The following is a 144179-nucleotide window of genomic DNA, read 5'->3' as shown; positions in this document are numbered from 1 at the left end:
CTCACCGCAGATCGGGCCTGCAAAGCCCGTTTCAAGACACCCTACGTGGTTCGGCGCCGGCGCTGGGAACGCCGACGGGCCGAAGCCGAAAAAAGTCAAGAACGCAGTGGTCCTACAGGGCGACCCCAACGCAGCAACAGCCCTCGCTGCCGATCGGCAACACCGGCCCGCAATGGGGGCCACCAGAGCCGACGACGCTCCACGTCCCGTGGACCAAGGGGCACGGGCCGGACTCCATCGGGCGGCCCCTCGGGTCGCCGCCGTGCACCAACGTCGGGCGGTGCCAAGGGTGGCCGGAGCAGCAGCCGCAGACGCGGGTCCCGTTCGAGATCGAGGTCCAAGTCCCGGGCCGGGTCCCTTCGACGGAGGAACGCCGAAAAACAGGTGGGCTGGACCGACAGGTCTTCCGTCGCTCTCGCATGTGAGAACGAGTTCCCTCCTCTCAGTCCCCCTTCCTCCCCTCCTCCTCCCTCTAACCAAAGCGTTCCAACCGCTGAATGTAGCGAATGCGCGGATCTGAAAAAGCTAATCGAAAAGCAGAACGCTCAAATCCACCAACAGCACCTGCAGATCAGGGCGTTAATGGAGAAAATGGATGCGCTAGCTAGCGGAAGGCTCGCTGGGGCCTTCAAACGAAGCGTCCGGGGACGCCAACACGAAACGCAAGGTGCCACGGCGGGACCCCGCACCTTTACCCGATCGGGAGGCGGAACCGTCAACGTCGTTGTCGCCCCGTCACGAGAAAATGGACGCCGAGACCTCGAAGCCGGAGGGGCCGTCGCTAGAGCCAAGTCAGATGCAACAGCTACAGGATGGCCTGGCGGCGGTCCTCGCGGCCGTTAACCAACTAACCCAACAGCAGAACGACATGCAAACGCAGCTGGAGCTCCTAGGGTCCAAAGTGGGAAGCCTGAAGCATGAAATGGTCGAGATTGAGAGCAGGATGGAGGACTTATCCACCAAGCTGGACCAACAAGCCGCCAAGACCTCGTCCTTGGAAGCAAAAATGCGGTACACGGACCTCTCTGGGAAGAGAAGGGAGCGCGCGAGTACCAGTAAAATCAAGGGGGCGGTCGCAAGTAGGCGCGACCAGGTGACCTCGGACGACGATGAAGAGGAACAACAATAGACGCAACCGTGGGGGGGAGACCACGATCTTTTACCAATGGAACTGCAGGGGAATCAAGAACAAATCGGCAGAACTTCAATTACACATCGAGAGCCTCGACCAGAAGCCGGACGTGATCGCGCTCCAGGAGACCCGCGGCAGACCCAGAATTCCGGGATACGTGACTTACACGGACCCGTCGGAAGAAGGGACGGCGGTCCTGGTACGCAGCAACGTGGCGGCCACCCAGCACCTCACGGCCCAGAAGGGCTGCGAACACACCCTGGTCGAGATACACACGAGAACCATAGGTAGCGGAGGGAACCTGTTCGTGATGAGCGCCTACTGCAGGCCGTCACGCAGGGACCTCGATTTCGACGAGACGGTCGGGCAGGCGAAGCAGCTGGCGGGGAACAGGCCGTTCCTGGTCCTCGGAGACTTCAACGCCCCGCACACCACATGGGGTTACAAGTTTCAATCCAAGCGGGGCAAGACCCTCGCGAAGACGATGGAAGACCTGGAACTGGCGCTCCTCAACGAGCCTGGGGTAGCGACCCGAAGGGGAACCGGCACAAACCGGGACACCGTCCCGGACCTCTCGTGGCTCGCGGGGACTCTCGACGCGACCTGGCGCAACGAGGACGTCAGCCTGGGATCCGACCACGACATCCTGAGCGTGACGATCAGAGGACCCAAGTTCAGAGCGGAAATCGGCACGGCGAGGATCACCGACTGGGACCGCATGCGCAAGTGCGGGGCAGAAGCGGCCGAATCTTCCGCCGAAGCCGAGGAGAGTAGTGGAAGACCGTACGCGGAGTGGGCAAGAGAACAGAAGGCCGCGCTCGATAAGTTCACGGAGACCGTCGCCACGACAGCAAAGACACCGTTCGTCGACGCCAAGCTCGCGCACATGTGGGCGGCTCGACACTCGCTGACTCGGAGGTGGAAACGGCAGAGAAGGAACACAAAGCTGCCCAAGCGCATAGCCTCGCTGAACAAGCAAATCTCCGAGTACGCTGCCAAGCTCTGCCGGGAGAACTGGATGAGCACGTGCGACGGCCTGCAGGGCATGCTGTCCGCGCGCAAGACCTGGTGCCTCCTGCGTCACTTGGTCGACCCGCTAAATGGCAGGGCGGCCACGAACCGAAACCTCACCAAGGTACTCAACGCCCACGGCGGGGACGGCAAGAGGCTCATCGAAGACCTGAAGGCGAAGTATCTTAAGACGGAGCGCGGGCAGTTCCCGCTGCCGGAGGAATACGGGGGACCCGAAAATCCGGAGCTGGACGAGCCCTTTACCACCACAGAACTACTGACGGCCATCGACGAGAGTAACAAAAAGAGCGCGCCCGGCACGGGCGCCATTACCTACCGACTCCTGAACAACATGAGCGACGCGGCGACGGCCGAGCTCCTGGACCACATCAACCTGGCCTGGGAACGCTCGGAACTACCCGCGGAATGGAAGGAAGCAGAAGTGAGATTTATTCCCAAGCCGGGCAAACCGCTGACAATCGAGAACATGCGCCCGATCTCGCTCACGTCTTGCGTGGGCAAGGTCGTGGAGCGCATGGTTCTCCGAAGACTCCAAGGGTTCCTGGACGAGACGAACCAGATGCCGGCTACTATGTACGGGTTCCGCCAGCACCTGTGCACCCAAGACGTCCTCCTCCAGCTAAACGAACTGGTGTTCAAGAAGGCCACAAGACACTCGCCCCGCGGGATACTTGCGTTGGACCTCAAGGGGGCCTTCGACAACGTGTCCCACGGAAGCGTGCTCGAGAACCTCCGCAAGACGGGCTGCGGCCGCAGGACGTACGGCTACGTCCAGAACTTTCTGACCAAGCGTACGGCGACCATAAGGATAGGAGAGGAACGGTCCGACCCGATCGAGCTCGGAGACAGGGGCACTCCGCAAGGGTCGGTATTGTCTCCGCTGCTCTTCAACCTGGCCCTCCTGCCCCTGCCTAGGTTACTCCAAGAGATCGAAGGCGTGGACCACGCATTCTACGCCGACGACATTACGGTGTGGACGTCCCGAGCGGGTTCCGAAGCCTGGGTGGAAGAAACCCTGCAGAGGGCGGCGACCACCGTCCATGAGTACGCCACGACCTGCGGGCTGAGCTGTGCCCCGCAGAAGTCGGAGCTGTTGATGGTGCAGCCAGGTAGGCCCAAGAAGGAACCGCCACCGAACGTAATCGTCACGATTGACGGCACGAAGATCGAGCCCACACAGCAGGTCCGCATCCTGGGCATGTTGCTGCGCGACGACGGCAAGGCCACCGCGGCCACACACAAGATCAAGACCGTCTCCGAGCAGATCTCGAGCATGATCAGAAGAGTCACCAACAGGAACCGAGGAGTCAAGGAAGACGACGCCCTGAAATTGGTGCAGGCGTTCATCGTGTCCCGCATCACTTACTCTGCCCCGTACCTCCAGCTGACGAGGGCGGACCGTGAGGCCCTGGACACGGTGGTCAGAAAGGCGACCAAACTCGCCCTGGGAGTGCCCGTGCATTCGTCCACGCAGAAACTTCTGGGCATGGGTAGGCACAACACGGTAGACGAAATGGTGGAGGCCCACCTCTCTAACCAAAGGATCCGACTAAGTCAGACCGAACACGGACGGGCCGTCTTGCGCAAGGTGGGATGGAGCATCGAACCACAACCAGACACCGAGACATTACCTACCGAGTGGAGGGACGTCGTAAAGACCAAGCCCCTTCCCAGGAACATGCAGCCCGGGAAAAACGAAGGGAGGCGATCCGCAAGGGCCAGGGCGCTGTCCCGCCAGCTCGAAGAGGACCCCGACGTCTTCTACGCGGACGCGGTGCTTCCCAAGTACGGAACCAAGGCTACGGCGGCGGTCACCACCATAGACACCCTGGTGACCTGCGCATCGGTCCGCACGACCCAATCGATCGAAGCAGAGGAGGTTGCCGTGGCCCTCGCGCTAACACATCCGAGGGCCGGCACTATAGTAACGGACTCTAAGAAGGCGTACGCCAGCTTCCGAAAAGGGAGGGTGTCCCCCGCGGCACATGCGATATTGTCCAAGCGAAGGCCCCCGAGGCGAGCCTTAGAGCTCGTGTGGGTGCCGGCTCACTCGAAGGTGGAAGGAAACGAACTGGCCGACCACCACGCCCGAGAGTTATCCGTCCGGGCCGAGGACGAGCCGGCGCAGCTGCGCCCCGTCACGAGCTATAGAGAAATAACTGAAATGTACAGAGAGCGTAGGTGCAGATTTCCCAGGCCTCACCCACAATTGAGCCGAAAACAGCAGACCGTAATCCGAAGAATACAGGCGGGGTCGCTAGCGCATCCCACACTTCTAAACAAGATGTACCCTGTCAGGTACGAGAGTACTTGCCCGTTCTGCAAGGAGAGACAAGGCACTCTGGCACACGTCCTAGCCGAGTGCGAGTCTCTTAAGATCCGCCCGCCCCCCACCCCTATTCCCACACCCGACCCCCGAGAGCGATGGGAGACCTTGTTGTCTAGCCCCGACCTGACGATCCAGCTCGCGCTGGCAGCCAGGGGCCAGGAGCTGCTAGACGCATATGGGACCCGAGAAGAGGGTTCCACCCCATCCGGTGCCTGCGTGCACTAGCCAATACCTCATTGGGCTCAATAAAGGTTGATTCTCTCTCTCTATCCGGCGCCAGGTTTCGATCCCTCGACCCTGCGGGCGGAACGCAGTGTACAAGGTACTCTAACCACTGCGCCACAAAGCCGGCACAGAATGCGAGGCTATGAACGCGCCTTATATCGTTGACTCATTCAAATTACTGCTGACGAGCGCTCTCTCGTCAGCAGTTGCCACAAGTGCAACATGAACTTATGTTTGAACAACATGAACGCACAACATGAACAACATGAACAACATGAACAACATGAACGCAACGCAAACTACTTAACGTCGTGCGCCCCCGGAAATGCTCTGCATTTGATCGTGCCCCTCGCGAGGGGGATGTTTCAATGCGTCTTCCTACTGGCCAGTACACTCGTCGCCATCTGTCGGATGTTGTGCGAACCCTTTGCGGCTGATGGCGCGCGATTTGAAACGACATTTGCATATGATCAAACTGAAAGGCTCTCCAAGAAAAACAAATACCAGGGCCAGAGTTTCTGTAGTGGATGTTTTTTTTTTCACTACGCTTCCAATGAGCTTTCTTGTCTTTTTGCACACCTGCACAAGCAACATCCTATCTGGCACAGCCCTACACAACAATCTAGGGAAGCTTTTCCTTTGTTTTCGTTTCTGGTGGCCAAGCATGCAAGACCGAATAGCTGTGAACACCAAAACAAACTGTGATTCACGTGCGAAGTATGTTTTGACTACTTTGAGAAACATGAAGACGGAATTTGTACAATTTCGTTTTTTTTTTACGAGAGATGGTGCATGCAATAATTTGAGAAACATGAAGACAGACTTTGTACAATTGCGTTTTTTTTACGAGATGGTGCGTGCAAAAGTGAAGTTCTAGATTCTGCGGCCACTGCATGTAGCTTCGTAAGAACTCCATGCACCATTGCAACCTATTCAAATCCAGGATAACACGCCAACATTCAAGGGTCTAAGGGGACAAGGTAACAGGCATCCTGCAAGAGACACTTGAGGGAGCAGTAACAATTGCAGCCATTTCCAATGGCCACGTTTTCCTGGGTCACAACATGGACGAAGAATCACGTCACACCTGCTGCCACTCTTTTCACCTGTGCGCATCGTACACATGCAAAACTCTCCCACGAGGAGTTCATGACCTAGTACGGGATGTGTGCAACTACTTTCTGTTGCTAAAACAGACATCTAGCTACAAGGAATTTAAAGTGCTAGCAGATGTGAAACGCACCTTGCTTCACCGAAGCAAAACACAGTGGCTATTACTCAGAATGTTGTAACACGCCTTCGCGAGCATATGGCAGTGCTGATTTTGTTTCTCAAAAAAGCAGCTACCAAGGACTGCCTGCTTTCAGCCGAGACAACTGGACAAACTTGACGGACTATTCAACGAACTTATACGTGGAGTTTTCGGAGTACATGCTTTCCCTCTTTATAGACCTGAACAAAGAAACGCAGTGATAAGAGACAAGGATTCATTGCTGCACGAAAAGGTGTCCGGTGTGCCAAGATGTATTCTAGAGTTTTACATCGAGCACGACGTTGCTGGCTGACATACAATTTAGGAACCCCACGAAGTTTGTCCCATTAGAACAAGCTTACATCTGTGTGAAACCTACAGCTGTCCTATCAAGTTCCATGCATGGCCTCTACAGAGGTGGTCTACTAAGGTGGTCGTCAACGAGTGCGTTCCGTCCATTGCTCCACTTGCTTCGCCCTTTCAACTGCTGGTTCTCGAAACTGCAGTGAGCTATTTGGACAGGGAATAAAGACTGTTCCAAAGCCTGGACATGAGCCAGCATGCTGATATGAGTGCAAGCTAAGTCTGTAACAGGCGACTGGATAGAATTCCCAGCCACTGCAGCAGCTTTTGATGGAGGCGAAAGCAAAAACGCCCATGTGTTAAAAACGTTTCTTCCCAATGCCTGATGTGTTCTCTTGGAGGTTGTGTGTTTGTTTAGTCCTTTTGGGAACAGAAGGGCATGTATGGCTCATGTGTTGGCCATGAGACTAACCAGCATTTGAAGGTTCATGGGGCAGGTACAACTTGTACAGCTGGTGAGCGAACGGATATATAACTATTACATTTTCGATTTTCTTGCAATATGTCACTAGCATACAACAATTAGGATTTACAATTTAGCTGCAGTTCTTTTTACGACAGTACCTCTATTGTGCCAATTATAAAATGAATAATTATTCAAGAACAGTTATGCAATGTCAAAGATGTTTCATTTAAATGTTGCTAGTGTTAAGACCCAAAAGATAAGTGTGTAGCATAGTGTTCTGAAGCAGCACGATGAATATGAGGCATGCCATGGTGGAGGGCAATGAATAAACTTATACCACCTGGAAGTATTCAATCAACACCAAGATCACTTACTCATGGAAAGCTGTGTTTTCCGCCTCCTTCACAAAAACTGGTATGCCCAGGGAACCTGCTGCCCCGTGTTCAGTAGTGCACCACCTCAGCCCATGGGCTGCTACGTTGGATTGGTGCTTGTGTTGACATTAAATACATTTAGTGCTCTTCAATTCCGCATAAGTTTTTACGAGTGCCCTTCCATGTGCATGGATTGACTGGTTAGGTCTAGCTTGGCCAGGCTGGACACGAGCTCCTTATTTTTGCAGCTCAGCACCTTTCTCAAATATTTATTGAGGTAATTTCCTTTTAAAAAATAAGGAACCGACCAGTTCATTTACCCCCCCCCCCCAAGCTAAGTTTTAAGAACAGTATGTCTTATATTCTTATAAATGAGCTGCCTACTAAATATTCCTTCCTTTATGTCTGTTCGAAGAATATTGCGCATGATTCAGTAAGAGCTGTGGAGGTAGCAGCCCAAGAGATCAGTCCATGCAGACCCTAGTAACTTTCGTACACAGTGCCATGCATGAACAGGAAATTGTGTATTAATAAATCTAAACAAGTGCACATTTCCTGGGTAGCCAGACTCTAAGTAATTCTTAAAAGCCTAATTTTGTCCCAACATGTTGACTGTAATCCTACAAAGCAAGGGTTGGAATGATATTCCTAGCTCCTTATAATTGTTGTGCTCTGTAAACATACATGTTTACAAAGCACAACAATTCTTTGCTAATTCACAGGGTTGAAGCTGTAGAAGATCTATTCATTTTTTCACCCTTTGCAACTGCGCTAATGAAACACGCTGGCTAGCTCTCGTCAAAACACAACCAAAGCTTATTGAATTCTGTGTTTTCTGTTTTTTTCTTTTCTTAAAGCCGGCCTACTTCATATCATCCTAGCACAAATATCTACCCAACATGTGTCTTGCAAGACATTCACATGTCAATACCTTTCTGGAAACCTACAGGGATTTAAGCAACAAGAATTTCTAGTTACCCGTTCTACAAGCTCCGACCATGGATCACTTTAGAAAGGCAAGCTTTGCGATTGTCTTTGGGATTGCCAAGGTACGTCCCCATTCGGGTATTGTACTGGGAGGCTCGTATCCTTCCTCTGATTTCTCGCTTCAAGGTATTGACAGTAGAAGCATACCTTCGTGCGATGGAATTGCCTATATCACGATCACAAATGGTTTTAAGTGCGAATGCACTTCTTAAGCGAGCCTGAAGCGTCCGCCGCAGTCCGCATTCCGCCGCCGTCCGCATAGCAACAGCAGCGGGTGCGCGCGCTCCTCGTCTTCCTTGGCAACGGGGGGCGATGGGCGCGCGCTGCCTGGCCGCTGACATGGCACATACCCACGTGGGGGATTGGCCAGGAATCTCCTCGTCTTCCTTGGCAACGGGGGGAGATGGGCGCGCGCTGCCTGGCCGCTGACATGGCACATACCCACGTGGGGGATTGGCCAGGAATCGGGCGTGAGAAGGGCTAATGCACCCGCTTAAAGGGGCCATGAAGACAAAATACAAGTTTGGTTCATTAGAAAGACTGCTCTTTCGTGATAACAATGATACCGATTTCATCGCAAACTTCGGAAAAATAACGGAGATATTTAAGAAAACGTGTGGAGGAGTGGCGACTCACTAGCCAGTTTCCGGCAACATTTCTATGACGTCACAGAATCTTGTTTGGGCGATTGACGGCGGCCGAACTGATCAATCGCCAGGACACATGACTGGACGATTTTAGTGGGCTACTAGTTCCGTTTGATCGAATCACTTGAATGCTAACCTGCAGTTAAGATACTGAAAATTATGTTTTTAGTGATGGCCCATATGACGTAACTCGTGCCGATAACACGTCACTGTGGCGCGAAGTTTGAAAGTTCTTAAGTATTTCTTCCGTTTTTATCGGTTAAAAAACGTTTTTCGTTGCCGGAATGGAGCTGCGTGAGGTACTGAAGCCTAACTCTTTCAAGTTAACTAAAGTTGTATTTTGTCTTCATGGACCCTTTAAAGGAGTACTGACACGAAATTTCAAAGCTGAGATCCGCTCTAGCAATCAAGTACAACGACAACACAAATAGGTGTCTGTGCATGGCACATACCCACGTGGGGGATTGGCCAGGAATCGGGCGTGAGAAGGGCTATGCACCCGCTTAAAGGAGTACTGACACGAAATTTCAAAGCTGAGATCCGCTCTAGCAATCAAGTACAACGACAACACAAATAGGTGTCTGTGAATAAATGCATCTTTCTTTCTTTATAGTTGTGTGTGTGTGTGTGTGATCTCTCTTTCGCGAACATTACCGAACCGCGCAAATTCAACTCCTGCATTCGCACTTTCACATTCTTCCCCTCGGGGAAATGCGGGGAATTTTTTTTGTACACTCCCCAGCGTCCTTTTTTGCCCAGTCATGGTCCATGTACACGCGTCCACAGGTGGTGTTCGTCCAGACCTTGCTCGCCCCTTTAAATGTCAACATATTATCTGTACCTACGTTTCACCATTGCACTGCGATGGTGGACATTTATTTCGTCAACATTTTCCCCTCCAATGCCAAATGCTTGCCGGAGAGAACGATATCTGGCCTTTTAGCAAACTACCTAGAAGAGTTCCCGACACATGTGGTTATAGCCACAGATGCTTCTCTTCGAGACAAAAAAGCTGGTGTAGGTATCTTTTCACCTGCGCTTGACTGGGCATTTCCTCTCCGTCTTCCAAATTTCACGTCAATATATTTGGCAGAATTTTTGGGAATCGCACTCGCTCTTCGAAAGCTCAGCGAAGAGCATTCCCAGGTGATCATTGTGACGGATTCTTTTTCGGTCTGCTCTGCTTTATCTTCACCAACCACTTCGTCGATCGCTGTCGATGCTTATACCGGCACATGTCAGGGAAATTCGTCTGGTCTGGGTCCCAGGGCACAGAGGTGTTGAACTTAACGAAACCGTTGATTACCTGGCAGGAGTAGCACTGAATGGTCCTCTGGTTCATACTGTGTCCCCGATAGCCTATGTTGTTGCAACTAGGTTTCGAAGGTACAGTTCGTTTGACAGCTTACCACCAGACAGCATCGCTGGCTGCCCTGACATTGAGCATCTCCGGTACTCTTGGAAGTGTGACTTTGCGCAGTCTCGACTTTGCGAGGTCACACTGACTTGCTTTCGATGCCGAACACCTAATTTGAATTTTTATCTACACCGCGCACGCATACCGCCATCGGCCATCTGCGGCTTCTGTCAAGAGGAGGAAACACTTGACCACTTCCTGTTGTCTTGCCGGCGGTTCTCCTCCCTCCGAAATCGTCACCTGGAGGTTTCCCTCCGGTGCTTGGGTCCCGCCTTGTCGGTGCCTAATTTATTGTCATTTGGGGCAGTCGGGCTTGGTTGGTGCAACAGGGATGTTTGTCACGCTCTTCACTCATTTATTGCCGAAACAGGTCGCTTGCCTAGTTAATCAATCGCATCAACCAATTTTTAATCGTTTATTGAAACACGTGTTTGTGCAGTAGTATTGAATTTTTTTGTTCTAAAATTGTTAGCATCACTGTACCCTACTTTCCCTTCGTTTGAAACTAACTCATAAACTTCTTAAACAGTGAAACCACAATAAGACTTGTCCAATCCCCCAGAGTGGGTAAGCGCCATTCTTGTTCCGTATCCAACCAACCAATTTAAAGGTGCGACTGGAGGGTGGGAGAGGCGTAGGCGCTAATTGCAGCAACATGGAGGAGGCGGCAGCAGCCGAGGCGCAGGAGAGTGTGGCGTCGGGGTTTGATGCTGCCGTATAGCCGCTAAATGGTGTAGAGGGCGTGGCGCAGGAGCTGCGGAAATGCGGGGGAGAAGGGCGTCGAACGCGACACAGCCAGCTGCTCCCGCTGCCAAACACGTGGACAGCGTCGGCCAACAAGGCGCAGCAGTTTCGTGCACTTCTTTGGACCAAGCCCGAGTCAATGATGATAGCTTTATTTTGCCCAAAACTAGGATATCCCGAGTCAATCGTGTTTTTTTTTTCATAAATGTGCGCAGTCCAATGAAATCAAAATAGCTTCGCTGGCCAATCCGCCGCCGTACGAACACTTCGGACAACCTTTTAACAGCAGAGCTATCGTTGCTGGCCGTAATGTGTGCGACAGCATCAGAAAACATCACGTCATAGTTACTCCCGCCGTTTACCGCGCACGCGTTTTGCGATGAGCGTCCGGCATCGTCCTGGCTTGCGCGTGGCGCTCGCAAAAATACCAAGGAAACAGTCACGTGCGTCCGCGGCACAAGGAAGAGCACAAGACAGTTCGCAGACGCCCAGCTCGCGAAGCCGGTTCTAGCGCGTGCCGACGCGTTCCACTCTTGGAGGAATGGGAAAGCCTGCGGACAAAACGATCCGGGTCAGCCAGTCATGCATGTGGAAAATAGATGGATATGACGATGAGTACTATGAGAAGCGACGACGGAACACGTAAATAAATTTCGCAATACGTGGTGGTGTGTCATCCAGTGCTTACATAAAAAGAAATCCTCCAGCTTCGCCTTGTGTCACTAGTGCAAGTTTCACCAATTTTAAAGACGAAGGTGTAACATCAAACGCGAAAAGTCACCGTATATATACGTGGCCGTCGGCGGGGCCACCGCTCTATGGAATGGTGTACGACTTGAACTCATTTCGCCAGAGCAGCAGCCAAATCCTCTCACCACGGCGCTAAACCGGCACCTTGGCAGAATGGAACCTTGCTGCCACGTGGTGCCAGGTGCACGTGGCAGCACGTATATATACGCGTAAACGGATGCGCTCACATAGCTCTTACTGCGGGGGAACTTCAGCGTGATGAGCATCCAGTCTGCTTGTCAGAAAACGAAGGCCTGAGTGCTTCTTTTTTTTCGGACAACAAACGTCACATGGTTGGCCGGTTCTTCAGCACTTGCAGTGGTAGGCTGTTGGAGGAGGAGGAGGAGGAAAAACTTTATTGTGAGCCTGGTGATGTGGGAGTGGCTCCTCAGTCCAGGAGACCATGGGACGACCTTGCTGTCGTCTCAGCCCTGGACACCAGGAGTTGCTGTGCATCCAAGCCTGCGCTGGTCGTCAGGTAGGCTGTTGGACAGCTGTTGCTATGAGCAGAAGCAACACTACTTACATGACGTTTATATACGTAATTATGTACAACAACGTTGTTATCAATTTGGTGTTTACAGGAGCTGTGGGCGCAGTTTATGTGAAAGACCATTGTTGGCGCTACATTTGCTGCCCTTACCAGTGTGTGGTACAGAGCTGTGCTCTCGCTGTTTATTGATTACCAGCACAATTTTTACAACGATGCGTGAAGTTCGTGAAATAAAGTACAGTGTATCTCCTGGATTGCGCGGTGCTTCCTGCTTCGGCGTGCTTCTTCCCACGCCATCACTAACAAGGGTGGCAACGGGAAGCCAAAAGCCAAATTTTTTGACACTAGTACTTGTAGCACTGCAGTATCCCTTGCAACTTTGGAAGCTCGGAAAAGTTGGTACAACATGACCAAATACACAGAGTTGTAGGCACAACGAAAAGAGGCATTAACACAGTGTTTACTCGAAACACCTTTTTGTCACATCCAATAAACTTTAATTCAGGCCTCTTTTGTACCAGCTGTGCTGATTTCACCCCCCAAAATAAGGCACCTGCTGGTCTTTCTATGCACAGAAAGTATGGTGAGGTTGCAAAACATTTCAAGCTGCTGCGCCAAAACTATACGGACAAAAACGCTGGTGTTCAGCGGCGCGTACTAGATTGCACAAGAGCCACTAAATAAGCTTATTTAGTGGAAGATCAAGTGCACTGGGCACCAGTAATCTAGACCCAAGAGAACTCTTGTCAAATGAGGGCCTTTAAAGGTATTCCTTCCGCCTATTATTCTCCCCACAAAAGCCACAGATTTTATGATCTAAATATGGGAGCGCAAGCAGCCTTCGTGCAACACTATTTAGACCTTTGCCGGCCGCCTCTTCAGCCAGTGCCCACGTTTGAGGACACAGACCCATTCTTCCCTATTGAGCCACAGCAGATCAAACCTAATGGCGTGAAATGGCGCGCGCACACACCTTCCAAAATAAAAAGAAAGAAGTGCGGTTACAAAAGCCGGCCTCCAAATCCTCCACTCGGAGTGGTTTTGCCTTGCCCGCAGGTGCGCCGTAGATAACACAACACTGAACGACAGCCGATGTATTAAGTAGGAGAGTTATCAGCCTGCGCTTCCGGCGCGTAAACAGAAAAGCACAGCCGACCTAAACATGAATGCCGGCACGGCCACTTTGCACGGCCGGCATGGTATTCGGTACTAGTTTCGGAGATCAACAAGAACGACCAAATCCAAGAAATAATAACAAAAAACAGGTGACGTCACTTCCATGGGGCGCTCCAGCCGTTAGCGATCGGGCGAGGCTGGAGCACCCCCGGGGAAAGGACCCCCGGGGTGCAGCAGCCTTTGCCAGAGCTAGTGCGTCGCATGGCCATTCCCCTTTTCCCTAATTATATAGCTTATTTGAGCGAAGTGTGCGTTAAAAGTGGTGTCAGTATGATTGTAATGAGGCAACCTTTCAAATGAACCAAACTGGTGTTTTGTTTTTATGACTCCTTTAATGCATAAGCGGCTTCTGTGTATTTGTTCTTTGTTTTTATTGTTGTGTGGCGTCACCAGATGTTTTTTCCATGCTCAGTTGATGGGCGGAACTGCAAGGCCCGTGACGTCGAAAACAAAAAAACAACAAAAAGAAAATCTCTCCGGGCTGTTTTCTGCCCTTCGTTGCATCTGTGAGCGCAATCGGGATTGCTTCGGCGTGAACATATCAAAACAAAAACGCATGGCGCTTTGGTTCAACGCTTTGCCACGTAAAACACATGCTGCAGCCTAAATTTTCTTGGAATATACAGGGTGTTGCGACGATAATTGGAACACTTTAAAAAATTTTCTTGAGCGAACCACCGCTCTGTTTGCGCTCAAATCTGCCACGAAGGTCGCATTTTGTGGTCTATTTTGTTTGATACCAGGAACAACGATGGTACTTACCTGTGCATTCTGAAAATAAATAAAAGCGATTTTCCCCTATGGGAAAATGGCGGCCGATTTGGACGTGCGAGCCAGCGCAAGTTGATGTTGGAGCGATGGAACGACCTGCAGAGTGAAACGCACGTTTGGTATTCACGTACGGAGCCAAATGGTGCAGCAGACGATTAGAAAATGCACCTAGAAATGAGCTAGCAGACGATCAGAAAACCCGGTTTTCGGGCTCGCACGTCCAAATCAGCCGCCATTTCCCATAGGCGAAAATCGTTTTTATTTACTTTCAGGACAAACAGGTAAGTACCGTCGTTGTTCCCGGCGTCAAACAAAATAGACCACAAAATGCGACCTTCGTGTGAAGTTTGAGCGCGAACAGAGCGGCGGTTCGCCCAGGAAAAATTTTTAGTGCACCCTCCTCCACGCCATTCATCCCACCTCCTACTCCGCCACCTGCAAGTACTGTCCCCAACCCTGCACACTCTACCATATGATTTGGGCGTGCTCCCACACACTATCCCTCCCCCAACCATGAGCAGTTAAGGCATGCTAGCCAGCCCGGACCCCGGCGATAAGCTTCGGCTGGTTGAAAGGGCCCGCCTGGCAGCGACCGCCCAGGGACTTCTGGTCTGAGAAGACCCCCCATTGCCACTACTACCAAAACTAATACTGAAATAAAGTTTATTCCTCCTCCTTCCAATTACCGTCGCAACACACTGTAAGTACATTAACAAACAGCGTGGACTCCCGGGCTTGACTGCTTTACAGGAAAAGGCGCGGCTCACGCCGCTGCCTGCGGCATCATCAGGGTGCCCGGCGAATGTGGACTCGGTCACATTCGCCAAACCCATTCCCTCTTGCTGGACATTCGCAGCCGCCTCCACTTCTTCAAACGGAGCAGGGAAGAGAGAGACAGAGAGAGAAGTGATTTGCTAGAAGAGGGGAAAGGAAGGTGCACTTGGGTATTGAGCACAGGGGGGAGCTCACTTGCAGACAACCAACGCACCTAGGGAGGGCCTTAGTGGCGTTGATAGAACCAGGGTCCTTCAATGCCTTCAATGCTTTGAAGGACTCTGATAGAACCGAGTGCAGGGGGGGGGGAGAGGAAAGCGGGGATAAAAGACCAGGGAGGAGATGAGGAGTGGAATGGAAAAGATATCGCTGCGCCGCTAGGAGCGCCGTCAGAAACCGGGACGCCCAATCCGGCATACATCAACAAAGGGAAGGATGTCACAGCTAAAAGTCACGTGACAATTAATGCTCTTCTCATCACTTCCTTTATAGTTGTCATAGGTCGTGAGGCTTTTTTTTGTTCTTACTTTTCTGACGAAGGCAGCACGCACAACTTCAGGAGGCTTTGCACTGTGGGAGGGTCCTTTTTACTATTATTGCGCAAGTACACCCTTCAGCTGCGGTAGGGTCGCTTTGAAGATTGTTTGATTCCCGAGTTTCCGTAAACGTAGCCGCTACCTGCGCGATACGTTGTCGTGGCAACTGTGGCGTCGAGCGGTTGTATTAAGGGTTGGATGATGAACACGCGTGGCTTTGCTCTCAGCGCGTTGCTCATATGGCCTCTTCAACCGTCACTGACTCCGCTGTAGTACGGATGACTAGTGCCCCACTGCACAAAAAAAAGATTAGTGCCGCGGCAGAGGGGTTTCTTTCTCATTGATTTTTTTCTCTCCAAATCTTAGCTCCCTAAATCGGGCACAGTAGCCCCAATAAAGCTCCCAATCCTGGCCAATCCCCCAAGTGAGTATGAAACCAGTCGAGCATTCGTGTGTGGTGTTTCATCAAGCTTGCAGTGGGTGCAGCCTCTGCTGATGCTTGCTTGCAACTGCATGCATTAATTTTTATTGGGTTAAATGAACAGGCACAGTGCCAAAGCGAGCCAATCTTTGCTTTCCACAACCCGAAGTAATAGCTAGACAAGGTGCAGTAATGCATGCCATTATTTTGTCATTGTGTGCTTTGCTGTCTTCTTTTCATCTTTAATTTTTTTTAGTTTTCGAGTGAAGCACTACTACATGAACACATAGCCACGTCAAGCCCTCACTGCCCAAGTTTTCACAGCGAAACTGTATATTGCTACCTCCCCTCCCAGTTTTCATGTCGGTGGAGCCACGTAAATCAACATCCCTCCTCCCTTCTCCCAATGTAGCGCCTCCTTGCCACCGCCGGTCTCTGTTTCTCAAGTTTGACACACCTCGCACCGCCAATGCTTCTTTTGCAAGTTGCATGATCGGCTGAAAATGGCATGATAACGGTGCTAACACCTCTATCAGCAGTTTCACTTTTAACTTGCTATGGGAAGGATGCGAACGTTGGTCTACCGGCATAGCAGACATCGAAGGAGCGTCGGCAAGGCCCGGAACGTGAATGAGCGCGGAAACAACGAAAAGCCATTGCCTTGGAACATGCAGTCACGACCGTTGCCACCTCAAGTTTAAGCTTGTCGAGTAGCTGCGAATTCCTGCAGGATCAAGAGCAACTTGCATGCTCGGAACTCCGATGTGACCCAATATTTGTAGTTCACCTTGAAGGGCTTTCGAAGCCATATTCTCGGCGCTCTTTCACGTCTAAACATGCGCACATCACCGGTTTCAGTTTTTGCATACACGGTTAAGTAAAAAGGCAGCGCATGTGCACACACTACTAGGTTACCAAATTTAGGTTACCATGTTTGTACCTAGGTTACCAAGTTCAATGTAACAAAAAAGAAACAAGACCACTTGAAATAAATGGGTCGAAGACGAATGCCGCAGAATTGAATTTGCCCATGCTCCACTATGCCACCTTAATGAAAGTGCTTCTTCGGCATTTGGGTTTGCTTCATTATTCCGGAGCTTAAATTCACTCCCATAAAAGCTTATTTCTACATGGACATTGGTTCATTTTTTACTGTGTGAAAATATCATCCACGGATATGACTTTTTCAGCACAGCTGTGTATCTTATCTGCACATTTGGCTGATGTGAGAGGGAGAGATTTTGGGCAGTGGAGTGGCGGGGCCAACAGCCTGGCGGTTCCACCCATCTTGAAAATGCGTTGCTCGTTCTATGGTGGGTTGGCCGATCTTGACATTGCTGGATAGAGTGTTACCAAATGCCGCTTTCAGAGGGGGAACGACTGTGGCGCTGGAAGTATGCAGTTGCGGACAGTGCTTGTGACCCCTGCGACCAGCTACAATAGAGGCGACGTCTACCAGAGCAGAACTGTTAGAATGACTATATTTGCAAAGCTCGGGTCTGTGTAGACGTGGCTGGCAGATCACCAGAAGCTGTTCTAACAGCGGTGTGGCAGCAGTGAGGGCTCAATTAGCAGAGGGGCCAGTGAGGTCCTAGGAAGTGTCGTGGCACCTTCAGTAGAGGATATCAGTACGAGAGCAAGGCTGAGTTGCATTTAGGGTCGACAGGTAAACAGCGCGCGCTGCTGAGGGGTGGACGGTGCAGGGGAGACAGCTCCGACACCCATGCGAAGACAGATACCGTAAAAATTGCCTTTGCAGCAGTGAGGGCTAGACAACCGGAACAGTGCAGGAGATGACCTTGCCACGCAAAAAGAGTAATGACATCTTTGTGCCGTCCATCATGCAGACATTGACATATTGAAGCCAGGAGATTTCAACTTATCTACACGGTCTCAGGAAAGTGTGCCCAGCATGATCGCTGACAATGGCTTTAGCAGAAGTCTGGCAGAAAATTGTGCCAACTTGTAAACAGTGCCTATAATCATTATTGATCTGACTGGTGAGGCCTTGAATTATCTGTGCAGATGAAATACGTGAAGTACGGGTGAGGGCCCTTTCGAGGGGCACCTAAATTTGGCCTCCTTTTCGTCAATATTTTGGTCGCTTAAGGTGGCAGCAGCTTGAGAGGCTGACACGAAGTGCACTACCTTGATAGTGCTCAGTTATCCCTTCTTAGTGCACAGGATAAGCTTGCTGCCACTGGGTGACTTGGGTTGCTGGCATAAACAAGATGCAATCTGTGCTGTTGCCAGAATTGACTGGAGCAGAGATGGGAAAAGACCTCCGTGCCTGTGACAGAAGTCATAAGGCCCGCCTAACCAGCCTTACCGACCATTCGCAATGTATTCAGGGCTATTTGCTGGGAAGTGCATTTGGCCACCAGAGCCTGCCAACCACTGAGCGTTATTGCTTGCTAATGAGGTTTCACCAGGGCTCGCTGCAGAGGCATAGCCAACAGCCCTTGTCACTAGCAAGGTCATGAAATTAACTCAACTTCGTGCCCAGCTGCACGACCAAGCAGACCTATCCATCCTTCCTGCCTCAAACTCTCGACTGTAGGCTTTATATTGCTGGCTTCAAATCATAGCATCGAAACACCCTCAAACGGGGTAATTCCCGTATACCTTAACAATGTCAATGAAAAAGACCAAAATTAGATCTGCATTTGTGTAATGGTAGAGTTACCGTCAAGAGTTACAACCATTTCGTCCTTACCTGCACAGGTCAAGAAAGGGTAGTCGATATATTTTCTCGATAGGAAAAATAGGAAATAAGAAAAGATAGGAAATGTGCATTTCCCTGCTGAGTTGGTGATATATGCCACAAATACAGTCACAAGCTTCAACTACAGTCGAACCCAACTATATCAAACCTGTTTACATTGAATTATCCTTTATATCGAACTATTTCTGGACACTGTACATTTACAATGCGAATATATAGCAAAAACAACGCTTATATAAAAAAAATACCAGTGACAACCTATATATCAAACGCGAAATGCCGCAAAAATTCCCCCCCCCCCCAGGATGGCTTTCCCACGAGGTGGTGGAGGAATTCCGCAGGCACACCCCTCAATGTGTATTCGCCCAGCCCTAGCATCAAAGCCCGGACCCTCATGGGCAGCCCTTTCTCCTCCCTCAACCCATTCTCCCTATTGTGACTGTGCCGTGTAGGGTGAGCTGTCTGCACCCCTCGTTGAAAAAAAAATGATCCTGGCCCGCCCGCCATGCTTTTGTTTGTTCGTTGTCTGGTTCGTTCACGCTGTGTGGGCTTTTTCAGGAATGTAGCTGTAGTGCGTAGCGCTAGTCTGGCTCTAGCTAGCGTGAAGCGACCAAATTTACCTTTTACCATGAAGGTGGCAATCGTAAATCGAGTTGGAATTGGTAAGGAGGCAGACGTCCCCGACAGGCACGAGGTTCCTCAGAACACCTTGTCGATGTGGTTCTGGGCAGATGTTACTCAAGAAACCGCCCGATATTGCTTTAAATCTGCTGGCTTGTGCAGATTGAAAATCCTGAGGAGTACACTCAAACCTTGTAACAAAGTTTGAAGGGGAGCCGCTATTGCTTCGTTACATCCATTATTTCGTTTTATCAATTGCAAACATTTACAGGAATGTATGATCAGTTGGGTGAACAACTGTAAGCATGCAAAGAAAACCGCCTCACGGCCCACTGTACAAATACGAGACTGTATGCAATGAAAAATGAACACAAATATTTTGCTTGCTCAACGTGCACACTGCCTTTGTATTGTCCGCTAGACACAGATGGGAAAACGTCCGTCATGCTCCTTTCTTTCGGATATCACAAGCCAAAGACGTCCTTTTCAGTGGTGGCCACCACGTTGATGCCGTTTCCACCGTCGCCGTGGGTGCCGAAGAAACGACGTATAACGTCAATTGCATCAAGTTCCTGGGATGACGTTTGCATGTTGAATGTATGTGCACGAAAGACCATGGCATCTTCGTCGTTGCTTAAGGTGGTTTGTCCAATCACATCTGATACAATAGCATCGCCGGTCGGTTCCTCCATCGTTTACCCCGTCGGCACAAGCGTTGACGGAAACCACTTTGCACCGCTTCTCACTGCGTCATGTGGCCCGCACACCCGCTCGCTCCACCCCGCTGGTAGACCAAGTAAGGAGACTCGCTTGGCCGCGCATGGCAAGGCTGTTTATGGCCGTGAGAACGACATGAGAATATTGAAGCAGCTGCAACAAACGACCGTTGAACTCCATAGAATGCTTCATGCACCCTAGTCAGGTTTTTAGGGGGGGAGGCTAATACAGTTGTTTATATCCATTAACAGGTCAATATTCGTTAGGAGGTTTCACAAGGATTGTTCTCTATGGGGATTTCAAAGGGAATTTTATTTACTTCGTTATATCGATTATTTAGTTTTATCCCGTTACGTTACAACGAGGCTGAAGTGTACAACCAAGACACCACCGGTGTTTCCGAATTGTGGAACCACCTGTAAGAATTTCTGGATGCCGTTGCCAGATTAATGGTCGGTGAGTGTGTGAGTGTGGATGATGGCGTCACAACCATTGGAGAGTTTGGAACACTACATTGCCGACATCGTACGAGCACAACTGAAAGCGCGAGCAATGAGCAATGCAACGACGATCCTCTGCCCACAACCTCCAAAATGACTGGTGCACTCGCATTAGTCTGGCGCTCCTTTGCACATAAAAGGTTGCGAATTCAGCTGCTCCGACCGTTTGACAATGCGGGGAAGTTTTCATGCACTCAGGCACCAAGGTTGTCCAATCAGAAGATAAACGACTATTTCTTTGGAAAGTAGGGCAGTTTCATCAATAGTGTTTTTATACGTGCTATGTGCTTTATGACCTCCAATTCCTAGCTTGCTTATATCAAATTATCCCGTACATCAAACTGATAGGTTTTTTTGCGAGTTTGACATAACCGGGTTTGACTGCATACCGTACAACAATTCACAATGGCTGCAGTCATGACACGATGACATTCCAAGCAACGTTCCTGATCAAAAATAATACGGCGCTCCAGATAACTCAGGAGATGGAACAGGAATGGCTACAGCAGCTACAGTGAATTTGGGGTGACTGCCTTCAGCAAACACCTGAAAACCGCTTCCTACAACAATGCACTGCATCACAAGTTCTGCATATTTGCAACTCTGGTTGCCACTGCATACATGGATTCTATGGTTGAACACGAAGCCTTTATTGTACATTTGGATTAAAAAGCCCCAAAGTTTCCTTGAACTGAAAAAAAGGTATAATTTGCAAGTAGATTTTATACTCGTTTTTTTGCGTAACTTTTGAAATATTATGACCCAAATAGTACTTTTTGTTCACACCTGGCATCAGAAGGCTGATAGTATTTATAGATTTCAAATCTTTGGGAAGTGTAGATTCTTATGTGGCTCAGCAGTTATAATAGGAGTGTGGGAATATTCATTTTTCACATAAACAATAGAATATTACTTTACTGTTTATTCACGTAGAAGGTTGAGGCATTGAAAAATGTTCCAGTATTACCAATGGTGAGGTTAGGCTGCTTTTTGCTCCGAAAATGATATTTTACGATTATTTTTGTTGCTACGTACTTTGCCCTCAACAGTGCTTCGATGCAATCGACCGCCATACAAAATCACTTAGGTAACCAATAAGAATTGAGAGGCTCTACCTTATTTTTCCCAACTGTACCCTGACTGTGCTATTAACACACCCTTGCAGTTCAAACGTCGGGGTCGGGTCCCCTGTGCCAAACTGAAGAACATTGAGTGTGGTGACAGGTGCAGAATGTTGCATATGGTATCTGGAGGCAATCTGCATGACATGGATACAATAAAATGCTTATTTGAGGTGCATCTTTCTTGTTTAAAATGTGATGTCTTTATTGCACACGAATGACAAAAACAATGTTTGACAATCAGTATAAGGCGTCCATTTATTATGCGCACATATTTGAGCACACTTACACGTGAGCAAATACTGTAGAAGGCAACACTGAGGTTTGTAACCTAGACTAAGAAAGCATGGCATACAAGACACAAATATAGAGTGAATGGGCAGGAGCTCACAGACCAAAACATATGGAATACCTTATTTCTACAGGTCCAGGAGCAATTTCGTGTAACAGCCACTGTATTTGCCTATGATAAAAGATGCGTACAGTTTCTCGGCAAAGTTCTTCGAGATGTACCGTACCCATAGTGCCCCGAGTTTTCCTTGGTTGATGAAGAGCCAAGGTATGATATTAAGTAACCTTGTGCCATGTACGTAAAACACTGACTTTATTCCAGTGTTTATATTGTAAGAATGCAATGCATGTGATAGTGTGCAGTCTGTCTGCAATCTTTTCATATGTGTGCAATTATCCATCGTCAGATGCTGAAGTTGCTTTCAAGGCAATGTTTTTCTGACACACTCTGAACACGACAGTTTGCCACCATGTGATCTTGTTGAGTAATGACCGCTTCTGTGTGAAGCTTCTTTGACAATGGAAGCAAACGGCCTTCCATCACTGTGCACCCTTCTATTTAACAAACATCCTGTAAAACAATGATTTTTTCACAAATGTTTTATACAAAATTTTTTATGTATGCAACATCTCATTCATATATACCTGCACTTAACAAGAACATATTTTCAGTATAGGCCAGAAATATCAATTTTTGTTGCGTAAAAATGCAATAAAAACACGTATTGTTTTACAACAAAGTTTCAGACATAAATTCTCGAAACAGTTTTTTAACCCAAAAAAATGTTTCATGACAATCACCTGGCTTTTTTTAGCAAAGCACATCTGACCTGCAACCCACTAGGGCTCCTTGCTAGAGTGCTATCTTTCATGATTAACCAGGTATCGCTTTTAAGTAAAGCTCTTCTGACAGATGGCACACGAGAATGGCCTCTCGCCAGAATGTGATCTTTCATAACAAGGTGGGGTTTTTGAGTGAACCATTGCTGACAGATGCTACACACATAGGGCCTCTGGCCAGAATGCAATCTTTCATGAATGACCAGGTAACTCTTTCCACTAAAACTTCTGACAAATCGTACACACATAGGGCTTCTCGCCAGAGTGCAATCTTTCATAAGTAACCAGGTTCTCTCTATCACTAAAGCTCTTTCGAGATTCTGCACGCATACAGCCTCTCCCCAGAGTGCCGTGATTCGTGCCTAACCAGGTTTATTTTATTACTGAAGCTCTGCTGACAGATGCTACGCACATACGGCCTCTCACCAGAGTGCACTCTTGCGTGGCTAACCAGGTGTTCTTTGCGAGTAATGTGCTGGTGACAAATGCTACACACAAAGTGCTTCTCACTAGAGTGCAATCTTTTAAGAACAGTAAGGCTGTCATTAGTTGTAAAGCTCTTCTGACAGATGCTACACAGCTAGGGCCTCTCACCAAAGGGCAGCCTTTTATGAGAAACCAAGTTCCTTTTATCAGTATAGCTTTTTTGAGAGATGCTGCACACATACGGCCTCTCACCAGAGTGCGATCGTTGGTGCCTATTCAAGCTGCCCTTTTCAGTAAAGCTCTTCTGACAGATGCTGCACAGATAGGGCCTCTCACCAGAGTGCAATCTTGCATGTTTTACCAAGTTGCCTTTATGAGTAAAGCTCTTTTGACAGGTAGAGCACACATAAGGCCTCTCACCAGTGCCCTCGTTCGTGCCTAACCAGGTTTATTTTACGTTTGAAGCTCTGCTGACAGATCCTACACACATACGGCTTTTCACCAGAGTGCACTTTTGCGTGGCTAACCAGGTCACCTTTACGAGTAAAGCGCTGGTGACAAATGCTACACACAAAGGGCTTCTCACCAGAGTGCAATTTTTTATGAACAGTAAGGGTGCCATTAGTTGTAAAGCTCTTCTGACAGATGCTACACAGGTAGGGCCTCTCACCAGAGTGCACTCTTTTATGATAAACCAGGCCACTTCTATCAGCATAGCTTTTTTGACAGATGCTGCACACATACGGCCTCTCACCAGAGTGCGATCGTTCGTGCCTAACCAAGTTTTTTTTTTCAGTAAAGCTCTTCTGACAGATGCTGCACAGATAGGGCCTCTCACCAGAGTGCAATCTTTCATGAGCAACCAAAATGCCTTTTCGAGTGAACCTCTTTTGACAGGTAGTGCACAAATAAGGCCTGTCACCAGAGTGTATCCTTTCATGAGCAACCAGGTTGCTTTTGTCAGTGAAGCTCTTTTGACAGGTAGTACACACATAACGCCTCTCACCAGAGCAGATCCTTTCATGAGCAACGAGGCTGTCTCTTTTAGTGAAGCTCTTCTGACAGATGCTGCAAGTGTAGGGACTCTCGCCAGTCTGCACTCCGATATCATTATCCTGGCATTGTTTACCACAAACGGATTTCTTGTAAACAGTGCAAACGCCATGCATTTTACTGGAGCACACCTCCATGTATGTGCTCTGGTGGTTGCTTTCTTGATAGAACAGGCACGAAGATGGCGTCTCTTCAAACTTGATTGCCAGACTGTCATCAGAAAATCACAAGTGGGCAAAATTACACACAAGCTTAACCAGAATTGCAATATTTAGCTGCTGGGCCTAACAAAGCAGTTGATCTGTACAAAAATGCACGGTGTTAGTGCAAACATACTAACAGTAAACAAAAGAGAAGGTCATAACTTTAGTAAACAGCTTGCAAGCTGCGAGTAGGCTGTTGGGTCTGTAACTCTTAAGGTCCTTGGTATCTCCCTTTTTTTGAATTAGAATAACGTTGGCGTTTTGCCGGCTATTGGCACTTTTTGTGTGTTTAAGAAGCATTCAAAAATGGTGCAGCAGGCTGTTCCAATACTATATCTCCTCCTTCCTTTGAAAGATCTACAGGTTATGCTGTCGTCACCTCCATCTTTCGCTCTTCTCATGTCCTTGAGAGCTTTTCCTACTTCCTATTTAGTAACGAGAGAGACATTGCAAATTAAGCTTGTACTCTCAGTGGTTTCCCCAGATCTAACGTTGCTGGCATACAGTCTGGTGTAGAATCGTTCTGCTGCCTTTATTGTTACCCAGCTGTAATGTTATTCAGCTCTCCTCTGAGTGGGTACATTCTGTCTATGTCGATGTGAAGGTTCCTCTTAGTTGGTTTCCTACTTCATCCTATTTGCAGCATCTCCTCTATCACTGCCATGTTATATGCTTGAATGTCATGTTTTACTTCTGTTAAAAGGACAGACAACCGATTTTCGTCGCGTATATGTTTTCTAGCTCATATGAAAGCTAGCATTTTATATAGCCCGGTAACCACAAGCAATTTCTAAACAAATTCACAGAAATAATTTTAATTTGGCAGCAAATTTCCTGAAATCGGAAGGGTGGCGGTTCGTAGTTTCGAAACTTGACACTACAATATGTGTCCCTGTCATGTGACCTGCAAACCTAGCAGCTACTGTAACTGCTGAAACGTTTATTTACGTATTGAAAACCTTTTAACATAAGTATTTGTACAAGGTTAAATTGTATATGTATTTCTAAACATTATTTTGAAAATTTTAAAAACACGCCGCCCGCCGTCGCTGGGTTGCTCGCAGTGTGGCTAAGTGAGTCTCCATGGCCAGAATCAACAGCAGCGTTCAGTAGACAGACCCAGACAAGGAGCTTTGACGATTCTGCCTGAGTCAGAGGCATTTGTTCTGCCAAAACACTTGATTTCTGTTTCCAAATATGCCAACAGCAGCTTAAAAAAAAAAAAAAACGCGCCCGGGAAAAATGGAACTTCCCTCCTCCACAACATGAAGCCAGATTCTACCTATTGTCTATCCCAACAGATGCAAAATTCGTGCAAAATAGACCGTTGCATTAAAAAACACACAAAGATTAGGAAAACCTGCGATTCAAACTTTTTTTGCTGGGGACAAGTTTTAAAATATCGTTTTTCATTTCACATACAGACAAAAGTATGTTGCCTAGCTACTCTATGGTAATTGTTGCCAGCATAATTTTTGAGAGGGACACATACGGCTCATAGACCTAAAAATTTCGATTTGAAAAGTTCTAGGGCGTTATCAGCAAAACCGTTACTCATCAAGGTGCTTTAAGTGATGCCCTTTCATTTGTGATAGAGAATATATACTCGACAAAAATCGGTTGCCTGTCCCTTTAGTCTACAGTCTACTTTCGTTACAGCGGATCCGGCAACAACGAACTTTCGGTTACAACAGACCATTTCTGTTGGTTTGTCTGGTCCCCATGCATTTTAAATGGAGTCCACTCCGCTCACAACGGACCCGGCTAGAGCAGACTATCGGCTACAACAGACTAAATTTTGGGCGAAAATTGTTTCGACTGAATGTTTATAGCGGACTTCTGCGAGGCCGGCATCCGATGTGCTTATTCTTCGTTTATTTTGGGAAGAAAACCATTATGTCTGGCAACATTGCTGGCAGCCGGGTCGTTGGCGCAGCCAAGCCAAGCCAGTGCTAGTGGCTTTTTTTTGTGTGTGTGTGACCAGCGGCATGAGCGGCAGGGTAGCTGATTTCACTGTCCGATAAATTAAGCGTAATTAACGCTGTCGAACATGGGGAAAAACAGGCCGACATCGCCAAAAGTACAGGCCTGTCTAAGCAGACGGTCCACTCTACCGTCAAGAACAAGGCCGGTGCCGATAAATGTGACTCCGGTGAGATGAAAAAAGTGGTGCACACGGAGGCGAGTCTGCCCTCGTCAGTTTTTTTATGTAATAAAAAACTCAGGTTAAGTGAAGTTCGGCTTTTATTATTCCCACGCATGCATCGTTCCCGTTCCGTTCGGTGAAAAAGGTAAGAAATGCCTCAAGTAGGGGGGTTGTTCCCCATCCATTGTGTGCAATCTGCCGGTAACCGTGCGCAGTCCAGCTGGTCTAACTTTCGATTTTACAGCTGTCTGTCATCAAATTATTTCATCACAGCTGTTTCAATGACCAGACTAAAATCGCTAAAAATCTGGAAGCTGCCTTGAGGGAATGTCAGGCAACGGACTAAAATCGCTAAAAATATGGAAGCTGCTTGAGGGAATGTCAGGCAGCGATCCGATTTGTTTGACGAATGGTTTCGGGAAAACCTGCCTCGTCGTGAGGGGATTTAAAAGAGCCTAGCTAATGCTGAAGGCTGCGACTGATGTTTTTTTCATACGTCCTTACACGCTTGACCGCAATGGCTAGGCCTTTTCCGAGTGCCGGTTCTAAGCTTTGGAAACGGTGTTTACGCGATTCTTTGCCCTTGCGCGAACACTGCAGAGGTGCTGCAGGCATCTACAAAAACAAAGTTGTACTATGCATATGCAATATCGTTCGAAGTACCTACTTTAGGACTCATACCCCCCCCCCCCTCCCCCCCCGTCGGATACTGCATACTTCGGCAACAGCGGACATTTTTTCATGGATGCAGAGGGTCCGTTGTAACGGGCGTAGACTGTATTTATACTGCTCTGCTAACTCAATTTGGTCAACTGCACTTTACATGTTCATGTTCTAAGGTTCTGCAATTAGCTCCTTCATTATCTTAGTCAGTTTCCCCCCTTTCTTTCCTACATGCTGCTTCTCCCATAGCTGCTGCTGATTCTGTGGGTGCCGTTGTTAGGTTGTTGTTTAGCCGGTCTGCACTATTTTCGTTCTCATTTAGAAGCTAAAATATGTTTTAGAGTTATTTAAACTCCTCCGTTATGGCTCTCACTGACTGCATGTTCGGATGGTTAGCTTCCCCGAGTTTCTTTTTTTCTCTCGAGATTCAGGGTTACCTTGCACCTAACCATCCCATGATCACTGCTTGATCAATACCTTGACTGTCACTTAAGATGAAGTCAATAAAATGATAAGCCAGGCTCAGCACTGTGTACATGTACAAGCAACAGCATTACAAGGATTGCGCCTATACCTACCCTGTGCTGCTGGGATGTGGGCAACAGGAGCAGTCGTCAAGGCTAGCTTTTCCCACAGTGTCTGCACTGGCTTGTGAAACACAGTCTTTGTTAGGTACTAAGGCATAAGCATTGCTCCCCTCTGGCACTGAAAAAATCAAGTGACAGCATCCAAGGAAACCGGTGTTATGCCAATCTTTAGTGTACACATGAATACACCATGCAAGTTTGCCACATCCAAGTAAAACTTGCTGATGCCTGGCGCATCTTGTGAGCCCTCAGGTAAGCTTCCATGGTACAGCATTAGGTCCCGGACACTATTACACATACGAAGGCATAAACGCTACCCATAAGTGCCTGAATGGTCTAGAAAAAGTTAGCAGGCTTGTGCAAGTTGGGGAACTCAATAAATATGATACATGACACGACATCTCATGCTACCTTTGAAATTGGTGAATTACGCTAAAGGAAACATGCTTGTTTCTATTAGGTGTGCGTTTGACCTACCCAGCCCCTTTTAACCTTTACTAGAAACAAATACTTCGTAATAGGCCTTTGTGCAAGAACTATGGTGGCATTTACACTGTGCTCATGGCTTTACAGGTCACATTTTCATGTTTGTTGTGACTAGAACTTGAGGTTTTGCAAACTTCATTTGTACTACTAGTACCATATAGGACCACTGCTGTAAATATTTTAATGCCATAAGTATTCACAACCAGTTTGTGATCATTGTTAACTGGTGTTTTGCAATAGGTTTGCATAAATGTCTGCTAGAAACTACATAAATGTCTTGTAGCACTGCTGGTATCTGGTGCTTTGCAGGGCAAGCGACAGCTTTCAATATTGCTGGATAGATGCCAGACACAACATATGGCCACCATTAGATCAGCATGCAGATGAGGTGTAGCGATGTATAAGGTAAACACTATTTGCAAATACAGCGGCATCTTGTTGATACGATTCTAAGTGATTCGAATTTCGGGATGATATGAATTGCTGAGAAGCCCTGGCAAAACTGTATTGTTTGCAATGGACAAAATTTCAGCTCTTACGGACAGACCTGCGCAGCCGTGCGGATGATAGGAACGAGCCTGCGAGGCACCCGCCTGCCTAGCTAGTGTGCGACGGCAACGTACAGGCTCTCCCTCCCTTCTCGGTTACTCTTTCTCTGGGAACAGACGGGCTGTTGTGTGAGCACTTGAGGCGTGGCGAGTCTACTGCGGTCGTGCTGCCAGGGGAGAACGCCTTAATGGCCTTGGGTAGGCACTAACGTAGCTCAGTTGCTGGCATCTCATTGGTCCTTGGTGGGGGACTGCCCCTTCAGAACGCGCTGCTCCTTGCTGTTGCTGCAAGATTTTTACGGTGAATGGGCTTCTCTTAACCAAATCAGCCAAGATGCTGTCTGCTATGTCGCACCAGAGAAAAGCCCTTTCTTCCGAGGAGGAGCTGGAGATTCTGAATAAAGCCGACAGCGAATCGTAAAGGAAGTGCAGCAGCTTGGCAAAAAAGCTTTCCCTTTCGCTGTCAACGTTGTGCACCATTGTTGCAAAACGTGCAGCGCTTCAGCGTGAATGTCAAGCAGGCCAAAACAGCACAGCATGTCAAGTTTGAAGATGTCCTCCTTTCATGGTTCAAGGAAGTAATTGCGACTGGAGTGAACATTGACGCAAAAGTGCTCGGGAAGAAAGCGAATGACGTTGCCTTTTCGCTTAGAATTGAGAGCTTGCAGATCTTCGGTGGGCGGGCTCACCAAGTTAAGCAGTGGCATGGTCCTGTATGCAAAACCATGTGCGGCGAAAAAAAGAAGGTGGACGACTGCCGGCGCATCTATCGGAGTACGAAGCACGGGACATACCGTATTGACACAATTGTAGGTCGACCCTTTTTTCCAAATTTGACCATCCAATGTTGGGGGGTCGACTTAGAATCGAAGTCGAACCATCTATTGCTAGTAACGGCAAGAAAAACGAGAAATCGGGGGTGCTACGAGGTGGGGACAGCTTTGCACCCTCGTTCCCGTGGTTATAACCGCATGGGGCGTCTTCTGCTCGCGAAAATGCGCCGCGCTGCCGCTGCCGCGAATACCACACGCATGCTGCGTGCTACACGATCGGCGGCGGCAACATGGCGGCGTCACCAGCCGCGAAAAGGTGCGTGTAGCTCCAGCGGCCGCTTTAAACCGCTCTTTAAAATGTCACTGAAGGCACAAACGAAGACGTTTGTGGAGAAAAGGCGCTGATAATGTGGTCGAAAACGACACTATGAAGCATTATCCGCACCGCTAGGAAAAGCGCCAATCAAATATCCGCCACCGTGGTAAGCCTAAGCATTTCCGACGACGCCAGCCGGCTAGTCCCGGGCGCTATCAAACTAACTGATCAAAGAGCGCGCCTCCCCATTGCCGCGCTTGTCGCACGTCATACGGAGGTAGAACGGTAGAACTGGTTTAACTTAGAATCAGTAGAAGCTGCCGCGCGCGCGGAATCGTCGACGCGGGCGTGAAAAAGTCGCCCGCGCAACACCAACGCGCACGAATCGCATGCAAAAACGCGTCAAGAAGCTTTTTATTCGTCTCTAATAAATAAAATGAGTATTAGCGAATCCTTTGATTCAATGCGCGGCGCTAACGTAGCACAGATCGTATCACATTGTGCAGTACACTTCCGAACGCGATGGTGGGAGGTTAGTCGCTCAAAAGTAAATTGCACGCGGCCGCTTCCGTCAGCCGCCATTTTGTTTGTTTTGGCATCGCGCGCCAGTGGCTGCTGCCGGTTGCTTTGATGGTTGTCATCATGCAGCGAATGTTTTCTTCCCGCTCAACCCACAGCGCATGGTTATTCCATGTGCTTATATAAAAGCTTTTAATTTTTAACATCTACCGCGCACACCGCGAGCGCATGGCTCTTGTGGGAGCATCGATCATTGATGGTAGAGCCGCCGTGTGGGTTGACGGAAGAGCTTCTCTTTGTGATACGATTTTATAGGCGGCGCTCTCATTTTTCTTTTTTTGAGAGATGCAATTTGTGGGGGTCAACCTACATTCGAGTCGACTTACAATCGTGTAAATACGATATGTAACTCGAACAAGGTGGGAAGTGAAACCGTGCATGCCCTTGACTTTGTGGTGTGCAGTGAGCTTGGGCACCTTGAGTGAGGAGACGAGGGCGAAGTTTTACACATTCCTGCAAAGCTGCTTGGCAACATGGAAGTTAAAAAAGCAGAAAAACACCACGAATTACTTTCCAAGAAAGAAAGAAGAGACATAAACAAAAACTTTTTTTAGTGCTCAATTTTTGGTCTGTGTTGGAATTTCAGATGATACCAATAATTTTCACGGTCTTGCGAGATTCGTATTGAGGGTCCACTGTAACAGTTAAAGGAACCGTGCAGAACTCACCACCGACTATTTAGAATGGATTTTTAGAATTTCCTCCAAAAAGAATTATAAAAATCTCTTCAGTGTCACCGTAGCTACATGAGATGAAAATCCATGCATAATTGTTCCGTCTCCACACGATTGCAGACAATGCGGCAAATGCAGCGCGCTCTCTTCCCAGGGGGTGGGCGGGCGGCCCATGATGATTTCAATATGGCCATCGATTTTGGCAGCCATCGACGGTCACATGGCGGGCAGTTTTTTTTTCTCCGCAACATGTATTAGTCAATTTCTTGTGTGTTGCGAAAATAAGCAGGCACTAGTGCTTGATTACTAGCATGCAGACATGCTAGTAGGGCGTTTTTGAAGGAATAAATTTTTCTTGGCAAATGGTCTCATTGAAAGTGAATTATTAAGTTTGTCGCTCCAACTCTGAGCGCACTTGAACAAAAGTGTACATACATATGTACACTTTTGTTCCCTCCAACTCTGCACGCACTCGAACAAAAGTGTACATACATATGTACACTTTTGTTCGTTCCAACTTTGCACGCACTTGAACAAAAGTGTATATACAAAAGTGTACAGTGTACATGCACCTTGGGCATAGAAGAGGTCAGTGCACACCACTGACGGAGAGGAATTGCCACTAGAAACACGAGAAATAAGCCGTGACGCTGATCACCGAGACCCAAAAGGAGAGCTGCTGCTGTAATTATGTAATTAAAACAGTGCATAATGAGGGAAATGGTGAAACACAAGTTGGTGTTTCGGCATCTTTTATAGAGATTTGTGAGCACACTGTTCACATGCATATGTATTATTTGGCTCAGGAATTCCTGACAGTTTATTTTAAACTTTGTGCGGGTTTATTGTCACTGCTCAAGCATGCTGCATGGTCCCTTTAAAATGTCCCACATTGCCAAGACAACATCGAACACCTGTATGCACACCAAAACCTTGAGTTGATTTTCCATCCCAAATTGGAAAAGCGGAATCTCATTATGTTGGCAGATGCCGCAGATGAAAAGCCGGACATATTACTTTAGTTGAAAGGCATACACCAAAAAAAATACTGAATACCCGAAGTTCATTACTTCTACCCTTTCTCAACACCGGATCACGGAGTCAGATCTATACTCAAGTCCAAGTGGCTCAACCTTACTGTCTTTCTAAAAAAATATTTTTAAATATTCGCTTTCCACCCAGCGGACACCCATAATGTTTTGCGAAGTTCTTAATGTCGGCCTATCTGAACCCAAAGTATGTTTTTTCTACAAACGAAACAAATTATTGATAGGTCATGGTGTTGTGTGGGAAAAGGCAGCATCTGAAGAGTTTTAGAGATTCAACAAGCTATCCTGGTATGGAATTAGCCACACAAGTGTCTAAATGATGCGAATACTGTGCAAAATGTAACCTGTAAACCGACCTTTGAGTGGAAATTATAAAAGCATTTGCAGACATGAGATGACAATACAGCTGCTTGGGAGGTAGAAAAAAAAGCAAAAGGGCGCGGGTTCGATTCTCGGACACGCGGCCGCTTTTCTGATGGAGGTGACAGGAAAAACGCCTGTGTACGACATTTCGGCGCATCTTATAGATCCCCAGGTGGTCAAAATTAATCCGGAGGCCTCCACTATGGCACGCCTCATCGCCTGCTTTGAGTCGGCACGTTAGGCCCTACAATCAATCAAATGAATAAAAAAAAAGCAAAAAGTGGATATGATAGCTGCTTTTGTTGCACACACATATACCTGTTTTTGCCTTAGTTTTTAGGTCTTTCTTTCAAGAGTAAAATGAGTCACTGACCAAGTCAGAAATAAGAATTGACATTTGATAACCCATACATGTTCCTTGTTTACACTGGTATTTGGGAACTCGTGAACAAGACCACTGTGTACAAGAGCCCTGTTAGGGTTATCAGAGTCACAAAGGTTATTTTTGTAATTGGTCAGCAACTGTGATTTTGCACTTCAAATTAAAAAAACATTCTCTAGTCCTTTGTCTGATCAGAACTGTTTATGTGATAACTGAGAGGACGGGATGGAACAATGGGATGCAAATAACCAAGTACAGTTAAACCTCGATGTAACGAACCACGGAATTTTTCGTAACTTCAAGTGTATGCACACCGTGTGTTTTCAACCTCTGTGTAACGAAGACCCGTTTGCCGGAATTTCAATGCAACGAAGTTTCATGGAGAACTAGGCACGAAATTTAAGTTTTAGAAGTATATTTTGGGAGACGCAAGCGCCGAAATGGGGTCTCAATAAAACACGAACCGCAACACGGGCCACCCAATAACGCAGATGCAGTGAGCCACGGGTCTGTGAGCGAGCTCCTTGCCTGCAAACTGCGTGGCGTGCATGCACGGCTGGTGCACCGTTTCTGTTTCTGTTGAAGCTTAATCATCTATGCGGGCATCAGCGTGAACCTTATGGAGCGTTTTCTCCCCGCAAAAACTCAAAACGCGCCCCGCAAGCCACAGGCGCGCTGACGCAGCCGCGGAGACCACCCGCACTATGTGGGTAGCTCCGCGACCGCTTCCAACCACTCGCTGAAAGGCAACTCAGGGGGCAAATGAGAGGGGCACGCGAGAAAAAAAAAGGCGGATAACGTGGGCAAAAGTTTCTCAGTGAAATGTCATGCGCGCCGCTTATGAAAGCGCCCATCAAACATCCTCCGAGGTGGTAAGCCTAATTGCCTGTTGCGGGGCCGCCGCCGCATGCCCTTCGTTTGCCCATGCTTGTTGGGTTTCATCGTTCCAGCAAGCATTTGTGAATCTTTATGAGCCTTGTGCGCGTGTTTTTTTCACACGCTTCTGTGCCAGGAAGTGACTCGCACTGCACGCGGCAGTGGGAGGAGCCTGACCAGTTTCGCCAATGGGGAGGCGCACCCTATGGCGGGAGCTTCGAAGCGCTCGGGCATGCCGAGGATATTTGATGGGTGCTTTCGTAAGCGGCGCGTATGATGCTTTATAGTGAAAATTTCGCTCACGTTATCCGCTTTTTTTCTCGCATGCCCCTCTCGTTTGCCCCGCGAGTGGCGTTTCAGTGAGCGGAAGCGGTCGCTGGAGCTACTCACATCGCGCGGGTTGTCTCCGCGGCTACGCTCTATGCAGTTCTCCATGCGGTTCACTCTGATGCCCGCGTAGATGATTAAGCTCTGATGAAACAGAAAGAGTGCGCCAGCCGTGTATGCGCGCCACGTTTTCTTTTGCAGGGAATGCTTCACGGGATGAACACATCATTAAAACCGTGAATTTCAATGTAGCGAAATTTCAATGTAACGAAGTAAATTACGAATTTTACCGACTTCGTTACATCGAGGTTTCACTGTATAGTGCAAGTTATTCATTCAAGGCACTTCCCTACAATCTTTTTCAAGCTGTTACTGCTTGCAGAAATTTCTGAGGGCCACAGAGAATTTGGAGAAAAAGGTGAGAGTTAAACTGCAGCTGAAATATTTCATTCATGATTAACCAGTGCAAAGTAAACGGGACGAGAGAGGAGTACACAACACGAGCGCTACTAACAACTGAAGTTTTATTGAAAAGAAGGAAAACATATAAAGAGTTGACCCTGCACACTAACCACAACCGTGACGTAGACCACGCGGGATACACTCTCTCCACAGCACAGATAGCTGAAGCTCAAGTACTGTTGAGATACGCAACTTCACTATCCAGCAGTGACACCGAGGGTGAGCTATTGCACGTGTCAGAATTCTTTTTTATCAAGAAGGCCTCCCAAATTTCTCTCGTGCGAGTGTCATTGTGTGCAAACAGAAAACTTGTATGGTTAAACTTGGGGTAACAACCATGCTTAGAGCAATGCGACGACAGGTGGGACGTGGGTGTGCCCTTTAGCGTATTGCGATGTTCCCGCAAGCGCTCATTAATGCACCGCCCCGTCTGTCCAATACGTTATCACACGACAAGGGGATGCAGTACACAACTTTGGTTTTGCATTCAACGAACTGTGACTGGTGTTTTACACCACAGCCCTTTTTGTGCGAAGACCCTCTTTTCTTGCTGTTTAACTTCCTGTCGATCGCGGGACAAAGCTTTTCTAACTTTTTTGCTGAAAAAACCACGTCCACGTTGAACCTGCCAGCCAACTTTTTCACCCTATGCGAAATTGCGTGCATATACGGGATAACAGCAAAACGCTGTGTTTATCTTCCGGAATTTTTCAATTTTGAGAAAACTTTGTTAGCCGCAGAAACAAGCACACGTTCCGGGAAACCTGCCTGTTCCGGGAAACCTGCCAAGTTACCAGACTAAAAAGGCAGGTTTCCTGGAACGGGTGTTTGTTTCTGCGGCTAACAAAGTTTTCTCAAAATTGAAAAATTCCCGAAGATCAAGGCGGGCAAAGGAAAAACTACAGCGTTTTGCTGTTATCCCGTATATGCACGCAATTTCGCATAGGGTGAAAAAGTTGGCTGGCAGGTTCAACGTGGACGTGGTTTTTTCAGCAAAAAATAAGTTAGAAAAGCTTTGTCCCGCGATCGACAGGAAGTTAAACAGCAAGAAAAGAGGGTCTTCGCACAAAAAGGGCTGTGGTGTAAAACACCAGTCACAGTTTGTTGAATGCCAAACCAAAGTTGTGTACTGCATCCCCTTGTCGTGTGATAAGATATATATTGGACAGACGGGGCGGTGCATTAATGAGCGCTTGCGGGAACATCGCAATACGCTAAAGTGCACACCCACGTCCCACCTGTCGTCGCATTGCTCTAAGCATGGTTGTTACCCCAAGTTTAACCATACAAGCGTTCTGCTTGCACACAATGACACTCGCACGAGAGAAATTTGGGAAGCCTTCTTGATAAAAAAGAATTCTGACACGTGCATTAGCACACCCTCGGTGTCACTGCTGGATAGTGAAGTTGCGTATATCAACAGTACTTGAGCTTCAGCTATCTGTGCTGTGGAGAGAGTGTATCCCGCGTGGTCTACGTCACGGTTGTGGTTAGTGCGCAGGCTCAACTCTTTATGTTTTCCTTCTTTTCAATAAAACTTCAGTTGTTAGTAGCGCTCGTGTTGTGTACTCCTCTCATGTCCCGTTTACTTTGCGCTGGTTAATCATGAATGTATACCAACTAGCCCAGTTCTCGACCTTGGTGGAAATATTTTATGCCAGTAAGAAAATAGTGATTTCCTCACTTTATGGCACAAGTCAACGGCTACTCTTCCTTGCCGAAATTTCGGTGTGCAACTTTTTGGCATTGCCAGGAATATTTTGACAGAGTCTTTTACCTAACCTTACGGTGCACTTTCTAAGGTATGCTTTCTAGGCACATTACATGCTTTGGCAGAGGCACATTACCTTACATGTATAGTATACGATTCCAAGGGACATGCAAAACAAAACTTGTTTTTATATCTTGTTAACTCCCTGCTACCTTTCACCCACACTCTGCTCATTCTGTATGAGGCCTCAGCACATCTGAACTGATCCTCAGTGCAAGTAAAGGGACACTCTAGGCAGAGTAACTTTTGTTTCAACTGAAATATCACGCACTCCTTAGCCCTCTGAGCCTCTGTTCAAAAGCGAACGATGCCTTGTTTGCTGAGAAAGAAATATTTAGAGCTGGCATTTCATTCTGCTTTCCCTTCCATTTTCTCTGGATGTTTCCAAGTCACAAAACAGCCAGAGCAGGTGGAGATCAGTACTACTCTGTCATTTCCATTTGTCAGAAAACCTCTCCGCATTGGCTTTCAATTTCATTGCAGTCAAAGAGGACGAGTGTATCCGATGTTATCTTGGTGTGGTGGCATTCAGAGAAATTGGTTTCTCTATTTGCTATTCTCTACTTACAATTATTTTCGATTTGCGCGTCTCTGCTGCCTCCATGTTTGTTTCAGAAAAATGCTTAGGAGGCCTGCACCAATACTGTTTCCCCATGCATTAGCCGTTTCTGATGTCACAAAGTGAAGCATGGAAAAGTGGATGGGGCATAGACACCTGTGTTTATGCCTTTGCAATTTTCTGTGATAATATGTAGCCTGTGCCGCTGCGAGTAGTATATTTGTATTCACAAGACTCTAATGTGCCGACAAAGGCAAATTTGCTTTTACAGTTCAGTGCAGCTTTAAGGATGCCTACAACCAAATTGGCACTCATGGTTCGGAACAATGACTTGCACCCATTCCATGACCAAAAAAATTTTTTTAGTTTCAAGACATTTTGTTGAGGTCATAATTTCAAGAAATATGCTGTTTAGCATTCTCGACTTAACAGTGTGTCATCATAGCAGACATCAGCAAGTCAGCAAGCAGAGTTATGCAGAATAAGCAGTGCACATAAAGCTACTTTTTTGTCACAGTACACATGTAAACTAAATGAAAAAAATTCAGAGCGCAGAAGAGCCATAACTTAGAAATATGCCACGAAAAACAAAAAAGACCAACATTCACACTCTTTGTCAACAAAAACAGCAGATGTAATTGTATCTATCTCTGTTACATCTCATAGACTGTTTTCATCTTAGTCAGAACACGGCCTCGGCATTCTAGACTACAAACTAGTAAGGTGGTTAAACAATTTCCCACTGACATCAGTGTCTCTTAAATTCCCCTTGTAGATAAATTCTTATGGTTTGAAACAACACCATGAGCATACTGGAATAAGATTGCACAAAAAGTTATTGACAAGGTTTGTGCCAATAAAATTTGTAATTGTGCTGTCACCTACTCGAATGTATAAATAAGAAAAGATTTTGTAACCGCACCGAGAAATTCTTCTTCTGTTTGGGAGCTTGTACTGATGTGGAACACAAGGGCGCACTGTGTGCCTGAAAAATATTTAATAGTAAATACATACAGAATAGCCATTACCCAAAAAATTTGAAGGTTCATTGGTGTATCTACAAATGCATAAGAATCTCATCCTTGTGCAGAAACCTGAGGCTTACCTAATGCGTGCACCTTGCTGTGGCCTGCACAACTCCAGAAGACTTATTTTTCACATACTTTATACACTGTGCCAACTATGCATAACACTCTGTCTCAGTGGTCACGTTTCTCTGCATTGAAGTGGCATTGCCCACCTGTTGTTTCTTTTGTTGCAGCAGTGAAACATTAAAATCGCATGCTACAATTCAGACTAACAGAGAACACACAGGACTAGTGCTGGTGTCCAGTGTTCTCGTCCAGCAGGTCCACCGCTAGTCCCCATGTTTTCTCTTTTTGAGGTCTCATCCGTCACACCGCTTCGATTTCTTTCACTGCTCCAGCAGCCAACTCGCCCACATTAATGCTAAGGTAAATGCCCTTCTGTTGCCCACCAGTATCAGCCCTTCATCGCTGTCTTTCACGTTTACTCCTCTTATGCCACCTGCATCGGCTTCAGACTCGACATGAAATGCATAGAAGTGGTTGCGTAACTCAAAAGACCTATCAAAGCAGCAACAGCTGGCATCCCACGCTTCTACTTGTCTGCGTGGCAACACCGCCAGTGCTCCCAAGCCTTGCATGCACTACATTCAGAGTCGTTATCTGCTCTGTTATCTCTCGCTCTGCTGATCAAGAAAAACAGTTCTATTGATGAAGCAATGGAAAAATTTTACCGACATGCCCAATCTATTGCTAATGGAATAATGAGAAGGGTACCTGTGTCACTAGAGGTGATGGTTGCCTGTGTTTTTCGGCAGCAGGCCACATCCCAGTTGCGGTCTGAATCTATGGACATTGCCATGATGCAGCCCTCGGGCACTGACGATGTCACACGTGGCATGCGGGCACTTTGTGCCTTCTGTAACAAAAAAAGGCAGCCAGTGAACTTTTTCACAATCATATAGCACCAAGAGAACCAGGAATTAGTAGTTTGTAATTTTGTAATTTTACTTCCCAACAAACAAATAGTTAACAGGTCACTTTCCTGCTATAAAATTCAATAACCATGCATGCATTCTTCAGTCGATTCTGTGCTCGAAATACAGGCACTATCACACAAAACTGTATGTGTCAATGTTGAAATTTCCTGCAGGCTCAAGTCCCAAGAGGTTTAGTGACAAAAGGATGACAAATAAACCTGTTTCATGAAAGCCAGTGGTGAGACAGTGTAAACAGAGTTGGGAGCAGTTTTTGGAGCAGCAAAATTTCAATTTTTGAACAGAATTACCTTGATTTGGAGCCGTTCACGACATTGAATACATTGTCTTAGGAGCTTAGAAAACAACTTTGTAGCAACTCTGAGGAAGAAACACCCTTTCGAGTCACTTTAGAACACATATAGGACAACCTTTAAAGAGCATTTTGCTTAGTATCACTAAGTACAAACTGTACTACCTTCTTGCAAACTTCATAAATTTTATTGAGGCTGTGTGCACAGACAATGTAAAATGCCATAAAAATTGAAATTGAAAAGCATTGCAATTGGGAGGTATTTTTACCATTTCAATGCAGCAATTACTATGTTTGCAATCTGCCCCTGAATTGTATGCACAAGTGTTGCGCCACAGCACAGTTCCTCAAAGCGAGGTGGCGGTCGTTGCACCATTACTATTCTTACGGCGCGCATTTACCCAGATAATTTTAGTATTGTTGCTATGGTCAGACACTTTGCTATTGGTATTAAATTTCACTTGACATACATCAATTATTATTGCTCGTGTAACCCGTCCACCTAAAAGGTGCCAATGTCCGAAAGTATCGTGGCAATGCAGCACGCACCACTTCTGGCGAGCTATTCTTCAATGGACGTTATTCCGGTACTGGTCCTCGTGGCGGCCGCGGCGGCGAATTTAGGAGTCAGGGCCGGGAAGACCTTGCTGTCAAAACACTTGTGGATGAAGCATCCCCTTCGCCTAATCACTCCCCGCCCCACTCTCGTCACTCGTTTCTTTTACATGAAAGCTATGGAAGCAGGTGCCCATTACCGACACTAACCTGCAGTGGATGAAGGACCGTTTTCTTTCATTTTTTTTACTTTGTGACTCCCACTCTTTTAGCCATGTGCTCAAGGCTTGGGCAGCCTTTTTTCCTGTTGTAAGCTTTGCCCATTTTCCTTTGCAAGATTTCTTTTCTGTGTGTGTTTATACGAAGCCACCACTAACAGTTGAGAATGTTAGTGGTCCAGTCACCCGGAGGGGTGACTGGACCACTCCTCTTCCAGTCGCCCGGAGGGGTGGGCCAGGTATTTATTTCACCAGGGCTGAACTGACCGAAATGATGTGGGTTCAATTCCCGGCCATGGTGGCCGCTTTTGTTATGAACGCAAAAAGCGAAAACACCCGTGTGTTTGAGGTTTCGGCGCACGGTCTTAATAAAAAGCCCCTGGTGGTCAAAATTAATGCGTTAGAAGCTCTCGTGTTCACTTCACAGTCTTTTCTTGTCATATGTGCATTTACAAGTGAGCGATGAGAAGAGCGGTGACCTGAATGCAAAACACAGGTAACATAACGATACCAAACCCGCCGCGGTGGCTCAGTGGCTAGGGCGTTGTGCTGCTAAGCACGAGGTCGCGGGTTCGATTCCCAGCCACGGCGGCCGCTTTTCTGATGGAGGCGAAAAGCAAAAACGCCCATGTGTTCGAGATTTCGGCGCACGTTAAAGGTCCCCAGGTGGTCTAAATTAAACGGAAGCCCTCCACTACGGCGTGCCTCATCGCCTGCGTTGCGTCGGCGCGTTCAACCCTACAATCAATCATAACGATACCAAGATGACCACCGCTCTTGGCAAAAAATAGTGCCACTTGGGCTGCATGGAAAGCCATGTTGCCAGCTCGGCATATTTGTCCAAAAGTAATGCCTGTGTTGAAATCCTTGCATATAAGGCTGTTTTACTGCAGTATGGCGCAATTTCCACAACTGTGATGGTTTTGGAGCAGCCTGGCATAGGAAAACGGCATTGTATCAAAACTACACAATATGCGCAGCTGTGAATCCCCTGAAAAACTGCACTGCTGGATCAATAAACACCTCGCTATTTGGCCCGCTATCTAAAGTTCGACAGAATACCTTGCAACAGTTTTGCTATCGTAAAATGCACAGTGAACACTATCAAAGATCAAAGAAGATTATTCCAGGCTGGTGACGTTAGTTTGAAACACTCTCCGTATGAAAGGAGATAACACGAGCGGTCTAAAGAGTGAAACATACGTAGCGAGGTGTTTATTGATCCAGCAGTGCAGTTTTCCAGGAGTGAAACAGCTGCGCATATTGCGCAGTTTTGATACAATGCCATTTTCCTACACCAGGCTGCTCCAAAACCATGACAGTTGTGAAAATTGCGCCATACTGCTATAAAACAGCTTCACTTGGCCCACGGATGACACAGATAACATAGCCTGGCACAGCCGGTCGGCAAAAACAAAACATAAAGAAACAAACCAAAAACGTGGTTTGTGGCATTGCCCCCCCTTCCAAAAGGGCATCAACCCATGCTAAAATAAAAGACAGTCCAAACAAACAACAAAAAAGTGTCATCTTCCGTAGTAAGGTTTTAAGCGAACCACATAGACGAATTCGGGCCGCTTGCGTCGTCGTGATGTTCCGGAATCACCATCCAGGATCACCTCGTAGGTAAGTTAGCCAATACGTTTTAGAATCCCGTAGGGTCCGAAATAACATTGCAGAAGCTTCTCATTGAGTTCACGTCGTCAGATGGGAGTCCAAACCCACGCACGATCCCCTGGGCGGTACTCGGCATCTCGGCATTGGAGGTTGTAGCACCCGGCATCCACCAGCTGCTGGTTTGTTGTGCGAACTTGAGCGAGCTGGCAGGCCTCCTCCACATGCTGAAGGTGTCCTTGGACGTCGGCATTGAGGTCATCGTATTCTACAAGCGGAAGCATGGAGTCAAGCATCGGTGTCGGCCGTCTCCCGTAGACAAGCTTAAACGGTATAATCTGTGTACTTTCCTGGATCGCCATGTTGTAAGCAAACGTGACATAAAGAAGGACTGCGTCCCAAGTCTTATGTTCAATGTCGATGTACATACACAGCATATCCGTGATCGTCTTTTTCAGATGTTCCGTTCGTCCATTTGTTTGGGGGTGGTACGTCGTCATTCTTCGGTGATCCGTGTTGCTGTAGTGTAAGATTCCTTGCATAAGCTCCATGGTCCAAGATTAGAATTTCAGGTGATTCATGCTGCAGCACAACTTGGTTTATGAAGAACTTGGCGACTTCTTGTGCAGTCCCCCTCGGAAGAGTGGTGTTCTCTGCATACCACATCATATAGTCTGTTGCTACGACATTCCACTTGCTCTTGGATCGCGATGTAGGGAACGAGACCAGAAGGTTCATTCCAATCTGTTGGAAGTGCCTCGGGACGCGGATCAGCTGCAGAAGTCTGGCGGGTCTCGTCAGTGCCGTTTTTCGTCCCCGGCAGTCACAGCAGCTCCGGATGTAGTGGGTGACGTGGGATTTAAGGCGGGGCCAGTAAAGCTGTCCCGAGATTTCTGGAAGATGGGTCGTCATGGCAGGCTTCCAAAATTTTGTCATGAAGGCCTGCGGGGATGACAAGATAATTTGTTCTCGTTACAGGGCTGAAATTCTTCACAAGGACAGAGTTTCTTAGTCTGAATGCCAGCAAGTTCCGTTTGAACACCCTAGGCACGGCGACATTGCGTCCTGCAGTCGGAACGTTGCTGGGCAGCTAGATCACTCTTCGTCACGACTCCGAAGAAAGCGCGCTGTTTTGACGAGTTGAGGTGGTGAGTCAACAGGGGTGTGGGACAGGGAGTCAGCGTCGGGGTGTTTCCTGCCGGATTTATAGATGACTGCAACGTCGAACTCTTGAAGGCGCCAGCTCCACCACCCAAGACGGCCAGAGAAGTCCTTCGAATTGGCGAGCCAACACAGCGCATGGTGGTCTGTCACAACCTTTAATGGTCTACCATACACGTATGGGTGAAAGTTTGAAATGGCCCATATAACTGCGAGGCACTCCTTCTCACAGGCTGAGTAGGTTTTCTCCTCTTTTGGCAGACCACGGCTGGCATAGGCGATTACTTTTTTGCAACCGCTTTGCTTTTACACGAGGATGGCCCCCAAGCCTATATCACTGGCGTCCATATGTGCATTTCTGTTTTGGCGTTTTCGTTGAAATGAGCGAGCATGGGCGGGCTTTGCAAGCATTGTTGCAGATTGCAGAATGCTTTTTCTTGGGCGTTTTCCCAGCTGAAAGGAGTGCTATCTTTCGTGAAGTTCATCAGTGGCTCTGCAATGCGTGCGAAGTTTATGACAAACCGCCAGTAGTATGCGCACAATCCGAGAAATCTTCGCACACCATTCTTATCTTTCCGTCTTGGGAAGTTCGCTATGGCTGAAGTTTTCGCTGGGTCAGGCAGGACACTTGCAATGTTGACGCAATTCCCCGAAAAGTTCAGTTCCTCGTACATAAAGCGGAACTTTTCAGGCTTCAGGGTTAGCCCCGATGAGCGGATAGCCTCGAGTACAGACTCTAACCTTGCAAGGTGTTCGTCGAAAGTTCAGGGGAATAACACAACGTCGTCACGGTATACGGGACTGGTGTGCCACTTCAAGCCACCTAGCACGGTGTCCATGACTCTTTGAAACATTGCTGGTGCCGGTGCCGTGCACAGTCCGAATGGCATCACCTTGAGCTCGTAAAGGCCGTCCGGGGTTATGAATGCAGTCTTCTCTCAGTCTCTCTTGTCCACTTCTATTTGCACTAGCGTGTATTTAGATTCAACGATGAAAAGTACTTCATGTGGCAGAGGTGGTCGAGGGCATGATCGATTCGTGGGAGGGGGTACAACGTTGTTGTGATGTGCGACCGTATGTGCGAACGCTAGAAAAAGCAAACGAAATAATAATACAAACGACAACACAGGCGACAAGCGAACGTTGAGCGAACCGGACGGTTCTCTTGCGAGCGCCCTCTTCAGTTCTCCTACATAACGTTCTGCTTGCCCATTCGTAGCAGGGTGGTATGGGGCTGACGTTACACTCCGAATGCCGTTTCTTTTGTAGAAGCCTTGTATCTCCGAAGACACAAACGCAGTCCCATTGTCCGACACAACTTTACGCGGTATGCCGAACCTGGCGAACAGAGAACGCAGCACACTGATGACTGCTGTCGATGTCGGGCTGTTCACTGGTCGCACCTCCAACCACTTGGTGAAAGCGTCGACGACGACCAAAAAGGTATGTCCCTCCACCGGACCAGCGAAGTCCACATGCAAGGTGTGCCATGGTGTCGTCGGCTGCGTCCAAATTGGAACTGGAGCCTTCTTGGGATCGCTCTGGGTGCGCTGGCACTGCTTACATGACTTGACAGTTGTTTCAATCTCGGCGTCCAAGCCAGGCCACCAAAGGTAACTGCGCGCACAAGCCTTCATGGCTACAATTCCACGATGTCCCGCGTGAACCAAGGACATGGCCTGTTCTCAAGCTGCCGCAGGTATGACAACTCTTGAGCCATCCTCGATGGATAGCAAGTTCGGTAGCTCTTCTTCGGTATGGAGTGAACCTGTCTCCCTGTAATCGCTGCACGGTGCCATTCTGTACTGCTGAAAAGACTTCCGCAAGAATGGGGTCCTCTTGAGTGAGTGTGGATACAACGTCAGCTGTCAACGGTGGTCGCGGTAACGCCTCAAACATTAGGATGTCTCCAGGTAGGTGAGGTTCTTCAATGCGGTCTGGCAGTGGAAGTCAGCTAAGTGCATCCGCATTCTGGTGACGACTACCGGCGCAATACTGGAGGTTGTAGTTGTACGCTGAGAGTTTGAGGCACCACCTTTTCATCCTGGGCGAAAGCATCTCAGGTACAGGCTTTCGTGGCCCAAGAATCCCGAGTAACAGCTGGTGATCCGTCAAAAAGGTGACTTCTCGGCCCACAATGTACTTGTGGAAATGAGTGGCTGCAAAGACTACAGCAAGTCCTTCCCGGTCGAGTTGCGCGTAGTTACGCTCAGCGGAACCCAATGTCCGGGATGCGAATGCAATTGGTGCCTCTCTGCCTTGACTGTCCAGCTGAGCAAGCACGGCACCTACGCCATAAGGCAAAGCATTACATGAAATTAAGAGGGGCTTGCTTTCATCATAGTGTGCCAAGACAGTCCTCGACAAAAGGCACTGTTTGAGCTCATCAAATGCCTTTTGATGCCGCTGCTCCCATTTCCAAGTTTTGTCCTTCGCCAGCAGCTCGTACAGTGTTGACGCCACTGTAGCGCGGCGCTCCAGGAAGCGGTCATAGAAGGCCAGCATGCCCAGAAAAGACTGCAGTGTTTGCTTACTTGTGGGTGCTGGTGCCTTCACGATGGCCTCAACCTTGCAATCTGACGTGTGGATCCCTGCTGCATCAATCTTGTGACCAAGAAACTTGACTTCAGCCACACCAAACTGACACTTGGATTTGCACAGTCGAAGGTTTGCCTGGGCCAGTCGCTCCAGAACTGCCGCAAGACGGTCTTTGTGCTCTTTCGCTGTTGCTCCACTCACTATGATATCGTCCAGGTAAACACATACTCCTGGCAAGCCGCTCAAGGTTGTCTCCATAAAGCGCTGGAAAATTTCTGGAGCAGCTGAAACGCCAAATGGAAGCCTGTTAACTTTGTACAGACCCTTCGTGGTGTTGACTGTGAGAATCTGTGCTGTCTCTGGACTGACGTGAAGTTGAGTGTAAGCTTGGGCCAAGTCCAAGGTGCTGAAAACTTGCCCTCCCTTCAAAGTGCTAAACACTTCCTCTGTTGTAGGCAAGGGGTATGAAGTCTTCTTCGCCGCCTCATTTACGGTACAGCGGTAGTCACCGCAGGCACGCAAGCTTCCGTCTTTTTTCTGTACCCATACTAGTGGTGTAGCCCAGTCTGAGTGTTGGACAGGCTCCCAAATACCGTCTTCTACGTACTTGTCAATCTGCGCCTCCGATGATGCGCGCATGGCAAAGGGCACAGGCCGTGCCTTGAAGAACTTGGGGCTTGCCCCCTCCTTCAGTTCCAGATTTACTGGTGGGCCTGCGTGTCCCGTGGTGTCTTCACAAAAAACGTCATCATACTTCCGTAGCAGCTTGGTCAAAATGCCTTCGTCCGTTGTCTGGTGAATGCCGTGAAGATCGATGCCCAGCTTGTCAAACCAGTTGCGTCCCAACAAGCTGCATCCTGTGCCTTGGACAACAAGAAGTGGTAGTTGACAAGTCGCGTTCTTGTGAACAACATTAACTGTCACTGGTCCAATGACTTGGAGTTGCTGACCTGACCAGGTGCGTAGATGAATGTCGTCCTGCTGCAGTGTAGGTGCGTGCGTTGGCCACACAGTTTGAAAAGTGTCTCTGCTAACCATGGTACACGCTGCTCCGGAGTCAACCTCAAAAGTCACTGGTTTGCCATGCACTGTAAGCTTCAGGGTGAACTTCGGGGTGTTGAACCCGTCTGCCACTGTACAGAGATCATGGAGCGTTGAAACGTCTGGTTTGGTTTGCTCCGTCACGTTGGCAGTCTGTGAAGTTCCTAAGGAAATGCTGCGCTGGTACGTCTTTTTCTCAGCCTTCTTCCTTGAGATACAAGCCTTAACAATGTGGCCTTGCTTCCGGCAGTAATTGCACGTTGTTTTGATGAACTTACATGTCTTGGGACTGTGGGATCCATCGCAGCGCCAACAGCGTTGTCCTTGAGAATGCGCCTTGGAGTTCGTAGCGCTGTCGCTGGCGTGCGCTGCTGCCTTGTTGACTTCCGCGTGATCAGTTTTTATCTTTTGTTGTTGCTGGACGCCGCTTTCCGCTCGAATAGCGAAATCGTAGGCCTTTGTAAACGTGAGCTCCTTCTCTGCGAACAGTCGCTGTTGAAGGTTCTCGTCGCGGAGACCACACACAAAGCGATCCCGCAACATTACATCTAACGGCAGAAGCGTTGGATTGTAGTCCGTAGCTCCCTGCTGTGTTGATGCCGCTCCACCAGCTTGCGTCGCCGGGGGTGCTGTTGCCGTCGGCAGCGTGCCGAAATTGCAGCTCGTAGCTAACTTGCGTAGTGCCGCAACGTAGTCGTTCACCGACTCGCCTGGAAGCTGATCCCGCCTTTGAAACATGGCACGACTGTAGACCTCCGACGGGCGAGGGTCGTAGTGCGCCTGAAGTGCGGCCCCGATCTCGGCATAGCTCACTCGGTCCGGCGTCTTCGGTTGAAGTAGCGCACAAATCACGTCGTAAATGTGAGCACCGCACAGTGTAAGCAAATGTGCACGTTGCTTGACAGGGTCGGTCACATCGTTGGCCTCGAAGAAGAATTGTAGTCGGCCGAACCACGATGACCAGTTGGAGCCCGTGAACTCCTCTAAACGTGACGAAAAATCATGCTGGCGGCCAGCCACGACTTACTGCATGCACTGGGGGTTTCCCTGCCGCGGGTGATCCGCCTCGTCGCCAATGTTAAGTACTTTGTTGAGTACTGCAAATTACTTTATTCGTCCGAGGTTTACATGACTTGCGGTGCACAAGATGGAGACCGTGCCGAGAGAGTTGGCGGGGAAAACACGGTCACGTGATTGTCTCCCGAAAGGTGCCCACCGGGGACGTGGCGCCACCCATCGTAGCACTGGGGAACTCACGCGTGTAGTTGCGCGAATTTTAATACGCGGCGGCACCTGTCCACTTTGGAATCTCAGACACAACACGCACTTTGTCTTCCTCGGACATTTGTCGGTCAACTTTTTGACAAATTGCCAGTACGTCGAGGATGTACGCGACGTAGGACTCAGTGGGGCTCTGCACGCGAGAAGCGAGATTGGTTTTTGCTGTGAGCTGCCCACTAGCGGACGTCCCGAAAATGGCCTTGAGGTCTTCTTTGACAATGTCCCAGCTGGTGAGGTGTGCCTTGTTCATGAGAAACCATGTTTGGGCCATACCTTTGAGGCAGAAAGACAGGTTGGCGAGCATGATGGTCTGATCCCAGCGGTTGTGGCCACTGACGTGCTCGTACATCATGATCCAGTCTTCCACATCCTCGTCAGCCCTGCCATAGAAGAAGGGAGGGTCTCGGGGGTGTGACAAAATGATGAGGGGGCTTGTCAAAGGGGCAGTAGCCGCTGGGGCCTCGTTGCGATGCGGGGTTGTCATGGCTGCAGTAGCTGCTGGGTCGTCCGAGCGAAGCTCGGTGAACGAACTTTGGCGACCGCTACGAAGCTCAGTCTTCTCAGAAGGCCCAGCACGCTTCCACTGCGTGCTGGAATTTGGGGCCAAATTGTACACCAGGCGTAGATTACGCATAAAAATTACCATTCCCGCCTGATTAATATATTTTTTGATAGACGTCGCCAAACTTGGCCGCGGCGCATGGGCAGGTAGCGGCCGGGCTTCACGAGGGTGGGTTCCAAATTTTTTTTCAGTCGGCCAAAATTTTTTCCGCCGAAAATATTTGTGAATCCGCACATTACATACATGCGGGAATGAGGTAAAAAAATTTCAAGTGAATTGAAGAGGTCGACCAGCCATGCTTTGTTCTATCTTATCTGAAAGGGGCCTACCGCACGTTTCAGCTACCGTGCATGCTTCCTCCCCGGCGAGACACAGCGACCATCGCACGGCAACTGATCCAACGACATGCACCTCCAGCTGACACTACAAAATGCATGGTGTGGCTCGCAGTTTCCTTTGCTCCATGGAGAAAATGAACAGCCTACCCTGCGGAAACGTGTACGCTGGGGCCGCATCTGCGACTCGACACCTTGCCCCACCTTACGCTTTCTCTGCCTTGTCACTGCTGACCTACGGGCAAGTTGCGGCGCTGCGCGTAGGCTTTCCGCTTTTTCCCCGCCCTGGGTGGCAATTAGCAGGCCAGGCTCGGTGCATGCGACATGCACCGCCTCCATTTGGTCGGAATGGACCTCACTCTGGAAGGCTTTGCTACCCTGCGGCACACTGCCTTTGTGTGTGCCGTGGCTCACTTTCGTTACCCTAGGAACCTCTGCACCGTCTCCCTTACACTCGCTCTGCGCCCGTCCTGGCTGCAGTCCCTCACCTACCGCTTCTTCGCGGCCTGCCGTTTTGCTCTATGCCTACGCACGGTGTAGCGCTATGCACAAAAGACGGCTGTGTGGCATCACCAACCGAGAGCTGCTCAGCCTCCGCGTCCACTGTAGTGACGACAGATGTTAAGGCCGCTATTTTTCGATAAGTTACGACGTCTTCCGTCACAACGGGCACACTAGGTAGCTGCGGAACTGGACTGGCTTTCGCCTCAACTGACAATAGCTCATTGCTCACCACCACAACAGTGGGAGCGCTAGATGGATTCTCACCAGCTGGAGCAGCCTCACCTGCATCACCTACCTTCTCCGGCTCCTTAAGTTCGCAAGCTTCTACACGTGTCGCTCCGGCCTCACACTCCGTATTCTGAGGCGCTCTAAACGTCCACGATGGAGCGAACACGGTCAATACCTGTGTAGGCTCTCGGCTATCCTCTGTGAGCCGACCATTCCGACAAAACTTCGCTTTTTCCAAAGCGATTTCGGCCCTTCTGACCGCCAGTTGAGCACTCAGCTCATCACCTCACCAACCGGAAAGACCGCCAATGCCCCGACTACCCGCTAGCCTCGCCTTTTCTAGTGCATAGTGGGCATTCCGAAGAGCCAGCCTAGCTCGCTCTTCAATCTCCCACACTATAGCCACACAGCTCTGATCGTAGCTCCGACCTTCCGCTAGCGTAGTGGCCATGGTGAACATGGAGAAAACAAATCAGGGCCCACCTGTCGTAACACCGCTGTCTGTACTGATGCTACGTCGTCGACGCCCCTCCCTCTGGTCAAAAGCCTGATTCTTCTGCTGGTGGTCCTAGTCATCGCCTTGCCGATGACTCTGGTTTACTCCAGCGCTCGAACGCCCGCCGTCCTTCGATCCGGGTGCTGACTCAGCGAGTGCAGCCCTATCCCATCCTGGGCATCGTCCTTGGCGCTGCAGCCTGGAGCTTCTGCTCCCTCGGAGTCTCTCACAGAGATGTCACCCTGGTTCTCGCCGCTGCAGCTCGGAGCTTCTGCTCCCTGGGGCCTCTCAGTGGGTTGTCGCCCCAGCCGTAGAGCAGCCTCTCCGTCGTCTGCCGGAAGCCTCTCAATCCATCCTGGTCACGGCACCATATGAAATTACGTGAAGAGATGAGATCTGTCGATGTTGAAGATGGCTCACTGATCGAAGGCACATAACTGCCGACGATCTACTCCACAAATTTTACACTTTATTACAATATTTAAAGATAAGTTACAACAGACATCGAAGTATCAACACTCGAGGAGAGCTCGAGACGAGCCTTCATCAAGTGGGGCTCTCTCCTCCTTCCCCCCACAAACAACTTGGTTTTATTAAAAAAAAACCACGCCTGCAAGGAATGCGGAACCAAAGAGACAGAGAAGGGCACACAATGAAAATATCTGGCCATTCATAGGTCACACAGGCGGAGCAATTCGCACCAGAAGCCGCGAGACGAAAAGCAAACAAACTAACCAAGTCTGATGCACTGTTACACCGATTTGGGAGTGGCCTCGAAGAGCCCGACAAGGCCTACACTCTCCAAACCCCCCATGCCAACAAACGCTCGGAGCATCGCCGCTTGTTTACCGAGGGTCGTCCGCCGCCACACCATGCCTGCTTCCGCGGCCAACGGTTCCAAGAATTTATGCACGGTTGGCGCTCCGTTTCCGGTCATCCCCGAATTGCCCATTGCAAAACAAAACAGCCTTACAGTTTCAAAGTTGCCGCCGCTGCCTTGACTTTCCGCGTCTTCGTGACGAGTCCAGCCAGCGATTTATGACCCTGTCGCCGCGCTGCCGCCACCGGTTCCGCACCGCAGCCTGAACACTCAACGCGCCCAGTGCGAGACCACAAGGCCCCCAACCCTCGCATGCTTCCGAGAATTAGGCTCAACCGATTCCCAGTTGCCGCCGAAGCCCTAAGCGGTTTGCGCTGCCCCAAAGGAAGAGAACAAAATGCACTCGAAGAAAGTGCTTCCATCTGCGACGTGTCGCACCCCTTAGCACTCCTAGGTCGGCTAGTTGACACTCAGTCCGAGCCTCAATGAAAATGAAAGAAAAAAAAAAACAGTGCAAGCCAGTCTTCGCAATTAGGCAATGCAACCCCCGAACTTAACAGCAGCAAAGCCAATAATTTGTCCCGTTCTTGCGGTTGCTCCGCATTCACGCTGAAAAAATGCAGAAGCTTGAAGGTATCTTTCGGTGTGTGTTCAAAGTCCGCAAGCGCGATCATGTCTTTTGCTCCTTGCGTTTCTTCGAGGAACTCAACTGCAGTGCCCTTGTTAAAATGTCGCCACTTCTCGGTGAAATTAGTGCCCAAAACGTAGGATTGGCGCAGCCTAAAGCATGCAATGCCTTTTGCGACACACACCGTGGTCGGGAAGTAACCTTTGGTCACACTCTGCAATAGCGTCGACGTCAGGAGCACCATCTTCACAGTAGACAGTGACCATCAAGCTTGCACAGGGCGGCAGGGCGATGTGATCATCGGCGACCCTTATTACAGCATCACGGTGTTCGGGGTTCGGTTTCAGCGTCATGGAGTGATGAGAGAAGAAAGTTACCGACTTTTTCTGTACATCATTTATTGCACCATTGTCCATCAAAAAGTCCATTCCAAGAATTACGTCGTGAGAGCAGTTAGGCAAAATATAGAACGCTGTAGGGTATGTGGTGCCGTCCACGGTGACGCATGATGTGCACGTTCTACTTGGCATTACGAGATAGCCTCCTTCTAAGCATATGTGTGAACTGTCCCAGCTGGTCGTAACTTTCTTCAAATTATCCATTCATTACTGGGTAGCCAGCTCCTGTGTCTATGAGGGCGACTAGATCAAAGCTCGAACATTTCGAACATTTGTGCCTATTGTTGACATTTTGCTGTATTATTACCTACTATCATGTTTCACTTGTGCTACGTTACCGCTTGCTGATTAGATGTCAAAAATTTCCGGAATATGTACCGTTTTTCATCTGTTAGTCATTTTATTTACGTTAGTTTTGCATCGTTTGCCTGCTGTTATGTCACACAAGACTGGAACTTTACTGCTGCATTTTGTTGCGAACTTGGCCTGATCTTATTTTTCTCATTTTTCTGTTCTCATTTTTTCCTTCGTTGCTGTGTCTGCTCCTTATTGCATTGTTTTGTTCCCACTCCCCTCTGTAACGCCCTACCCGGGCCCTGAGGGTGATGTAAATAAATAAATAAATAAATAAAAATCTGTCGATGGACAACTGGGCGTCGAATGCCGCCTTCTTAGAGTTCCGCGTACATCGGGGCGTTGTATCTCGGCTTGTACGTATTGTCGGTCGGGAACTAAGCGTTGTCATTGTCGTCAACTTCTCACCAGCAGGCCCAGTCATGTCGGGAACGCATCGCACTGTTCGGCTGTCGTGTTCGGGAGTCACGTAAGGGTTTGATCGGGTCGTCGGGCTGCGGGAATGGTGTTCGGTGCATCCCTACATCATTGGAGGGTTTTTGTTTTTCCGCTGTTGTGCAACTTCACTTCCAGAAGTTGCTACTTGTAGTTTCCCCCGCCGGGTCTGGGGGACCTTCAATGTGAGAAGTCAGCAGTGCTACGGCGGTTCGGTGACTGGTACGGGTAGGACGACGGCGAACAATTGAAGCTGGCTGGTCCTTGGTTGGTGTTGGACAGGTATTCTTTGATATCAGTAGGGGGCTGGCCGGGTTGGGGGTGTGGTGTGTCGATGGAGAATCCTTGCAAACCGAGCCTCTTGTAAGGGCAGCGACGGTAGTTGTGGTTAGCCTCTCCGTAGTGGTGACACAGTGGGCGATTATTGGCCGTTCACCACACGCCGGCCTTCCTCGGCGTCTGGTATTGGACTACAGGGGTCGGTCCGGGAAGTGTGGACGGCACTATGGCGGGGCTTCTTGACGGATTGGAGCAGGGCGGGGTCGACGAAGTGCTGCGGAGTAGGTTATCACTTGTGGCTCGCGGGGTGCTTCGGATGGGGTAGAAGTCCCCAGTGCCTGCTGAACCTCTTCTCGGACGACATCAGTCAGGGAAGCCACTTGAGGTTGTGGCGTCATTGGAAAAAGCTGCCAAAGCTCCTCCCTGACTACTGCTCGGATGGTGTGGCGCAATGTATCGGAGCTTACAGTTGCAGCACCGATGGCCTCCGAGAACAGCGCGTTGACAGGGCGGTTGTACTAGCTAGTTCGAATTTCGAGCATCCTCTCCATAGCGGCAGCTTCAGATGCGATTTCGGCCACCGTTTTAGGGGGGTTGCAGACAAGGCAAGCAAAAAGTTCTTGATTTACTCCTCGCATAAGACACCTCAGTTTCTTTTCTTCTGTCATTTCCGGGTCCGCGCGGCAAAATAGTCGCTTCATTTCTTCAACGAAAATCATAACTCCTTCGTCGGGGTGTTCAGTTCGAGTTTCAAGCAAAAGAGCAGCTTGTTGTTGTCTCGCCACAGTAGTGAAGGTCTTAAGGAACTCGCTTTTGAACAGATCCAGTTCGTCAAAGAGCTCTCATGGTTCTCGAACGAAGTTGGAGCTGGATGTTCTAAATGAAAAAAAAAAACATGCCTGAAAGCTTCTTCATCATCTCAGCCATCGAAGATGCAGACGCATTCCAGCTTCTCCAGCGATTCTTCTGGGTCTTCAGTGGGGGCTCCCCGGAGTGATGGCAGTTCCCGGGGCTGCTGCAGGACAATTGCGGTGTTGTTTCTCGTACCATGCTGGTGGTTGCACCAGTCGTTCTCTTGGGCCCTTCTGGCAGAAGACCGAACCAGGCAGTAAAACTTCCAGTCAGCGGCTGGCTCCTGTTGGACTGGCTTGGCGGCTTTCAGAGGTCGTAGGGAGCAAAAGGGTGCATACTTAGCACCATCACCAGATGTCACGAAGCCAAAGACGACGCAGTTGTCTTCAAGGAAAACAAGTTGATTGGAGCGAACTTGTGCTCCCCGAACAACTCAAACAATACACAGGTGGCAAAGCAGCAGTCAACAAAGTGACAACAAAGAGAACAAAGTCAACAAAGTGACATGCACAGGCGAACGTCGGAGAGCCGAAGGCCGTGGCATCTGCTCTGCGGGCATTTATCACTCGGCGCTAGGGTTTCTAAAATAGTCAAATTACATCCAGAACACTGTAGATCAAAGATTATTCTAGGCTGGTGACAGTTTGAAACACTCTCCCCATGAAAGGAGATAACACGTGCGGCATAAAGAATGGAACATGCGCTTCATTAGGCCCACGGTTAACACAGATAACGTAGCTCGGCGCAGCCAGTCGGCAAAAACAAAACACAAACAAACCCACAACATGGTTCATGGCAATATAGCACCTTTGATAAACCGCACCAATGTGCACCGGAGAGCACCACTACGCCTTTTCATTCGTGATGAGCCACACCGGTGAACACCGTCAACTCCTCGATATACCGGGGCGTACGGAGAGAGTTGACGAAGCACCGGGTTGCAATCCCGAGATGCATCGTGGACGGCACCGGAGAAGTGGTTTCCTCAACTGTCTGTTACAGTGACGGCGCGTCGACACACTCATGCAAAGGCAGAAATAACTATATTGTTGACAAGGATGAGTTGCGTGCGTATTCATCACACAGCAATGCAACAGCTTAACTGGCTCTACTAATGGAGAGATTTGCATATCGGCATACAAACTGTGTTATGTGGGAATTTCGCTTACTGGAAAGATTTCTGCATGGCTAGCTGGTAGGAGTCAATATTGGAGCTTTGCATTCGTTTTGCTTGAACGAATTATCACACACAGTCGCTTGAATGCCTAGACCGTGAAGGGCCTACACATTTTACCATAGCGGAGAGATGGGCCATGACTGCAGGCATGATCATGTTGTTATGGCTCTCAGAAGAGAAGAAAAAGCTTGTAGGTGGCGGCTTAGTACCAGTACGTTGTCGCACACGTGTGGGAGACATGTGGGAGATGGGTTCAGTGCTGGCTTTCAATAAATATTAGTTTGTAGCAGTGCTGTGTTATGAGTTGCTTCCTTAGAACTTGTCAACATTTTCCTGAGTTTCTGCCACTGCCCATGAGATGGTGTTAGTGTAAAACCTCTCTCTGTGTCCTTGATCAACACTGCATGCTGGTGCACACCGTCATGGTGCACTGTGCATAGCAACAGCTTTGGAGCTAACACCGGTGCGTGTTTATCGAGGACGCTAACAGATGGCGTCTGTCTTTCCTGTGTGACCGCGATTCAAAACCGTTGAGGCTATTCTGTCTTCGCCGATTTTCAGTGTTTGGTACGCAGACGTCTTGAATAAATCAACTCCGACCCAAAGCCCTCCATCAGCATCGAATTAACGTTATTGCGTAGCACATCTAAAAACCTAAACGTCGATGTCTCCTCTCACTTTTCACGATGGTATATGCCAACAGCATTGTTAGCACTATAACGCATATCATAGGCGAAAATATTCAAGTGCAGAGATGGCAAAATTGGTTCTAAAAATTAATTAAATTACATGAATCATTACTTTCCTAGACTTATTCAAATGTAATTAATTACACTGGAAATTACAGGCGGTCGAAAGTATTGACATTATAGTACTATTACTTATTAAACGTAAATAAATTACTTTGAAATTACTTTATCAAAAATTCCTCACTCATACACTACCAACTCATTACACTTTATTTACAAAACTCATCTCCATATACACTGCAATCTGCACGTTTTTTGTTTAACCCGGCTGACTGTCGCCACGGCATTCCTGGAATGCATGAAAAGGGAAAGAAGAGGCACGAGAATGCAGGCAGAGCTGTCATGGAAGCGATTCCTTCGCGTTCATCGGGTTCCAATGCCCAGAGACTCTCTGGGCACTGGAACTCTACTTGAACTGTTCGTTGTCAACTTTTGATGTAGTAAGAGAAGCGGACAAGCTATATGGTAGTCAAAAGTAATTGGGAAGATAATGATTAATTTCCATGAATTTACTGGCCTGAAGTAATTTATTACATTACTAAATTACAAACACTGAAAAGTAATTCATTACATTAGTCATCAAAAAGTAATTTATTTACTGCCAAGTGTGTTCAAGCGTAGCAACTCGCCCTTTGGGTCGCGTAGTCACCCGAAACAGGAATTCGACGAAAGGGAGTTCGAATCGAATCGTGCTCGCACCAATGCCGCGGCAGACCGATAACAACTGCAGCCAAAGCGTGGCCATGTGGGCGAAACGGATGTCCGTCCAGTGAATGACGACAGCCGGACTGACAGAATCAGCGCACACAAACCACTTAATAGCGGCTTGGTACACATGGCTGGAGATCAAAGGCAACTGACCTCTTCCGAAGCTCCCGCGCGGAACGCAGAGATGTTTTCGCACACCCCACAGCCGCCTTGTCAGGCACGCGAAACGTTAGTCCGGTCGCTAGCACGAGCTACGTTTGTCCACTGCGCCTTTTCATGCACGGCTGATGGCCAGCACTGAAATGGTGCACGGGAAAAAACACAATACGAAGCGGGTACGAGGTAAATAGACCCTATGCAAAATGCGCCCCGCCATCTCACGTCGACTCCGGTAACTAGGTCCGCCATTTTGGTACGGTCGTTTGAAACCGAAACCAATTGGCAAAACATAGAAGGCGGGCATTGACCGCTCTTGGTGATGAACTACAATGCCGTAGCATTGCTTCGTGCCGCAGAGCACGCAATCCGGAAATACCGGTTCAAATTGAGAAAAGGTACGTGAAGTTCCACGCTTTTGAACGAACTTTGTGACGCGAACTGTGCCGGCGCGAGCAACCTTTGTGACACGCTGGGCGCGGTGCGCTTGGAGCGAATATTTGTCGTTGGTTCGCTAAGCGCGGGGTTCCGTAGTCGCTGTCCGTATGAAAAATACAGCTGTGTTGGAGTTCTGTTGTCCAGCCTTTGTATTCTAAATGAAGCCTGAGCGTGCGCCGCCTATTCACGCGACTGACAGCGGCGCTCGACCGGGAAAACAGTACCACACGTTGCCAAAATTAGGCTGTTTCTTTACTCGTCCCTGTGGCTCTGCGCCCGCTTCATTTCATTGTTAAATGGTACCGCTTAGCCCCTACACGAGCTTTTATCTTACCTAGGGCTGTAAACAAACTTTTCTTGCCGCACTACGCCGTCACTACGCCGAAAATTTCCTCTGTGGCGGGCGCGCACGGTATGGGAGTGTGTTGGCTTCTTTACGGTGCATTTAGCCGCGTGTCGTGGCAGAAGTGGCGAACACTGTTTTATGATGATCTAACGGTGGAAAATTCGAGCTTTTGCACTTGGTTCCCGATTTGCCGGGCTGAAAGATTTGTTGTTACGTCAAGTTAACTTGGTGCCCATTGTCATTCCAGCAACGATGTATTTACTGTCGAATATTTTGCGACTAAAATACACTCACTCCTCTAGTTTGTCACATGCTGCATGCATGCCTCCGACGTAATGATAGTGGCCATTGATGTAGGTAGCTGAGACAATTTTCAAGTTTTATTCAAAAAGAAAAAAGAAAACGGCCACAGTTGCATCAGGCCGCCGCGCATCAGCTTGAGTGCTTTTGCGTTTTTGTGGATATAACTGTGGATATAAATGGAACAAAAAGAAGCATTCGCGCACCCCTGCATGTCGCGGTCTAGTAAACACGACGTTGTCCAGCCTCTGCCTGCTTGCGAGATGACCACGGCGAAATGTGGCATGAATGCTTGCTGGTAGCTCATAGGTGACCCTTCAGGTGCCATGCCAGTCCTTGTTTCTGTCACTGGGGGGGGGGGGGGGGGGGGGGGGGGGGAGGGGAAGGAAGGAGCGGGAGGCCAGCACAACTGGGGCAAAAACCTCATTCCCAAGGCTACCAATTTTTCTCCCAAGCGCCTGCACGGTACTTTGTTGCTGCTCGCATTGCTCCTGTACTCGACGTGCATCGAACAGACGCATTGGCAAGGGAAGGGAGGTGCCATTTTATCGCGGGCTTCTCCAGTCAATGTTTTGGACACTCGCTGGCTTGATGCCCTTCTGTCTCGAGCGTCCCCACTGTTGTGGCAGCTCAGTGCACGCAAGCTCCGGTGGTGCCTCTTAAAACCTTCGGCTTGAAGAGGGCGAGTAGGTGCACAGCAGCCAGGATGTGACTCCATGCTCCACTGCAACCCGCCGGGCACTCGCACGATGCCTCCCCAATCGCCCCACTGTCCGTCTCAAAGGTGAGGCACACAACATAGGGCCGGCCACTTTTCTTCCGGGAGCGAAAGCAGCTGCAGAGCACATGGATGAGGCCCAACCTTCAAGAACAGAGAGAGTATCAGTAAATAACACTCAGGGAAGAACAGGACTAGTCCGCTACAGTTTATGGTAAAGGGACAGCGCAGAAAGAAGTGGCCGCAAGGAACAGACTCAAAATGACCAGATTTTGTGTCTTGCTTAACACTGTTGCAAGGGCAATAATCTACACCTCAAACAGCAATGATGTCAAAATTGTTTGTCAAGTTCGAGCGTGCAAGTATCTCTGCATGCTTTGTTAATGCATTTTTCAAGAGAAGGAAGTTTAAAATTTAAAAGCCTCAGCGTAGGTAATGATGTATACCAGTACCCGCATAATCGTGTTCGTCATAACTTAAGCAAGCAATAATATGATTATCTGGAACTCACTTCCAGAATCTTTCGAGATAAACAGGTAAACATTCGGGCTATACCGATGACCCATCGAATTAAAAAAAAATCTAGTTCAGTGAGTTCGAGCTAACGAGGTTTTACTGTAATATCTATTCGTGCACACCAAAAATATGCGCTTTAGAAACAAACACAACCACCCCACCGCCAAAAAAGGAGAAAAAAGACACACAAACAGATTTTTGCGCACAGCATGCGCAATAAATAAACACACAAAAAAAAGAAAATGCAAGGCGTATGTGCGCTTTTGTAGTTGACTTCGCCGCAAAGCGCGATTGCTTTGCGGCAAACGCGCGGGCGGACGACCGTCACGGAGAACGGCCGCAACCTTTCCGTAAACATCTTCGCCAAAAATCATCCCGTAAATTCCATGTACAGCATTTGAAAATACCTAATCCACCAACTAGCGGTACGGTCTGGCGATTGTCGCTCTCCTCTTTCAGGGTTACTGCAACAGGGTCGCCGCTACGCATTTGCGTGGTAAACAACGATGAACAAAGTGCTCTACAAATGCTCATACCGGTTAACTCGCGTCAAGTAAAAACAAAGAAGGATTTACTTACTGCGAGTCGCACGTGTTTGACCGCACCGATGAAGGCGAGCAATGCGCCTCGGTGGCTAGGCGGCATGCTCTGCTCCGCTGCCGCTCGGATGGGTCTTTGGCGCGGCACCCCGAGTGGTATGAGTCTTCAGACACAGTCGGCAGCGCAGGCAAGTCCTTCGTCCACAATCCGCGGTCGAGAGCCGGAAAACACCGTCCAGTTTGAGCCATACCGCGTTACCGTCACCTACTCTTCCACAGTAAACAATACGAGACTTCCCGATCGGCGCCCGCACCAATATGGCCGACGGTCTCGTTTACATCAGTGTTGCTAGATCACCAAGCAATTTCGCATAGGGTCCATTGGCGGGCACTCGCAGAAATGTGCCCTACACCCCTTAGTGTGTAGAGCCTTGCGACGGCATTCTTGCGGGATGGCGAGTTGCCGTCTGCCCTCCGTGGCGCTGTGAGCGCATGTTTGACAACGTATTGTGGCTATTTAGCGAGGCGTTTACGAACACGTACAAGTTATGACGCACATCACCTATGAACTGAGGACCTAGAAAAAGGGCTCCCTTCAGCGCTTCAGCGCGCACTTGTACCTAACTGTAACTTTCTCTTGCTCCATGTCGTAAACTCCCTGCTAAAAAACCACAATACGTTGTTAAAACATGCGCGTACAGCGCCACGGAGGGCGGAAGGCAACTCGCCATCCTGCAAGAATGCGGTCGTAAGGCTTTCCACACTAAGGTGTGTAGCGAGCACCCGCTTCGCATTGTGTGTTTAGCTGTGCGTAGAGTTTTTCCGTGCACCATTTCAGTGCTGGCCATCGGGCGTTCGTGCAATTCACAGCGTGCAAAGGCGCAGTGGACAGAAGTAGCTCGTGCTGGCGATCGGACTAACGTTTCGCGTGCCTGAGAAGACGGCTGTGGGGTCTGCGAAAACATCTCTGCGTTCCGCGCAGGAGCTTCGGAAGAGGTCAGTTGCCTTTGATCTCCGGCCATCTGTCCCCAGCCGTTAGCAAATGGCTTGTGTGCGCTGATTCTGTCAGTCCGGCTGTCGTCATTCACTGGACGGACATCCGTTTCTCCCACATGGCCACGCTTCGGTTGCAGTTGTTTTCGGCCTGCCGCGGCATTGGTGTGAGCACGATTCGATTCGAACTCCCTTCCGTCGAATTCCTGTTTCGGGTGACTACGCGACCCAAAGGGCGAGTTGCTACGCTTGAACAGACTTGGCAGTAATGAAATTAGAGTAATTAAATTACTTTTTGATGAGTAATGTAATGAAATGAGATATATTGTCTCACTAACGTCTTTCAAAATTCGTTCTTTCCGCGGACTATACGCGAGTAGAACCGATTTACCAGCAAGCTTGATAGACTGCCCTACCACTGCATCCGTCATGCGCATGCTTACGGAAACTTCGGCGTGCGCACATGCTTGAATTTTCTTGCGCATATGTGTTTGCTGGCAGGGTTCATGAACATTTGTTGTTACGCTTTTTTTTCTCTGGTTGTGATCGCTCCTTTTCGCGCAGTGCAAATACGTGTTTATATATGATCGGTGTAGTTTTTTCCGCCCATTGCATGCGTGTGCCTGCTACTGTTGGCAGCATTGTTCTATACTATTTTTTTTTCGTTACCTGTGCACCATCACATAATGTGCTTTCGTATGCGCAACGCGCATGTCCTACGGTGTTTGTTTTTCTTGCTATTTTGTCTTGTCCTCTTTGGTGCAGTCACGTTGTAGATAACTTTTGTTAGGGCTCAGTGTGCCCTGTGTTTTCCTGTTGTGCATTCTGTTATCAGCTGGTTTGTTCCGCCCACTCCTGCCTAAGCCCTTTTTTTAAGGGTGGCAGTACTGTATAAATAAATAAAAATAAATAAATAAAAATTACTTTTGAGTTTTGGTAGTTTAGTATTGTAATAAATCACTTCAGGCCGGTAATTTCGTGGAAATTACTCATTACTTTCCCAATTACTTTTGACTACAATATAGCCTGTCCGCTTCTCTTACGGCATAAAAAGTTGACCAAGTTCCAGTGCCCAGAGAGTCTCCGGGCATTGGAACCCGATGAACACGAAAGAAACAACGCTTCGATGAGAGCTCTGCCTGCTTTCTCGTGCCTCTTTCCCTTTTCATGCGTTCCGGGCATGCCTTGGCGTCAGCCAGCCGGGTTAAACAAAAACGTGCCGATTGCAGTGTCATAGCTTCCTGTATAACGCCTTGTGCCTGCTCAGTGCCGGAAATTCTGCCGTTCTTTCTGGTGGCACCCTAATCCCAGGTTCTCCTGTGTTGGCGAGGGCACGGTCAACGTTTGTCTTTACACCTGGCAACAATAGGTGGTTTAAAAAAAGTTGTCAAGGCCCTTTGCAAACAAAAATATTTGTGTTGTATTACGGAGTCTCTGGCTCTAGCACTGACGGGCAGTTCCCTATTGAACAAAAAGGTATAAAAACTCACGAGGCCTTTCACGAAGCAGACAAATAAAACTTGGCTGCGGTAATTACTAGAGTTCCTCTATATAGCTCGTGCAGGGAGCTAAGAGTTGTGCGACCACCCGCCATATTGTTATCCGAATTACTGTGGGAAAGCCGCCCATCGCGGGTGTAGGAGCCTCGCCAACACGCTTCCGACGGCGGCTGACTCGCGGTGGGGGCGCATCGGTCGGCGGCTACACTGGATTCCTACGGTGTCGCTCACGCTGCTGCTGCTGCTGTGTGGTTGCGGCGCAGCCGTAGTGGGGGCTTCTCGGCGCGGCATGGATAACCGGAGTGTCGTCATCACGGCGGCGCGTGGATAAGGGTCGCGCAACTCTTAGCTCCCTGCGGGAGCTATATACAGGAACTCTAGTAATTACAAAAGAGATAGTCTTTGTTGGGCTCCCTTGTTCGTTTGTAAATGATTTAACGCAAAAGCTTATTTCTGCGTTTCACTCGATTCAGCCAGAAATGTTACGGGTGAGTTCGCTAGTGGGTTGGTGACCCACTGAGAATTGATCGCTTATTCGGTATCTGATTGCTGAGGGAAGAGTAAGTGTAGCAGGGAGAAGTAAGAGAGAAACAAGCTTAGTGCATGCTGAATGCTTATCCTAAGCTTATACAGGGGCCCTCAAACACTGAGTTATCACCTTGAGCTAAAGCTTGAAGTCATTCTTTTTGAGCAGCCCGGCATTGCCGATTACCGGGCCGCCAATATATCTACTACATGCGCGGTGGCACCATTCCGTGGAGCAGCGGCGGCACAGGAATAAAGGGAGAAGGAGAGTGGGCGCGTACCCTTTCGGGCACCGTTATTAGATATTAGCGGCAGAACGAGACTGAATGGACTCGTCAGTAAATAGGGGGAGCTCAACGGTTTGCACTTCTTTAAACAAAATCTAATTTGTATGACTCATTTTCCACTAAACACCGAATCAAGCATAATTATTTTTCACTTATCAACTCCTATAGAGTGGCAGAAAAGTTCACTGTCTCTTATTGCAATGACAACCATGAGATCATGTATACATTTTGTTGGGCAACTGCCGTAGTGAACCCAAAAGGGCGAACGTGCAGGTGGAAACAGTACGCTGAACGCAGTTTAGCTATTCTGCAACGCCACGCATAAAGCTTCGGTCTTTAATACTGGCTCATGAAGTTCAAGCTCGCCGCTTGGCGGAATTTGTAGCTGGAAGACACCTTCGCGTAGCAGATGACGGCGAGGTGCGTTTCAATTCACCTTCGCCTGAAACAGCAGTTCGCATCGGCATGGCCATCAAAAAACCTGGGAACTTGGCACCCCCACAGTGAACGGGCTGCTGCAATGGGTTTCGGGGCGATAAAGTAGGCACAGTAGGTTATATAGGAGGCTATGGCAGTGTATATGTATATGAGTTTTGTAAATAAAGTGTAATGTGTTGGTAGTGTATGAGTGATGAATTTTTTGACAAAGTAATTTCAAAGTAATTTCATTACTTTTGAAAAGTAATAGTAATGTAATGTCATTACTTTCGGCCACCTGCAATTTCTATTCTAATTTAATTACATTTCAGAAAATTATAGGAAAGTAATAAGTAATGTAATTTAAATACTTAATGGAAGCATTTTTGCCTTCTCTACACTTAAATATTTCCACCTGTGATATGTGTTGTAGCACTAACAATGCTGTTTACATGTACCATCGCAAAAAGTTGGAGGAGACATCAACGTTTAGGTTTTTAAATGCGCGACGCAATAGCATTAATTCGACGCCGACGGAGTGCTTTGGATCGGAGTTGATGCATTGAAGACGTCTGCCTACCAAACACTGAAAGTCGGTGAAAATAGCCTCAATGGTTTTGAATCGCGGTCGCACAGGAAAGACAGGCGCCATCTGTTAGCGTCCTCGATAAACACGCACCGGTGTTGGCCACAAAACCGGCGCTATGCACAGTGCATGATGACTGTGCGCACCGGCACGGACCGTTGATCGAGGACAGAGGGAGCGGTTCTACACTAGCGCCATCTTTGGGCAATGAGAGCAACTCATGAAAACGTTGACAAGTGCCAAGGAAGCAATTCGCTATAACACAGCGCTGCTACAAACATATTTTTTGAAAGCCAGCACCCAACCTATATCTCCCACACGTGTGCGACAATGTACTGATACTAAGCAGCCTCCTACAAGCATTTTCTTGTCATCTCAGAGCCATAGCAATGCGATTATGCCTGCAGTCACGGCCTGTCTCTCCGCTATAGCAAAATATGTAGGCCCTTCACGGTCTAGGCACTCCAGCGACTGTGTGTGATACCTCGTTCGAGCAAAATGAATGCAAAGCTCTAAGATTGACTCCCACTGGCTGGCCATGCAGAAATCTTTGCCGTAAGCGAAATTCCCACATAACACATCATGTTTGTATCACCATATGCCAATCTGTCCGTTAGTAGAGCCAGTTAAGCCTGTTGCATTGCTGTCTGATGAATACGCATGAAACTCATCCTTGTCAACAATATACAGTCGTATCTCCTTTCAGGTGACTGCGTCGACGCGCCATCGCTGTAACAGATAGCGGAGGAAACCACTTCTTCGGTGCTGTACGCGACGTATCTCGGGTTTGCAACCCGGTGCTTCGTCGACTCTCGGTGCACCCTGGTTTATCGAGGACAGATGGTGCGCAACGGTGTGGCTGACCAAGAATAAAAAGGCGCAAAGGTATGCTCCGGTGCGCAGCCGTGCAGTTTATCGAGGCTGCTATATTGCCACGAACCATGTTGTGGGTTTGTTTGTTTGTGTTTTGTTTTTGCCGGGCTATGTTATCTGTGTTATCCGTGGGCCTAATGAAGCACATGTTGCATTCTTTATGCCGCATGGGTTACCTCCTTTCATAGAGATAGTGTTTCGAACTAACGTCAATAGCCTAGAATAATCTTTTTTGATCTACAGTGTTCTAGATGCAATTCGACTATTCGAGAAACCCTCGCGCTGAGTGATAAATGCCCGCAGAGCAGATAGCATGGCATTCGACTCTCCAACGCTTGCCTGCGCATGTCACTTTGTTGACTGCTGCTTCACTGCCTGTGTATTTTTGAGTTCGGGGAGCACAAGTTCGCTCCAATCAACTTGTTTTCTTTGAAAACAACTGCATCGTCTTTGGCTTTGTGTCATCTGGTGGAGGGGCTGGATACGCACCCTTTTGCTCCCTGTGACCTCTGGAAGCCGCCAAGCCAGTCCAACAAGAGCCAGTCGCCGACTACAAGGTTTACCACCCGAGTTCGGTCTTCTGCCAGGATGGCCCAAGAGAACGACTGCTGCAACCACAAGCATGGTGCAAAAAGCAACGTCACCGATCGTCCTGCAGCAGAACCACCGCTGAATACCCAGAAGAATGGTTGGAAAAGCTGGAACGCGTCTGTGTCTTCAACAGGTGGGACAATGAAGAAACTTTCGGGCATGTCTTATGTTACTTTGAAGATGCAGCTTGAAATTGGTTCGAGAACCATGAGAGCTCTTTGGACTCAGTTCAAAAGCGAGTTCCTTAGGACCTTCACTACTGTGGTGAGGAAAGAATGAGCTGCGCTTATGCTTGAAACTCGACTGAATCTAACGAAGGAGTCATAATTTTCGTTGAAGACATGAAGCGACTGTTTCGCCGCGCAGACTTGGAAAGAATGGAAGAAAATAAACTGAGGCTTCTTATGCAAAGAGTAAAGCAAAAACTTTTTGCTTGCCTTGTCCGACACCCTCCGAAAACGGTGGCTGAATTCGCGTCTGAAGCTGCCGCTACAGAGAAGGTGCTCGAAATTTAAACGAGGCAGTACGACCGCCCTGTCAGCGCGCTATTCTCGGAGACCATCAGTGCCGTAACTGTAAGAACCGGTACATTGCGCGAGACCATCCGAGCAGTGGTCAGGGAGGACCTTCGGAAGCTTTTACCGATGACGCCGCAACCTCCATTGGCTTCCCTGACTGACGTCATCTGAGAAGAGGTTCAGCAGGCACTGGGGACTTCTACGCCAACTGTAGCATTTCGCGAGCCACAAGCGATGACCTACTCCGCAGCTCTTCATCAGCCCCGTCCTACTCCAATTTGTCAAGAGGTCTTGTCATACCGCCTTCCACTGTCGCCCGACTGACCCCCTGTAGTCCAATACCAGACGCCGAAGAAGACCTACGCATGGCGAACGCCTGATAATCGCCCGCTGTGCTACCACTGTGGAGAGGCTGACTACATCTGCCGTTGCTGCACTTACTAGAGGCTCGGTTGGCAAGGATTTTCCATCAAAGTACCACGTCCCCGGCCAGCGGACTACTGAGATCAAAGAATACCTATCCAACACCAACCGAGGACCGGCCCGCTTCAACCGTTTGCCATCGCGCTACCCGTACCATTCACCGGACCTCGATAGCACTGCTGACTTCTCACTTGGAAGGTCCCCCAGCCCACGCGGGGTAAACTAAAAGCAGCAACTGCTGGAGGTGAAGTTGCACAACGGCATAAAAACGAAAACTCTCCAACTACGCAAGGACGCACCGAACACCGTACCGACAGCCCGATGAGCTGATCTAACTCTAACTTGACTCCCAAATACGACGACAGCCTAACATAGCGACGCATACCCGACATGACCAGGCCTGCTGGTGAGAAGCCGACCACAACGATGACGCATAGTTCCTGGCCAACAACCCGTACAAGTCGAGATACGATGCCCCGACGTACCCGGAACTCCAGGAAGACTGCGTGAGACGTCCAGTTGTCCATCAACGGCTTTTATGTAGTCGTCCTCATTGACACAGGAGCCAACTACTCACTAATGAGTGGATCATTTGCGTCTAAGCTGAAGAAAGTTGTGACCAGATGGGACGGTTTGCACACACGCACAGCAGAAGGCCATCTCGTAACGCCAAGTGGAATATGCATATCATGCGTCACCATAGACGGCACCACGTACCCTGCTGTGTTCTTCATTTTGCCTAACTGCTGCCGTCACGTAGTTCTTGGAATGGACTTTTTGGCGGACAATGGTGCAATAATTGATCTACAGAACAAGTTGGTAACTTTTTCCTCTGATCACTCCATGACGCCCAAACCGAACCATGAACACCATGATGCTATAAGGATATCCGACGATCACGTCACCCTGCTGTGCTGCGCAAGCTTGATGGTTACCGTCTGTTGTTAACATGCTGCTTCGGCCATCAACGCTATCGTAGAGAGTGGCCAAAGGTGGCTTCTCAACCACGTTGTCTCTGTTGCAAGAGGCATTGCAAGCTTTAAGCAATGCCAATCCCGCGTTTTGGTGGCTAATTTCACCGAGGTGTACCAGCATTTTAACAAGGGCACTGCGATTGTGTTGCTTGAAACGCAAGGAGCAAGTGACGTGATTTCTGTCACGGACATTGAAAGCGCACCCGAAGATACCTTCAAGCTTCCGCATCTTTTCGGCGTGAATTGGACGCTACCGCAAGAACGAAACAAATTATTGGCTTTGCTGCGTCGCTACAGCGAATGTTTTTGGTCGCGTTCAAAATTACGTCACACACCTCTAGCAAAGCACCGAATTATAAGCGAAAAATGGAGCCTGACCTACCCGACGGTCACTGTACCGTGTGTCTTCACATGAGCGGGAAGCCACCCCCGGACACAAGTGGAAGACAGGCTCAGCGACGACATTATACAGCCATTGAAAAGCCCCTGGGCTGCACCGGTCGTACTCGTGAAGAAAAAAATGGCAAATTAAGGTTTTGCGTTGACTACCGGCGACTGAACAAAATCACCGAAAAGGACGTGTACCCCTGCCACGAATCGATGATGCCCTTGACCACCTCTGCCATGCGAAGTACTTCTCATAGATAATTCTAAAGACAGGCTGCTGGCAAATAGAAGTGGACGAGAGACAGCGATATTCTCGGACAGCCTTTACGAGTTCAAGGTGATGCCGTTCGGACTGTGCATGGCACCAGCAACATTTTAAAGAGTCATGGACACTGTGCTAGCTGGCCTGAAGTGGCACACCTGTCTGGTATACCTTGACGACGTTGTGGTATTCGGCTGAACATTCGACAAACACCTTGCAAGGTTGGAGTCTGTACTCGAGGCTATTCGCTCGTTGGGGCTAACCCTGAAGCCTGAAAAGTGTTGCTTCGTGTACGAGGAACTCAACTTTTTGAGCCTTGTCGTCAACGCTGCGGGAGTCCTGCCAGACCCGGTGGAAATTTGAGCCATAGCGAACTTTGTAAGACCGAAAAATAAGGGCATGCGAGGGTTTCTTCGGACTGTGCGCATACTACTGGTGCTTCACAGCAAACTTGGCACACATTGCAGAGCCACTCACGCACTTGACGAAAGATAGCACCCCTTTCAGCTGGGAAAACGCCCAAGAAAAAGCATTCTGTGATCTGCAACAGTGCATGTAAGGCCGACGCGTGCTTCTCATTTCGACGAAAACGCTGAAACAGAAATGCACACGAACGCCAGTGATATAGGCTTGGGTGCCGTTCTCGTGCAAAAGCAGAGCGGTTGTGAAAAAGTAGTCACCTATGCCAGCCATGATCTGTCGAATGAGGAGAAAAATTACTCAGGCTCTGAGAAAGAGTGTCTCGCAATTATATGGGCCATTTCAAAATTTTGCCTACACGCTTATGGTAGACCGTTCAAGTTTGTGGCAGACCACCATGCGCTGTGTTCGCTTGCCAATTTGAAAGACCCCTCTGGCCGTCTTGGGTGGTGGAGCTTACGCCTGCAAGAGTTTGACGCTAGAATCGTCTATAAATCCGGCCAGAAACACTCCGACACTGACTGCTTGTCCCACGCCCCCGTCGACTCACCACCGCAAGACTGATGGAGACGGCGCTTTCTTCGGAGTCGTGACGGAGAGTGGTCTAGCTTCCCAGCTGCGTGCCGACACCGACTTACGCGTCGTGATCGACTACCTTGAAGGACGCAGTTTCGCTGTGCCTATGCCATTCAAACAAAATTCTCCAGCATTCAGGCTGAGGAACTCTGTCCTCATAAAGAAGAATTTCAGCCTCGGAACGAGAACGAATTATCTTGTCATCCCCGCAGACCTTCGTAACAAAATTTTAGAAGCATGCCACGAGGACCCGTCTTCCGGACATCTCGGGACAGCTCACAGTATTGAAAAAATCAAGACGAAGTACTACTGGCCCCGCCTTACATCCAGCGTCACCCACTATGTCCGGAGCCGCTAAGACTGCCAGCGATGAAAAACACCACCAACAAGACCCACCGGACTTGTGCAGCCGATCGCCGTCCTATCGAGGCCCTTCCAACAGATTGGAATGGACCTTCTGGGCCCGTTCTCTACGTCACGATCTGAGAACAAGCTGACTGTCATAGCGACAGACTACATGACGCGCTATGCAGAGACTGCCGCTCTTCCCAGGGGGACTGCAGAAGAAGTCGCCAAGTTCTTCATAAACCAAGTTGTGCTGTGACGCAGAGCCCCTGAAATCCTAATCACGGACTGCGGACCTTATGCAAGGAATCTTACGCTACAGCAACGCGGATCTCCCGAGTAATGACGGTGTACCATCCACAAACGAATGGATTAATATGAGGATCGTGGATATGCTGTCTATGTATGTCGATGTTGAACGTAAGACTTTGGACAAAGTCCTTCCTTATGTCACATTTTCGTACAGCACGGCTATCCAAGAAAACTACGCAGATGACACCGTTCGAGGTTGTCTACGGAAGATGGCCGACTATGATGCTTGACGACATGCTTCTGTGCGTAGAAGGCGATGACCACAACGCCAACGTCCAAGGATACCTTCAGCGTGCGCCAGCTCACTCAAGGTCGCACAACGAACCAGCATCTGGTGGATGCCGGGCGCTACAACTTCCAACGCCCAGACGCCAAGTACTGCCCAGGGGATCGTGTGTGGGTTTGGACTCCCATCCAACAACGTGGACTCGGTGAGAAGCTTCTGTGATGGTATTTCAGACCCTACCGGGTTCTACAACGCATTGCCCAACTTGCCTTCGAGGTGATCCCCGATGGTGAATCTGGAACATCACGACGACGCATGTGGCCGGAAGTCGTCCATGTGGTTCGCTTAAAACGTTACTATGCAAGATGACAGACTTTTTTTGCTGTTTGTTCGGACTGTTTTTCATTTTATCTGGTCGATGCCCTCTTAGAGAAGATCATAATGCCACGAACCATGTTTTGGGTTTGTTTGTTTGTTTATGTTTTGTTTTTTCTGACTAGTTGCACCGGGCTATGTTCGTATGGGTTTCCGAATCGAAAATACTAGTCAGGAAGACGGAACATTCCAGAGTAGTTCATATCGCCACTCTGGCTGACGTAGCCAAAATAGTGTGAATCATCCCTCTAACCTAAACAGAAACTCGACAAAGCTATGGCGAGTGCTGGCTGCAAAATTTTAAGCCTTCTTCATTGTAATGCTAGAAGCCTTAACAAAAATATTGATTCTTTCATAACCTTAGTACTTATTCTAGTCTTACATTTGATTGCAGTATAATAGCAATATTGGAGACTTGGTTGACAGAAAGAAAATTTATTAACATACCAAAGTATAATTTTCTCTTGCTACAAAAAAAACTGACTCAGGAGGTAGTGGTGTTGCACTTTACTTGTCCACTGCAATAACATTTAAACAACTGAAGTACATAACGGAAATGCAAAGTAAATATGAGATGTTTGTAGAGCTCGGTACGAAAATTAGGATTGGTGTGATCTACAGGCCACCTGGCTGTGGAATGCAGGCTTTTCTAAAACATTTTGAAGACCTATTACAACACTTTGCTACCACGAATAAAAAGTGATCATATGTGGTGATTTTAACATCAACGCAGGGGTGAGACAGCTGCGCATATTGCACACTTTTGATGCAAATCTGCTTTCCTGCGCCAGGCTGCTCCAAAAGCTTGAAAATTGCAAAAAATGCGCCAGACTGCTCCAAAACAGCCTGAGAACCAAGGATTTTAATGCTCCCGCCAGTTTCAGTGGGGGAAAATGCTTACTGGCGGCATAATTTTCCAGCACCCCTAAGATGATCCTGTTTGTAAAGGTTTAATTGATTGATCATTCAATAAAAAACCCGTGTGAAATTGTCCCCAAGATAGTTTTTTCTTTCGGCGCACGATAAAGATCCCCAGGTGGTCAAAATTAATCCGGAGCCCTCCACTACGGCGCGCCTCATCGCCTGCGTTGCGTCGGCGCGTTAAACCCCACAATCAATCAAGATAGTTTTTTCGAAGGTCACCATGTAGGGTTTTTTAAAGTTTTCCCATGAAAACCAGCTGCAAGGTCCTGTAGAAAAAAATACGTATGTGTACTCAGGTGACAAACCACGGGTGAAAATTGATGAAAAGACGGCAGTTTTCGGAGTGCCGTATCTTCCGAACGACATTACCGGGCGCCGCCATCTTGGTGTGGTGAATATTGCAAAACATGGCCGTTGGGCGAAGCCAGCCGTTGCTCGTGGTCACACCGTGCTCGTGGTTCAGGCAGAGTGCTGTTCGCCGATTTCTACTGTGGTTTTGGTTATGGGGGTGGCTGGGTTTTCATTTAGTCGTTTGATCCGTTGAGTGAAGTTGCGTGACTCGAAGAACGGGGTCGCGTTCATCAAAAACAACATGGGGCCGCGAATTCGCCATGTTTCGGCCTCGAGTGAGAGGCGCGGTGCGTGCTTGAAGTGAAATTTCGGACTCGTTGCGGTGGTATAATAAAACGCTGAGTTATTGCTACCTTTGACAGCGAGCTTGTGAGTGACGGAAATGGGACGATCGACACTGCAGAAGTGGCGGCGCAGGCTACATCGCCACAAAATGTTCTAGCAGTGGCCGATAATTGCCACTGCCGATAATGGCCGATAATAATGGTTTATCTATCTGAATTTAAATTTTATGCCAAGAGGGAGGTGGCGAAACTATACCAGCATTATTCAAATTGCGATCGTAGTGAATACGCATCTTTGGGATTAAAATGGGCTGGTGGGGTGTGAAGATTGTCATCTCGCTTTGCGCAACTTTTGCCATGCCTCTACAATTGTGTGTTAACTCTTTGGCTACCGCACCTATCAAAATCGATCAATTTGATCGATACTTTTGGAAGCGCCTTTTCATAGCGTTCCAGGCGTTCTCGAACAAGTAAAGCTGTTCGGAGTTAGATCAGAAAATGGCCTTTCAAAATCAGTTTTGTTTTCATTTTTGCAACGGAAACGTGATTTTCGATACGCTTTTCAATCACCTGGGTGTGGAAAAGGGGCGTGGTCATCGCGCGTCACGGCTACCAATGAAGAATGCATGCAACTCGTAATTACTTTGCACCAGCGCTTGTTTTTTGCTATCAGGGCGTGAATGGGGAACTAGCAAACGATTTTCAATCGTCAGGTTCGCACTCTGACAGTAATAATCCCAGAAATCGGCTGAAAATGTCAAGCAGTGCCTGGTTGCAAAGCTACTTTATGATTTTAGGCAGTTTTATTGACTTTGCGCACATTGTTCTAAGCTAAGTACTGTGTTAGTTCTACTTACCCCAGGACCATTCGCAAACAGTTTACAACAGTTTCGGTTTCGTTTCTGCATCGCGAAATTCATATTTAGCGCTACTGAACAGTTACCCAACTTCAAGGCTACCTGCCATGGCGCCTGAAGCGTTCGCGACTGATCCTCGAACAAAGCACGGCGCTCCTGATTTCCCCCCACCCTAACCCGATTTCTGCGATAAGAACTTCAGATGGAAGTCAAAAGGTCACACCCAGTCTCCAGATATCTGTTCCGCCGAGGACAGCGCTTCAAACCGGCCTTACACTGCCAGCTGTTCACCTTCCAGTTTCGTTTCCATGCGAGGGTATATCCGGGTGTCTAATGTGGCTGCTTAGTTGTCTCTGATAAGTTTTTGTACTGTTTCATTTGAAAAATGTTAGGTAGCGCTGCAATAGAGGAGGCTCGTTGTGCTGATCTTTTTCAGCGCGCAACTGCTAGTCGGCCAAAGATCGTAGGGCACGATTCTAGCTCATCGTACCTCATTTTTGCGAGCAAGGCTACAATTGTGAGTAAGAAGATGATAATAAAGCTCAGCTTTATGTTTTGAGAGATAACTGACCGTGAACGACAACAAGCATCAGCCACGGCGTTCCGTTTTCAATTTCATGCATTTTTTTTCTGCATTGCGTGCTTGTCCCAAATATTGTGCTCGCTGTAAATGCAAAGTCAGCCATTGAAAAGATGTTTTTATGTTATGTAGGGGTAAATTGGTGCCTCTGATAATGACAAACTGCCAGATTTATTCCAGGAAACCACCTGAAATTGCACATTTTGAATTGGAGGTTGGGCTTCACCGCATGACACGAGCACCGTGCCTGCTAACATTTTTTTTTATATCTGACAAACTGTTCCGTGCAAGTCGACATTTTTTCTAGGGCGTGTTTTTGAAATGTTTTCCTACAAAATGTATATTCTAATTTTTTTCTACTACCGGTGGTTTGATATACACATTTCCTTTTTTATCATTTTTTTTGACAACTTGACAAAAATATTGGTATTGATATTTTTTTTACAACTATGATATATAAAAACCTTTAAAAAACTGGTATTATTGGAAATGCCGTTAAATAATCTGCATTTTGTGCTCCTGCAATTAGTTCCTAACCAATTTTTTAGCAGGAAAAAAAATGTTTTCTTGGACCCCTAAAATTAGCCAATTTTCCGGCGGTAGCGAAAGAGTTAAACAGAGTCTGGGAATACAAATACAATAATTTCAGCATTCACATGGTAATGAAAATGCCTACGATTGCTTACTTTTTCGATTCGATGTTTTCAACGGCACTCTGTGCATAGAGCCTAAGAATTTATAAATGGCTTGTAAAAAGGTAGTGTAGTTTGCTCCTTGTGATACTCTAGTAGAAAAAACTTCATTGAAAGGCTGTTTCAGTGTTATGTACGTTCAAAACCCATTAAAAAGTGCACTCCCCCCCTTCTCCCCGAGTTGCCTAAAGTTTGATTTTTGGGCTCCTAAGGTGACATAATAAATGTCATCATTCTGCTGCAAATCAAGGTTTTTCTGCTCCAAAATCTAGATTTCGCTGCTCCAGAAACTGCTCCCAAATATGATTCAGCTGTCTCACCCCTGACAACGTAGCAAATCCCTCTAGGACTGATTACCTAAACTTGCTTTGCTCATATGGTTTTCAAAACCACATTGCAGGTCTTACTAGGGTAACGGAAGTGTCTTCCCTGATCATTGATCACATTCTTTCTAATTTCTGTCGAAGCTCAGTAAAAGCGGGCGTCATAGCTGAAAATGTCGCTGACTACTTACCTATATTATTGCTCTAAATACTCACCTTTCGAACATTAAACATACTCCATATCAAGCTTAATGATGAGACTATGAAAGAAGAACAGTAATACAAGAGAAAAAACAACCGATATACACCAAAATAAGGCAAAGCTGCACGTTCAGGCCGTCTGCCCGGCACTCTAAAATGAGCAATATTGTATGAACTCGCATGTTGGCTATTCCAGATTACCCAGCTCACGAAAGTGGGGAAAAACTTAAATTGAAAGGTCACCTTTAATGATTTTATTTTAATATAAAACATTCTTTCGTTTTAGTATTGCTAACTGACCCCTACGGCACAGGCATCTGCAGGTAAAGGTTATCATAGCTTTAAATCCTATAGTGTGCACTGTGCATTGTAGGATAGCAAAAAATGTTGCGAGGTGCTCAATCTCACTTTGGCCCAATAGCGAGGTGTTTATTGATCCAGCAGTGCAGTTTCCCAGGGGTGAGGCAGCTGCGTATATTGAGCAGTTTTGATACAATGCCATTTTCCTACGCCAGGCTGCTCTGAAACCATGAAAGTTGCGAAAATTGCGCCAAACTGCTGTAAAGCAGCCTTATATGCAAGGATTTTTACACTCGCATTACTTTCAGTTGAAAAAATAGGCCAAGTTGACAACATGGTTTTCCATGCAGCCCAAGTGGCACTATTTATTGTGAAGAGTGATGATCATCTTGGTATCGTTTGTCACCTGTCTTTTGCATTCAACTCATCGCTCTTATCATTGCTCACTTGTAAATGCACATATGACAAGAAAAGAAAGACTGTGAAGTGAAAACGAGAGCTTCTAATGCATTAATTTTGACCACCTGGGGCTTTTTGTAATGACCGTGCACCGAAATCTCGAATACGGGTGTTTTGGCTTTTTGCATTCATACAAAAAGCGGCCACCATGGCTGGAAATCGAACCAGCGTCCATTTTGTCAGTTCAGCCCTGACCCGGCCCACCCTCCATGCTGCTTGGAGAGGAGTTACTACTTTCTACTGCTGCAGCCTTTTATAAGTACCCACATTCTCAAGTGTTAGCGGTGGCTTCGTATGTACACACAGAAAAGAAAGCCTCGATATGTTCGGGCATTGGCACCTTTTAGGTGGACTGGTAATTATAATTATAATTGATGCAATTGAAGTAATTATAATTGATGCATGTCAAGTGAAATTTAATGCCAAAAGCAAAGTGGCTAAACATAGCAACAATACTAAAATGAAGATCTGGGTGAACGCACGCCTCGAAGATTGTAATGGTGCGACGACCGCCACCTCGCTTCGTGCAACTGTGCCGCGGGGCTACGCTTCTGCATACAATGCAGGCACAGATTGCAAACATAATAATTGCTGCATTAAATTATTAAAAACACCTCCCAATTGCAGTGCTTCTCAATTTGAATTTTTTACAGCATTTTACGTTGTCTGTATACACAGCCTCAATAAAATTTATGAAGTTTGCAAGAAGGTAGGACAGTTTGTACTTTGTGATACTGAGCAAAATTCTCTTTAAAGGTTATTTCAGTCATGTGCATTTTTCACTGACTCAAAAGGGTATTTATCCCTCAAAGTTGCTACCAAGTTGTTTTCTAAGCTCCTAAGACAATGTATTCAAGTCGTGAACTGCTCCAAATCAAGGTAATTCTATTTTCAATATTGGAATTTTGCTGCTGCACAAACTGCTCCCAGTTCTGTTTACACATCTCACCGCTGGTTTTCATGAAACAGAGGTTCATTTGTTGTTCTTTTACCACTAAACCTATTGGGACTTAAGCTTGCAGGAAGCTTTCAGCATTGACACCAGTGTTGTACACATTCCTCCAAAATAGGAACGAAAGCTCGTTCCTCGTTCCTTGCCAATTTCGAAACGAGTTCCCGTTACAAGTTCCTTTATTGCGAAAGGAACGCGTTCCAGTTCCATGTCGAAAATTGGAACGTGTCGTTACATTAACGTTACAATTAGGTTTTTAAATTAAAATATAGTGTTGGATAATCCTGGGTCGAAATTAAGTGAGACGTTTAAAACTCACATCGAACTACGTATAATATACAAATATTAACACCCCGGCAGCAGATTATCTGGAGATAAAGATAATAAAAAAAAACGCTCCTAGGCGAACTTTTTCAGGGAGCACCGGACAAACTCCCGACGGCTCGAGGACATTTCGGTGCGGAAATTTCGGTGTACGGACAAAGCGGTGTACGGACATATCGGTGTACGGTCGTTTCTGTGCACGCACAATTCGGTGTACGGACATTTCGGCGACCAAATTATCCTGTGCTTGCCTGTTGGTGACAGCCGTTATGTTTTTATTTCCGCTTAACGTAGGTTATGGACAACAATCCGGAGCAGTGAATTTATTTTTTTTATTGATGCCATGTTCGATCTTTGCCAGGTATTTTTAGAAATTCTGCATTTATATATTTTTGTTTGATACCTCTTCCTGGGGACCCCTGTTATGCAGCCGATTGAATTCTTTAGCACGTTTTTTTTTTCATTTATGACAGGTTGTTAATTTATATTCGCTCTTTTTTAGCTAAGACAATTACCCGTGTTTACGGTGGTCTACCGCCTCTTCTGTATTTTTTTAATTACACACCCTAAAATTACATAAATTACATGCACACTCTCAATATCCAAAAAGTAACAAACATTAGCTAGCCCCCCAGAATGAAGAAAGCCTTATGAAGAGTATTACGTAGGCTGGGCTGCCTTGCTAAAATGAATTCGCAAACACTGGTCTAGGATATTGTCGGGGAGGAAAAACGGGCCTTTGGGAAAACAGCCGCAGGTTCTAATGTCCTAAATGCTGATTAAGCGCGTACCGGTTGTGCATACAAATTCCACCCATTGTGTTCGGGACAACGAACCTTCGTTTAATGTTTACAAGCCTACATTTACCACATTTTAATTCTTTGTTCTAGCGCGCCCGCCCCCCTCCTACCTCCCGCCTGTACGCTCAAATCTCGACAAGATTTCTTTTTCAGCCATATTATTTTCGGTTTCCCCTGAAAATCCTACTGGCGTGGTGGAGTTCACACTCTCCGAAGCGTCACCGCAGTGATTTTTTTATTTTTTATTTAGAACATACTGCTAGCCTCTTAGTGGAGGCTTTTGCAGGAATTGGGTCATATATTCAGAACAATGACATAGCACACTTCGCGTTCAATACAGAGAAAAAGCTTTACATTCACCATGGGCGCACGAAACCTCTATAATGTGACACAAAAAGCCACCCAAAAAGCCGCTGAAAACACAATGGCCACTATCGTATGCTGGCTACGCCCTTCCGCGCCTCGCGGTCATATCGACGGCTCCCCCACTCCAGGAATTGCTCTTTCTGCGCCTTCAGTTGCCCCCTTGGGAATTAACTCATCAAGACGCACATATCATGGACATCGCTTACTCCCATTATAAGGAGCAAAAAAAAATGAATAGGCTAGTGTGACGAGAGCGGCAACCGTCGTTTTCAAGTTTTCGAAGTCCAGACGATGCAATGGTGAAGCACAAGTGACACCCCTCTCTCTCTACCTAGGGGGATGATTGCCGGCGGGGCTCAGCTTTCCCCTCCCCTAAGTAACGCCACCGTAAGTGCGATCGTTGGTTTGTTAGTTTTAAGTAGAACTGACACCGAATGCAATGAAGGCGAGATTGATTGAGAGAATAATTAAAATGAAATGCACACGCGCCTAATCAACCCCGTTTTTCTGTTGTCTTTTCGCGGAAGTTTTGCTGGGGGGGAGGGAGGAGGAATAGATTAAAAGCAGCAGCGACTTGCACCGTTTGGTCAAGTGAAAGGAAAGCGTTTTGGTAACACTTAAAGTATTGGGGTTGTTCACATGAATGTTAAAATAACAAAAAATGGTTGAACGGATCCAAATTAACAACGTTAATTTTTACCATCTACTAGAGAAATTGGGTTTCACGTGGCAATGCTCCGCCAGGGTTTAGCGTTCGTTTCCACGGACGGCGGCGCAAGCACAACTCTCGAACGTAAATTCATATCAAGTCACGAAATTACAATATTAAAGCTAAAATGTTCAAAGAATGCCTGGGACATCCCCTCACTCACAATGTCTGGGCCAAAACATCGTGCACCAAAATGTCCGTGCACAGAAATGTCCACACCGAAGCGTCCTGGACGGAAATGTCCGACACTGAAATGTCCGGATCCCCTTTAGCAGTCTGTCCGTTTCATTGGGTACGTTGTTACTGGGTTGACCGGGACCGGTCTGCTCCTGAGTGCGCGGAAGGGCGAGTAGGAAGGGCACGGAGGCACGGACATGGCGAAGCCAGCCCCGCGGAACTAATCCCCCTACCGCGACGAATGCCCAAGGGCCCAGCCGGGTCCCGGTCAACTCAATAACAACGCACATGACAGAACGGATGGACTGCTAAAACTCTCTATTCTTTCCCCGCCAGGGAACAATTCTATCGGCCAGAGGCGCATTCTGGCCTCCCCAGACAAACGATGAAGGGTGAAAAGCATTCTCACGGCTACGCTATTCACCCGTCGAACTCCGCGTAAGCAACCAGCATGAAAGCAAGCACGAGCTGCGGCCTGCTGCATGGTTATTCTTCTGCCTTTGACCTTCGATGAAGCACGTATGGCTAAAGGGCGGGCAAACTGACCATCTTATAGGAAGATAAACGCAGTAGCACTTTGCGGATTTTTGTACTCGAGCCTCGGCATCAAAAACAGCGAAATCCTAGCAACAAAAACGTAACGAGTTACCGTTACAGTTCCACCGATCCTTCATGGAACGGTGGCGTTCCTCCGTTCCTCCAAAAAGGAACTAGTTCCAGGAACGCCGTTCCTTGTAACGCCGTTCCGTACAACACTGATTGACACATACAATTGTGTGATAGCGCCTGCATTTCGAACACAGAAGCGACTGAAGAATGCATGCATGGTTATTGAATTTTGTTGCAGGAAAGTGACCTGTTAACAATTTATCTGTCGGGAAGTAAAACTATAAAATTACTAACTGGCTTAGTCTGTCTCTTGGTTCAAAATATGATTGTGGAAATTTTCACTGGCTGCCTTTTTTGGTTACAGAAGGCACAAAGTGCCCGCACGCCACGTGGGACATAATCAGTGCCCGAGGGCTGCGTCGTGGCAATGCCCAGAGATGCAGACCGCAACCGGGATGTGTCCTGCTGCCGAGAAACACAGGCAACCATCACCTCTAGTGCAGCAGGTACCCTTTTTGTATATTGCATTAGCAATAAATTGGGCATGTCGGCAAGATTTTCCTATTACTTCAGCAATAGAGCCGTTTTTCTTGATCAACAGAGCGAGACATAAGGGAGCAGATAACGACTGGGAATGTAGTGCATGGAAGGTCTGGGAACACTGGTTGTGTTGCCACACAGACAAGTAGAAGCATGTGATACCAGCTGCAGCATCTTTGATAGGTCTTCTGAGTCACGCAACCACTTGTATGCATTTGAAATCGAGTCTCAAGTTGATGCAGGTGCATAAGAGAAGTAAACGAGAAAGACGGCGATGAAGGGCTGATACTGGTGGGCAACAAAAGGGCATTTACCTTAGCATTAATGTGGGCGAGTTGGCTGCTGGAGCAATGAAAGAAATTGAAGCGGTGTTACAGGTGAGACCTCAAAAAAAGAACACATGGGGACTAGCGGTGGACCTGCTGTACTGGAGCACTGGACTCCTGCACTTGTCCTGTGTGTTATTTCTAAAGTGTGAATAGTAGCATGCTATTTTAATGTTTCACTGCTGCAACAAAAAAAGGGACAGACAGGCAGTACCACTGCAATGCAGACAAACGTGACCACTGAGATGGAGTGTTAGGCATAGTTGGCACCTTGTAAAAGTACGTGCCAAAAAAGTCTTGTGGAGTTGTGCAGGCCAGAGCAAGGTGCGCGTATTAGGTCAGCCTCAGGTTTCTGCACGAGGACGAGGTCCTTATGTATTTGTAGATACACCAATGATCCTTCAAATTTTTTCTGTGAAACGGCTATTCTGTATGTATTTACTATTAAATATTTTTCAGGTACACAGTGCGCCCTCTTGTTCCATGTCAGCACAAGCTCCCAAACGGAAGAGGAATTTCTCGGTGAGGTTACAAAATTTTTTCTCTATTTATATATTCAAGTAGGTGACAGCACAATTACAAATTTCATTGGCACATACCTTCTCAATAACTTTTTGTGCAATATTGATCCAGTATGCTCATGGTGTTGTTTTAAACTATAAGAATTTATTCACTTGGGGAGTTTAAAAAGAGACAGTGATGTAAGTGGGAAATTGTTTCACCACCTTACCAGTTTGTAGTCTAGAATGTTGAGGACGTGTTCTGACTGTGATATTCAAACAGTCCATCAGACAGAACAAAGAAATAGATACAAGTACAGGTGCTGTTTTTGTTGACAAAGAGTGGGAAGGTTGGTCTTTTTTGTTTTTCTCAGCGTATTTCCAATATGCGAATATTCTACGCTCTTAATTTTTTTCGTTTGGTTTACATGTGTACTGTGTCAAAAAAAATCGCTTTCAGTGCACTGCTTATTCTTCATGACTCTGCTTGTTGACTTGCTCATGTCTGCTATAATGACACACTGTTAAGTCGACAATGCTAAACAGCAGATTTCTTGAAATTATGACCTCAACACACTGTCTTGAAACTAAAAAGTTTTTTTGGTCATGCAATGGGGCAAGTCATTGTTGCGAACCATGAATGCCAATTTGGTTGTAGGCATCCTTAAAGCGACACTGACTTGTAACAGCAAATTTGCCGTTTTCAGTACATTAGAGTCTTGTGAATACAAATATACTACTCGCAGCGCCACAGGGGACTTATTATCGCAGAAATTGCAAAGGCATAAGAACAGGTGTCAACACGCCATCCACTTTTCCGCACTACACTTTGTGACATCACATACAGCGAATGCATGGGGCAACAGTATTGGTGGAGGCCTCCTAAGCATTTTTCTGAAACGAACGTGGAGGCAGCAGAGACCATAGGTCGGCATACTCACTCGTGAGTACACTCATCTGTACTCATTTGTACTCAAACTCACGAGTATGATGAGTGAGTACAGACCCAGATTAAAAAAGTGAGTACGATGACAAGTGAGTACAGGGGTAAGTCCACTGCTTGTGAGTACAGTACTCATGAGTACACTACTCATGAGTACAGTATTCATGTATATGAGTACTCATGAGTTTAAATACTCATGAGTATGAGTACTTATGAAGACACAGTAGCCATGAGTACTACTCGTGAGTATACAGTACTCATTAGGACATAGTCCTCATGAGTACAATACTTATCAATACGGTATTTTCGAGCGCTTGCACTCGTGAGTACATGCATTCGTGACTAAAGTAGTGCAAAAAAGTTCTATCACGAACTTGAGTCTGGACGTGCGTGTACAAGTCACAAACATTTAGCGGTGCCGCTGTGCAGCGTAACTCTCAAGGATGGTAAAATCAGACAACGAAAACTGCGCCTCCCTCCTTTCCCTGTCCCTGTTTGGCGCTGTTCGGCGGTCGCTCACTAAGAGGTCGTGGTGAAAAAGGAAAAAACTCGAGGGTGAGGTCCCAGCGGGAAGTGCAGCCGCTGTGACTCTGTTTCTATGGCACGTGTTGTTTGGCGCAGTAATTTTTTTTACAAATACGCGGCCTTGGAATGCGTAGCTGCTTCGTTCTGCTTGCTCCGTTCAAGTTGCTTTAGGGGAAGCGAGGGGGGGTGGGGGGGGGGGGCTGCTGACTATGCATGCACTACTGCACTACGCGCACCGAAGTTGCTCGTTTCCAGTCTTCAGCAGTTTCTGTAGACTCATGTCACCCTGTGTAGTCGTTTCCTGAGTCGAACCGCTCATTTCAACTGTCGCAGTTAATTTACGTGGTTCGCGTCAAATCACTTGCATGGTCTGTGTCATCGAAATTGTCCGCACCATGCCGCTGTGTGCATTCAAGCGATAGTTTGGCTGGTGTACATGCGCTGATATGTTTTAATTAGGCTTCTCTTTTGAAACTTAATGCTCAGGTTCGGTAGGACTATGGTCTTGTGCAGTCCATTTACAAGTGAGCATATAGCCCCACCGTGCAGGCGCGGCGGTGTAATTTGGCCCTGCATTGGAAATAAAATATCCGAGTACACCGAAGCACGTTTGTGGGTTGTTATCGGACATCATAATGCCTAGTTGAATGCGTGCGACGCCTTGTTTCACCAAGCATATTCTGTAGAAGAGCTCTGTCGTCTTGCCGCTGGAGTGGCAACCCGATGTGCCGCTTCTCGTTTATGCCACCTTGTAATGAGGAAGCTGACCACGATGGTGAATTTCGGTAGTTGTTCTTCCCCTATGTTCATCTGCTATTTACTGGCAGGGCGACCACTCCTCGCTAGCAACTACTGCCGAGTTTAAGCTCGCGCTGTGGAAGGCCTCAAGAAAGGGCCATTGTTAATGATGAATGCCAACGCCAGACATTGAGTTTTTAGCTTAAGCTCACGTCTTGCAACGTCTCGTAACCATGTTGCTTACCCATACCGACCCCACCGCACTTTTTGATTGATAGCTGTCAGCTTCATCAGCGCTGCTGGAGACAAGAGCTGCAGATTTCCATTGTGCAACCAACGCACCAACACAGCAATAAAGCGACGTCAGTGCAAGCTATCACGCTTCCAATAAACGCGCCTGCATGTTTTCGAGTTCACAAAGCACGGGAGAGCAGTTGGACAGTGCTGTAATGGCTGCCAAGTACCGGTAGCAACTGGGTGCACTGCCCTCGACTGCGAGCGGTACCCCCTCCACGCCCCCTTCCCCCCAAACACACACACACACACACAATGTTGGGACAGGGCCATTCCAGCTCAGTCACCACTGTTGCGACGTTACCCAGCTCAGTCCGCTATCGACGCGGTGCAGAGCGGAGTGTCGAAGTAATTGAGCCGACGGTGATTTGAAGCTGTATTTATATACAATATATACAAAGGCAGCAAGAGCATTACATGGCTCGGACAAAGGCGGTAGTAGGGAGCCTACATGCCGCCGCTCCCTAGGCGATAGCACTTCTCAACGCAGTGCGTACGATGAGATTCTGCCGCACCACCGCTGCTTCCGGGCTGGTGTTACAGACCCGGGGTTCCATTGCAGCCGCGTGCTGTCCGAATCCCTCCATTTGGGACTATCACTGGCCGCAGTTTGAATCCGGTGAATGGAGGCGAAGCGATTGCGTCAGCCGAGCCGCCACGACAGGGAAAAGGAAGGCCACTCAGCGGCGCCGTCTCCAGGTGCTACTCGCTGCGTGTCTGCCGTGGGTCGTTTTTCCCATGCATGACTTAGTCTAGCCGTCGCAATGGGAAAGGGGGAGGCGACTCGGCGGTGCCTTTCCCGCCAAGTTGCAGCACGTCTGCTGCGGGCGGTTTGACATATGCACAAATCAACTCCGCCATCGGCACGTCGCAGGGTGCAGTGAATTTTTGTCGGGCGCGCTGACACAACACACACGCATACAAAAATGAGTGGTTAAAGTCAGACCCATGTGGGTTTTGCCCGGGCTCTTAAAGGTGTTGTGCCACCAAATTTGTTGCTTGTGCATTCTTTGTTGCAAACCTTATATATTGCTTTAGAAAGCATGATGCATGCTCTCACATGCACATATTCTGAGTAAAAAATTTATTGCCGCACCATTAATGTGAACAGGATTCAGCTTCGGTTTCTGGGCGCCAATTCAGGCAGTGACGTCACAGTGTTGCGTGGTTGTGAGGACGTTTTGCCGCGTGTGTCTACCATGCGGCGCTGCAGTACGCTGTGACTTTTTTGCGCGGAGTCTGCTCCTGCACACACCTGCTTCACCACGGAAGTTAACACGCTGACTCGTCATGTCAAGCCGCGACAGCTCCGACACAGACTCTTTGTTTGCATCCTCGGATACAGACAAAGGAAAACCATGGATATGCAAACCATGCTCCTTAAAAAATTGCAGAAAAAAAAAAAACTCCCCGCTGCGTATTGAACCCACAACGTTCACCGAGCGGGCGGGACACGCGAGACCACTGCGCCACCGCACAAATGGTGTCCCGTCGCGAAATAGCTGATGTACTAGATGGAAGCTCATCCTTCGAGTCGTACGTCGGTGTTTACGACCTAGTTTACAGAATTCCTGGCTGGTAAACTGAAATTTCTCAAATAGTGCTTGCGCAGTAAGGTTCCGCGAAGCCCCTGCAATAGCTAATCGCCATCAACTCTGCTCCTTTGCGAAAGCGCTCGCAAAAATAAGTGTGCCCGGCTGCGACTCGATTTTGCACTGTAGGGATAATGCTTGCCATACTTTGGTTTTACGTTAAAAACGTGTGCCGATATTGATTTCTTATTACCCAAATTACCCTACGTAACTCTTCTTTTGCACGAAACTGACCTTATATTTTCTACAGGCGAGCCGATCGCACACGCATATGCAGTTTGCAGCTCCGGGGTAACGGCGGAAATGGAAAATAAATGCATGCGGGAACTTTTGGTGCTTGCACACCTTTGAAGCGTCCCATACTACATCGAACATACACCTTAAAATACAATGCCCCAGCCCCAGCGGTAGCCTGCGTTCATTTAAATTTCACTGAAATGTCCTACTTTGCATGCCAGCGCAGTGAAACAATGCATGTACTCAGGTAAACGCAAAAGCCTACCACTCCTACTGGCCACTGGTGTATGTATAATGAAACAGCCAGCGGCAAAAGCAGATACAGTTAAACCTCGATGTAACGAAGTCGGCAAAATTCGTAATTTACTTCGTTACATTGAAATTTCGCTACATTGAAATTCGCGGTTTTAATGAAGTGTTCATCCCGTGAAGCATTTCCTGCAAAAGAAAACGTGGCGCGCATACACGGCTGGAGCACTCTTTCTGTTGCTATCGGAGCTTAACCGTCTACGCGGGCGTCAAAGTGAACCACATGGAGCGTTTTCTCCCCGCAAAAGCGTGCCCCGCAAGCCACAGGCGCGCTGACGCAGCCGCGGAGACAACCCGCGCGATCTGAGTAGCTTGAGCGACCGCGTCCGCTCGCTGAAACACAACTCGAGGGGCAAACGAGAGGGGCATGCGAGAAAAAAAAAGTGGATAACGTGGACGAAATTTTCACTATAAAGCGTCATACGCGCCGCTTACGAAAGCGCCAATCAAATATCCTCGGCATGCCCGAGCGCTTCGAAGCTCCCGCCATAGGGTGCGCGCCTCCCCATTGGCGAAACTGGTCAGGCTCCACCCACTGCCGCGTGCAGCGCGAGTCACTTCCTGGCACAAAAGCCGCCGCCGGCGCGCAATCGCGGACGCGGGTGTGAAAAAAACGCGCACACAAGGCTCATAAAGATTCACAAATGCTTGCTGTAACGATGAAACCCAACAAGCATGAGCGAACTCGAACGAAGGGCAAAACGGCGGCATGCGGCGGCGGCGGCCCCGCAAGGGGCGATTAGGCTTACCACCGCGGAGGATGTTTGATGGGCGCTTTCGTAAGCGGCGCGCATGACGTTTTACTATGAAAATTTCGCCAACGTTATCCGCTTTTTTTTTCTCGCGTGCCCCTCTCGTTTGCCCCTTGAGTTGCGTTTCAGCGAGCGGTTGGAAGCGGTCGCTGGAGCTACCGGGTCGTCTCCGCGGCTGCGTCAGCGCGCCTGTGGCCTGCGGGGCGCGTTTTGAGTTTTTGCGGGGAGAAAACGCTCTATGCGGTTCACGCTGATGCCCGCTAGACGATTAAGCTCTGACAGAAACAGTGCGGCAGCCGTGTATGCACGCCACACAGTTTGTAGGCAAAAGGCTCCTCACAGACCCATGGCTCGCTGCATCCGCGGCATTGGGCGGCCTGTGTTGCCTTTCGTGTTTTATTCAGATCCCATTTCGGCGCTTGCGTCTCCCAAATTATACCTCTACAACTTCAATTCCGTGCCTAGTTCTCCATGAAACTTCGTTACATTGAAATTTCGGCAAACGGGACTTCGTTACACAGAGGGTGAAAATACATGGTGTGCATACACTTAAAGTTACAAAAAATTCCGTCGTTCGTTACATCGAGGGTTTCGTTACATTGAAGTTCGTTACATCGAGGTTTAACTGTATTACTAGCACGTTCGACAGAAACAAGACAGATGTAAATTTGTGCGATCAGCTGCAAATTTTTCAACACATGCTCCCGGCGGAACGACTGTGGCAGACTGGTTGCACATCGAGCGCTCACACAACAACAGCCCGGCCGTTCCTGAAGAAAAAGTAACCAAAAAGGGAGGGAGAGCCCATACATTGCCGTCGGTTGCTAGCTATGCAGTTGAGTGCCTCGTTCCTATCATCCACAGGGCTGTGCAGATCTGTCCGTAGCAGCCAAAATTTTCCCCATTGCCAACAAAGCAGTTTCGCCAGGACTTCTCAGCAATTCGTATCATCCCGAAATTCGAATAACTCAGAATCGTATCATCGAGATTCCACTGTATTTGAAGTTAGTTTACAGCTTATGTATTGCCACACCTCATCTGCATGCTGATCTAAGGATGGTGGCCATGTGTTGTGTCTGGCATCTATCCAGCAATATTAAACGCCTGTCGCTTGCCCTGCAAAGCTGCAGATACCAACAGTACTACAAGACATTTATGTAGTTTCTAGCAGACATTTTTGCAAACTTATAGCAAAACACCAGTTAGCAATGCTCACATATTGGGTGTGAATAGTTATGGCTTTGAAATATTTACAGCAGTGGTCCTATATGGTACTAGTACCAATGAAGTTTGAAGAATCTCCTAAAATTTGTGTCACGAGAAAGAGGAATATGCAACTCATAAAGCAATGAGCACAGTCTAAATGCCACCATTTTTCTTGCACAAAGGCCTATTATGAAGTATCTGCTTGTAGTAAAGGTGAAAAGAGACTGGGTAGGCGAAATGCATACCTAATAGAACAAGCATTTTCTTTTAGTGTAACTAACCAATTTCAAAGGTAGCATGAGTTGTGTCATACATATTGAGTTACCAACTTTGACAAGCCTGCTAACTTTTTTTAGACCAGTCAGGCACTTACGAGTAGCGTTTATGGCGTTGTCAAAGTAATGGTGTCCGGGACTTGATGCTGCATCATGGAAGTTTACCCGAGCGCTGAAAAGATGCTCGAGCCATCAGCTAGTTTTTCTTTGATTGGGAAAACAGACATGGTGCATTCATCCGTACATTAAAGATTGGTATAACACCGGTTTCTTTAGATGCTGTCACTTTATTTTTGCAGTGCTGAAGGTGAATGATGCCCAAGCCATAACACCTAACAAAGACTGTGCATCACAAGCCAGTGCAGACATTGTGGCAAAAGCTAGCCTTCACGCCTGCTCTGGCTGCGCACATTCTGGCAGCACTGGGTAGGTAAAGGTGCAATGCTTGTAATGCTGTTGCTTGTACGTGTACAGCCTCCCTAATTTTTAATAATATAATGGAAGCGACGACCAACCGGCATGTCAGCACCTTATCATGGTGTTCAGCAGCGAAATAGGCGAGAGTATGCACACGTGCATAGGGCTATCTGCTGAATGAGTGTCATCATCTGCTATGCTGTTTCCTTGAGAGTGGTACACCCTCTGCCACTGCACCTGAATGACTTTGTGCCCCACGCTGCTTAGCTATCTTTGGCGGTAGTGAAACGGCCTTGCAAGATAAGAAAAACAGGAGTGTGTTACCCTGAGAAGAACAGCGGAGCAGACGGCGCTCCCACAACAGGTAGTTCTAAGCGCTAACACATACCCTTGCCTATTTTGCTGATGAACACTGTGATAAGGCGCTGACATGCAGATCGGTCGTCGCTCCCACTATATTATTATAAATTTGGGAGGCTGTACTCTGTGCTGAGCCTGGTTTGTCATTTTATTGACTTCATCTTAAGTGACAGTTCAGGTATTGTTCAGCACATAGACATTCTAAGCAAGGTTCGAAGCAGGGATCATAGGATGGTTAGGTGCAAGCTAAGCCTGAATCTTAAACGAGAAAGAGGATAACTCATGAAGACTAACAAACCGAGCGTGCAGTCAATGAGAGCCAAAACGGAGGGGTTTAAAATAACTCCAATAACGTGTTTGCACTCCTAAACGAGTGCAAGAATGGTGTGGACAGGCGTGGCAGATACCAAAGATCTTAAGAATCAGACCCAAGAGCCTACTCGCAGTTTGTAAGCTGCTTAATAAAGTTATGACCTCTGTTGTGTACGGTTAGTATGTTTGCACTAACACTGACTACTTACTGACAGAAACACTGCTTTGTAAGGCCAAGCAGCTTACTTTTCATGTTCCTTGCATTATTGGATTGTAATTTTGTTTAACCTTGTGTCTAATTCTGCCCACTTGTGACTTTCTGATGACAGCCTGGGAATCCAGTTTGAAGAGAAGCCATCTTCCTGCCCGTTCTATCAAGAAAGCAACCAGCAGAGCACATACATGGAGGTGTGCTCCAGTAAAATGCATGGCGTTTGCACTGTTTGCAAGAAATCCTTTCGTGGTAAACAATGCCAGGATAACCATATGAGAGTGCTGACCGGCGAGAGTCCCTACACTTGCGGTATCTGTCAGAAGAGCTTCACTAAAAGAGACAGCCTCGTTACTCATGGAAGGATCCACTCTGGTGAGAGGCCTTATGTGTGTACTACCTGTGAAAAGACCTTCACTCAAAAAGGCCACCTGGTTGCTCATGAAAGATTGCACTCTGGTGAGAGGCCGTATGTGTGTAGCACCTGTCAGAAGTGCTTTACTCATAAAGCCAACTTGGTAAAACATGCAAGATTGCACTCTGGTGAGAGGCCGTATGTGTGTAGCATTTGTCAGCAGAGCTTTACTGAAAAAGCCAACCTGGTTAGGCACGAACGATCGCACTCTGGTGAGAGGCCATATGTCTGCAGCATCTGTCAGAAAAGCTATACTGATAGAGCTGGCCTGGTTGCTCACGAAAGGCTGCACTCTGGTGAGAGGCCCTACTTGTGTAGCATCTGTCAGAAGAGCTTTACCACTCATGGGGGCCTTGCTGCTCATAAAAGATTGCACTCGGGTGAAAGGAACTTTGCATGTAGCATTTGCCACCAGAGCTTTATTCGTAAAGCCAACCTGGTTATCCATGCAAGATTGCACTCTGGTGAGAGACCGCATGTGTGTTGCATCTGTCAGCGGAGCTTTACTCATAAAGCAAACCTTGTTAGGCATGAACGATCGCACTCTGGTGAGAGGCCATATGCGTGCAGCGTCTGTCAAAAGAGCTTTACTGATAGAGGGAACCTGGTTGCTCATGAAAGATTGCACTCTGGCGAGAAGCCCTATGTGTGTACAATTTGTCAGAAAAGCTTTAGTAGGAAAGATTGCCTGGTCAATCACGAAAGATTGCATTCTGGCGAGAGGCCCTATGTATGTAGCATCTGTCAGCAGGGGTTTACTCAAAAAGCCCACCTGGTTGCACATGAAAGATCGCACTCTGGCGAGAGGCCATACTCGTGTGCCATTTGTCATAAGGGCTTTACTCAAAAGCGATACCTGGTTAACCATGAAAAACTGCACTCTGGCAAGGAGCCCTAGTGGGTGGCAGGTCAGACGTGCTTTGAGAAAAAAAGCTATGTGATTGGTTTGAAACATTTTTTGGGATGAAAAACTGTTTCGGGAATTTCTGTCTGAACTTTTGTTGTAAAACAAGATATGTTTTTTTTTACATTTTTATGCAACCAAATTGTCATATTTCTGGCTTATACCCAAAAAATTTTCTTGTTAAGGGCAGGTATAAATAAATGAGATGTTGCATTCATGAAAAATTTTGTTGTGTACAGTATTTGTGAAAAAAAACTCCCACCTCTCTTAGCGGGAACTCTTGTGTAGATGCGATGCATAGGGGGTTCACGTTGCAGTGTTGGACAGCGGAGGAACGGCGCTGGAATGATGGAGCGGAGCGGCGCAGGCACCGCGTTTTATAGCGCGCATAACGGTGAGGGGACGCGCCGGCGCCAGTGCGTCTGCTGCGGCTATGATGCGACACAATCCAACACTATCTACTGTAATCCAATCCAAGCCAATCCAATCGAATCCAATCCAATGCCCCTCGCGGGAGAGTTTTCGCTATTGGAGAGGAGAGGGGGGGAGCGGCAAAGAGCGCAGCTGGCGCGGCGAGGAAAATGGGGGAGGGGCGGACGCCGACGCCGCCGGATGCAGGGACAAGGCGAGTGAATGAGATGCCTTCGCATCTAAAATCATTGTTTTACAGGACGTTTGGCAAAATAGAAGGGTGCACAGTGATGGAAGGCCGTTTGCTTCCAGTGTCAGAGGAAACGTACACAGATGTGGTCACTACTAACAAGATCACATTGTGGCAAGTTGTCGTGTTCAGAGTTTCTCAGAAAAACATTGCGTGGAAAGCGACTTTAGCGAGTGAGAATGGACAATTGCACACATGAAAAGATCGCAGAGAGATTCCACACTAGCACATCAATTGCAGTCTTACAATCTAAAGTGTGCAATGAATACATCACCCTTGGAACACGAAAGAGGCACCTAGAACCTTTCATTTTATTGTATCTATGTCATGCAGATTGCCTTCAGTTACTGTTTTAAAAAAGCCCGCTCACATATGAAACGTTCTGCGCCTGTCACCGTACTCAATGTCCCTCAATTTGGCAAAGCGGACCCTGATGTTTGAACTGCAAAGGTGTGTTGATAGCACAAGCAAGATACAGTTAGGGAAAATAAGGTAGTGCCTCAGTTATTGTTATTGGCTACGTAAGTGATTCTGTACGGTGGTCAATTGCATCCAAGGAGTGGTGAAGGCAAGAGTACGTATCAACAAACATAATGGTAAAACAATTTTTGGAGCAAAAAGCTGCCTAACTTTCACCATTTGTTACTGCATAATACTGCAGCGTTTTCGAACGCCTCAACCTTCTACACGAATGAACAGTAATGTAATATTCTATTGGATATGTAAAAATGAATATTCACACATTCCTATTTATAACTGCTGGGCCACATAAGAATCCACACTTCCCAGTTTTGAAATCCAGAAATACTATCAGCCTTCTGATACCAGGTGTGGCAACAAAAAGTACTATTTGGGTCATATTATTTTGAAAGTTACGCAAGAAAACTTCAGTATCAAATCTAATTGCAAATTGTACCTTTTTCAATTCGAAGAAAATTTGTGACACTAAAATGAAGAACTTGTCTTGTCCTTTTTGGGCTTTTTAATTTGAATGTAAAATGAAGACTTCATGTTCAACCATAGAATCCATGGAGGGTTGCAAATATTCAGAACTTGTGATGCAATGCGTTATAGGAAGCGGTTTTGAGGTGTTTGGTGGAGGCCGTTGCCTCACATTCACTGTAACTGCCGTTTCCATTCCTCTTCAATCTGCTGAATTATGAAGAGTGCCGTATCTTTTTTGATCACGAATGTTGCTTTCAATGCCATCGTTTCACGACTACAGCCATTCGAAATTGTTGTGGTATACAGTCAAACCCGGTTGTATTGAACTCGCAAAAAAAACCTATCGGTTCAATTAGGGGATAATTCGATATAAGCAAGCTAAGGAATTGTACGTCACAAAAAGCACATAGCAGGTATATAAACACTTTATTGATGAAACTGCCTTTTTCACAAAGTAGTTGTTTATCTTCTGCTGGAACAACCGTGCTGCTTGAGATTGTAGAAACTTCCCCAGTCTAAAAATCCGACGGAGCTGATGTCGCAACCTTTCACATTTGCATTGAAGCACCGGGCTAGTGCGAGTGCACCACTCACTTCGGTGGTTGTAGGCAGAGGGTCGTCGTTGCTTTCCTCATTGCGCCCACTTTCACTTGCACTCGTACGATGTCGGCAATGTAGTCTTCCACACTCTCCCATGGTCTTGATGCCATCATCCACACACACGCACTCACCGACAGTTGATCCGGCAACAGCGTCCATAAATTCCGACAGGTCGCTCCACACTTCGACAATACTGGTGGTGTCTTGGTTGCCCTCAGGATTTTCAATCCTCACCAGCACGCACAAGCCAGCAGATTTGAAGCAATTTTGGGCGGTTTCTTTAATAGCATCTGTCCAGCACCTACTTCGACAAGGTGCTCTCGGAAACCTCGTGCCTGACGGGGACGTCCGACTCCTTACAAATTTCAACTCGATTTACTATTGCCGGCTTTAAGGTAAAAGGTATATTTGGCCGCTTTGCGCTAGCTAGAGCCACTATAGCACTAGCCGCTACAGCTACACTCCCGGAAAAGCCCACAAAGTGCAAATGATGCAAACATAATGAACAAAAAAAAAGCATGGTGGGCAGGCCGGGATAATCTTTTTTTGAAGGGGGAGTGCCAATAGCTCACCCTAAACGACACGACGCAGTCACGATAGGGAGAGTGGGGGTGAGGAGGGGAAAGAGTCACCCGCTGCCTCTGAGGGGCCGGGCTTTGATGGTAGGGCCGGGCTAATCCACATTGAGGGGTGTGCTGGCAGAATTCCACCAGCGCCTCGTGGGAAAGCCAACCTGGGGAGGAGGAGGGGGGTCGTTTTTGCGGCATTTCGAGTTTGATATACCGGTTGTCGCTGGTTTTTGCTATATATTCGTATTGTAAATGTACCGTGTCTAGAAATAGTTTGATATAAGAGGATATTCGATGTAAATGGGTTCGATATAGTCAGGGTCGACTGTGCTTGAAGCTTGTGACCTTGTATTTGTAGCATGCATCACCAACTCAGCAGGGAAGTGCACATTCATATATTTTTTTTTCTATCGAGAAAATATATCAACTACGTTTTCTTGACTTGTATAGGTAAAGAGAAAATGGTTGTAACTCTTGACGGTAACTCTACCGTCACACAAATGCAGATCTAATTTTGGTCTTTTTCATTGATATTGTTAAGCTATACGGGAATTACCTCAGTTGCGGGTGTTTTAATGCTATGATTTGAAGCCAGCAATATAAAGCCTACAGTCGAGAGTTTGTGTGGCAGCAAGGATGGCAAAATCGTGCTTGGTCATGCAGCTGGGCACGATGTTAGGTTCATTTCATGACCTTACAAGGGCTGTTGGCTGTGCCTCTGCAGGGAGCCCAAGCAAAACCTCTCTAGCAAGCCATAATGCTGAGTGGTTGGCAGGTTCTGGTGGCCAACTGCAGTTCCCAGCAAATAGCACTGAATAAATGGTCAATCAAGGCTGGTTAGGCCTGGCGTGCCTGTCGTTCCCGTTTCTGAGGAGCGCTCATACAGCCCTGGTGCCCGCATGCCTTGCGGCATAGCCCCAAGGAGCACCACCTCATCAGCAGTCTCGGCCAGTCACCGACACAGATATCCGCGCCTGGACTGGGGTGTGGCGTGACGCTGTCGGGACATTCTCAGGAGGCTTGTGTTTTACATAACGGCCCGCGTGTGCTTGTGAGGCCACGGGAAGTATTTGCAAGTCTTTCGTTTTGTGGTTTTGTTTTAGTGGTTGGAAATATAAGTGATGGCAACGTACGACAGAACAAGATGTTAGGTCTGGTGCGAGGTGCTAGTTGGACCTCTGATCCTTATGAAAGTGGCAAGCCTGCCAGGATCCACCTACCATACTGACCAATACGACTTCTGTACCATGCAGAAACTAAGGCCCGAAAGACCTCGAAAAGCTTACAGCGCTAGGCGTCCAGTACGGAATATCTGGGCCTGAGCTCCGCGAGTGGGTTGAGAAAGAACACGGCGACCAGCGAGTCATTCATCAGGAAGTCACTCAATTCAACGAGTCACTCATCAGGAAGCAAGTCGCGAGGAGGACTAAAGGCAGAAGGCTGCGGATGAAAGGCAGAAGGTCGCGGACGAAAGGCAAAAAGCTGCGGATGAAAGGCGCAAAGAGCTTCTGTTGCTGGAGCTCAGACTTCGGGAAATGCCGGCAAATGCAGGGTCCCTGGGCAACGCCAGCCACGAGAACGGCGTTGAACCGATTGGCACGCTGCCCCCTGGGGTCATGGTCAACCCCCAGAAGCTTCTTCCCATCTTTGACGAGCGTCGAGAGGACTTACATGCTTATCTACAGCGCTTTGAGCGGGTAGCTGCTGCACACGAATGGCCACCAGAGCACTTCTCTGGTGGCCATTCTTGTGCAGCAGCTACCATGGCAATCAGCATGTGCCTCTGTGGGGAAGCTTTGACCGTGATAGGCCGTATGACAGCTGAGGAATCGCTGCATTACCCAACGGTCAAAAAGTCTGTTGCAGCACTTTCACTTCACTGTGCAGGGCTACCAAGAGAAATTCAGGAATGCGCGAGCCATGGATTTCAAGACCGGACGACAGCTGGCTGTCCGGCTCTCAGGATACTTTGAGCATTGGATTGAGATGGCGGGCATGCCAAAAAACATTCGAAGGACTCGGGGACCTTGTGGTCTCTGAGCAGTTCCTTCGGTGTTGCCACGCCAAGCTCATTGTATTCCTGAAGGAGCGGGATTGCAAGACGCTGAGTTCTTTGTCTGACCATACAGGCCGCTTCCTGGAGGCCCAAAGTATCATGAACCTTGAAAACAACAGTGCAGAAGAGACACCCAGAGATGGAAGTGATGCCCAAAAGAAGCTGTTAAAATGCTACTTGTGCAATTGCATCGGCAGCATGCACTGCCCCTGATTGTCACGTCTCTCCAAGAAGCCCACAGAAATTTAAGAATTGCGGCAAGTCAGGGCACGGTGCTGAAGAGTGCAAAAACAAACCAACTGACCCGTTCGTGTGCCTTTATGCAGCTTTCTCAGGGTCATTCAAACTGGGTATCCACTGTAGTTTCATCTAAACTGTGGCTATATGCTGATGATTGCATATTGTATTGAGACAAGGGTCCATGAAAAAAAATACAACTTTGTTTAACTTTAAAGAGTCAGGCTTTAGTACCTCACTCAGCTTCATTCCGGCCACGAAAGACGTTTTTGAACTGATAGAAATGCAAGAAATACATAAGAACTTTCGAATTTCGTGCCACAGTGACGTGTTATCGGCGTGAGTGACGTCATATGGGCCAGCTCTAAAAACAATTTTCAGTGGGTTAGGTGCACTTTAGCGATCGAGTTATTCGATCAAACGGAACTAGCCACCCCACTACAATCGTCCAGTCGTGTCCTGGCGATTGATTAGTTCGGCCGCCATCAATCGCCCAAAGAAGATTCTGTGACGTCACAGAAAAGTTGCTGGAAAGTGGCTAAAGTGTCGCCACAGCTCCACACGTTTTCTTTAATATCTCCGTTATTTTTTGGAAGTTTCGATGAAATCGGTATCATTTTTTATCAGAACAAAGCAGCTTTTCTAATTAACCAAACTTGAGTTTTGTTTTCATGGCTCCTTTAACAATCTGAATGATGCTGCTCAATTACAGTTAGACCTAAACAGTATTGTTAACTGGTGGAATAAATGTAATATGAAACTGAACGTCTCAAAATGCAACTGCATGCGTTTCAGCCAGAAAAACAATCAAATACAGTTACTACCCTACTGAAACGTTCCGTATATACGGAATTATGGGAATACGGAGTTTATACGGATTATGCCGCCCCCAAGCACACCAAAAGTAGATGTTAGTATAAAAAACAGGGAATCACATTAGTGTGCGCAATAAAAACGTTTGGCACAGGTTTGGTGTTTTTATCTTCAATAATAAGCAAAATGACGCTCCGTATGTTTTCCGTATATACGGAATTCATACGGACAATGATTTGGCGGTTCTAGTAAACTTACAGACATAAAATTGGTGTCAAATTTTTTTAGATTAGTATGCGCTATTTTATTCACGTGTGTTTCTCAAAAATATTTCGTGTTTTGTTGCAGCTTTCTGCCATTCTAAGAAAGTACTCCGTATTCCCATATTTCCGTATATACGGAACTTTTCAGGAGGGTAATTGCTTTTTAAAGATGGAAGGCATTGCCTTTTGAGATCGTGTTTGGTACCTGGGCCTCACATTCTCATCAAACCTGAGCTGGACCAAACACACTGAAACCGTAACAGTGAAGGCTGGCAGGTGACCGGTGGGCTTTCTGCCCGAGTCACAGCAAGGAGAGGAACACACCTTGCTTGGACACCTGACAGCGGCAAGAGCTTTGCCCAAGGTGCGTGGCCCTGAGTTGCCAGGTGGAGAACAGGGGATCCATCTGGTCGTGGGAATCGCCGCCCGAAACGGTGGCGGTCGTGAATTGAAAATTAGGCCTGCAAGTCGTCAAAACAGCGGGGGTGACGGCTGCCTGACCCAGATGCCAGCCCCCTCTCCCAACGGACGCCCTCCCCGAACCGCAGTGGCTCCATGGCGTCCGCATCTGCTGGTCCCGAAATCGCGGACTGGCCACCCGGGTGCACCCGACAAGGGTGCATTTCACCCATCACCAGGGGAATGCATGCACGCTTGTGTACTCGCCATTTGCAGTGCAAGCTAAAGACCCCATCATTCGAGTCGGTGGTCAAAATGCTCCTTACCGGAGGTACCAGCCGCTTAGTGCGGCAATTGTAACTAATGTAGGAAGCCGTGTGCTGCAGGGATAACGCCTTCGTATAAGGCGCAAAGGACAGCCCTGAAGAGTCATTAACGAGTAGGGTGAAGAAAGAAACTTTATGCACAGAAATTTACATGGCGTTTGACTGAGTGAAGTCGGTTCTGTGCCCCTGCGCGTGCAAGAATAAATAATCAGATTGGGTCCGCCCTCTTTCACCCTTTCTCACGCTGCTTTCAGGAATGCACCAATCACGAAAATCCGTTGCACTGAAATTGATGTACACACACTCACAAAGAGAAGGCACTTTCCCTCTTTCTCAGGTCAGCGTCAGGTTGACTTCTGTGGTACAATCTTCCTAAGGTCAAAGCCCTTGGGACCATCCGAGGTTGAAGTGACTTGGCTCGTCGGTAATTCGGTCGGGCGCTCCTTGAATAGTGGCGTCTCGGACCCAGCACAAAGGGCCCCCACGATGCGCGGCTCACAGTCGGAGAAGGCAGAACCACTTCGATTACCGCCGAAAGAGCAATGTCGCACGATGTCCCTGCCAATACCTCCGTGCAACATTCTCAGTCGTTGTGACTTGCCTTGCGGTTGCTGAAAGTGGCTTGTGTCCAGCAGCAGCGTCTTTCGCCACCGCGTCCATGCATACAAAGCCGGGTTTCTCGGTGTCAATGAGGGGGGGGGGGACTGGTGAAAACCGGCCCTAGTGAAAATGTTCAACTGGGAATCCAACTGGTCCCAACTGGTCCCAGTTAAACTGGGTTATGGAACAATTCCCAGTTGGGACCAGTTGCAACTGGTCCCAACTGGGACCAGCTGGGAATTCCAGTTGGGACCAGTTGCAGCTGGTCCCAGTTGCAATAAATCCCAGTTCGGACCAGTTGAAACTGGTCCCAGTTGGGACCAGCTGCAAGTGGAATAGCTGGGAATGGCCGCAACTGGTCCCAACTGGGACCAGTTGCGGCCATTCTCACCTACTCCACTTGCAGCTGATCTCCGGCACTCCCCGTTCCACAATCATCTGCAGCGGGACGTTTCTCCCAACTGCACTTGACTGCGCAACCAGGTAGCACCAACAAATGGCACAAGGCAGCAGAGCTTCTTTGGTGTCATTTATTAAAACTGCATCAATATAGTTCCTCCTCATTACTTCCTTGGCTCACAACGATTTTTTCACTCTGCTTCGATGGTGTCCCCGTATCAGCAGGCGAGGGTGAGGTGGAAGAATGGCTTGCACTTGTTCTCAGCATCCGCCCTCTAGGCTCCGGTCTCTGAAAATGTGTAATTTGGCAATTTACAACCAGCACGACAACCAGATTTTATGGGTCAGCGTACGTCCGACGTATCGTTAGATTCTAGGATCGGCGCACGTCCGACGTACCTTTAGACACAGCGTCAAAAAAACATACTTAGGACGTGTGGTTTGTGAAAATAAAATCAAAATAAAGTCAAATTTAAGTCAACTTCCATCATGAGCGGTCGCCGGTGCAATTAAGAACGAAAGCGCGTAGAAAACACGTTTGTTGAGCACAGTATATTTGTAGAACTAAAGTTCAAGCAGCAAGTACCACTTAAATGGCCAGTTCATGATAGTCACGCACACAAAAAAAGAAAAAACGGAGACACGTACCTGCACTGTCAAGAGTCCAGCCGAGGCAAAATCCTTTGTCCCTCAGTCTTATTCAACTTGCGATAGCTGCACCTTGCTGGGGAAAAATCCTTGAGACCTCAAGCACAACTTGCTTGTTATAGAGCTTATGCATATAATCTATAGTGCTCCCACGAAATATTTAAACGTAGGCTATCAGAGCGGTACCACGATTACTGTCTCACGTTTTACCTGTACGGCGCCATTTGCCTTTGTACGAAACTACAGAAACCGCACGACTAAAATTTTGAATAAATATGTCATTTAACATTTAATTAGCCCAACAAAACGTCAAAAATTACAGAATGCAATATTTTTTAGGTTTGTTTAAAATATAAATTGAACACCAGTTTGTTACTTGGATACACGATGATTGAACGCCTCTAAAACGGCTAACTTAACATCGTAGTGGCGTATCAAAATGGACGCTACTGTGGCCCATAAACATGACGGAAAGAAAAGGTTTTCCTCCATGCTCATAAACGTAGTTAAAAAAAATCACACGTTGAAGGCAGTCTTAATGACGGGGTTTTTCTGCCACGGCAATTGTGGCCGCGACATCTGCACTTTTGTCTGCTACCTGTTTCCAGCTGCCGTTCCTCGCGATTATGCTTGTATTTGCTTGTATGCCCGGTAAAAGCGCTCTTGCCTAATTTGTTTTCCCGCACATCAAGAAAAAAAAATTTCTGGCGCGTCGCAGGCGTCGTGAAATCTCCCCCCTATCCGAAACTCTAATTCCCTGCAGCGCGCTTCTCAGCTACCGTGCTCGCGAGACCGTCCTTCGCCGTCGCGACCGTCCCTCTCGCGGCCCTAGGACGGCCGTCTCGATCGCCAGCGCGCCCCTACATCATACGCGTCGACTGAGTGTTGCGGAGTTGTTCTGGAAGAAAAGCATAAATGGATGAGGACACAGGAGGAGAAGTTAAGAGGGATGATAATTTACAAAGCCGAGGGAGGAGAAAACAATATGCAACGGCAGGAAACGGCGAGAGAGTTCGGGCCACCCGCCGGTGCGCGAGAACGGCAATTTTACGACGTCTGATTTTGTTAATTAAGGGTACCTCGGGTTAAAAGCTGCTTTGTAAAAGCTTGCGCAAATTCAGAGGAAACAATGATCTGTGACATTATACATTAATTCTACATTCGATAAGCATGCCTACCACATGAGACCAGCTTAAGCCCAACTGGGACAAGTTGGCCCCTATCAGATTCCCAGTTGGGACCATGCCTCCCAACTGGGACCAGTTGTCCCATTTCAACTTCCCAACTAGGACCAGTCGCCTCCCAACTGGGACCAGTTGCCCCCTTTCAGCTTCCCAACTGGGACCAGTCGCCTACCAACTGGGACCAATTGCATCCCAACTGGGACCAGTTAATTCCCAACTGGGACCAGTTAATTCCCAACTGGGACCAGTTGATCCCAGTTAAGACCAGCTGAAAGATTTTCACTAGGGGGACGACGGAAAGATTGAGGGATTGAACCCGATAATATTGCAGATGGTCTTCGCGACACCGTACGCCGATTGTAACACAACCAAAAAGAAAACGAAGCAGGGATGTCCCCTCTGCCTTTTTATCGCGTCCCCGAATTTCTTTTCTGTGCCTTCTTCGGTCCGGTGTGGGTTGCTTTTGCGATGGTTCTGCCTCTTTCTCCGTGACTAATCTCAAAATGGATCCGCGGGAGAAGCATTGCAGTTGTTTGCAGCTTCCACCACATTTCTGGCTGTGTCGGCACGTACCGTGGGCCGCAGAAATTATTTCGAATCTGCTTGGACGCTGGGAGGGCAGTTTTCAGAGAAGCACACTTTTTTTACTTGATCCCGGCAATGAAGGGCCGCACAGGAATTTTCCGAACTTATACATCCTTCGCTCAACGTTCATTTGCAAACTTTGCCGACGCGCAGTATCCAAAGTTGCAACCTGAATTTCAGGGTTAATCTGTAGCTGCCTTTAACTTTACTTTTCCTGTACTGTTGGTATAATTAGTAGCTAACGTTATTGAACAAATACTTTGCCTTAACTGGCCAATCAATCTCATCATCATTATCCAATCTGTGTTGTAGATGTAGGTAGGTAAATCTTGAGTATATGAATTTCTCGTCATAAGTCATATTGAAACCAGCGGAATAGGATTTAATGGTTGCTCGAATTGTAGCTTTATGGGCTAACACTTTTCTGTTAGCGGCTGGAGGCTTGTAGCCTTGTGGCACTATGTAGTTAGCTAAGGAAGCCTTTATGGATGCAGGCCTGTAGATTCTGTGCCAAATACTTTCCTAAAGCCAGCTAAATGTTGCTTAATTGTCACACGTCTAAAGGTTTACAGTTATATATTGCTCTATAGTCAGCCGCAGAAGCTTTTATGGCTGTTTATCTTTAGCTTTAGGACAAATTCATTTCAATAGCTGGCAAAAGACTGCTCAATGACTCCAAGTGTGTAGACAGAGCTAGACAAGGTCCTATAGCCAGCCAAAGGAGCTTTTATGGCTGTCTATCCTTAGCTTTAGGACAAATTAATCAAGCCTTGCGAAGGAAGTGTGCAATGGAGGCGAAGCTGCGCCAAAACAGGCCTAAGATAACCGCCGACGGAATGGTCAGCAGCTGACCCCCGACGTCAGCAGCTCCGGCGTGCGGGGAACGCTAGGTGAATTCACCGCATCATCTGCAGATTGCTCCAAGAGTGAAACCCTCCGCCCTTCTTCTCCCTCCTCCACCGTTGCCTCCGCCAAGTTGGGAGGTTGTTGCCGGCACGCCACGACAACCGTTAACTGGTGGAGGTAGAAAGCTTTGCTTTAAATACTTTAATGAACCATTTATGGAGTAACATACCAGTAAGCACCGGCCTTACGTTACAGCTTCTCTATTTAACCATCTGTATGCAGTGGTTTGTGTTCATTCACACGTCTTTTCATACCCATGGCTAAAAATAATGTGGGCTGAAGTGACCTCCCCACTGAAGGCATGAGGTGAAAAAGAGCCCTCAGTGTGGAATATGCTAGCGAAGTACTTGCTGCTAAAGAAATGCTATGAACCATTCTAACCTGAAGGTGCACGACAAGCTCGGCTGAAGTCCGGTGTCTGCAAGGCATCCCCATTACGGCAAAAGAGCGGAAGTGAAATTGGAAATGGAGAACAGCAACTTGCCTTTACGATGGTTACCCCCGCCCTTCGAGGACGGAGGAAACTAATACACGTGAACTCCTGGAACGCGAAGATAGGGAGAGCGATGCTAACGTAAGCAATTCTGACCCCTGTCACAGAGTGCAAAACTTTGAGAAATCTACCTGAATATCCACTCGTAATTTTAAATGATGCCTATCTATACCTAACTTACAGTGCTCCTTCAAATGATTCTATGTATAAACTTCAGGTCCAGATCATGTTTTAAACAGTGTATTGCTGCACTGGTAACCCTATACTAATTGCACACACATGGGACGTTCTTTTGCAAATATTTCGCACTATTCTCTGTGGTTCAAAGATCAATTTGCGTTCCGAGAGATAAAAATACATGTAACTTAGCCACGTAAAGTTAGGGTTAAATCACTGGCATGCAATTTTATTTCGGCATCGCCTGCCTCTGGGGTAGGGTTTCCAGAAGTGAAGTGTGCATGAGCAGTCCCACTCCTGTTGATATAATACCAGTCCTGTAGGGCTTGTCACGCACGTTCTTTTCAATGAGTCTAGTTCCCAGCTATTGCAAGCAGTTACCCTGAAGTTGCGTCTTGTGTATCACTAAGGTCTGAGAAGCTGCCTCGACAGGTAGAAATAACATTCGTTAGCATTGATGGTAACCTCGGAAGAGTTGAAGCTTGAGCCGGTTGGTACATAACTTTAAGAGTAGGGGACACCGCAACGAATGGGATGAAGCGAAGAGGCACACACTAGCGCATGTATCTGTCTCGTCTTTACTTTGTCCTGTTAATTGCGCTGCCCTCTACTCTCAAAGTGATGGTGAACCACACAGGTGCAAAAACACTAAAAGGGCTTTCAAAGACAAAACCAACACACGCTCAGCAGAAGATATTAAGGGCACTGTACTGATGTATGCTGAAATTTACCATATCTGGAAACACCTTCGGGATTTGTGATATGATAGCCTGATGAGTGAGTGAAGACTGTGATCCCCACGCGTAGATTAGCTGGCGTGTTCCTCGGCTAAATCAAAATGAACTTTGCGTCTGCCATCAATATATAAGGACAGCACGTCCATCCCTATGCACATTCGAGAGCAATCCAGTCAATCGGAAGTATCGCCATGGCGCTCAATCTTCCTTATTCCAGGTACATGCGTAGAATAGTTATTATATTCCACAGAAAGTTTCTTATGTCCTTGTTGATTGCTCAGCATGTGTGGGGAACAGCTTCCCGTGCTCCCATACTCATCTCGTACATATTTTTCCCGGACCTCACATTGAAAGACCACCTAATCGAGTCTTGGTGCTCTTTGGTCGTAGATACACTTACGCCCATAAACATTTACTACTACTACAGCAAAGTGGCACCATGATATGTTTTCACTCCAAGTGTTGTTGATCAGATTTTGTCCATTGTCTGACTTGTCATGAGCAGTAATGCAAATCCACCCGCAGGGCTCAGGCACCCATTAGCACAAAAGCCACCTGGGCTGGTAAATGAGGTGGCTTAAATCGTGGATTTGGCGTTTCGCGCCTCGAACAGGTCACTGTTAGTTAATATCCCGTCCGCTGCCACGGTTGTTTCGTTGCGGGTTCTGATATAGAACACTAGACTTTGATTATATTGGGTTAACGTGGTTTATTATAAAGTAGGAAGAGAAAGTGTATACAAGTGACTACATGGTTGCAGCACAGAAAAGAAAGTGGCGTGGCGGACAGGGTGCGGGCGTAACTCGATGCCGCGGTCTGCTCAAGGTTCACCGCGCTCCGCCGCTGGGAGGTAGAGAGGAATCAAACTCGTGGGGCCTCGTGTTGGGGGCTGTTCCCGCCGGCGGCTTTCATACACCGTGGGCACTGGGTTGGGTCCCGCCGTCTATGCTCTTGGCTTGAGTGCGTGGCGCCATCTGTTAGTTCCTCACGTAACAACGGTCTATAAGACTTCCCATACAGAAATGCACAATTTGATGAAATTCATTACGGGTATAAGCATCAGGTTTGAGCAACGTACGTAATACTGACGTCCAAAATGTGTGTCGCAACGCTTTGGCAGTTAAGCAGAAACAGCTACAAGACTGTATTAATGCAAACCAACATAGAGTACCAGTTAGCGAGATGCAACAAGAAATTCATTTATTCAGATACCCTGAATGCCCCACAGGGCATTACATACGGGGATAACAATGTGTTGAATTGATTTTAATACAAGAACAAATGCAGCCAATAACGGACATGTAACAGAACAAGGGAGGAAAACCAAAAATTGAAGGAAAGAGCACTAAATAATACAAAGCCAGAACACATAGATCATGGTTCTTGGCTCTGATAATTTCAGCTATCTACATAAAAGCGCTTCAAATGTCATACATACAAATCGGGAGTATGATGTGTTTATCTTAACTGGACGGGACCATGCATGCAAAGGACGATAAGAGTTCTAAGCTGTGCACGTTGTTTGAGCGTGAGCAGGATTACCTACGCCAACTGTTTGCTACACGTGGCTGCGTCACCGTAGCCTGCTGCAATGGCTCGTGAGTACCAATTTTACAGTGACGAAGGCAAATGACTGATATTCGCACGAATATGAAGCCAATTTCATTAGCCTGTTCAAAACACGCTGTATTTTCTTGGCTGTGGCTGGAAGCCCGCAGAGAGAGAGAGAGAGAGATAGATAGAAGAACACTTTATTGAGCGTTCTGTGTGGTCTAAGGGTCTGTAGTGGCCCCCAGCTTGAGCCGAGTGGCGACTTCGGTAGCTCCGTTGACCACAGCGGTTTGCACCTCTTGGTCTGAGCTCCCTGCAGCACCTTCTCCCACTGCTCTTCACAAGTAATTGAAGAAAATGGGTCGTTAGGCCATCCCCACAGGATGTGAGGAATGGTGGTGAGGGCACCGCATGCAGGGCATTCTGGGGAGGGGTATAAAGAAGGATGGATAAGGTTCCGTTTTGCAGGATTAGAAAAGGTGTTCGTCTGCAGAAAGCCTTCGAGCCGCATTGTGGGCAGCCTCATTTCCCTCGAGACCAGCGCGTTCCAGAGTCCAGATAAGCTCTACTGGGGAATTGGGTAAGGCCTCGATTCATTTTCAAGTGTAAATGGGTCGTTTCTGCGTGAATAAATTGCAGCTGCTAATTGTTACATGTCGTGCTCCTGCGTTGTGCGTAGTCCTTGAAACAGCTTCGAAATCTAGTTGAATTTTTATGTGGACGAGACAATTTGTTACCTCAGTATAATAATGCCACAAGCACAATAAACATACCGCCATGTACATTCGCAAGCATCGACTTAGCACTCTAACATATTGCTGGGGCCTCAGCTTTCCCCGTTTCCCTCACCGTGGCATCAGCTTTCCCCGTTGCAAAGTAAAGTCCAATATATTTCTGTCGATGGACATATTACAACTGGCGAATCGGAAATACCTTGAAGATTTAACGAACATGTACTTCCACTCGGTGTTTACTCACTCCGAAAAATCCTCCGTACATGCTTATCCCAAACCCAGCCGTGCTTCTCCCACGTCAAAGCGGTCGATGGAGAACGGGACATCGGATGCCGCCTTCCTCGAGTTCCGGGTGCGTCAGGGCGTTGTATCTTGGCTTGTGCGTGTTGATTGGGAACTATGCGCCATCGTGGTCGTCGTCTTCTCAGTGGCCGGCTTGGTCATGTAAGGTATGCATCGCGCCGTGTTGCTGTTTTCATGTTTGGGAGTCGCATCAGGGTTAGATCGGGTTGGGCTGAGGGCATGTCGTGAACACCATTCATCGGCGAGTCATTGCGTCGTTGGAATGTTTTCGTTATTCTGCCGTTGTGCAACTTCACCTCCATGAGTTGCTGCTTTTAGTTTCCCTTGCGTGGGCTAGGGGATCTCCCATGCATGCGTGAAGTCTGCGTTGCTACGACGGCTTGGCGATCGGTATGGGTAGGGCAGTGGCAAACGGTTGAAGCACGCTGGACCTTGGTGGATGTTCAACGGGTATTCCTTGATCTCAGTAGCGTGCTGGCCGGGTAGAGACGGTGGTGCGTCAACAGATAACCCTCGCAAACCGAGCCTCTTGTAGGGGCAGCGACGGTAGATGTAGTCAGCCTCCCCGCTGGTTGTACAGCAGGCGATTATCGGGGGTTCGCCTCGGCTTCCTGGACTACGGGGGGTCGGGCGGGCGACAGTGGGCAGCGGAAGAGGCCTCTTGACGATGAGTTAAAGGTGGGTGGGGTCAACAAACAGCTGTGGAGTAGGTCATAGCTTGTGGCTCGTGGGCTGTTTCAGACGGGGTAGAAGTTACCGAAGTGTGTTGAACATCATCGCGGATCACATCGGTCAAGGAGGTGACTTGAGGTTGTGACGTCGCTGGTAAACTTTTTGAGGCTCTTCCCTCATACTGGATGGATGGTCTCGCGTAGTGTGTCAGAGCTAATAGCCCCGGCATCAATCGTCTCCGAAACCAGCGTACTGCGTTGTGTGTATTTCAAGCGTCTTCTCCAACGCGGCCTCCTGAGACGTGAATTCGGCCAGTCTTCAGGGGAGTTGCGGACAAGGCATGCAAAGAGCTCTTGCTTAACCCCTCGCATCAGAAACCTTAGTTTCTCTTCGCTCAATTCTGGGTTCGCACGCAGCATTGGGATGCTTCGTGCGTGTCTGTGGCAGCTGCTTGGCTCGTTCCGTGCATACCGGAGCCGTGAAAGTTTTCAAAAGCTCAGTCTTGAATAACTCCCAGGTTGTCCACGTATGTTCGTGTTTCTTGAACCAAATGCATGTGAAGTCTCCATGATAGAAAAACGCTTTCCTGAGTGTTTTGTCATCATCCCATCGGTTAAACGTCCGGACCATCTTGAGATGTCCCAGCCATTCTTCAGGATCTTCCTTAGATGACCTGTGAAATGATCGTGGCTCCTGGGGTTGTGCATAACTACAGGAGTGCTCGCTGCAGTGGTTATCGTTGATGCATTGCTAATGGCCCCTATCGTGGCATCTTCCACCTTTATATTTATTTGGCAGTAGTCCAAACTCTGGCTTCAGGCCTTGCTGTCTGCGGCTGTAACCAGTGGGGCTTGGTTGAAGACGTGAAGAGGGTTTAGGGTGCATGTACCCCGACCTCCACCAGACGTCATGAAGCCAAAGATGACACAGTTGGCTTGAAGGAAAAACAAGTTTATTGGGGCAAACGTATGCCCAACTAACAACAAAAAATACTCAGGCAGCAAAGCAGCAGTCAACAAAGTGACGTGCGCAGGCGAGTGTCGGCAAATCGCATGCCGTGGCATCAGTTCTGCGGGTATTTATCTTTTGGCGCGAATGATTCTCGAAGGGTCGAATTACATAGAGAACACTGTAGATCAAAGAAGATTATTCTAGGCTAGTGGCGTTAAGGCAAAACATTATTCTTGTCAAATGAGAACCCGTGCGGCATAAAAAAGACAGGAACATGCATTTCACTTGGGACAGATAACACACCATGGTGCGGCTGGGTGGTAAAAGCAAAACAAACAAACAAACCAAATACATAGTTCGTGCCAATATTCAGAATTTATTAACAAAACACTGAGGAAAAACTGTGAAATCTTTGCGAAATGCCCTATTCCCTCCAGTTTACATACACATTGTATCATTTGTGCTCAGAACTATTATGAGACGCAACCACCAACTTTTCTCAAATTCAGATCACGGCTGACATTGAATGACCTCACAGAAGAATGCCAAACAGCCACAAAAGACATAATACGCGCACAGCAATTCTATGTCATTTATGGCTATCAAAGCCATACATGTGTACAAGTCCGCAAATCTTGAGGCCGAATTCGCTTCAGGCGCCAAAACCGGCCAGCACCAAAGCATGCAACTGTCCCATTTGGCAAAAGCATATCCATTCCACACAATCTCTAATGCTCTTGGAAGAGGCTTTCTATTGATAGAAATCCCCAGGTACAAGAGGGTTCACTGAAGTGGGACTATAAAGAACCCTTGGAGTGCTATATCCCTACGAGAAAGGCGACATCATAAAATAATAATCAGGTCCCTAATCAGGCTATATGCCTACGATTTAGTCAGGCTATATAATAATCAGGCTATATCCCTATATCAGCTAGGCTATATCAGGCTATATAATAATCAGGCTATATCCCTACGAGAAAGGCCACATCATAAAAATAATAATCAGGTCCAAGAAATAACTGGCCCTGGGAAGTACAGAAACTTGCAATTAGTTACCATATTTTTATTGCTGCTTCCCAGAGTTAAACTTAAGAGAAGCCAAACTTAAAATATTTGTGGGCAATACTTCATGACACAACAGGAAGCTTGATTTTGTGATTCCTGTAGTCTCATTAGGAGCTCTATTTAAATTACAGCCCCCGCAGTGACTCAGTAGTATAAGGCATTCTGCTTCAGGGGCCAATGGCATGAATGTTAGTCCTTGCTGTAATGGCCACTTTTAAGATAGAACAAAATGCAAATACGCTTGCGTGTTGAGATTTTGGTGCGCGTTAAAAATCCCAGGTGGTGAAAATTAATCCAGAGCCTCAACTACGGCACGCCTCACAGACCGCGTGTAGCTTTGGCCCGTCAAATTCCCAATATTTGAACGTAACAGCTAACTGATTGGCCAACGTTGTCTACTTTTAGCGTTAGTTGCAATAATGCCGAACTACCCAAGCAGCAGAAATTTCCAATACCAAGCATGGCAAATCATCAGTGGCCAATGCGTCCGAGCTTGGCAATACCTCGGCCGCCATCATTGGCTGGCGCTTGGGAAAGGTGACAAGCCAACAATTGGCCAAGCTCTGGAAGGCCAATATTAGACAACGCTTGGCAAAGTATGTTGCCATGGTGTTGCCTATAGGTGGACCCCATGCTATTTTCATGCACATTTTTGGCTTTGTGGCCAGTCCTTATGACCAATGCCTATTTTATGAGTTGCCTCGCGGCCCGATTTCTGCTTTATACATGCCATTGTACAGGAAATTATTTAACGAGTGCGCATTATTTATTTATAGCGCACTCGTTAAATAATTTTTTGTAAAATGACATGTATAAAACAGAAATGGGACCGCGAGACACAATAAACAAACTGCATCAACTTTGCGAAGCAATTACGTGACTTGTCAAAAACAATTGAGCAACACAACACGCCGAGTCTCTCTCTGTAGTTTTTTTATTATGCATATCAAATTTACAAGAAACCTGGCCTAACAATGCCAAGAATACGAACACAAACACGAAAGCAAGCACACACAATAGTCGAGAAAAAATTTTAAAAAGCGCTGCTCGTGAAGCGCGAACCGATTATGCTTCATTTAACTGCTTGAGATGCCTACAAAACAGAAGCATTCAGGTAAATGAAAACAGGACCATTATCCCCGGTAATTCCCCGACCTTCCAAGATCACAATGTTCAATAGCAGTATTGTTGTTTAATAGCACTATTGTAGAATAGGCCAGCTTGGAAAGCTTGTCTCGGCTGCATCCGCCACTTGTCCACGGGAAACACATTTACGTCGTAGCGCCTGTAATAAGTAAAAAAATAGTTCACTACAATGCTAAATGCACGCTGCTTACTAAATACAGCACTTTGCACCAGCCTTACCACATGTCCGTGTGAAAATCCGTGCCTAAAGTTCTAGCTTGTTAACACTCCCTATGAAACACAAAACGTACTGCACTATTCATTTCTCAATACTGCGTTCTACGGTAGCAGTTACTTGGCTCGTTTTTGAGAAAACAGTCCGGAATTTCACCGAAAATGGGCTTCACTCTTGTTGCAGTCACGCAGGTAATTAAAAAAGTCCAATACACAAAGCAACACGGCAGCGGTTCCACGAAATTTTGTTGTGGCTACTGTACCCCATAAACATTTAATCGCGACTGAAATGTCGTGCCGTCAACGTTTTATTAGCGTACGTTTTGTTCGCTAACAACGCGGGACCCAGAGACTACAAGGCAACGCACTACAGAATGAGTTCAAAACGCACGAACGTTCAGGTTTTTTTTTTTTTGCAAGGCATCTATGCCAACTTTGAGGTTGAATACAAACCTTGTGACCTTTGAATGCGTTATATTTTGAGGGGTAACAAAACAAAGCCGCAAATAAAGTATTAAATTGGTACGGTGTTGCAGTCAGGTTTTAGTCGCTTCGACATCTGCCTCGTCAGACGCGCCAGATGCAAACGGAACCGACGGAGAAGCCCAGCGGCAGTGTAATTACTTTGTAGCTCGACAATATCTTTACTTTGCTCAAGCAAATAATGAAACGGAAGCTTCATTTATAGCTAGAGTTTAAGTAAGTCAGCTTAGAACATCCACAACACTTAGCCCTCATTCACACAGCCGTCGCCTTCTCCGTCACGGCACCGTCACGTCAACAAAAAGCGACGTTGACGGAACGGAGAAGTGTCCAGACTGGATCTACACGGGAGCTTTCCGTCAGATTACAGGGTCGTCTGCCTAGTGATCAGTTTAGCCTAGAATTGGGCGTTTTTAATCCGAAAAGTAAAGAAAATTGTTTGTGCTCACTTTTCGCTAAATTTAGCCGTAAAAATTTGTTTTCTGATTAGCTGGTTTAGCGCGAGGCATGGTCCCGTCACGTTGACGTGACGGAAACGTAGAACTCGGCCTCCTGTCACTGTCGCACCGTTTTCGGCGAGAAGTAGGTCGAAAAACGGCGCCCATGACGGAAGACGGTGACGTGACGGGGAGAAAAACGGCTGTGGGAATGAAGGCTTATACTGCACACAAGTCTTGCTTCAACGCATGCTGAACGTCGTGAACCTGCAGTGGGAGCACGGCCGCTTGTTCGGAAAACACAAAGCCAGAAAAAGGATAGCTAGAACTGCCGTCACTCAAGTGGAAGTACATGTATGTGACCGCTTTTAAATGCAGAGCATTTCTTTAACTCACGATGTCACCCGTTCTAGGCGTCCGTAGTAGTCCGCATCGCTCGCAGGTGCGCCCTCTCCCACGCTCCTCCTCGCCTACTCTCCGCTCGCATCGCGCGCTCTCTCCGCGGTCGGTTCGCGCCCAACAGGTGGGGGCGCGCGCGTCGCGGGATCAACAACATCTGTGGCGTAATCGTGACGTCAGCATCGCGCGCGCGTGGCGCGATCGTGGCGTGTTAAAGGCGGGTGTCGGCGAGGCTGGAACGCACTCATCGCCGCGCTCTCTCGTCAGCAGTTGCCACAAGTGCAACAACATTAACATAACGCAAACTACTTAACGTCGTGCGCCCCCGGAAATGCTCTGCATTTGATCGTGCCCCTCGCGAGGGGGATGTTTCACTGCGTCGCCATGCGAACAGTTTGCCTTTTTTCTTCGCAAGAACCAACAACGCTAAGCAGCACTCACGGGCGCCAGTTGTTATAAACGACAGCTGAAGTTATGGCGGGAATGAGCGCGAGCTCTCCCGCACCGCGCAAGGAAAAATGAAATGGTGACTTACGTTTTCAGCGGCGGCCACAGCAGGCAAACAATGTTATTCCACCAGTCAGGTATACTTCACAGAGCCACCGACACCAAAATGCACCTCACAGACACGTACAGGAGTACTACCGCAGTTTCAATGTCACAAGAGATGGAGCCGTCGGTGCAACGCGTCCGTCCACCGGCCTCGCCGCGGGTTCGAAGAACATGCAAAGGCACAACGCTGAAGTAGTTCGACGGTCACCATTGCGTTAGGACACTCAAATGACCCATTCCTACTGAACGTGTAACACTATCTCACGCTTTTTTGAATACGCTGCACTTTAGTTTAAGTACGCTTTGTTTCATGGCCCGATGCTGTGGCTCTTTAGGTACTACTTTTTGCTGCGTTGTGGCCTGTTCACCCGCTCTAACCGTCGCCGTCATGGGCTCGGCAAGCTCAAGGCCAAAATGCGCTTTTGTCCGTCAGCTGAAGCTCGGCTTCCGATCAGCCTTCCGTGTGACGTTACTTCCGGTCGCCGTTTGCTTGGCGCTCACTCAATCTTTCAGCCAAGTTACCGATGAGTGGCCGACGGCTCGGAAGGCAATGGGGACCCATGGGGATTCCAATCATTGGCAATCGGCCTCGGATGCTTGGGTAGATGTTCCCTTGTTAGAATTGTTACTTTAGTAACCTGCACCTAGCATGCAGCAACTTGGTTGTGTCAGTAGTAACTGTCACATATATCTTCTATTGTTATTTATTCAGAACACTACAAATGTTTTTTATTTCTCCCGCACACCTTGAACAGATATAAAGTCATGTCCTAATGTCAGAGCTTCAGGTCAAATGACGTGCCTTATTAAGTGGTGCAAATGCAAAATCATATTTTTAATATTTGAGGCTACAGTCAGAGTCAAGGGCCTCCTTAATGTGTTATTGCTAATTGTGACAAAGATGCAAGTATTATTATTATATTCTGTGGTGTTAACCAGGACATCCTCAAGGTGGTGTAAGTTTCTACAAAGAAAAGTTTGACATCCACCAGAATGCAGCCGTACGGCTACAGAGCAAAGCTGTACAGCTTTTTCAGAAACTTCGCAGTTGAAGAAAAAAATCCTGGATGAGGACGAATTTTTCTTCAACTGCGAAGTTTCTGAGGAAGCTGTACAGTTTTCCTTTGCAGCCGTACGGCTGCATTCAGGTGGATGTCAAACTTTACTTCGCTGTTACGGGGGGGCAAGACAAAGATGAGAAGACCATGTATAGTAATGAATCTATGTATTTACAAGGCAATGAGATCTATGTACAAGCGTTCATGGCGGTCCCAGCCATACTGTGTGCGGCCAACTCCGGTGGTGGCGTCGGTGGGTGAACACGGCACTACGTGATACCTTTGACTTTTTTTCTCCTCGTGACAATAAGAATGACCGTCCTGAAAATCTGGAAATCTCTCAATGACTTTCAGATGCATAGTGGCCACGCAGCCTTTCTTTTTTGTTCCCTGGAGCTGGGTTCTGGTCCTTCTGAAGGTACTTTCGTTTCACTCATGGGGCTGTTCGTTCTGGAAGAAAGAAAGTGTCTGAGGTGTTGTTTTGTGTCAGGCAATGCATACTGACAACACTGAAAAACATAAAAGCATTACTCTTGTAGATGAAATATTTCAGTGCACAAGCACTATGCTGTTGAACCAACAAGAAATCTGTGCGCTTTGAAGCCTAGCACAATGCTATATACCTACAGAGTAGCACATGTCATTCCAGCAAAGGTGTAGTGTAACAAAAGGGCTATTAACTCAGTCATTTCAGTCAGCAAACAAGTTCAAATACTCATTCAGTGTGCAAGCACAAGAAGGGTTGGCCACAACAAATCTGTGCACTTACTTTGAAGACTAGCACAGCGTGTACATATCCAGAAAGTCGTACATACACACACATGAGTATTAGGTAACACTTTGTAAGAAAGAATTCATGCTGAGTCTGGCACACACGTCAAAGAAAACAAGCAAGATCCATTTGGATCTGCTTCATGATGCAAATGAACCAAGTGAGACATGTTTATGCACCTCAAATGAATCTGCATCAGGTCATCCTATATTTTTTGTGTAGCTAGTTGATACCTGAACCAGAATAGCAAAATAAAGGTAACATGAAAAGTAGCCACAGGAAGTGTTGGTTTTGCAGCACGCTATTATGAATTCCAGTCCTTCATTTTCGTGTAAAACTTCAAATACCCCTATACTTGATCCATACCCGAAAATCAAGTTTTCTAATTTCTCCTTGAAAATTGCCCGTCCCCAAAAGGGCGTTAATAGTGCAGCAGTAATAAGCTCCCAGGTGACTGCCAACCAACAGTACGTAGCATTTAATTGCCTAAGCGTACCTACCCCTTCTGCCTATAGGATTCATGAAGACCAAACACACGTTTGGTTTATTGAAACAAAACTGCTTTATCCTGGTAAAAATGATAGCAATTTTATCGCAAACTTCAAGCGACTAATTGAGATGCTAAAGCAAGCACATGAAGCAGTGGCAATTACCCAGGTGCTTTCCAGCAGTTTTTCGATGTCGTCGCAGAATTGTATTTGTGCTATAGATGGCCGCTGACCCAGTCCACCACCAAGCAATGTGACTGGGTGATTGTAGTGGGGTTTCTAGCTCTGTTCAATTGTGTCACTTGAATATTAGCCTGCAGTTAACAAGGAAACCGATAAGTATTTTTTTTCGTGCGGGCCTATATTGCATCACTCCTGCCCATTCTATGGCACTGAAGTGTGAAATATGAAAGCTTTACAGCATTTATAGCCTTTTCTCAGCTAAAAAAAGTCATTTGTGGCTGGAATAGAGCTCAGTGAGTTAGCAAAGACTAGTTCTTTCAAACTGAACAGAGTTGCATATTGTTTTATGGCTCCCTTTAAGCACGTGGGAGCTGATCACGAACCAACAATTATGCTTTACATGCAGGCACTCATCAAAGAATCAAGAACTCAAATAATTCCTATGATATCGTTGTCACCTATATACTTACCAAAGCTGTTGCCCTTCTCTCGTGAGTCTTGTGTTGGTCTTTGCCTAAAAGGCATCCCTTGTGCACACATGAGACCACTCGAAATGGAAGCTCCAAATATATTTGCACAGCACCATTCTGAAGGGAGAAAGGCAGGCGAGCTGCATGAAAAAAAAGATGTACTCAAGTGTTGAAAGATATTCTAAAAAATGCGCCCTTCTAGTGAATCGTGGAAAAAATGCTCTAGTTAGGAAATACTCGTAAAATGGGCATAGGAGCTTTTTAGACCAAAAAGTTCTGAAAGAAGAAAAACAACAGGTCCTAGTGCCTTCATATTTCGATGCAAGAGGGCTGATAGTGCTCCTGAAAAGATGTCTTCCCAGCTAAGCATTTGTGTTTGTAGGGGAAGCCGTCTTTTGTGGTATTGGTGTAAGCTTGGTGTCTGTAAGCTAGCTTTCTCACTTTGCCTGTTCTGCAGTGAAGCATGGTCATCTACGGAGGGAGAATGATTACAGAAGACGGCTCCAACTCGTGTGTTATCAAACGTATCATGAAACAAGTTATATTACTCGCTAAGACGACCCCAGATGCGTGAAACTGGGCTTCCATTATATTAAAATGGCCAGTTAAAAGTAGCGAAAATGGAATTCGCTCTAGATAAGACAACAATACACGCATCAATCATGAAGAAAGATTACGATAGCATACCTTTATTTCAAAAATCACGCATTCGCATGCATTCACGCTGTTCATAGATGCATGCGTTCACTTGGTGTGTGAAAAATAGTTCTTGCATTTCTCTCATCTTTATTTAGGAAGGGATACGGTAGTTATTTAGGCAAGACAGTGTTACAAAGAACTTACCTGCACCTTCTTTCAATTTTCCTTGCTTGTACTTCGATGAAGTCGTCTTAAACGAAACGCCTATGGTCAAGAGATCATGCAACAAAGCCTGGAAATTGTCGTCGCCCTCTATGCAACCAATACAGAATTCGGTACCCTTCTGCATATTCTTTACATGCTTGCGCAGCACAGATTCTTCGTCGCTGTCTGTTTCAGACATTGTTACTTCATAACTCTGTTGCTGAAATCGTGACGACACGAGCCACAGACTGGCAAGGAGTTCGAGACTCGAATAGAGGAAAGCGCGGATTTTGTTGAGCAATAGTAGCAAACAAAAAAGCAATGGTGCAACAGGTGACGTCAGGATGACGTCGAAAGTTGTAAAAAAAACAAAAACAACGGTGCAGTACGTACGTCGCGATAACGTAGGGAGCTTGAGTCACGTGATGTACGGAATGACTTGCAAATAGAACGTCCCAGCATGGCGGCCAGACCCCACCGCGGAAGCGATGGCGATAGAGCTAACGCGATTTTAGTACGCTGATGATGATAGTTGTACATGGCCACCATTGGTCGTCGTTCGCACCAACGCCAGTAATTTCGTACACTCAGAATTCGTTATTTTGAGGTGTTGTTTTATATGAGGATGATAAAATTTGATACGTTATTCTGAAATAATCGCTTTTTTTTGAATTCGTAGTCGTGAAATATTTTTGGATAGAAATTAATGGGATTTGGCAGGGGATTTTCAAATTGTTCCTTAATCTGAAAAATCGTTAATCTGAGGTTCGCAATAACGGGATTTGACTCCGCGCGGGCACGAGGAGTTGGCAGAATGTGGTGGACTCGCTCTTTCACTTTCACAGCTATGCTTAATTTTTGCGAAACGCTTCCCTTTTTTTACGGCGAAGCGGGTCGGGACACCACTAAGTGAGGTCTAACAAAATGCGCGCCTCTGCGTTGATTCCAATGCTAATGTGGATTTAAGATAGTTTTATTTAAAATATTAAGATTTATTTTCCCCTCTCTATTTGTCTATAACGATGGGCTATTTCAGTAGAATTTTTCCCACGTGTCTTTAAAAATTGCTGCACAGATAGATGTATTTGCTGTAAAGAAGTTGTTTTTGATAGTAAACAAAAAGCCGCTTACTGTAACATGTTAGTCATGTTCAGCAACACGTATTTTTTTCGATATTTCTGTATTTAACTTTGTATTTTGTATATTTACACGGGTTGCCCATTCGTGAGGTACTGGTTAGAGCTCATGTGTAAATATTGAGACGGGTAGACGCGCTTAGAATTAGATGTATTTACGCTATTTACAAAAGGGGAAAACCAGAGACACAGCAGATGACCGCTCTAGCTCTTGCTTGGCGCCACACCGATCGTCGTCGTTCTCGTCCTCCACGATTGGCCTCATGGCGTGCAGGGGGATTTCTCTCCATAGCAGTGGCTTCACCAATTCGCTAAGGAAGGCTACACCGTAACATAACCCCCGGCGGCGGAAACGCCGTCCCGGCGTGTTCTATCAAGGAGCCGACAACGTAGAGGTGTAGGGTTTGAGCCGAGCGACGCGGACAATGTCTGTTGTAGTGACGGAAGAGGAAGGCTGAATCGGGGTGATCTCGTGCGTCACGTTGGTAGCCCGGCGTAACACCTTGTAAGGGCCGGTGTATCGTGAAAGTAGTTTTGATGACACACCCACGTGGCGGCGAGGAGACCACAGAAGGACGAGCGGTCCTGGGGCATAGTCTGCGTGATGGTGGCGCTTGTCGTAAGCAGCCTTTTAGTAAGCTTGATTCTGGTAATGCGGGCACAGGCAATCTGTCGGGCGTAGTCAGCGCGGGGGATGGCATCGGTCGCGTATTCTATCACAGAAACGTTGGACGAAGGAAGTAAGGTATCCATCGGCACGAAAGGTTCCCTTCCGCACAAAAGGAAAAATGGGGAATATGTGACGGTGTCATGCCGTGACGAGTTGTCAGCAAATGTCACAAACGGTAACGTTACATCCCAGTCGCGATGGTCCGGTGAAACATACATGGCTATCATGTTGGGTATCGTACGATTAAGGCGTTCAGTGAGCTCATTCGTTTGAGGATGATACGCAGTGGAGAACTTGTGCTTAGTGCCGCACGAACGCAGGATGTCTTCGATAACTTCGGCTAAAAAGGACCGCCCTCTATCAGTGAGAAGTTGGTGAGGGGCTCCATGGTGCAGAATGACGTCATGTAAAAGGAAGTCCGCCACTTCGGTAGCACAGGAGGTTGGAAGGGCCCTGGTGATTGCAAAGCGAGTTGCATAGTCAATGGCAATGGCAACCCACTTGTTTCCCAGAGTGGGAGTAGGAAAAGGTCCGAGCAAATCTAGGCCGACACGGTAAAAGGGTTCAATGGGGACGTCGATGGGCTGCAGGAGGCCGGCGGGGGCCACGGTAGGGGTCTTCCGTCGTTGGCAGGGATCACATGATGTTACATAGCGCTTCACCGATCGGTACATCTTCGGTCAGAAGAACCCACGGTGAGCGCGGTCGTAGGTCCGCGTGATGCTTAGGTGGCCTGCAGTTGGTTCGTCATGAAGTTGCTGAAGGACGGACAGTTGCAAGTGATCAGAAACGACGAGCAAAAAATCGGGGCCATCTGTACGAAGATTTCGACGGTATAAAGTCCCGTCCTTGAGGAGATAGTGACGAAGGGAAGCATCCTGCTGGGGAGAGTGTAGGCGTTCGATGATGTGCCGCAAGCGTTCATCGCGTCGTTGTTCGACCCCGATGTTGAGCAGGCATGAGATAGAACAGACTTGGTCTTCAATCTCATTTCCATCTGGGCTGTCGACGGGATAGCATGACAAAGAGTCGGCGTCCTGGTGTAACAGTCCGGAGTTATGGACAACAGTAAATGAGTATTCTTGAAGCCGGAGAGCCCAGCGGCCGAGCCTTCCAGTGGGGTCCTTCAATGATGAGAGCCAGCAAAGGGCATGGTGGTCTGTGACCACAGAGAAGGGCCGTCCATAAAGATACGGCCGAAACTTGGTGACTGCCCATACCAGTGCCAAGCACTCACGTTCGGCAATGGAGTAGTTCCGTTCGGCTAAGGACAAGAGACGGCTTGCATAAGCGATCACGCGATCTTGGCCGTGTTGGCGTTGCGCCAGAACCGCTCCAATCCCATGGCTGCTCGCATCCGTGCGAACTTCTGTAGGTGCGGAAGTATCGAAATGACCAAGGATGGGAGGTGTGGTCAGTCGAGATTTTAAGGTCGAAAAGGCACGTCCTTGATCAGGCCCCCAGGTAAAAGGCACATTCTTCTTAAGAAGCTGTGTCAAAGGGCGTGCGATGTCGGCAAAACCTTGAATAAAGCGTCGAAAGTATGAAGATAACCCAAGAAGGCTACGTACGTCTTTGGAACAAGAAGGGACAGGAAACCTTTGAACTGCCTTGAGCTTTTCGGGGTCAGGTTGTACTCCCCGCGCGTCGGCACGGTGGCCGAGGATTGTAATTTTCTTGAGTCCAAATTGGCACTTAGGGGAGTTCAGCTGCAGACCGGCTTTGCGGAAAATGGCAAGGATGGCCGATAGACGAGAAAGATGAGTCGCAAAAGTAGGGGAGAAGACGATCACATCGTCAAGGTAGCAAAGGCAGGTGGACCATTTGAAGCTGTGAAGGAGTGAGTCCGTCATGCGCTCGAATGTCGCTGGCGCACTGCAAAGGACAAATGGCATGACCTTAAACTGGTAAAGTCCATCGGGTGTAGTGAAAGCAGTTTTTTCTCTGTCCATGTCGTCGACGGCGATTTGCCAGTAGCCTGAGCGAAGGTCGATACAGGAGAAGTACTTCGCACTGTGGAGACAGTCGAGGGCATCGTCTATTCGGGGTAATGGATAAACGTCTTTCTTAGTAATGTTGTTGAGATGACGATAGTCAACACGGAATCTCCAGGTGTTGTCTTTCTTCTTGACCAGGACCACCGGCGATGCCCAAGGGCTGGAGGAAGGCTCGATGATGTCTTTTTGAAGCATCTTGTGGGCCTCCTTTTGAATGACCTGGCGTTCAGTGGCGGAAACACGATATGGCCGCCGATGGAGAGGGCTCGCGTCACCAGTGTTTATTCGGTGTTTCACCAAGGTTGTTTGGCCTAAAGGGCGGTCGTCGGAGTCAAAAATGTCTCGAAAGGAGCTCAAAGGGTGTAAAGGTCGTTAATTTGCTCTGGTGTTAGATCAGGGCCAATCATGTTAACAAATTCATCAGATTTGGCCTGGCGGCTCGGCGCATTATTCCGAAAATCGGAATGCCCTTGAGTCGTTAAAGGGGCACTGACACAAAATTTTGAAGGCGAGATAACTTCGGAGATAGATTGGTGGGTACACATATACATCATCTGCAAAATATCAGCGGCGAATACAGCCTAGAACATATTTAAAATCAATTTTAAAGTGTGCGAAACGCAACCGAGCAGCCAGCAGAGGACCACGCGCAATCGACATCCCGAGGATATTGTGTAAATAAACAACATCCAAACACGTCACGAGTTTGTGTTTGCCGCTTCCACACTGCCGGCGTTTTTCGCTGGCTCGCCCGGCTCGCCGCTCCAATCGGAGGGCCGGAGGGCGGAGCTTCTGCTCTCGAGAACGAACGACCCGATCGTTGGCGGCGGAGGCGCCGTGATTTCGTCAGCTAATCGGGCAGCTGGCCGCGACCGAAGTTCTACAGCGATTCCAGGCACTCTGTTTCTATTACTGTTTATTACCATTGGATACGAAAACGCGCCGGAGGCACGAAAAGCCCACTGAGCTAGCCGCACAGTCACTGTGCAGGTGGCGGCCACGGCCGCGAAGTGGCCCAGGACGGCGCAGGTAGCTCGAGTGATAGCTTGTTACCTCTGCACGAAATTGTCCCCAAGTCCCGACCATGGTGGCTTACACGAGAAAGGAGTTAATGATGCGATGGCGGGTTGCATTAAAAATTGTCATCTGCACCGCTTACGAGAGCGGCACTCGAATATCCGCCGCAGTGCTAAGCCGAGCACATCCGTAGGCGGACCTGTAGGCAGACCGGCCGGCTACTCCCAGCGCGCGTCTTGCCACCCACCGTCTCGAGCGTCGCGCGTCGTTCTTTAGCCGCGGTAGCATTTGCACTCGCAGCGCCTGCGTCACATCCACGGTCGCTTTTCAATTAAGCGCCTCACGAGATCAGTACGTGGGGGCATTCGCAGAAACTGCCGTCGATGCGGATTCGACAGTGCTACGGCGGCTCTGCTCTGTGATATCCCTCCGACGGTCACGTGGTCAGCTTTGTTCACACAAAATCCACAAAATCCATCGTTTCGCGGCACTCGCTGAAACCGAAACTGCGACTGGCGGCATTGAAAATGCCTCTAATTAAACAACCGTCGCACGCTGAAGCAAATGAGGTTTATACAGGTTATAAGTAGGTCATTAGCTACTTATCGCAACAAAAAAAAAAAAAACAAGATGCAAATTTTTTGTGTCAGTGCCCCTTTAAGGTCAGAATGTGGCAGTGGTCAAGGGAACGCAAGTTCGCCAAGGACATTCCTTCGTAGACGACTTGTGGGGAAGAACCAAAATCCAAAAGCGGAAGGGTAGCGTGATTGTTGGTGACTGTAATGAGGGAATGAGGAAGAGTCACCTGTCGTAACAGCAGAACGTCAGTGATCGGGGCAAGGACGTACGAACCATTGGGTACGGCAGGGGTAGAAAAAAAATTAACATATGTGAGAGTTCTTGGTGGCAAACGGGTGAACTTCTCCGACCGAAGGCGACATTCTACATCGTCAGGGATATGGGGAGAAATTGGCAGTCCAAGTCGAACTTCACCCGTGGAGCAGTCGATGAGCGCTGAAGTTTCTGTAAGGAAGTCGAATCCAATGATGATATCGTGGGGGCAGTGCGGTAGGACATGAAACAATACAAAGATGTGGTGATTTGCGATGGTGACACGAGCGGTGCACGTGCCAAGAATGGGTGGCGTGCCCCCATCGGCGACTCGCACTACACAGGAAGGGGAAGCAGTGCGAACTTTTTTGAGCCGTCGGCAAAGGTCCGAACTTATTACAGAAATTTGCGCACCAGTGTCCACTAACGCCTGAACACATACACCATTGACAGTGATCTCCAGAATGTTAGGACGTGGCGAAACAGTCAAAAGGGGATTTTCGGGCCGGGTCGTCAATGCAGCGTCACCTCTAAGCGCTGCATCGTCTAGTTTTCCGGAATGGGGCGTCCAGGATAGGGGGGAGAAATAAAACGGCGGGGCTGGGGTGACGGTGATAGGCGACGGCGAGGGGACGGGGAGCGACTGTGGCGGCCAATAAGTTGTTTGACAGGCGAGCGGGAATCCGGGGCGTCCTGGGTTCGGCGAGGGGCAAAAGGTCGGGTCGTCATTGGGCGTTGGCAGCTAAAACCCGGAACGGGGTCGTGGTGGCCAGCGGCTTGGACAGTAGCGAGAAACGTGACAGACGCGGTGACAGGTGAATCAAATTGGTTTGTCGTCAGGTGTACGCCATTCATCCGGGTTGCGATATCGCGGAGGCATGTACGGGGCACGGAGAGCAGTGGCGGGGGGAAGATCGTGGGTACAAGGACGACTTGGGGAGCACAACGAACCGAGGCCGCGATTATCAAGTTCCTGGCGTACTACGGTCTGGATCAGGGATAGCGTGGGGGTTACGTGGTCTGGTGGGGAAATGAGAGTTGGTGGAGCCATTGCTTCCAGCTCTCGGCGCACAATGCGTACCACATTTTCGGGCGAAAAAGAGTCGCGCGGAGGAGGTGGTGAGCTCTCCCAGGACGACGTGGCCGCTGTGTTGGGGAGCCTAGTGAAGTTTTGCACAATGCGGCGGCATTTTACTTCCTCGAAGCGTCGGCATTTAGCAAGGACTTCATCCACGGTAGAGCAGTTCTTGATAACAAGTAGGTTGAAGGCGTCGTCGGCAATGCCTTTCAAGATGTGGCCGATCTTGTCGGACTCAGACATTGTGGAGTCGACCTTGGCGCAAAGAGAAAGGACGTTTGAATGTACGCTTAATAGAGCTCCTTGGCCGTCTGAGCACGCGTCGAAAGTTTTTGCTTGGCAGCGAGCTGACGTCCGAGGGCCTTCCCAAACACCCTCTTCAGCCTCTTTACAGATATCCCAGCTAGTGAGCTCATGTTCATAGGTATCATACCACATGAGGACCGTCCCCTTGAGATATAACACGACGTTTGCCAACATGAACGTGGGATCCCAGTTGTTATGGCGACTTACACGCTCATACATGGTGAGCCAGTCGTCGACGCCGACATCGCCGGTGCCGTAGAAAAATCCAGGGTCCCGGGGGTGGGTCAACACAATCGACGGTGGCATGGTCGGTTGATGGTGCTGCCCAGAATCGGTAGGCATGGTGTCCTGAGAGAGCTGGCGTCCGCTCCGAAGCTCCGTCGTCTCACGGGATCGTTGTAGCACCTCCACCAAGATGAGACGGGTAGACGCGGTTGGAATTTGATGTATTTACGCTATTTACAAAAGGGGAAAATGAGAGACACAGCAGATGACTGCTCTAGCTCTTGCTGGGCGCCACACAGATCGTCGTCTTTCTCGTCCTCCACGACTGGCCTCATGGCGTGCAGGGGGATTTCTTTCCGTAGCAGTGGCTTCACCAATTCGCTAAGGAAGGCTACACCGTAACAATATGAACTTCCACATCACAACAGGAGGACATTGAGGCAATGATTCAGTTCTTTTTTTTTTTTTTTTTTTTGCAAATCGGAATGTTTTAAAACCCAATACCTGAGAAGTGTTCGTGATACTACGGTTTCAAATATTCGTATTATTGTTTCACAGCTCTATTTTACTGAAGATCAACTCGAACCATTGATACTGCGGATATATGGGAAAAACAAGCTAAAACAAAACGCCGTTCCAACATTGTTTTCCCACCGGCCGGCTCCAAAGCAACGAAAACCTCCCGCCAAAAGATGCGAAATTCGCACACACTTCTAGCAAGGTGAGCGATCTCTCTGCAGCGGCAATAACCTCTTCTGATAATTTACAATTGATATGCGTTATCTGCCCGTTTTGAATGAGTGTAGCCAATATTCCCCGAAGTGACTTGTGCGGATAAATGCACGCGAGTGTCATTCTGTGCATCAGTTCATTGTTGCCGCAGGCAAGGTGAACTTCGTGACATCTGAAAGTAGCAGCTGTAAAGAACATGTTGCCTCGTTATCGCCTGGTTCTGCGTCCAATTCCTCAACTTCGTCCGTTGGGGAGGTATATGCGGGATCCCCCTCTGCCAGTCTGTCGGTGCCGACGCAACAGACACGACTTGCAGTGATGGGCGTGGACGACGAAACCGTAATAGCGTCTGTGGAAAGTCTGCCCGAGGTTTTTCGTAAGATTCTTTTTTTTGCTGTTTGGGATTAATGTTGAAGCACCTTCTGTTTCTTCACAGGGTTTTTATGTTTAATTTTATTTACAGCTCAAGGCCTACAAACGCGCAGTCCAGCAATAGCCAGGAACATATGAACGCGGCTTTGTCAGGTGAGAAATTATAGCTTTGTTTTGGGCTTGTCGATTTTTTTCTGGTTTGCATACCACAGGTTCGCTTGTCTTTGTGAATTCAATTGCCGGTGACAGCACAGTTTCAGAGTCCGGTAAACCTTTGGACGCTGGAGAATGTACGTTTTGGTTCATGGTCCTCGGTTTCAACATCTGTCAAAATGAGCTATGTTCAGGAGAGTGATGATGTTCTATGGTTTGTCTTTTTTGTTTTCAGCCGAAGAGCCCCTTCACTTGCTCACCAGTAACAGCGACAATCACTTCATCACCAAAGATTTTTCTAACGGTAACCGCTATCTTTAACGTGTGGCTTTGAAATGTTTGCATCGATAATTCTTTGTGCAGGTTCCCCTCATGCAACACACAAGCTTGCGCCTACCGTCAGTCTCAGAGTGCCTCCTGTGTCTTCGCACCTGGAGGCCTGTAAGCGACTTTCTGTGGTGATCTGTAACACGTACGACGGGTTAATAATTTGTCGCCTCAGGCTTTTCGTGTCTTTTTTTAGCATCTCCGCAGGCGCTGTTGGATCGGATAGCGCAGCTGGAGCGCCTTCAAGAGAACACCAAGAGAAAGTTGGTCACAGCAAGAAAGAGGTACCTAAAAAGCGAAAACGAAAAGTCCTGCTTGAAGAAGATGTCAACGAAGACTAAATGCAATCAATGCAGTGGTTGCCAACCGAAGGAATGCGGTGGGAAGAAAGCACCCTTCAGTCCATGAGGCTACGCCTGACCTGTGGATCCCGTGGCTATAATTTCCTAAGAGAATACGGATACCCGATTCCGGTAGAAAGAACCCTTCAAAGGCACATTCAGCACGTCAAGTTTCGACCAAGACTCCTGACCGACACACTGGACCTCCTAAAGGTAAAGGTATTCGATTCTCATAGCCAAAACGTACGTCCGCTTACGTCCGCCACCACAAAGACCCAGCGAAACAAGCGCCTGAGTCCGACGTCTATTGTCAGCGAGCGGAAGCCGTACGTAGCGATTACAGTGTTGTTCACCGCCTGCAGCAACGATATGTTCTTGCTACGTCGGCGATCCTCGGGGGTTGCCGGGACAACAGAAATTTCGGCTCCTGTGTCGACTAACAGGCGCGAGTTGCTTACGCGGTCGACTACGAAGAACTGGCGGCTCGGTAGAGGGCCGATGTCGTAAGCCGCCGTTAACGACTGGCCGGAGCGTTTCCCGGAAACGAGCAAGGTTGAGTGCAGTGGCTAGCACCCGTTCCAAAACGATGGTGGTACCAGCAAACTCCGGCCTGCCTATCTCGTGTCTGGCTTCTCTGGGAAAAGCTTGGCTGTTGTGAAGAGGATCGGTTGCGTCATTGCTCGTCCTGTTGGGGGGTGCCAGACAGCAAAAGTTGCTGCATGGTCTCGCAAAGTTGTTGCACTTTCTCCTGGAGGCTCGACAGTCGATCTGGTTGTTCGTGTGTTCTTGCAGCAGCTATGGGCGCGAAGGTTGGAGTAGAGTATTCCGTAATGCGATCGGCAAGTTGCACCAGTCGATCAAGGGACGTCCCATCTGAACCCGCGAGAACCACGCGCACTGACAGGGGCAGCCGTTGCACAAAAAGTTCACGAAGAGGTGGGAGCTGGCCGTCCTGACGCGCGTGCACACCGAGTAGTTGCCCCATCCTGTGCAGCAGTTGGGAAGGTCGTTGGTCGCCCAGCTCTTCCGGACATAAGAGCTGTTAAAGTCTTCTTTCTTCAGGCACCTCGAAGCGGTCCAGCACCGTCTTTTTGAGGGTGTCGTATTTTCCTTTGGGGGGGGGGGGGTGAAACCAAAATGTCGTTGATAGCATCGACGATTTCTGGTGGCAGGGCTGCAACAACGGGAAGGTACTTCTTTGACTACGAGGTGATGTGCCGGAGCTGAAAACGGGCCTCCACTTGGCTGAACCAAACTCTTGGATTCTTAGGCGAAAAATTTGCTAGCTTCAGTTGTGTGGCGAAGACTGCAGGCGTGGAGGCAACAGTGTTGTCGTCGGAGCTCATCGCTCCATGTTCGTTGAAGCGTTGTTCGGGTCACCAATTTTGTAGCACCCTTGAATGTCCGCTGCTGAAGAAGGCGAGAAAGCAGACGTAGAGCTGGTTAGCAGTTTCGAGACAGGACTGTTTATTTTGCAAAGATGCGTGCGCCGAGAGCTTTCTCCGACGAGGGAAAGAGGGGGAACCCCCGCGTCCTTCAAAAGAGAGAGGAAAAAGGCACCCGGAGCGAGCAGACGACAAAGGTGCTAGGACTAATCCCTAAGCCGGCGGTCGCGTCGCCAGTACGCGATGTCAACAAAGGCGCACTGTCGTCGAGGAGGCCGCGGACCGGGGAGACAGGAATACGCCCTGGTGCCGAGCGGCTTCCGCTACAGAATAAACACACAGACGTAGTCTTCTTGTAAACGTTTGCTGAAACAATGGAGGAAAGCGGCATGAGAGAAGAAACTATGACTGAACTGGCATCAGGTTCTCTAATACGATAGTCATCATTTTGAAGTGATCCGGTATTGGTGTACAGATGCATGTGTTCTTTGGTTTGGAAGTCCTGCAGAGGAGCGGGATATTGTAGAAATCACATCGCGTCAGGCCACTGTCCACCTCTACTAGGCCTGAAGACGATGGGCAAAACAATGCACACTCAGTCTCCGGCTCCTCCACCAGTATGCCTCACCAAGGAATACGTGCAGATTAATGCCACATCATTTCAAAATGACAGCCGTTGTTTTAGAGAATTCAGACCTTGATGTCTGGGGTTCCATTGCTGTGCACTATAAATGTAAAGGCATTGCTTGACTTGGCAGGCTGAAAGTCTGCACGGTAACAGATAAATGGTGATGAAAATGGATGACAGCCTGGTCACACACACAATGCGCTCATGATCTATCATAGATCTCCAAATACTATATTTTGCGTTGGCTCGTACGGTCAGGCTAATCATAAACCTATGCCAACACGCCCAGCTCGTAGTTCTGAATTGCCATAACCAGTAATAAGGAAAATATTCATTGTAATTAATAAGCGGTTTATTTTGCCACACAACATGTAGCGAAGTTGATGATGCTGTGACTGTTCATTATTATATCCAATATTGTTGTAAGTGGGTTGAACTGTATATAGAATGTTCCTGTGGGTTGTTTTCGTATGCTACAGCCCATTGTACCACAAGGGATGCTTCTTGCTGCTCCAAAACCTGTTTTTATTGCTTTGAAATAAAATTTTGGCTGCTACAGCATGCTTTTTCGCTCCAAAACAGATGCACTGCTGCTCCCAAACCGTCCAAGATGACTTGGGCTAATCACATCACTTCCAGTGGGTTCCGGTGGCTTCGAGGCTTCTTCCAGGTCGAAAAGTACACCTGGGCTTGCCACAGTGTGGGTAAACCTCCGAGTCAGTGCGCAGTACGTTTCATCATCGTTGGCAGCGGTGTGTGTCGGCGAGTCTCGGCGGGCCGTGATTACAAGCAGCCCACAACCATCCGGGCAACGTGCATCGACCTCATCTTCAGCAACTTTAGGTTTCATCCATGACAACAGCTTTTGACTTTACATTTCACAGACCATAAGGTGGTCATAATCAAAGCAGAACGCCAACCACAGCTCGACGTCATCTACGTTGAACATGATGATGATAATGCTTAAATAAAGACAAACTCAGAACTCATACCACGTACAACGTCTCTCTCTCTCTCTTTAATGCCTCTCCACTCTAACACCCCCAGCCCCCTCCAATAAAATACAGCATCTTCCCGCAGGGGAACCCGGAGTAGTATGCGAAACAGCCATGGGGTCAACGCAATTTCCCATTTCGTAGTTCCGGTAAGTGAAAAGTGTGGTAGTTACCATGGAAACCAAACAGTAAATATAACGATAGCTACGTACCTCAACCTAACGAACACGAATAACTGAAAACTAATGGGCACTTGAATCGACCCCATGGCTGCTTCTCACTACTCACGGTTCCCCTACGGGAAGATGGTGTAATTTTTGTTTTTACTGCAAAGCTGTCAATGGCTAGGATTAAGCATATCGTCTCCGGAAGCAGAGCGATGTAGTAGGCAAGAATCGCACGCTAGCGTAGCGCCACCTTGCGGCGCCCACTCATATCCCCGAGGTCGTAAAACTGTGCGCCACAACTTCAGCTTAGAAAAAAACATCAATGTTAAAAGGAATGGGCGTGATGTTTTCATATTACAGCTTACATTTCTCCTGAAGAAATATCTTCCCTGCAATGCGTAAGTGTTTAGAGGTGAAGTTGACTTTGAGGGTATGGTTGTAAGCTCAAGCTTACAATTGTTCATCGTAAGATGGCTGTTTCACACCGAGTGTTGCACAGTAAAGCACATCAATCTTTGGAAGCAGCTTCATTACGGGAAGTGGTTTTAACTCTTGTTTCACTCAATTTATCTCGAAAGAAATTATATGACACATATGCATTGCTGGGAAGATATTGCTTCAGGGGAAATGTAAGCTGTCATAACAAAATATCACGCCTAGGATTTTTTAAACATTGATGTTTTTTTTATAAGCTGAAGGTGTGGCGCACAGTTTTACGACTTCGGAGATATGAGTGGGCGCCGCAAGGCGGCGCTACGCTAGCGTGCGATTCTTGCCTACTACATCGCTCTGCTTCCGGGGACGATATGCTTAATCCTAGACATTGACCGCTTTGCCTTTTTGAAGAATTCTCATCTGCTGTCAATACATGGGCTAAACGGACAACCCTATGTTTGTCCACTGGAATAAACCTCTAGTTTTCATTCAGCTAATTACCCAAAAATTACGCTGAAAGGAAAATTACAAACAAATGTATTTCTCTTCGGGCACCCCTTGGAATGCGACCAGGTGAAACCATATTGTCGCTCACATTGAGGCTCGGCGCAACTGTCTTGGTCGTTACGCTTCTTCACAGAGTGGAAGTCCACTGAATTTTCGTTTCTTTTCTCCTCGCGACGAACGCAAGTGTCTTGATGGCTCCGCGGCCATGCTCAGCCTGGGCATGATGGCAGGAAACAAGGATAGGCGGGAACCAACCGAAAACGCCGCATCCGCAGGCTTCCCAGTTTCGCGTAAGTCGGGAATAAGGGGAAGCTCGCAGGCAGACTAGAGGACAATATGTTGGAATGAGCCCCATGTGCAAATCGTTGGGTCACCTGGGAATTCTTTAGCAAAAGTCCAACCGGTAGGTTTACGGCGGCTGGACGCCATTCGGGTATCAGGAACCCTCTTGATCGCCGTCGCGAAGCACGGGACATCAAGACCAAGAGCCATGATTGCGTAAGCGAGCTGCCCGGCGAAGCCAACGGGCCTTCGGTGAGATTTGTCGATGTTCATTTGTAGCAGAGTGGGAAGGTGCTTTTAGGGGAAGAGGTCTTGGTTGAAGGAGTTCCCTGGCGTAGTCTCCGCGAAACATCTTAAAAGCTGTAACGATGGTAGGACACCAGGTAGCGTGCATTTGGCTAGACCTCCGTTAGCAGAAGTTGGGAATACCCGGGTGCTTGAATGTGTTGGCTGGGAGCGAGAATGACTGATTGCCGCGCAGAGATGTAGTCGTATGCGCGGTTATAGAAGCCGCCGTCTTAGTTTCCCCTTGGCGGCGATAATGTCTTTCTGTGCAAGAGGCATTCAGGTTCCATGTCAGTGCACGGCGGGCGCTTCCGAGTACACCCAGTGGCTCGCTTTGAACACTGTCCCAATCTTGCTGCTCCACTTCTAAAGAGAGCTACTGTACGGCCTCTATGTCTTAGAGGGTGCCATTGCGGCGTCTAACGCTCCCGCCCTTGATGTGTTCAAGATCCAGCGATTCGAACTTTTTATACTCAGGGATTTTTGAATTGCCAAAATAGTTCCCTTAAATCAGTTCTACGCATTAGTTTCACGTAAAAGGAGGTTTAGTGGGCTTAGCACCGGAAAAGAGCCAACAGCAACGTTTAATTACGGGCCACTGCAAAGAAGCCGGAAGTGAAGTTACCTACCCAAAACTCTGTTTCAATGTATGGTATTAACGACTTCAGCCTCCTGTGACCTAATTTTAAATTCCTTACGTGCGCAGTATTTTTAATAAAAGCGTTTGAAAAAACGCCGCACGCAGAACCTAGCGGAGTGTCGCTGCTACGGTCAACTCTCGGATGCGACGTTAGTTAGGGCTCCCGTCACCCTTTCGTCTCTTCTCTTTCGCCAGTAGCCCTTTTACGCGCGCCTCACTCAAGTGAGCAGCATAATTCAAGACTCGCCTTATTGCGTGTCCGTGACAGCTGCACAATGCTTTATGTCAACTGTATCAGAACGTGAGACGTTGCTCTGTTTTCGCGGCCGATTGGGGGAGGAACGAGTACGGCAGCTGTGCGGCATGCAGCACGCGTGCGGCCTGTCCAGTCTGTGAGTACGCGAGAAGTGCGTACGTCCGACGTGAGATGATAAGCTGTTGTCGCTGCCGGTCGGATGGCGCAACGAGTACGGCAGCTTTGCGGTGTACAGAACACGCCGCCAGCCTACTCTACGATTGCGCGAGACGGGAGTACGGCCGACGTGTGACGATACTCTGCTCTCACGGCTTGTTTCGGGCGAACGAGTACAGCAGCTGCGCGGCTTAAAGCACGCGCGCGCCTCGTCGACTGTAGGACTGCGCAGAACGTGAGTACGGCAGATGCGATACGATACTCGGTTCTCACTGCTGGTCGGGGGGGGGGGGGGGGTTGTGAGTGTGGCAGCTGTACGGCGTACAGCACTACAGTGGCTAGAATATTCTACCCACTGTAACAGCACGAGCACCCCCGCCGCTCAATTCTTTGAGTGCGTGAGAGTGTACAGCCAACGCGAGACGATAATCTTTTCTCGCGGCCGGTCGGGGAGCGGAACGAGTACAGGAGCAGGGCGGTGCACAATCAGAGCCTCCTAATCTAGGTAGCTCTGGCACAGTACTCGCGCGGCCGATGGAATCTAGGAGTACGCGAGACGTGAGTACGGCCAACACGATATTCTACGCTTATGTGGTGGCTGTTGTGAGGGCGTGTCGAGTAATACAGCTTTGCAGTGTACACACGCGCGCAGCCAGTCGACTCTACGAATACGTGTGAGCTTGAGTGTCAGCAGTTGTGGAGTTGGGATTTCATGACTCCAGCGAGGACACTAGATCTTTCGTCGCTGCACGACGTTGAATACGGGCGTGCACCATTACTACGCTAAAGATTTGGCGCGGCCACTCTTCTAACAGGAATAAAATGCCTCTTAAAATACCATTATCAGCAATTCGATACAATGGGCCGAACCTGAGTTTTTAGCTGCAAGCAGGCCTGTGATGGCGCTTTACTCTCACTGTAGCCCTTAATTTTGTTTTATTTGTTCTTAAACGTATGGTGGTTCGATGAGCATAGCCAATATTCTCTGTCGGAGCGCCCATCTAGTGCTCTCATTGCTGTTTGTGTAACTAGTTCCAAGCTTTGTGCTTCAACATGACGCCTCGCGATGCCAGCCCGAGTCACTCACAGTGAAGGAGTAAGGGTTGCAAGGACTTCTATTCCACTTTTATGGCATGTATCGCTGTAATGAAGAAACACACGACCCAAACCACCTCAAATTAGCGTCGTCTTCTTGCAGGCAGCGGCGGGCGAGTCCGCCGACCGCGCCCACTTGATTCCTACTTCCAACTTTACTTCAGGATGTCCATAATTTGCCGTCCTGTTTCCAGTTTCACATGGAAAACATAAATTTTTTATCCTCGTATTCAATGCAGTGACGCATCTTTAGACTTCCAGATTTTGCACTTTTGCACTGTGTAAAGTGGTGCTAAAGGCTAACGCCCCATTTAGGGCCCAAGATATATTTTGCGGTTGGTGATCACGGCAGTTGGAGGATGCCGTTGAGAATGTTGTACGTTGAGTATAATTTTATGAAAAAAGAGAGCCTAAAGGAGTGGGTATGTAGGTTTTTCACTTGATTGTGCTTAACGGCCGGCTTGGGAACGACCGTGTTGTCAATGGCGAAGTTAGCCAGGAGCCCAGGAAATAAAAAAAGTGCTCTGGAGGCGCATTTCTGATCCCCTCAATACGGACGCAACAGCGAGTTTTTCGGAACATTTCGTGCAATGCCGTCTCGTAAAATTGTCCCCCTACCGAAGGATGCCAATGCATTTAGGCAGAGCTCTTAAGCGCTGAATGTGCGATATGTCCGGAGGGTATCTCGTTCCAAACGACTGCAACGGAGATGTCCTGCAGGTGTTCCCGTCGTGTAATTTTTTGTTTAAGAATATTTTGTTCCCTACCTAGTTCCACTGTAAATATGGCTTTCCCAACTTCAAAGTACTTTAAAAACAAACCAAGTTTTCTAATTCTGCGGCTTTTCTGGTAGCCAAATGAGGATCTTACTATTATGACCAACGATTGAGAGTTTCGAATATTCGCGTTACAATATTTCGAAACAGTACTTCTCAGTGCACTACTTAGTTTTGATAGAACATCAGTATCGACCGTATACAGCGAGCAGCTAGTCCCGCCTCAACGAGATGGCGCTAGCGCCGGGCTCTCCATTACTGTCCTTAGCGCACTTGCAATTTAAGTTTTCGCCGTAGACTTCTGTGGTCCGCAGTGAAGTGCGTGGTTATCAAAATAGAGAAGACAGCACAAAAATCCACATTTCTATGGTGCACTCGCGTTCGCAGTATCAAGCCGGTCGTCAGGACAAGGATGTTGGTTGGTCGTCGCGACGTTCCCGGATGCGCTCGAATGAACGAAAACATGGTAATGCCTCGGTACGCGCCACCACTATAGAACGACTCGGTCATTGACTCCTCAGCTGCGATTTCCTACGTAGACCCCTATTTGAGTGCTTATTACGACAGGCAGACCTGACCCAAAAAATTGCCCCCACCTCCCCGAAGGGAATCGTGAGGAAGTGCGAATGCATTTCTTGCGCCGAGAGTACACGGCGTAGTAATTGTGCCATCGCCTTGAGAGGCGCAGTGCCGGCGAGGGGGAGCTGTCAGGCGAGGGGAGAGGCGCGCGCCGAGGGTGAGTGCAAACCTAACGGGGGGAGAGGCGCGCCAGCTGCAGAGCATGTGAAGTAATCCCGGATCACGTACGGGCGGAACGGCGAGCAGTTTCGGTCGGCGAGCACGTTCATGATGACGTCGAAGATCCTGTTGGTGTAGATCGCGCAGGCAACGGGGTCTTCGTTCACGAGCTCCACGCGCTCCCAGGCCATCATCTCGGACACGGGCCGAGGCGTGCCGTCGGGCCCGACCCGCAGCCGCTCCAGGGTCTCGAGCAGGCGCTCCCAGTGGACCTCGGACGCGGACATGGTCAGGAACGCGTGCGGCTTGCCCAACTGCCGGATCATTGCGAAGAGTTCGCTCCTACGATCCTGCCAGTATTGGACCGTGTTTGGTACACCACGCATGAATGCGAGATCGCGATCCAGTACCTCCTCCAGGAACTTCATACCGCCCTTCTCGAGCTGCTCGCGCGTGATGGCACCCGTGGTCTCGTTCGTGCGAAACATCATGTTGCTTTCCGCAACGTTGTACCGCATCACCTTCGCGGCCGCATCACCTTCGCGGCGGACGATTCAGGCTCGCTTAAGAAGTGCATTCGCACTTATTCCTGGCCAATCTCCCACGTGGGTATGTGCCATGTCAGCGGCCAGGCAGCGCGCGCCCATCTCCCCCCGTTGCTAAGGAAGACGAAAAGCGCGCGCACCCGCAGCTGTTGCTATGCGGACGGCGGAAGGTTCGGGGTCGCTTATAAAGTGCATTCGCACTTAAAAAAAATTCCCCGCATTTCCCCGAGGGGAAGAATGTGAAAGTGCGAATGCATGAGTTGAATTTGCGCGGTTCGGTAATGTTCGCGAAAGAGAGATCACACACACACACAACTACAAAGAAAGAAAGATGCATTTATTCACAGACACCTATTTGTGTTGTCGTTGTACTTGATTGCTAGAGCGGATCTCAGCTTTGAAATTTCGTGTCAGTACTCCTTTAAGCGGGTGCATTAGCCCTTCTCCTCACGCCCGATTCCTGGCCAATCCCCCACGTGGGTATGTGCCATGTCAGCGGCCAGGCAGCGCGCGCCCATCTCCCCCCGTTGCCAAAGAAGACGAGGAGATTCCTGGCCAATCCCCCACGTGGGTATGTGCCTTGTCGGCGGCCAGGCAGCGCGGGGTGCATTAGCCCTTCTCACGCCCGATTCCTGGCCAATCCCCCACGTGGGTATGTGCCATGTCAGCGGCCAGGCAGCGCGGGCCCATCTCCCCCCGTTGCCAAAGAAGACGAGGAGATTCCTGGCCAATCCCCCACGTGGGTATGTGCCATGTCAGCGGCCAGGCAGCGCGCGTCCATCTCCCCCGTTGCCAAGGAAGACGAGGAGCGCGCGCACCCGCAGCTGTTGCTCTGCGGACGGCGGCGGAATGCGGACGGCGGCGGACGCTTCAGGCTCGCTTAAGAAGTGCATTCGCACTTAAAACCAGCCGGGAGACGTTTGCATTTATCGATTACAACCGTTGCTCAGAACGTATATTTTGAGTTGGCGCTCTCTGCAGGCATACCGTACCTACAGAAAGCGACCGTCGACAACACCAGTACATCTAAATTTTTTTGCGATACACTTCGTTACGCAAAGCTTGTTAACATTGAAGTGGATCAGCAGTTACATTTTTAGCGTAGACGGACGCAGGGCAAACTCTGCCGCAAAAGTCAATTTTCTCCCTTCTATGTGCATGGTCATCGCGGTCACAAGCCACAAAGACAGGGACAAATGAAATTTATTGCAGAAAATGTGCCAACGAAATCCACGAAGGGATAAACAAGAAAAGTAAAGAGGACCGAAAGCTAGGGCATTATATTCGCTGGCAAACCTATTGATACTGCAATGCATAATACAAAATAGAAAAAATGGCAGCATCTCCACTCCGCGGATGATCGCGAGGGTGCGGAGTATGGGAACTCAAAATTACATCCAAGTTGCGCCCCAAATAACGTCCGATTTGCGCCGCGACCATCGCTCTATTTGAGCCATCAGTTGAACCTTGATTATTCCCTAAATGAAACTGCAACTCTCGGCTCAAATCGAATTTCGCTTGATTTTTGCTTTTTGCTTGATGGTGGTGTGCGCACGGATGGACTCGGACGGACATTAGAAGGTCCTAAGGTACTCCGAACCGTTACAGGCGAGGGAGTAAGCCTTGTGACTGTCGTGTACTTAGTCACGGTCGTAGCCCAATGGGTAAGACGACTGAAACTAACTCTGTCTGGTCTACCAGACACAGCCTCAGATCCTGCCGGTGGCTGTGTGATTTTTGCGATTTTAAATGCTGTGCGCACGGACGCGGACGGACATTGTGCGGTCCTAAGGTACTCCGCACCTAAAATGAAGGAAGCTCACGCTAACGCGTAAGGCTTGAAGGTTGCGAATCTGTACGCAACATTCACGACCATCACGAAGGTTTAGGTCCACGATTGCAACCGATTTGCTTCTTCTTCGCTGCCACAACGACCTTTACTCCATCATAGTTGCTGTAAGTGTGAGCTTCTGTCATTTTCTGGGAAGTGATTATCATTGAACACCGCCTTGGACGTACGTACGCTATGGCGGGTCTTTCTTATTCCAAGCAAGTGTTGCCACGGTTACCGCGAACGCTGGGGTTTCTTTTGAACAATCTTGAGTAATCTCCCTAAGTAGGCACGCTTGGCTTGACAAAAGTGCGCAGGGGACGCTGGGTGGTCGTCGCGAGGCACGCCAGCACGAGGGCTAAGCATTTTTTTTTTAAATTTTATTAAATTAAAAAAACGGCGACCGCGGGCCTCGCGGGCCTCGCGGTCGCCGCGAGGCCCGCGCTCAGGTGCGTGCGCTCGGCAATTTGCTGGTATTTTTAACTGCGGACCCGAAAATTTTGAATTTGCTGAACAGCTTCGCTGTTAAAATCCTCACGTCATCAGCCTAATCATGTGCCAAATAAAGAAAATTTTATATGTTCAAACAGAGCTTGATAGGTCTATTTTGATCGTTTTGGAACTTCACTTCTCTGGTACGCGTTATTTCGCTGGTTGCGGATTAGTGCGCTCCACTTTACCTGTCACCCATATACAATTTATATCCACTGCGTGCGTCATATGCCAGTTTTGGCATATGTATTTATATAGCCTGAATCTAGCACACACGGAACAAGCATTATGTAATAGCGTGTAACAAATATACGCAAAGCTGCGCGCCAGCTTAAAACTAAGGGGGAGAACTGCTGCTTTTTCATCGCACGTCAAAACATGAAGAAGCGTTTAACGGGAACAGACAAGTTTTACACCCGTGCAGGCTGAATACATCCCTTCATGTTCATAAAGTTGTGCTGCCACAGCCAACCATTTTACAGGGTGCTGGAAAGTAAAGCTTTCAAAACAAATGTTTAGAAGCAAAGAATATTATATTAACAATTGTGTCAAATTCTATGCAGTTGCAGCCATCAGGGGTTGCTTGTGTAACAGGGTTAGCGGACAGAAAAAAAAGTAAAGCTGTGAGAGAGTTTTATTCTGGACGAAGTGCGTGAACGGGAAGCTGGCTGACGCATGCCAATCCAAATAGCGTTAAACAACCCATATGTGAGATTCATTGAGACTCCATAATGCCTGAAGGTTGGTACATACTACTTAGTAAGACGCGAAGTCCCCATTTAGAGCAACGATCTCAAAAATTCTTAAATTCGCCGCCAAGTTGATCCGACGCTCCCCGGTGCGTACGGGCACGAGCGGAGGACACACCGAGAAACGCGTTCTAGAAGGCCAGCTATGGCGAATGACGTTACATCGTCCAACATAGCCGCGCCGAGGGCACCACTATGTAAATCACTATATCGCTATATCGCTATATGTAAATCGTCAATATAGCTAAAGAAATGTGCTTCCCCACGTGTTCGAAACCAGTCGCAGAGACCCGACGTAGCACCATCACTAACGCTATCCTACACTAACATCCGAAGCCTAATGCCGAAACGCGACCAAATTCTCTCGCTAATAGATGATAGTGACACAGATGTTCTTGCGCTAACGGAAACGTGGTTACAACCAGAAATAAATACAAGTGAAATTTTTGATACTGACAGTTACAATGTCTATCGACACGACCGCGCAGACAAAAGAGGGGGCGGAGTGCTATTGGCGATTAGGAAAACAATACCTTCATTCAGTGTCGATACTAACAGTGGACTCGAAATCACCTGGGCTGCATGCTTAACCCCCCCTGGTCAAATATTAATAGGTGTGTGCTACCGTCCACCGGACTTTTCCAATTCGTTCGTAGAACAACTTCGAAACAGTATCACTGTTGCTACCCAGCGGTGTAAGTTTTCTAATATTTACCATTTAGGGGACTTTAATTACCCCCTTATTGACTGGCCTAATCTATCGTCGTCTTGCCGTAGCTCACTTGAATTTGTCAGCCTTACATTAGATTTTAATTTGTTCCAAGTTATCTCTGAACCTACTAGGGGATCTAATGCTTTAGACCTTCTTTTAACTAGCTCCCCAGAAAACATTGGAAACATATTGTTCATTAACGGCTTTAGCGACCACAAAGTACCCCAACTACCATTTATGTCCCATCAACTTTCAATGGTTCCACAACAAAAAAATTCGAGATTACAATAAGGCTAACTATTTGAATATGACCAGTGAACTAAATATGTTTTTTAACGAAAATGTTTTACCGTTGTTCCCTAGCCGGTGTGTAGATGAAAACTGGATGCTGTTCAGGAATAAAATGTCAGCGCTCATTGATAAATATGTGCCTCTAATCTCAATAAGTAATGATAAAACTAACCCGTGGTCTAATAAGCATATTCAACGTTTGAGGAACAAAAAGAAACGCTTGTATGTGAACGCAAAGCGTGCTTCTAGCCCAAGCTCTTGGGCGAAATACAAAGAGTGTCTAAAAAACTACACGTCTGCTATTACCGCTGCTAAGCACAAATATTTTCATTGCGACTTGCCTTCACTTCTCAAATCTAATCCCAGGAAGTTTTGGGACGCAATTTCACCTCACAAAGCAGATAACAACATTTCTTTACTAGGGTGCAATCAAATTCCTCTTCGAATTGATGAGTGTTCGTCAGAATTTAACACGTATTTCGCATCTGTTTTTACGCGGGAAGATCATTCCAACATCCCCATTGTTCAAGATTTTGACTGGTCATTCATGGAACCCATCGACATCACAGTTCAGGGAATCGCATCACTGATTACTAACCTCAAAACTTCAACTTCCGCTGGCATAGATGGTATTAATTCTAAGTTGTTAAAAAATACTATATCCATCTCAAGTCAGATTCTTTTTCACATCTTTCGACAATCTTTATCATCCGGACAGCTACCCAACGACTGGAAAATTGGAAAAGTGGTTCCGGTCATTAAGAGTGGCGATAATACTTCCCCCGATAACTATCGCCCCATTTCACTGACTTGCATTTGTTGCAAGCTTCTCGAGCATATCATCGCCTCCCACATTTACAATCACCTCGAGGCTAATTATTTCTTTTTCACTAATCAACACGGGTTTAGAAAAGGCTTCTGTTGTGACATTCAACTTTTGGAATTCACGATTGACTTGCACTCAAACATGGATAACAATCTACAAACCGACTGCATTTTTTTAGACTACTCTAAGGCTTTTGACCGCGTTGCCCACTGCCGCCTCATTTCTAAATTATCGTCCCTTCAATTAGATTCCCTTACCCTATCCTGGCTCCGTAACTTCTTATCGTTACGCCAGCAATTTACAATAGTCAATAGTTTCAGCTCCCCCTTCACTGACGTCACATCGGGCGTCCCTCAACGTAGTGTTCTTGGCCCTTTACTCTTTCTAATTTACATTAATGACTTACCTACTAATCTCGTCTTCCATGCGGCTTTTTGCATATGATTGAATTATATATCGTCCCATAAGCACTCCTCATGATCATATTGCCCTTCAAAATGACCTAAACAGAATTTATAATTGGTGTAACACCTGGCAGATGACCCTTAACTTATCCAAGTGTAAAATAATTTCTTTCTCTCACAAGCGAAATAATTCTAACCACACATATTCTATCAATACCACTGACTTAACAAGGGCAACGTCCTACAAATACCTAGGAGTACACTTAACACCTAACTTGTCATGGTCGTCTCATATAACCGCAGTCTGTGCCAAAGCATCTAAATCATTAGGCTACCTACGCCGAAACTTGCTCAACGCACCTACTGACATCAGTAAATTAGCCTATTTAACTTTCCTTCGTCCACAATTAGAGTTTGCTTCATCTGTATGGTCACCACATCAAGCTTATTTAATACAAATACTAGAATCAATTCAGAATAGAGCTGCGCGCTTCATTTCTCGGAATTACGACCGCCACGCCAGTATTACTCAAATTAAAATAGATATGCCACTTCAGCTGTTAGAAACTCGCCGATCAATCGCTCTTCTCTGTCTTTTTCACAAGTACATCAATTCAGCTACGCCATCCCCACTGCATCTGGAAGCACCTGTCCGCATGTCAGCACGGCTTCATAATCAATTCAGTTTCAAGCGAATATTTGGTAAGACACGTTCATTCAACTTATCTGCGCTTCCACGTGCCATTTCATTGTGGAATGATCTTCCAAACGCCATCGCCTGCTTATCAAACCGTGATGCATTTCATGAGCGACTTACCAGCCATTTTTCTTGAAGCTCATTTGCACATCTTAAAATTGTTGTCATATTGTCAAACTTTCTTTTTTCTTTCCTTTGTTTAAAATTTATATTGTAGTCTACGTTGTGTAATAAACTTTGCTCAAAATTGTATAATGATGTTGCCCCATATTAAGGTTTTATGCCATTTCACATTGCTTGTGTTTTAATTTTCTACCCCGCCTGATACCAAGATGTTCATAATACCCCGTATTCCAGAACTCATGATGCTTCATTGTTGTTTCATTCGTTACCCCAATGTAATTCCAATGTATTGCGCTGTGTATTTTTGTTTTATTTTGTTCCCCCCTCACGCAATGCTCTTCGGAGCCTGTGAGGTACTGTGAAATAAATAAATAAATAAATAAATGTGTAAATGTATAAATAAAACGCATTATGACACTTTCTAGAAATCTGTAATTAATCTGCACACAGTAAAATTTTCCCTACAACATTTATCGAAATCTTAGGTGACAGATTCTGGTCAGTTATTTCTGTTAAATGTTCGAGCGATGTATGTTGCTTTTGATTAGTAGCTTTTTTCGCATAATGGTGGTTCTGTACAAACTACTAGTGAAACGGTTAACTGTTGAGGCGCGTTCACTTGGAGAGGCAGTTCTCGGTATACTTCAACCGGTCAGTGTCGGAGATGACTGAAGTGCGATGTGGACAGGTGAAAGTGTGATTTCCAGAGCACAAGTGTTGGATCATGTGAAAGCAGTATGGAATTGTTTTTGTCGGTGGTTACAACCAGCACTTTAAGTGGTATTTGTGCAGCCATGTAGAATTTATCAAGAACACTTCCAATAAACAATTACATTATGAATACTGGTTTGTTGTTGCTGGGGTGACCTTTTAATTTTTCTTATAGGGATAAATATTACTATAAGAAAAATTCGTACTAATTGCGAAGTTTTTTCTATTGTCTGGAACATTTTATCGGTGCGGGCATTTTTAGGGGCCTGGTCTCTTGCTGCACCGGGGATCGGAGGGAAGGGGTTCAGTGTAGCACATAGCTTCATAAAAAGCAGAATACCTCTAGAGTCGAGTAAGGAACGCTTACGCACAGAAAGGTACTGTAGCTATCAGCCTGGTAAACCGAGGGGCGAGGGCGTTCACGAAGCTGGACCACATCTATTACGTCAACCGTTCATGGTTACCTCTAAACATCTTTACCTCTAAACCCACATCGTTACGGTTGGACACTGATCAAGTTTGGATGCTCGTGTCTACGGTTTCGCCACTCACCGTCGCAAAGATTTCTCAAGGTGCATGGTGTGGAAACAAATGCAGTACAGCTGCTTTAGAATATTGTCACGGGACGTGGCGGACAATCTTCATGGCACCGTGGCCCGACGCCAACGACGAAGACGACGAGGAAGAAGCTGTGTGCGGCGGGCAGCAAGCATGGGCTTCGTTATGGCCCACTGTAAATAGATCGTCTCATTTTTCAAATACACCTTTCCATCATCAACCATAATTCGTGTCACCTTCTCTGCCTGGTCGTTGCACTGGTTGCAATGAGGAGGTGCATAGGGCTGTGATCAGGCATTGCAACGCAGCACGTCACAGCACATCTAAGTTTTTTTTATATCTGAGGTACTTCTGAGGTGACTCCGAGTTGCGCAAAGGTGACCTATGTACACTACGCCCAGCTTAGGAATGAAATCAACTGCGCCTAAGACAGGGAACTGGAAGAAACAGACAAACACGTGCGCTGGGTGGCAGACAAAAGTGTTTATTGGTTAACGCTTGTGCGGTTTCTTATGCACTTCACTCGTCAATATCAGGGAAATATGGTGGACAACAGTAACGCGAAGAAGAAAGTGTAGCAGTGCAAGGTGACTCAAATTGTTAAATAATCACGTCGGGGGATTCCATCAAAAATACACACGATCTGTGCTCTTTGGAATTGAGCGCATTCCTTTTTAGTGGTTTCTAATTTCTCGTGACCCCATTGGCTTCTACTCCTGGTACGAACGGGACAAATAGAAGCATTTGGAATTCGGGCAGGCCATGTAAGCACGCCTTTTTAGTGTCTGTGCCAACAAGGAATGCAGACACGCGAGGCGGGAGGAATTCCATGGACAAGTACCACTGGTTTTGATTGATTAAATGCAAACTGTTCACACAGCAAAACAACATCATCCAACGAACAACGCTTGGGTATGCCTAATTTGTAGCTCTCCCAGCGATACTTCGGACTTTGGCTGCGCTGAAAGAACAACGACGATGATAGGTCAGTAACTCCATAAGTAAAGCAACTAGCGACGCTGTCAAGCCTAAAATCAAAGCCGTGAAGTATGGCTCCAGGTCGCTCAGAATAAGCTTTCTATCGTCCGGAGACGGATTTAGGAGCAACGTTTGAGCGCGATTGTACACGGCCTTAAAGTGGTCCAAGTCGCGCGCTCTTTGAAACAGGCCAGCCTCCAAGCTCTGTTGCAGAAGTTCCGCCAGGGCATGCTTATACGGGGAGGTGTAAGGAACAACTGGACCAGCGAGGCCAGTTCCGACAACTCCATCGACCCACGTGTAACCGAGTTTGTCCAGTTCCTGCGCAATGACGTAAAATAACTCCTGATGAAAACTGTTGGCAATTATGTATGTTTTCTTGGTGGCCCTCGACATCAACGGCAGTACAAAGCACAGTCCAGAACTGTTGCCGGCCTGAAATATCGCTGTTGAGGAGATGGGAACGAGATGGTAGTTGGGAGTGCATTCTAGGGAGGCTGCATTGTAGCCCACGTAAGCCCCGATGTCGGCGCCCAGAAATCGATGCAGCGTTTCCGTGAGGGGAATATTTTTCAGCAGGCTCGTCAAGGACCCCTTGAAAGCGCTTGACACGACAAGGGCCAGGATGAGCCACAATCCAAACCCTGCTTTCCGAATGGACAGGTTCCTTTCCTTGAATGTGACCCTTGCGCTCTGCTGAAGCATCAGGGAAACGAGTACGAATCCAAGGCCGTTGCCTCTCTCAGAGCATCTGTCCAACCGAAGAGAAATTTGTGCACGCAACACTACCAGGAAGAACAGGTAAGTACATGCTAAGATTATCCATACTGGCCATTGAAGGGGGAGAACAAGAACGGCAGATTTGGGGAACCGGCGAGGTTTTTTTACAAATACCTTGAACTCCAGAGGTTCGAGAAACCTGGCAACTGCTAGGTGCGGATGCAACATTCGGATGGCCTGGGACTGCGATAGCTCTTGTGCAGGATTGTAAAGTACTGAGCCAGGACCGAGAGACCTTTTAAATGCCCTCATCTTCTCGTAACTGAGGCCGAAAGACTCGTAGCGATGAATGTCCACTGAGGCGTTTTTGGAACGGAGAAGCTCGACAAATAACTCAAAGCCCGGATGAAGACACGTGGTGTAGTGGGCACAGCGTACCGTCAGCATTGCTCCCCCAAGAGCTTCTGAGCCCGTTAAGTGCCGAAACAAGGGCACATGAAGCGACGGAAACAAAAGCCGTGACGAATCTTGATTCTGCGAAAACAAAGGACGGCTGTCTGTGCAACCAGACTCAAAAAAGTTTACCTCCTCAGAGTATTCCTGCAATACTCGGTCGTTGGTTAGGCGCGCCGCAAGGCTTCCCGTTCTTTCGTCAACCAGTAGATATATAAAAAACTTGGGTGGGGTTCGGTGATGTTGTTCCCAAGGGGGCCTGCCGCACACAAGCAGAATAACGCTTCGGAAGCAGAGTTCGCCCGAAAATTTGTATTTTAGCCAACTGGTACCGTCGCAGGTATAAGGGTGGCCTTGAACTGCGGACAGCCGGGTGTAGAAAGCCCTAGGTGGGATGGATGCATGGGAGAGAAAACTCTTCATAACACCGGGACTCTCTTTGAGACACTCTACTGAAGCCACGATGTGGAGCTGGACGCCTCTTCCGATTACGCTGAGGGGGCGCTGGAACGAGGAGTCATTCAGGACGCACTGAAGGACATTTGGTGGACTTGATGGTAAGATGTAGATGAGCGATACTGGCACAAATACATAGAGTAACACTAGTTTTCTCATTGTGATGATAGCTATTCCTCTGTGACCTGCGCAACCGCTTTTCAATGGCTGGAGTGTCCTTTCACACACGAACAGCTTGTTGCCAAGACAATGCTCAATGAAAGACTGCCAGAAAGATACGTCAGTGCCCTTTTTCATACTGTTCTAGGGGGTGGTAGTCAGCAGCAGCATGATGTCGATAACGAAATTCGCAACGAACACTAATAGCCACCTAAGCTGTGCGCGAGCCTTCAACTCGGACAACTGAGGGCAACGGTTTATTAATGGCATAGCTGCGTCCGCAAAGCCTACCTCGGCGCCATCGGTGAGTGTTGTTTTGCGTGAGGAAGGAAAATTACGCCTGTTTTTATCGAAAATAGGGCCCATTAAGTTTATCGCGCCGGAAACAAGACACATTTTTATAGCTCCTGTGGGAAACGCATGGAGGCAACCAAGAAGAAGAATCATCATTCTTTTTCGGTTGTGTATTGCTTTTTTTCGGCATTATTCTATTTTTTTCTCGCGTTCGTGTCCATGCCACTGTACAAGTAAAGGCGTTTCAACTTACCTACACATTTTTTAAAGTGGCAAGTTATGGTCCCCAGGCTAAGGTGCCCTTGCAGTAAAAAAACCCCGTAAGATGTTGCCAAGAATGTGGTTTTTCTCATCACGGGTAGCTGGAGCGTAGCATCACATTGTTTAAGGAAAATTGCACATCTGCGCAAATGCTAAATCAATAGCTGAAATTTACGTAGTTGGATAAAAGGTGCCGTGAATTACACTGGAGGTGCATGAGTATTCCCCATTTTCGGCATAGTCATCTCTTGTTGTTTTATCCAGGATGGCTTTGACACAATTTCTTAAGATTTGTTTATTGAATTACCTTTCATGAAACAGCTGGCGCAATTTTTTGCCACTTTTTCGGTGAGAGTAGGAAAGCCACCTTATTCATGTAAACACCGTCCTTCAATGCGTCAGTGTTCAGGGCAGGGTGTCGTGGCCCATATAGGTTCGGTGACCACGAAGGCCCCCTGCGCCGTGAGGGCCGCTTGGACTATGCGGTCTGAGCTCCCCAGTGGTGGCTGCGAAAGATGTGAGGGTTTAATGGGGGAGGGGATGGAAAGGAAACTAACTGAGGGAAAAACAGACAGTGTCGTGTGCGTGGGGGAGAGGACAGTGAGGTCCTGGGAACCTGCGATGGTGATTTTTCCGCCCTGGTTGGGAAATATTGATTTTAGAGGAGACCGTCCAGGCGACGGGTGGGGTGAGGGGTAGTGCTGGCGGAGGGAAGTGAGGCGAGATGTGCTTCTCCCATCTCGCCTATGAGACGTGAGGAATGTGAGGAGCATATGACATGATATCACGGGTAGGCAATGTTGAAGCTACAAATGCCATGCTGGGGTTGTCAAGAGCACTGGGTATGTAACACTGCAATTTTAAAGAGGAACAGGTTGGAGCGTGCAAATAAAACGACAAATTGTATAGGCCTATCGACCACAAGTCTCTA

At 47.9% G+C, this 144179-nt stretch overlaps 3 protein-coding genes and 1 pseudogene across 6 annotated transcripts; 2 read left to right on the top strand and 2 right to left on the bottom strand.

The window, feature by feature from the left end:
- Positions 1-23062: 23062 nt before the first annotated feature.
- LOC144172797 (uncharacterized) lies at positions 23063-56516 on the bottom strand. 3 transcript variants are annotated; one of them, XM_077701404.1, is made up of 6 exons: positions 56328-56516; positions 49762-50129; positions 38729-38870; positions 37849-37911; positions 27753-27879; positions 23063-24372 (listed from the first exon to the last, which is right to left on the bottom strand). In XM_077701404.1, the coding sequence occupies exons 2-6, from the start codon at positions 49852-49854 to the stop codon at positions 23526-23528; spliced, it is 1272 nt and encodes a 423-aa protein (XP_077557530.1). In that variant the 5' UTR covers positions 49855-50129; positions 56328-56516; the 3' UTR covers positions 23063-23525. The 3 variants fall into 3 exon arrangements, with proteins under 3 accessions (XP_077557530.1, XP_077557531.1, XP_077557532.1); XM_077701405.1 differs by lacking the exon at positions 37849-37911; XM_077701406.1 differs by lacking the exon at positions 49762-50129.
- A 1514-nt stretch (positions 56517-58030) lies between these two features.
- Positions 58031-59506, bottom strand: LOC144172755 (uncharacterized). The gene is made up of 2 exons (XM_077701361.1): positions 59228-59506; positions 58031-58276 (listed from the first exon to the last, which is right to left on the bottom strand). Exons 1-2 carry the CDS (start codon positions 59434-59436, stop codon positions 58045-58047), a joined length of 441 nt encoding a protein of 146 aa, XP_077557487.1. The 5' UTR covers positions 59437-59506; the 3' UTR covers positions 58031-58044.
- A 285-nt stretch (positions 59507-59791) lies between these two features.
- Positions 59792-89765, top strand: LOC144172796 (uncharacterized). 2 transcript variants are annotated; one of them, XM_077701402.1, is made up of 6 exons: positions 59792-60183; positions 64201-64379; positions 79049-79190; positions 80010-80072; positions 87221-87347; positions 88340-89765. In XM_077701402.1, the coding sequence occupies exons 3-6, from the start codon at positions 79112-79114 to the stop codon at positions 89532-89534; spliced, it is 1464 nt and encodes a 487-aa protein (XP_077557528.1). In that variant the 5' UTR covers positions 59792-60183; positions 64201-64379; positions 79049-79111; the 3' UTR covers positions 89535-89765. The 2 variants fall into 2 exon arrangements, with proteins under 2 accessions (XP_077557528.1, XP_077557529.1); XM_077701403.1 differs by having other exon boundaries at positions 64185-64379.
- A 32451-nt stretch (positions 89766-122216) lies between these two features.
- LOC144172827 (uncharacterized) lies at positions 122217-124256 on the top strand (annotated as a pseudogene).
- Positions 124257-144179: the final 19923 nt, after the last annotated feature.

This window comes from Haemaphysalis longicornis, unplaced genomic scaffold (assembly GCF_048455015.1).
Source record: "Haemaphysalis longicornis isolate Haplotype H1 unplaced genomic scaffold, Haemaphysalis longicornis Haplotype H1 scaffold_26, whole genome shotgun sequence".
Taxonomy (NCBI): domain Eukaryota; kingdom Metazoa; phylum Arthropoda; class Arachnida; order Ixodida; family Ixodidae; genus Haemaphysalis; species Haemaphysalis longicornis.
This window is presented reverse-complemented; position numbering and strand designations above follow the sequence as displayed.

Bases quoted from the DNA above. Each gene is read 5' to 3' on its own strand.
- LOC144172797 (XM_077701404.1), bottom strand. From the start codon at position 49,854: ATGACTAGGACCACCAGCAGAAGAATCAGGCTTTTGACCAGAGGGAGG. The intron at 38,871-49,761 runs GTGGGCCCTGAT...TTTTTGTTACAG, and splicing joins AGACAGCGGTGTTACGACAG to AAGGCACAAAGTGCCCGCAT. The intron at 27,880-37,848 runs GTGCGGTTACAA...TGATTTTTTCAG, and splicing joins AACAGAAGAAGAATTTCTCG to TGCCAGAGGGGAGCAATGCT.
- LOC144172755 (XM_077701361.1), bottom strand. From the start codon at position 59,436: ATGGCTCAAACTGGACGGTGTTTTCCGGCTCTCGACCGCGGATTGTGG. The intron at 58,277-59,227 runs GTAAGTAAATCC...CTGTTCTTGAAG, and splicing joins TCAAACACGTGCGACTCGCA to GTTGGGCCTCATCCATGTGC.
- LOC144172796 (XM_077701402.1), top strand. From the start codon at position 79,112: ATGCCCAGAGATGCAGACCGCAACCGGGATGTGTCCTGCTGCCGAGAA. The intron at 79,191-80,009 runs GTACCCTTTTTG...AATATTTTTCAG, and splicing joins CATCACCTCTAGTGCAGCAG to GTACACAGTGCGCCCTCTTG. The intron at 87,348-88,339 runs GTAGGTAAAGGT...TTCTGATGACAG, and splicing joins GCACATTCTGGCAGCACTGG to CCTGGGAATCCAGTTTGAAG.